This window comes from Panicum virgatum, chromosome 1N (genome assembly GCF_016808335.1).
Source record: "Panicum virgatum strain AP13 chromosome 1N, P.virgatum_v5, whole genome shotgun sequence".
In the NCBI taxonomy this organism is placed as follows: Eukaryota; Viridiplantae; Streptophyta; class Magnoliopsida; order Poales; family Poaceae; genus Panicum; species Panicum virgatum.
In genome coordinates, this window is record NC_053145.1 from 65,312,226 (window position 1) to 65,416,165 (window position 103,940).

Sequence of the window (103,940 nt, forward strand, 5' to 3'; positions counted from 1 at the left end):
ATTCTATATCTATTTGTCGTTCCAATTTAGTTTAATATTTGGATATATAAAAAGTAATAATTTTAATCAACGATTTAACCTAATAATCTTACTATTACTAATTGGAGGCTCCTTTGAAGTCTCCACATGAAGCCACCTAGAATCCTAGGTGGATACTCTAAAAAAATAGAGAAATCCTATAAATTCTCACAAAAATCAGAAACATCTAGCCATCAATCTAACAACTCTAATTATAATAGTCATTGGATCTGTTATCTTTCCTTATAAATTACCCACCCCTGGCATTAAAAAATAGACTAAAGTAACCTCCTAAACATATATCTAAATTACCCGCCCATGCCATTATAAAAAAATCTAAAGTAATCCCCTAATCTTCATGTAAATTACCCACCTATGCCATTACGATACAAATAGGCCCTAAATTTGTATATAAATAATTTAATTATTTCATTATTAGAAGTTAAATTACTCCTAAATCTGAATTTAAAATATATAATTATAGTAAAATATTAAAGTATCAATATAAAAATCTAAATTACAATTTCTATCATTATTAAAATCATTATTTATACAAAATTCTACCCACGATGTGTCACCATATATTTATGTATGATGAAAGAGATAAGACTATCAATTCACAAACAAATAGTTCAACTAAATATATATATCGAATACATGTGGAGTCGGGATGCAAAATGAAATCTATTGTAACTAAATAATGATAAATATATATTTTAGAGTATGTGTTAGAATATTTAATTGATGAAAAAGACCGTGAGATACGCAATTATAATTATTGACATCATTCTTATATTAATTTTAATTAGTCCGTGCGGGAGCACGGGTTGATATGCTAATATGTATAAATTGAGTACGCAAACAAATACTCCATTTTTTATTCGAATTGTTTTTTGTACGAATTAATTAGCTTGCACTAAACACCTTATAAAAACATGCTTGCACACGGATAGGAGGAAATTACAGACATATAAAACAGATAAAGTTTTTGCAACTAGGATTTGGTAGAATTATTTGCATTGGAGCTGAGGATCCAGGTGGGACATGGAATCTTGATTAGTCTATGTCTACAAGAAAACTACAAGTATGGATATCAGACACCATACGTGTACATACCAGGGATGCACAAATATAATATCTGTAAACGCACCATGTACCATATTTCATGTCGTCTACAGTACTAACATAAGTAACCTGTCCCTTTTATGCATTTTTCCTATCAGAGCCCGTGCAACACTGATGGAAGAACTGTCCCATCACCACTGCAATGATACAATTGAAAAGTAGAAAAAACCGGCAAGAAAATCAAAAGAAAGAAGAGGCCATCACTCCAGATTATCCTGCATGTAGTCATGTCACGCAGCTGCAGATTGGAGGCATGGAAGGAATTGCACATGTACCCTCTAAAAACAAATCCGCTCTCGTTGATCTTGTTTTTTTTTCCAAGAAAAAAATCTTCGTCGAACACTGTTGATGACCAACCGGCCTTATGTAGAGGCTCCCCGGATCTCAGACATGGACACCGATTTTTTATTTGAATTGCGCTCAAACTTGATATTTAAACGAATGTTAATATATTATTAATTTGTGGGGTGGCCAAAATTCTTACTGAGAACTCAAACTCTGATATCATGTAAAAAAAACCTAAGCTGATAATGGAAGATAGCAACATGCTCAAACTTCTTCAATATAAAAACCTACTACTTCTGCGTATCAATATTGGGTAGACGAACCTCTACATTTTATATTTTAGACAAATATCATGAACAATGTAACTATTGTTTGACAAATAGAAATTAATAAAGTTACTACGCGGTGGCTTTCTTAAAAACACCTATTACTTTTGCATGCGATAGCTTTTTTCCGCAATATGGTATACCGCTCATACTCTTCTACGCTTGCCGCCCCTATGAGTGGATACACTATATATTATCCCTCACCATATTTGAACACATCAAATGTTTGAACACATACATGGAATATTAAATATAAACAAAAAACAAAACCAATTGCACAGTTTGCATGTAAATTGCGAGACGAATCTTTTAAGCCTAATTGCATCATGATTTGACAATGTGATGCTACAGTAAATATTTCCTAATGATGGATTAATTAGACTTAATAAATTTGTCTCACAGTTTAAAAGCGGAATCTATAATTTGTTTTGTTATTAGTCTACGTTTAATACTTCAAATGTGTGTTCGTATACTTCAAAACTTTACAACAAAAAAACTAAACACACCCTAACCACTTGTGCATATTAGAGTTTAGGAAAATCCCAAGAAATAGTAAAGGAAGGAAAAAGCAAGGGCCCTTGTTTTTATTTACTTTCCTATATATCCCTCTCAGACTCTCTCACTCCCTCTTATTCTCTTGCTTAGCTAGGTATACCCTACTACACCTATTATCTCCCCCTCAATAATGCCTGGCTGCCTGCCTAACAAAAAGGCTAAAAACCTATCCCCTCCATCCCCCTCACCCCCACCCTCCCATCCAGCAGCACTGCCACCGTCAACTGTTCATCCACCTCCACCAGAGCTTCGTGCTGACTCCCAAGGATGACTTGACCACCTGAGCTGCTGCGCGTCAGAGCATAGCATTTCTTGGTATCGGCGGATGGATGGATGACTGGATCACTCACCAGGAGGTGGATCAGAAGAGAGTACTAGCTAATCACTGCCAAGATCCCAACACGCGCATGCATCTGTAAGCTTCCACGCTGCAGAGAATACTAGATCGGGCGCTGCACATTCCGGTACGCATCGATCTCTCTTCTCCTCGACTTCCTCTCCCCTCTTCCTGTCTTGACCTAGCCGGTCGCTTCAGAGCTGTTTCTGTGTAATAGATCAGAAGCTCGCATCAGAGCAAGGAAAATGATGCTTCTTTGTTGTGTTGCATTTGCCGATATGGTGACAGCCGCGCGCGCGGGATGGATCACCACCGCCACCACCACCACCATCACCACCATCACATGATACCGGGCCAAGAACCACCGTCCGCGGCTGACGGCGGCGCAGCCCCGGACAGCTTCTTCCTCGGCCCCGCCGCGGCCGTCATCTTCTCCGGAGGCGCTGGGGCGTCAGGTGCCGGCTCGTCGTCGTCCGGCGCTGCGGCCCTCGGATCCTCGGTGGGGGGAGGCGGCCCGTCGCCGTCGCTGAGCCGGTACGAGTCCCAGAAGCGCCGGGACTGGAACACGTTCGGGCAGTACCTGCGCAACCACCGGCCGCCGCTGTCGCTGTCGCGGTGCAGCGGCGCGCACGTGCTCGAGTTCCTCAAGTACATGGACCAGTTCGGCAAGACCAAGGTGCACACGCCGGTGTGCCCTTTCTACGGGCACCCCAACCCGCCGGCGCCGTGCCCGTGCCCGCTGCGCCAGGCGTGGGGCTCCCTCGACGCGCTCATCGGTCGCCTCCGCGCCGCCTACGAGGAGAACGGCGGCACGCCCGAGATGAACCCCTTCGGCGCGCGCGCCGTGCGGCTCTACCTGCGCGAGGTGCGCGAGACACAGGCGCGGGCCAGGGGGATCAGTTACGAGAAGAAGAAGCGCAAGAAGCCGTCGTCGGCGTCGGCCGCGGCGGCGGGGCCGTCCTCCGAGGGGAGTCCTCCCCCGGGGCCGTCCGGCGGCGGAGGTCCCGACACGTCAGCATCACCGCAGTTCATCATGCCGTGAGTTTTTTCTCTAGCTAGATATACTAGGTGATCCATCGCCATCTACATCCATTGATCCATCTGAGCTAGCCAGCAGCGGGACTTGGAGTTCTTGTAATGCCCTTGCTGGTAGAACAACAAGGCTTAGCCATTGTTTTCTGCGTCTTCTTCTTCAGTGGCAATAGCATTTTGCATTTTGCAAAAGATCTCTCCCCCCTTTTATTATTTCCCCCCATTTCATCAGTTGAATCACTGCGTGAGTACTGGTTTAATCGCCGTTATTTTATTCAGCTTTCAATCGATTGCATTGGTAGTGGTTTATCCTTTTTCTTTGGTCTATTTAATTTGCTCCTCCGGAGGGATGCAAACTTGCAAGAACAGTTTGAGATTCCCACATAGCCCGTTTAATACTCCTAATTAGTGGTCAAATGGCCCCAAAAAATTTTGCCCCAAAAATTTTTGGGAACTAAACGGCCCCTATATAGCTGTTGCCGCATGCATGGCATGGTGTGGAAGTTTAGTTTGCAGCAACATTTTTTTTTCATTTTGATGAAAAGTTTGCAGCAACAATTGTAAGGCTACTATAGCTATGTAGCTTGCAAGTAAGTAGTTTGGTTCTGACGATGCACAAGCCAGCAGCTTAACCGGCTTGCATTGCTATTCATCATATTGGCAGAACAGAAATATAATGCTCCATTATCCATTCATGGACAGCTGGTGCGGTTCATATTTCCTTTCTTAGCAGAACAAAAGGGCAATGCAATGCATGAGCCTGAGGAGAGGGGGAGTGCTACCTGATTTGAAACATATCTAGCTAGTTGCTAAAGCCAGGAACAGCACATATATGTTTGGTCTCCTTTAATTTGTGTCTCTAGATCTGGAACACATGGCAATCCATATGTGTGTCAATTCCTGGACAACTAATATAATTCATGTCTTGTAACTTCAATAAATATATATTTATTCTTCACTTGATCTTGCAATTGCATGTTTAATTAGTTCGCTTTGTGATTGGTAATGTTGCAAATATTTTCTATTTGAAAGATCAAGCATTGTTGCAAATATTGCTTGATGGTCTAGAACTTTCCTTCTTGTTATTTGCTTTGCGTGGGCATTGTGGTGGTAGTGCTTTGAACCGTAATTCGTAGATGCTGACTGCTGCTAGTTCCACCCTTTAAAATTGCAATGGCCAAAAGGGCAGCCCACAAGAAACAAAGAAGGCAAGCAAAAGAAGAAAGAAAGGGGGAGTCTTTCGAAAAAGAGCAAGAGATAGAAGACACGCAGGAGCTGAAAACGTATTGGGGTTCAGTTGGGTGTGTACAATCGGGCATGCAGCGCACCTGTTTTAGCCCATGCTTTGATGCTTCTCTGACTGCCATTCCTTATTCAAGTTAGAATTATTACTGGATCTAGCAGCTGGCTTGTTTTCCCTTCACTTCTTTGTCTCTTCCTCTGCTGGGGGTATATATAGTATTTATAGAACAGACAACATTGGGGACAATCTTTTATACAGATTTTAATCATGCACTTAACTGGGGAGAAACTACATATCAATGCAGCGTGTGTGGTTAAAATGAGTTGGGAATTGCTAAACCTCACCTGGGCATTTTAGAGGGCTCCAGGACTTGATTGTGCCTGTAATTCGTGTTCAACTTATGGATATGTCAGGTATATATTTGAGGTAAGAAAAAAATATAGTGTTTAAGGTCTCCTAGCGTTTGAATTTTTATTTATACCTCAGGTAAGTTTACGTTGGAATTAGAACTACTTTACATAGGAGTTATAATAACTTTTCTTACTTTAACCAAAAAGAATAACTTTTGTATAATTTTTAAATAATGTTGGTGTAGGTAAAATTTTGTTGGAGACACTAAGAATAACGCCTGATCTGAATTTATCTACTGTACTTAGTCAAATAAAATCTAAGCCATAAAACGCTCGAGTTAAATATATACTGATAGTCCAAATCTTTGTTTATGTCCAACATTATTCTTTTTGTTTGAAAACTATATATATGCAAGTCTGTTGTGACTGTTGTTTCAGTACCTGCATGCATACATACATCTTATTTCACATCGTCTTCGTTCTCTCCATCCCCACGTATCATGATATGGTTTTATTGCATTGCTACCAGGAGGCAGCGCGAGCACAATCAAATTCCTGTTTAAACAGTTGATGGGTCTTGAGCCTTTCTTAGATTTTGCTTGTCCCTTCATAGCATAGTTGAGAATGTAAGCCACCATCTTGTGGTGTAGTTGAGGCCGGTTTTCCCTTATCTAAAAAAATAGCATAGTTGAGAAAAGGTTTTGATATATGGGCCGTGTATATAGAAAAAAACTGATACTATCCATTCCCCTACTTTGATAGGATATTTGTGTGTGTGTGTGTGTAAGTGCGTGTAATTATAAGCCCTTCACCACACACACGGACAACCACAACGTAGCATGTTATTAGCTACTGTTTTTAGTCATGCAGTAACTAAAGTTTTGCGAGATTAATTAACAACCCAATATGTCTCTGCTTTCACAATTAATTGCTTGAGTTTTAGTCTTTTTTCTCGAATACATAGGAGAGTTGCGCATCTTTGTATTAAGAAGGAAAATAGAACATTTTAGTAAGCTGGCCAAGCTCACGCTAAGACACTGGGCACATAGTGCTCCTATGACAAGAACAATCCAGCCTTCTATAAATAAATCTTAGAATTCTATAGAAATTAGAAATATATGGCCATTGATAATTCGGTACACTAACCATTATTAACAATAATACTTCCTATATTTATATTTACATGTTGCATTAGGTTTACCTCAGTCAAACTTTACCAACTTTGACCAAATTTATAGAAAAAATTTATAGCATATTTGCAATACTAAATTTATTTCATTGAACTCATGCACAATGAAATATGTGTTGATAGTGCATAGTGCATATGTTGGATAGTATAATTGTTGCTATATTTTCCTATAGACTTGATTAAAGTTCGTCAAGTTTGATTTAGGACAAACTAATAATACAATATGTAAATAAAAATAGAGATAGTAACAAACAGTGAACCAAAAACAAAGGAAACATATTAAAGCCTCCTATATATATAGCCAATTAAATTCCATGATAAGTATTCCTTTATAGGTACCCTTCAGTTAAAGAACTGTGGTGATGTTTAAGTAACAATTGTTGAGTTTGGTGTGTGTAAACGCTTGCCCGTGTGTGAGAAAAAAATTGACCTTGGGCTAAATTAACATGATTTCAAGTAGGTGCTTCGTTGGTTTGTCAAACAAAATAAACATGAGTCGTTAAGCTCTGAGAACAAACTTAGATTGGTACTTCATGAGTATAAATAGTGACTAGTTTTGGGATCGTGTTATGTGTATAGAAATGGTTGTCAGGATTTGCCTTAAAAATGATCAGCCATGTACACTCGCAACCTATTTTTCTTCTTTTTTTTGCGAAATAAACCTATTTTTCTTCTTGACTCAGTATTCTGTAACAAAATGGAGCTGCATTAAAATATCCCTAATTTTATTTTAGTATTTATCTGATTGAATTTTAATTCCACCACGAAAAATCTCTTTTTTCGGAAAAGTAAAGATTTGATGTCAAATAGTAGGATTAACACTACTAGAACCCCCCCTAGGTACATTTTGTATGTAACGCCACTTAAAAGCGTTTCTACATTGGGTTGTACACACGTATATTGATACGATTTTAGAAACGCGGCAACATGAGACTATATTTATTACACTTTCAACGTCATAAGGTATGTAAAGATGTTTTTTTGACACACTATGAAAATCATCTCAATTTAACATGGTGTTACACACGCTTTTAATCGTTGTAATCATCTAGATACATTGTAAAGTGCAACAAGTAATTGTTAATATGGACCTAAAGACACTTCTTGACATGATACTTAAAATGCATCAAATTGATACATTGATAGACATGCTTTCAACTTTGTGTACGTGGTACGCATGATTTAAGCATATCAAAAAACATTTCATAGGCCTGTAAATATGCTATTTGGGATGATACAAAAGATATTGTATATGACTCTCAATTGAAATTACTTGATTAGCGTAGTGGTTTGGATGTTTGGTTTGGAAACTAGGGGTCACAAGTTCGATTCCCAACCCAACTATTCATTTTAACATTCAATTTTTTAACATTCTATTTGATTTTTTTCTTCTTGCTAGCCTTCTACATGATCGTGTCTACATTCCTTAACATGTAGTTAAGCGTTACTATACTGTGTAACAACACCAATAGACATGATTTACATGTCTCTATTAAAATGTATCATTGTGTGTATACATGCATCTAGCGTATCTATGAAACGTCTTTCCTTACATTTGACACGCTTAATGAATTCATCTCTACGAAGCCTGACACGGTGCATACGAAGACGCTTCTAACACGCTTTATGAAAGCATGCCTATATGGCTATAGATACAAAATAAAGCATGTCTAACTCTAAATATAGCGTAGCTATAGGGGTATTCTAGTAGTGTAACTTTATCCTATAACTGCATCACATCGAAGTGACAAGCAGTGGTGCTCAACCGTATGTATACGTACCATTCCACTCCGTCGGCATCGATTAGAGCTAGTTGTCACGGTAGTAGCTATCAGCAGCAGGTTCAGCATCTGGAACGCGCTCGAAGGACAAAGCTACTACTACTATTCAACGAATAAACCGGTGGCAGCTCAATCTTACGAGTTACGACCAAGGTTAACCTAACCGGTAGGAACCGGTCCGGTTTGACCGGTTACCGGTCAAACCGGTCCGGTCCGGTTCCGGTTTCGGCCGGTACCCAACCGGCCAAAATTCAAATTTTAAATTTAAATTCAAAAAATAAAAAATTCCCAAAAAATTCCTAAAAACACTTCAAGGTGTGATGAATCTAATGGTGTCAAATTTTCTCAAAAATTCATTCATTTAGTATAGTTTGTGAGAATTTAAAGTTAAATCAAAAAAGAAAAAGAAAAAAATGGGCCGGCCCATGAAGGCCCACCGATCAAACCGGTCAAACCGGCCGGTAAACCGGTTGCACGGGAGCTTTTGAATTTCAAACCGGTCAAACCGGCCGGTAAACCGGTCGGAACCGGTTGCATGGGAGTTTTTGAATTTATTTGAATTTGGATTTGAATTCAACCGGTTTCCACCGGTTACCGGCCTAACCGGTCCGGTAAACCGGAACCGGAGGCCGGCGGTTACCGGTTAGCGGTCGGATATGTTAACCCTGGTTACGACTAGTGTGCCGACGTACATGTGCATCCAATCATGCATGTGCCAAAACACAAGGAACATTTCCTCAACAGAATTCGAGGCAACGCTCCCGCCAGTTGTGTGCACCAAACATATCTATAAGCAAGAAGAAGTCTTTCACAAAAGAAAAAGAAGAAGTTAAAGAAAACTGAGGCAGACCACTGTAAAAGGTTGGCCCACATGGCAGCGACCAGTCAGACGGGGTTCATCGGCATACAGCATATTGTTTTTATTTGCTTAGCAGCGGTTTGCTAGTACCAAACACTACTAGCTGTTGGCGACCAAGATTAGCAGACCGGTCTGACCGGTGCCCATAAGCGGTCTGACCGGTCGAACCTATTTTAGGTCCGGCAAAGCGTCGACCGGTCTGACCGGTGGGTCAGACCGGTCTAAATGGAATCCGAGTACAACTAGCTTAGAACTTTTTGTAGATTTAGATCTGTAATAGAATTCTTTGCGGGATAAGTCCACCCTACCCTATAAATATAAAGTGTCACGGCCGATTGAGGGTATCCAATTGATCAAACAATACAACTTTTATCTTTTTATTTTCTCTTGCCCTAGCTTTTCCAATCTACTACATGTTGTTCCTCCTTCGTCTCTACGTTAATTGAGGGTGTTTTAGGTGGCCTGCAGACCCTAGAACAACCCTGTGTGCGCCTGCCCGACGGGTCTTCCCGGGCTAGCGTTCACAGGTTCGTCACCGATCTCGCCAGCGGTGATCGGTGTGACCGCTCTTTGAGACCGGTCAGACCGGTCTGTGCAGCGGCGCTGCACCACGCACCTCTGCTTGCTGCACGTTCGAGTGCGTTCGTGTGTTGACCCTAGTTTGCGTCAACACTAGCCTACACAGAATGCATACATGTCCACTCTGCAGCAGAACATGAAGTACATGGACCGTCGTCTCGCTCTGACCAACTCGGTATATTAAGGCAGCTGTTCGCGTTAACTGGTCCTGCACATTTCTCATGCACAACCAACCAGTAAGAAACTTGGTTCTCATGTGCCTGCATCCTGCAGCCTCTGTAAAAAGTATTTGGCTTAAAAAAAGCAGCAGAACTAGAAATGACTTGTTCAGCAAAGACAGCAAGGACACCACAAGAATTTCGAGACAGGGGAATATTTGTCTCCGCATTTAGGAACAGAACGGTATATACGGTCAGTGGGTGAGGTGTCAATCATCTGAATCACATAAGAACAACCAGATTGTGGCAAAATCTTATGTTATGGAGCATGGACACAAAGAATGCAACGGAATGAGCAAGCCAATCTGCCTGGTCCCGTCCCAAAAGTTTCATGCAGTCAAAGAGATTAGGAGTGTCCTATATATTTAGGTTCGTCAGAGCCACTGCTTGGCAATCTCATCGTCCAGGACTTGGCAGCCTGTTTCCTCGAGCTCTCGTACGTCCGGACTGCTGCTATTGCTCATCAGTAGACTCCGTAGGGCTCGCAGCTCATCGCGGCTGGCTCGCTGGAACAGCCCCCTCAGGAGCGCAATGTGCGGTGGACCCTGAGGTGGCGGCATATATGTGCCGAGTACTCTGTGCTGATCCGATCTCTATATATCCCGCCCCTCGATTGCCTGAAAGGAATTCAAATAATGTTTCAGTTTGCACAGATTCAGTTAGACTCCAAAAAATTAACAGAATAGGGCAAGCTGCACAACTACATCGTTAACAAGCCAGGAAGGACAGCAACCCAAACATTTCAAGATCATCAACTGATCCTGGAGGCTGTAGTGTAGGAAGGCTAGCTCTTCCCATGCCGAGTTGCTTCCTTATGTCCATATTCAGCTTCTCACGGACCATGAAGCTCCTGGCCGAGAATTTTTTTCCATGAAGCTCAGGAAACAGTTCTTGGTAGGAGTTGCAGCAACGTGCTAGGCAATTTGGCTAAGTAGAAATGATATAGTTTTCAACGGCAAGCCTCCTAACTCATATCTGCAGGTTATATTCAGGGGGACGTAAGATTCTGGTCTTAGCTGTCTAAAGAAGAAGAGAAGGTTCACATGAAGAATAATTGTCGGGTGATTGAAGGGACTAGTCATGGAACTTTTTGGCAAAAGGGGCTGGAATTTTAGACCACGATTGACAAACTAGCGCTGCTGCTTAGTTTAGTTTGGTCTGATCTTCCATTTTGATTCATCTAAACTATTATATGTTGGTTGTTAGTGTTTTGCTAAGTAGCGATATGCGTACCGCATCTCTGTATGGTTAAACTGTAGCCTCTCAGCTGTGAGAGGTCAAGGCTGGATTTTCCTTAATAATCTAAAAAAAAGGTCTTATGGAGTATAGCAGTTAACTACATTGCACATTGGGCTGATGTTGGCCCTACAGCTTCCCCTGGTCTGGAACAACACACGGCCCACCCACTTACTACTAAACTACTAGTTGGAAAGCACACGGCCCATTGTGTATATCTCTGGGCCCGCGTGGGCTCCTCTCCGTCTGCTTTATTAAGGCTTTCTTTGATGGAGCAAGTGGCAGGCAGCAGCTTTACTAGGGCCGGCGGTGAAGCAAGAAAAGGAGAAGGCGTAGAGTAATATAGGGTTTTACTTTTAGCCAGTGTTTTAACTTGAAGCATCGGCGAGTGATTGCATTTGATGGGCGGCGACACGACACCGCCGTGAATGCAAAAGCAGCAGCAGCAGCAGCAGCAGCAGCAGCAGCAAAAGATAGGCATCGCAGGGCCAAAAAGGCGACGCACTTTTACATGTGGATGTGGCCAGTCAAAGAGGCGGAACTCGCCACGACTGCATGCGCGCGGCCGTAAAAGGCTAGCGGTCGACCGAACGAACAGGCCGCCGGCTCTTTCAGTAATTAAGATACTGCTTTTCCATGGAACGTTGCATCAAAAAATCAAACTCCGGCAGCGGCATGCAGCCGCCAACCCAACGCTCTCACATGCTTCATTTCATTTGGTAGATCAAGCTGATTCTCTGTACGTACTGTTCAGAACAAAATTCAGCTGATAATTAGCGCACGGGTTGAGGCTAGCTAGTAAAGCTAGTTAAGGTCGCTTTTACTTGTCTCAGCATCCCGATCGAATCGATCGATATGGCCGGTCAACCAGTGAACAACAACTGTGGAGAGTCAATGTCAGGACCAGTCTCTGATCGCGAACAAACGTAAAGCTGCACCCAACAAGGTTCCATAGAGACTGAGTGCTACATATAATACTATCCGAATCAAAATAAAAAGAAAAACGTCATGATCTTCATTCTGAATTTCTGATGCGTAACATGTGTGCGCAACAGTGGTCCTACAATACGAGTATATATACGACTGAAAGGAGCGAGTTCGAAGCGCGGGGTGAAGGAAACAAAAGGTGTTTTGATTGATACATGAATGGGAGAGCTGGGAGGGGAAGGACGTAGCATGATCAGAAAAGGCAAGCTGCTAGCTAATAACAACAGACATGTATGGTCCTTCTATTCTGATACGACCATATATGTTGCAATCTTCTAGCTAAGCTAGGCCACCCTACCTAGCTAGCTAGTGAGCATCTTCATTCATATAATAGTAGTCAAGTTACAAGCAAGTATCAGCTAAAAGTAATCCAGTTGTACGTACGTACGTACGGTGTGAAAATGCATGTGATGTGATGACTGGTACATGCGTGCTGGTCACTGATGCATGCAGTACTTGTAATTAGTTCTTCAACGCCGCCGCACCACCACACCCTGTCAGTTATTCTCAAGTTGCAATTGCACGCTTCGCCTACGCCTAAGGATAGATTCAGAGAAATGGTTAGATCAGACAAGCAATGCTAGCTAGGGCCAAACACTGCACGCTACGCTGGCCAAGATTTGACCGCTTTCCTTTTTTCCTTGGAGTAAAGTAAAAGCGCGTCACGGTACGTCGTAGCTAGAGAGCTTTTGCCTGAACACCGTACCATCAGTTAAATAATAATACTCCTATCTATCTGGCATTTGAGAGGCCAGCAGTACCCGACGAATTAGTGGTCTAATTGTGCTTGCTTTGCATGGATGGATCGGTCAGGATTTCAGAAAGTGTGGTCATGGATCTTGCTGTGTAGGGCCGTCCCGGCGTTAGGAAAAGGCAGATGGCAACAGGAGGAACGGAACAAGGAGCAGCAGCTGATCGGAGGGGGAGCAGGGTTGTGGGGGCTGGGCGGCGCCTGGTGGGCATGTTCAGCGTAAGGCAAGGGACGGCGGCACGGTTGATCGATATGGCCATGCAGCATGCAGCAGCAACAGCAGGAGGAGCTAGCAGACACGGGCGAGGCACATGCACATGCAGGGCTGCTGGGCTGGCTGGTCTCTCTCTTTGCCCTCTTGGGTTAACCAGCCAAACCTACCTGTCCGATCTTGGTCTCTACCTGGTAAGTGAATAGTGATGATGATGCTATCAGTGGCCATGCATTATTGCTGGCTTTGTTAGCTGCAGCATCGATCCATGCATCACTACCGAGCTAGCACAAGCAATGGAATGTTTTCAGAATTGGAGATGCAGATTAATAAGACCCTTCCTCCAACTGTTGCATGTTTAACCGAATTAGTGCGAAATTGGGATGATCGCTGCAAATGTGCAGACAGCAAGTTCCTCAGCCAAATGCATGCATGGAACTATTATGTGTGTTGAGGCCGGCATTAATTGTAACTAGCTAGAATACTGCCATGGATGATGGATTTGACCTAGTCATTGCATACATGCACTCGTGTTAAGTCAGCATGTGTGTACTTGTGGAAGGAATGTCAGTATGCATCATTCTTTTCGGCGCCCTAACAATAATTATAAGGTAATTAAACAACAGTAGTGCAAATGACGGCAACAACTGTGACGAGGGACTATATATCCCCTTTTGTTACTTTCATTGGGTAGCTAGCATGTCAGTTTTCAGCATACTTAACGTAACTATCCTGCTTCCTCGCTCTCTATCAGCTAGATTTTTACGCATGTTTTGGTTGACATCGTCAAGTCCTAGCCTCAACCACGCGCATGTATGAAGTATGCATGCGTGTAAAACAGAAGTGCTGGCTGGATTTTACACGACAGTTAGTTACTTTTGTAAACATCATCATCATTGTCTCAAACTGTCCACAGATCGCTGTGCAAGCTAGCTGATCATTCATTATTTGTTCACATGCATATATCACCACCGCTTATACATGCATACTGCAACCACGAAATGTAAGTCGTTTAGGACATCACCTAGTTACAATACATATAGAACCATAGCTAAGCTAGCACTTTATATGTGATGGTTACTTTCTCCTAATATATATCTGCTAATTAATTTCCATCTTACATTGTAGATCAAGCTAGGTTTGAAAAAATGTTTGATTGACAATTTGAAATACAAGAGATTTGAAACAACTCAAGTGTATATATATATATATGATGCTAAAATTGTATAATTACAGATAATATACCAACAAAAAGGTTCCAAACTTAAGCTCCCCGGCTAACAACATAATAAACCGATCCACAAATATGTACATGAATCACAGAACTTCACCACAGCCTAGAGTCATGCATCAACCCAAACGCAACGAGCAACACTCCTAAATCCGTAGAGATTAACTACACGTATACGAGTGCATTAGATGCACAAGCAAATCTGCACAAAGATTGATCACGGACGAATAAAATCAGATAAAGCTGGTCATTAGCACACACTGCAGGGAGCAGCTATTAGCTTGCAGCACCGATATCACATCTGCATCAGGCTGTTGTAGTTGTAGTTGTAGTGCTCGTCGAGTCCTGCTAGGTCCATCAGCACCCCGCTGCCACATTGGTCGCCGGCGCCGGTGCCGGTGCCGTCTCTTGACCCCACCGCCGCCGGCGCAGCAAGGACGACGTCGCCGCCGTCGTGAGGCTGGGCGGGGAAGCTGAACATGCTGTTGTGCTGATGATGCAGGAGCGCCATGGCGGCGGGGAAGTCGTTGAGGGAGCCGGCCCCAGCCCCGGCGTGTTGATCGGAAGGCGGCGGCGGTGGCAGATGGTAGTGGCCGCTGCCGAGGGCGGGGAATGAAGGCGAGTAGCTCGGATGATCAGCGCTGCGAGGCATGGCGACGTCTTGGTCGCTGTCCATGGCGTAATCCATCGTGTCGGCCTTCTTCTTGTAGAAAACTCTGCACAGGACCCAGTCCTCCTGCACGCACGTTCACAGTTCTTCTTTAGTACTTTATTTACATGTCAGTAAAAAGTTGTAAAGAATCAAACACGTACGATTCTAACTAAAGCACTGTGAAAGCCGATGAATCATGCATGCATCAAATTAATTGAAGAACTAATTAATAGATCAGAGATCTAAATAAAGTTATATAGTTTCCATCAATATATATATCATCAAGTAATAAGGCGCGCGCACCTTGGGTGGTGTGTGGGGATTCTCCATGCGGAACTCGTGCATGACCCAGCTGGTCTTGATGCCGTTGGGGGCGCGGCCGCAGTAGAAGACGAGGGTCTTGCGCATGCCGACGACGGCGCGGCCGGCGGCCTTGGGGTTGTGGATGACGCGGTCCTTGCCTGTGGCCTTCCAGTAGCCGGACTTGGTGGCGCGATTGGTGCGCAGCCCCGTCGCGTACTTGCGGTCGCGGAAGCTGAAGAAGTACCACTCGTTCGTGCTCAGTTTCGCAACGTCTGCATATGAACACGAAGAACATCAGTAAGAACAAAGTACTTGGAATCATCATGCAATCAGTAGTAGAGAGCTAATTGGGGTAGAAATTTCAACCAGGAATGGAAATTCTTTCTTATCTTTTCCTCAAAACAAATTATTGCATGATTATTTTGGTGTTGAATACCGTACCAATTTACCCCCCCCCCCAAAATTGATGAACGCATAAAAAAATATCATATATACTAGTATTAATTAGCTGCTGGATTATTGATGCATGTCAAGAATAGGAAACTTGTATCAGAAGCAACACTACTGTTGCATTGGGATCAAATTAAGGTGCTCTGCTCTCTCAGATAGATCATGATTTATGTATATTTGTGAACTGATATATATGATTCCGCAGGACGCGGCTTCGTTCCCATCTAGTTTAGCAAGAATTAAAACAAACATAACTGGACCAATGAAACGCGGTTGCGTGCTTAATTACCCATTCCATGTCACGGCCGGAACTGATGATCGATCTAATCAAAATCAATCAATTAGCCAGCCGAGCAGCAGGAGATACTAGCAGGTAATTATATTGAGGTAGCTTGCATTGCTAGAGAGGGCCGGCCAGGACTAACTTAAATTAATTAACTATGTCGATCTTAATTAGTAGGGCTACGTACCGGGGAGCTCCCAGGGCTCGTGGGTGTGCAGATCCACCTCCACCATGGCCCCGCCGGCGCCGGCGATCCGCTCGTTGGCCACCTTGCTGTGCAGGTAGTGGCACACCAGCTCCTCGTCGCTGGGGTAGAACCGGAACCCCGGCGGGAGAGTCAGCTCGATGTCCCTCAGGCCCATGCCTGCAGCTGGCGGCCTAGCTAGCTACCTGCTGCTTCGACTTCGATGGATGATCCCTAGCTATGTATCTATCTAGAGATCTTTTCGATCTCCTGCTAACTTGTCTATATATATCTGCACTGTGATCTGATCTGCTGTATGAACCTATACGGTTGAGACACAAGCAATCTTACTTGCCTATCTGCAGCTGGCTATATATGATCTGCACATGCATATGAGGAGAAGAGGAGGTAGAAGGAGGTGAGGTCTAATGAGGAGGAGTAAGAATTATTGGCATGCTGCTGCAACACACATGATCTATACCATGCTGTTATTGCTGTAGCTGGCGCTTGTGTGACCTCTGGTGGCTGGTAGGAAGGGAGTATATATAGCTTGGTGCTGGGATTATTTAATTAAATATGTAGAGCAAGGAAGAAGAAGAAGAAGAAGAAGAAGAAGAAGAAGTGTAGGGGAGCAAGCAACAAGGGTGGTGCTACTGGTACTGGTCTAGTACTACAGGGCCGGGCGGGCCGGGGTAGCTAGAGCGCGAGGACGGGCGTGAACCGAGCTATCAAATAGCTTGGTAGCTAGCAATTAGCCCCGGCCAGCTACGCGTCGGTGTGATCGACCGATCGACCAATCGACGGATGCAGCCACCGCTGACGATGAGAAGCCAGCCAAGCCAGCCGCAGGGACCGGCCGATGGCGAGAGCTATGGCAGGGCTTGATCGATCTCTACAGGTAGGTACTGGCAGAGAGACGCTCGTTCGCACTGTTGGCCCTTGATTTCCCTGTCGCCGCCGCCGGCGCCGGGGCAGCGGCGGCGCGGGGGATCGGAGGAGGATGTACGCGTGCGCGCCTGTCGCATTCGCCGCGGCTTTTCCTATCCCGCCGATGCTTGCGCCGCACGAACTCGAGCGAGCGATAGGCGGGGGCGGGGGATGGAAGGGAGAGGTGGAGGGAGGGGAGCTAGCTAGAGAGGAGAAGGGACGAGACAGGACGGGGGAGGAGAGGTGACCCAGGCTCACAAGAAACTTGTTGGCTGGCTGGAGAAACCAGCAGCCCCGGCCCACTTGATGTGCACATGATCTATATGCAACAGCAACATATGTGGCACTGTCAATAGAGACACAATTGGCAAACAGGGTTAGTGATCGATCTTCCCCTCTCAGTCCCCGGCCGGCCCGGCCTCATCATGCATGTGGTGTCCAACTCTGGGATCGTCGTCAGAGCTGATGCTAATTAAGCTAGCGGTTAAATTTGCTTACAAGTAAGTGCATGTGCTTGTACACATCATTTATGCTACTAAATGGCGCCAATTATGGTAATTATGCGACCCATCGAAAATATCAGGTAGGAGGGCGCATGTCCAAAGGAACCGAGATCGAGATGATGCATGCTGTCAGCAGCAGCTATCAACTAATAATTCAGGACTTGAAGTACCCATTGAGATATCCTCTTAGTCTAATTTGGCTCTTGCCGAGATAATTGCATGCGCAAGTGCAATGAATGCAGCGGGTGCAGTACAGATTAAAGGGGATGGAGGAGATTTGAGTTAAAGGCTTACTTAAAGGCAACTGTTGAGCATGTATTACCTTCATTACTCATTAGGGCGGGCAGTTGCTGCAGCCGTCATAACCAGAACAGTAGCCCCCCACCCGACATATCCGGCCGTCAGAATCAGAATAAAAGGAGGGCGATCGATCATCAGGTACAGTACGTGTATTAGTGATCAGTGTAGATCATCGTACGCCATCTACATTATTACTGATGCAACTGCGCAGGGTATGTGTATATGGTTGTTGCGAGCTTAACGTCGTCCCTCTCCTCTGGCCGGTTGCATGCAGTACTCAATTCCAGGCCGATTGAGAAGAATTCAGTTGAAGCTAATACCTGCTGCAAGTTGCTAGCTAGCTCTACATATATGCAGTCATGCAGATATATAAACATACGGCGCATGTACGACCTTGCAAGTACGAATTAAGTTGGAGTATCGGAATTGAGGTCATATTTAGATCCAAGTGCTAATGGATAAAAGTTATAAACTTAAGTGCTAATAGAGTGGACTAAACTTTAACCAAGATTTAAAAAATTTATCATATTTAGAAGTGCTAATACGTGCTTAGTTTAGCACTCAACTTTAGCTCATCCAAACAGTGCAGGGGTTGACGATGCAAGTTGGTAGCTAGCTACTGATTAATTAATCCGCATTACCATCTTACTATTACTAATTGAGGCTCTTTCTGAATACTCACGTGAAGCCACCTAGGATCTTAGGTGGGCACTCTAAAAAAATAGAGAAATCTCAAAAATTCTAACAAAAAACAGAAATACCTTGCCATCAATCCAACAACTCTAATTTAATAGCCATTGGATCTGTTAATTTTTCTAATAAATTACACACCTCTACCATTATGAAAATAGACTAAAGTAACCCCTAAATATGTATCTAAATTACCCACCTCTGCCATTATAGAAAAAATTTAAAGTAACCCCCTAATCTTCATGTAAATTACCCACCTATGCTATTATAAAAATAATACAAATAACCTTTTAAATTTGCATATAAATTATCCAATTATATGATTATTAAAAGTTAAAGTAATCCCTAAATCAAAATCAAAATCAAAATCATATAAGTATAATAAAATATTAAAGTGCACCAATATAAAATTCTAATTACTAATTGTATCATTATTAATATATTATTTATGTAATTTGTCTATATAAAGATACTACCCACAATATCTATCATCAATATTCATATATGATGAAAAAAGATTAAAAAAATCAATTCACAAATAAATGGTCAATATACCAAACAAACATGGAGGTGTGATCCAAAATTAAATCTATTGCAGCTAGATAATTATACATATGTATTTTAGAGTATGTGCTAGAATGCTTAATAAATGAAATAGGGCATGAGATAGATAATTATAATTATTAGCTATAAGCCTTATTTTATGTTAATTTCAATTAGTCCGTGCAGGAGCATGGGTCGATAGGCTAGTATTACTTAATCCGCATCTTGTTCAAGTTACAGTTGATCGCCGATGGTTTAAATCTGATTCAGGGTCAAGGAATATATATATGGTGCGACTGCAATTTCATGGCAGTTGGGATAACTAACTTCGCCAGATAGAGGACGGGCCGGGTGACGTCATGCAACACCGGAACAAGGCGGAAAGGGATTAAGAAGGGGGTGATCATTGGATCAGGGAAACAATTAATCATGCTGAGGAATAATATATATAAATAACTGATTAACAGACGCACAAGCTAGGGACTGATCCAAGCACTGATTGATGGACGTACTACATAGTGATATATATATATATATGTATATATATATATATATATATATACATATATATATATATACATATATATATACATATATATATACACCTATGTGCTAATCTACACCCTAGGTGTAGAATAGCATTATACACCCAGCATCCAACTAGCCACCCAGTCGGCCCACCCTCCCCCAGCTAGACCCGCTTGGCCCATCTTGGCCCAGCCCGCCCCCAATACCCCCTCGCCCCCTCACCAAACCCACCCCCGATCCCCCGATTCAAATCACCGCGGCAGCGTGAGCGGGATGGAGTGTGGCGGACCCGAGCGGCGGATGCACAGCACTGAGGCGGCGGCGGCAAGGAGCGTGGCGCGAAGGTGGCTTGCGGGGCGCAGGAGCTGGGGCGGCGTCGAGTATTGGTGCGCGGAGGCTGCGTCGGCATCGAGCCGCGGGGCACGGAGGCTACGGCGGTGCGGAAGCGGCGGAGGCGTCGAGCAGCGGAGCGTGGAGGCTGCGGCGGCATGGCGCGGAGGTAGCTCGTCGGCGTCCTCGACGGTCGTTCCTATTCCCACGTCAGGCCCTTGCACAGCGGCCGCGGCGACCTCAAATTGCGAGGGGTGCGGGCTGAAGGCTTCCCTCTCCTGCGTGCCTAGCGCTCCCTCTCCTGCGGGGCACACGCGGTACTCCGCCACCATCGCGCCGGTTCCGGCGGCGGCGAAATGCTGTGCCCCGAGGGTGTGAGCGGCGGCGACGGGAGTTCGAGCGGTCGCGGTGGTCTCGAGCGTGCCCTGCTGGGCATCGAGCAGGCCTCCTCCCTCCCCCTGTGTTCCTCTATGCTCAGTTTGCTCACCGCATGTTACTCTGGTGAGCAGTGTGCTTCTAATTTTTTTCCCGAATCCTCCGATCTGAAATTGGTGTGCATATATGTGCAAATCGAGCAGTAATCAGGTTCTCTGATTAGGCAACCCATCCTGATATGCTTATTCAGATCTTCTAGTATCAGATCTTCTCTGATTTAAATGCTGATGCTCAAAATTGATTAGTTAGGTCAGCAACTACTGAACTACTGGATCAAACAACGAAATACTAGACTACCAAACTACATAAGATTGAATAGAGCTTCGTAAGTAAAACTACTGCAACTAAAAAAATACTGAGCTCGTGCACTTTTATATTCAGTAACTCAAATTAACATAATTTTATGCAAGCTAATTACTGAACCATCTAGAGTGGATACTGATCTGGATTTATATCACTAATTTGTTAGGTTTCATAATTAGTCTAGTAATATTTTCGATTACTGAGCGCTGACGATCTGAAGCGAGTACTTCCTCTAGTAGTTCCGGTAAGCATTTTCAGTTCAGTAATTTGTTATTGCAAGCATAGTAGTTGTTTGATCCAGTAGCTCATTACTTTATTATTTCAGTAGTACTAAAATAGTTGTGTTAGCATCTACTAGTATATGTAATTTTCAGTCATTACTAAACCTTTGATGCTCTGAGTTAGCATAGTACTACAGTAGTCATTAGTCATTACTGAACTAATGGATCAAATAACGAAATACCAGAGTAGTGAACTACATGAGATTGAGTAGAGCTCAGTAACAAAAACTACTGAAACTAAACAAATTGTTGAGCTCGTGCAATTTTATATCCGGTAGCTCAACATAGTTTGAATAGGCTAATTACTGAACCATCTAAAGCATGCCCATTTTTTGTCGATGATTACCGAATATTTTGATGCTCTAAACTGTGCCCAATGTTGGCTAGGTAGGATAGTAGTTTTTATTTGGAATTAGTATCAATAATTTTTAGGTTTCGTGGATAGTCCAGTATTTTTTATCACTAATGCTTGATGACAAAGAACTAAACCTCAATTTCTTCGGATATGGGGTCATCCTACCGCTCTCATCTTGGGTATGTCTCAAGTAATCTAGTGATACTTACAAATATTAGTAATCCCTTGGTACCCTAGAATTACTTGCGTATTTTTCAGTAATACTCTGTAAACCAGTAATACTATGTAGCACTTCAGTTATTCTTAGTAAAGTAGTAATCTAGTAATTCAGTATCATGCTGGTCTTGCTAAGTTTTTCTCAATGATTTTTTTAGTTTTATTACTGGCGGCAGGTTCATGTGGGCATGGCACCCCCTTTCCAACTCTATCACCTCATGCACATGACAGTGATACTACTGAACATCACAAGGGAGTGGGTTCCAAGTGAAGATAAAGATGCCTCAAGTGTATTTTTAAGATTCTTTTTGAAGGCTACACGATACAATTTAATCGTGAATAATATGTGTAAATTTGTATAGTCACCACCGAACAATAATATATGCATATGTTTGGATTCAGTAATCCATAGGAAGCTTTTTATTTTTATATTATGCACTTCTCCATTATTTTCCTTGTGTTGCTGGTGAATTGTTATTTCTAGTAACACCGTACCCTTGTACATGCTTGGATTCAGTAAAAATAAGATCCAGTCATTCAGTACTTTTTTATATACAACTCTAGTAATGCTTATGCGTATGTAGATTCAGTAATCAATAGATCCTGTTAATCAGTATTCCATGCGGGCCAGTAATTGTTGCAAATTTGAGGGGGGGAGGAGGGATGATTTTTATGTGAATTCAGTAATTTGGATGTATATATAGCCCCTGTGTTTTGATTCAATTACCAAGAGACTGGAGAAAAATATTCAGTTGATGTTAGTAACCTAGAGCGCCTATTCAGTATTTTATGTAATATGTATGTAGTAATTTCTTCAGTTATTCAGTATTTTTATTCATCCAATAAATCTATAATTTCTTTTGTGATCCAGTAATGCAGTTGTCTTATATTCAATAATCCAGAGCCACAATAATAAATATTCAGTAATTTAGTACTACATGTTCATCAACATTGCGTGGGACCTACATGTTCACCAACACTGCGTGTTAGTGTAGTAATAAATATTCAGTAATCTAGCAATATCTGTCCTTCTTGATGAGAAAACCATCAAACTCAACACACACTCAGTAGAACTCATATGCAGCATCCAATTACTCAAAGTAATTTTTCAATTAACGGTACGGTTGTGAATCGATTCAGTAATTTTTGTGAATCCCTTCGCATAGCCTTAGCTTCACCTCTGCTGCCGATCCCCACCTGCGCTACATCCCATCCGTGTTGGGCTGCGCCGCTGCTCCCCGCGGCCGCCCGTCTCGCAGGCCGCGGCTGCGTGCGCCCGCCGCCGTTGTTCACCCCGCACGGCCGTCACGCGGCCCCTCTGCGGCCTCTGCTCTGTCGCACACCCGCAGCTCCTCGGATGGGCGCTGCTGGTCTGCCCCACTGCCGCACCCGCGGCCGCCTCCCACGTGCCGCAAGACATCGTAGCGGCCTCCTGTGCTTGCCAGCTCCTCCTGTGCCCGCAATTACTGAGAGAGAAGCACAATTAACACCTGAATTTGCTGCTCCCGTACGACTGGATGCCGCTACTCCTAGAAATCCCCAACGCCGCACGTTCCTCGCCGCCCAAGCACGTCGCGCCGCCGCCTACCCACCAGCAGGCCCACGCGATGACCGGTGACCGCGCCGCGCGCCACCGTCCTCGCCGGCCTACGCCGCGCCACCGTAGCCTTGCGCATGCCTGTGCGCCGCCGCTACCCGCCGGCCTGCGTGCCGCCCGCAGCCTCGCCGGCCTGCACGCCGCCACTGCCCCTGGACCCTCGACCCTCGTGCCGCCAATTTGAGGAGGTCTCGCACTTGCCGCTCGCAGCTCGTGCTCGCAAACAAAGAAGCTGGGCAAGGTTGGGTGGGTCGGTCAGTTAACTGGGTGGGTGTTGGGCTGGTTGGGTGTAGAATCTCATTCTACACCTAGGGTGTAGAATAGCGCTACCGTGTATATATATATATATACACACACGATAAAATTTAGTGTGTATTGCTGAATCCGGATTCTGCTGCCGGCAACTCTGGAAGGAGCTAATAAGGTGTCCAATCCCAATCACTCCAGACAGCGATGCCTCTCTCTCTCTCATCGATGTGCTGGGGTGCTGGGAGAGGAACACAAGCAATTGCAAGCTCGCTCATTAACGGGAGCTGTCAGGTCCATAGGGCATTGCATCAATCTTGCGATTCGAGTAGCTCCGAAAGATTAACCGGGGAACACACGGATTCCGACGTCTCCAGCCATTAATGACGGCTTAGCCAGCGGGCCAAGTTTTGCTTTTCCCCACCTTGATGGGCCTGACCTGAAACCTTTTGGCATCTCTCTTCGATCTGTCCGAAAAGGTAGGAGAGAGAAAGAGAAAAAGAAATAAGAAACTTAGATCGTAGTACTAATAGATAGATAAATCTATCCTTCATCTGAGTTGTGCTGATGCAAACAAGAATGAATTGTTCAGCATGCACGCATGGCATAAACAAACAAGTCCTAGCTAGTAGCTGCTAGCAGCAGCGGGGTCGCCAGAAACAAAATTCTCCAATTAACAAAGGTGTGGTTGCGAGAGGAGAATCTGATCCACGCAGAGTCTCCATGGCCATGCTGCAGCTGCACGTCTGTGTTCCATCACCAAAGGGCAAAGAATAGTCATGGACGCCATCAAGTGCACGAGAGAAAATATATTTCAAGTGGAGAAAGGCCCAGGCCTCTCTCTATGAACAGTGCAACATATACTTGCAGGAATAACTTGCGATCGAATGCCTGTATATTCTGGCTGTTGCCCATGATCCAAGGTCGGTGTCCGGTCGCCAGAAGAATATGCTGCATGCTCACACTGAGGGCTTGGTTTGAGGAGTAGCACAAATCGTAGAAATTTTGACTAATAATTAGGGATACTAAATAAATAAAGACAGTTTATAAAACTAATTTCACAACCCCTGCGCTACTTCGCGAGACGAATCTAATGAGGTCTTTGACCGTACGAGTAGAGGTTAGTTACTGTAGCATTATGGTAGCCAATCATCAATTAATTACCGTCATTAATTCATCATGAAAATTTACATTCATCCGTGAAAAATTTTTACAAATAAACTTTGTTTAGTACTTCATGCATAAAAAATTCTCTTCGTAGCGCTACTCGTGCTAGCGAAACCAAACAAGCCCCAGCATGGATCAGGCTAGGCAGGCTTGAATGCCTCCTCTGTCCAAAAGTTGGCAGATTTCTTGCCATGTATGGGTGCCGGAAACTTAGCTAGTGCCATCCAGGCATCGATCGATCAAGGCTGTGTTTAGTTCCAACACAAATTTTTTTTCGATGGAAACTTACTAATTTGAACTACTAAATGAAGTCTATTTACAAAGCTTTTTACACATATGGGTTGTAAATCGCGAGACGAATCTAATGATGCTAATTAATCCATGATTAATCCATAATTAGCGGGTATTTAATGCAGCATTATTGTTGCAAATCATGGATTAAGTAGGCTCATTAGATTCGTCTCGCGATTTACAGGTCATCCATGCAAAAGTTTTCTAAATAGACTTTCATTTAGTACTCCATGTATGTGTCAAAATATTCGATGTGATATTTTTTTTATGTGTTTACGGGGTTTACGGGTAAAAATTTAAACAGGGCCCAAGTCATGGTTGTGATTTATTTCAAGAGCGACAGCAGGGATAAGGGCTTGGATATGAGCATTATATTAGTGGAGGAGGAACGGAGTGTAATAAATGCGATCAAGGATAGATTCATCAGGCCTCTTAAATGGAACTGGCTCTTATATCCCTTTCATGCAAAAGAGAATGCGGATGCTGGCCTGCGGGCACAATCATCATGGGGCGAAGGCATTTTGCGCCCCTGATTCCAGAGAGATTTTTTTCTCCTGTTGTTTATAGGAGGAGTGACGGCTCCACACTCCATTTCTTCCACCGGTGCCTTCCTACTACGCAGACCCTATAGTGTGCCTTTTCAATCCTAAGAAAGCGACTGAAACCAAAAGTGCACCCAAATTTTAAATTCTCTCGCTCGCCTGAATATATATATATATATATATATATATATATATATATATATATATAAGACGATATATATATATAAATATGTTAGAAATATACAGCAGAACGTACGTCATGAGGCAATGAGTCTTGCCGGTAAAACAAAATGCATGCAGGAACTACGCATGTGTAACGTGTGCTGTCAGACCTTCATACTCCAACAAGCGAACGCAAAATGAGGATTGCATTCGGTGATTTGTCTCGCGCACAGGAAGTAAATCGCCATTGCAAAAAAGGTGATCTCCAACAGCGCATGCGACTCTACCACTCCGTCCCTCGCTCGGCCTGCGCCCCATCCCTCCCCCTGCGCCGCACCTCCTCTGCTCCCTCCCCCTGGAGCTCGCCGCCGCCCCCTGCTCCCCATCCCGCCGCAGGGCCAGTGTGGCGGGGAGCTCGAGCTGGCCTGCGCCGACGGAGGCGGGCGGGGAGCTCCAGGGAGCGATCGCGCGGCACGGCGGCGGGCGCGCGGCCCAGCTCGAGCTCGAGCTCCCTCGCCGGCGCGCCCCACCTCCGGCCTCCCTCGCTCCTCTCTTCCTCCGCCACCGCGTCCCTCCTCCCCGATGGCCTACGCTGTTCCCCGTGGGCCACGGCGACTCCCCACCGGCGGTCTCTGCACGGCGATTCCCTCCCCACCGGCGATTCCCTCCACCTGATGGCTCCCTCCCCGGGACGGCGGTCCCGGCGGCCCTCTGAACGGCAGCGGACGCCCGGGACGGCGGTCCCGGCGGCCCTTTGCATGGCGGCGCTCGCGTGCCCCTGCGTGGAGGCCGCGCGGGGCCATGGCGGAGCAGAGGCCGCGGCCTCGGAGCTCCCTCCCGGCCGGATCCGCGCGGGGCACGGCGGCGGTGGCCGGATCCGAGCGGGGCGCGGCGACTCCTCCCTTCCGGCCGGCCCCTCCCTCTCTGGCCCCTCCCTCTGCTAGCCCCGCTAATGGGTTAGAACCCGCACCATACCCAACCCCACCCAAAATTAACATATTTAGATACCCAACCCCACCCAACCCAATTAGTTAATTTCTCAACTCTAACCAACCCGCCTCATTATAAGCGGGTAACCCATAAAAACTCATGGGTTCTACTATGCAGAGGAATTTAGTGGTTCTACACTTAATGTGGAGACCACATATATGTCTAGCCACACTACTTTGCACAGAGTATCTGTCAGTCATATTGACTCATCTCTAAAAATTTCAGTCAATTTCGATAAAATTTTATAGTGTGAACGCGAGATTTTAATTTTAGGGTCCGGCTCTTGATGTGGAGCCCACGTGTAGTTCTAGCCACGCTGCTTTGCACAGAGTAGCTGGCAGTCGTACTGAGTCATCTCCAACAAATTTCAGTCAATTTCGATAAAATTTTATAGTGTGAACGCGAGGTTTTAATTCCAGGGTCCGGCTCTTCATATGGGGTCCACAGGTAGTTCTAGCCACACTGCTTTGCACAAAATAGCTGCCAGTCATACTGAGTCATCTCCAACAAAATTCAGTCAATTTTGATAAAATTTTCTGATATAAACACGTAGTTTTATTTCAGAGTCCAGCTCTCACGTGGGACCCGCATTTATATATAGTTATACTATTTTGTAAAAAATATCCATTTCAACCCACCCCAAACCCGCCTCAACCCGCATTTATATAGAACCCGCCCCGACCCACCCCATTAACTAATACAATCCATTTTAACTCATCCAAACACACTCCATTTCAAAACCCACCCCATAAAACTCATTTCAATCCAACCCATTAGCAGGCCTACCCTCTGCCGGCCAGATCAGGGGCGGAGCGCGGCGGCTCAACCTCAGGCCATGGAGGTCCAGCGGCGGCGGCGGCTCGAGTAGAGATCCGGCGGGCCCTCTCTCTCCCCCCTTCCTGCTACGGCGCGGCGGCCCTCTCTCTCTCCGGTTTTCCTCCTCGCCGGCCGCCTCCGTTCGTCGGTCCGCCGCTCGCCATGCCTCTGCCTCCAGCCCGCGCCGCACCTCCGCCTACGCCTCCGTCCCGCACACCAGAGCAGCCGCGGCGCCTCCGGATTTGCGTTGGAGGAGAGAGGGAATCCATTTTTACCTCACCTCTCTCCTCACAATGCAAAATGTATGCTGCGGTGCCTCATCTGTTGGAGATGAGTTTCGTGCGGCACAGTGCACGCCGAGATGCAAAAATGGCTTTGCATCGCGTTGTTGAAGTCAGACTGACTCCAACAAGACTAGGCAATTTTGAGAGGCAAATAGATGGTTGCCTCACGTGAACAGTGTAGAGGGAATCCATTTTTACCTCACCTCTCTCCTCACAATGCAAAATGCCTACTCCTTTGCCTCTTCTGTTGGAGACTGATTTTGTGATGCACAGTGCAAATGGAGATGCAAAAATGGGTTTGCCTCTCATTGTTGGTGTCAGTCTCAGTCTTAATATTTGTGCTTTGCTTATCATCACTAAGCGTAATCGCTCCATTTTGATCTGAGATTATTGCATTTTTGCAGAGCAAGATATGGTGTGCATAGATCCAATTAATGCCGCTGCATCATCATACTACATTTAAAAAAAATGCTATATCATACAGCAGAGACAGCGACAGCGTCGCGTTGATCAAGCTAGCCAGCCAGCTCTCGAGTATCTTCTGACTACTAACATTCCTACCTGACTAGTTAACCAAAGCTCTTCTCTGTACCACGAAAGAGAAGTGCATGATGCGGCGGCAGCCACGCATTTATTTGTATAGGCCTATAGCTAAGCATAATTCCATTTTCTGCTGGGTGATCTATCCACGTTCGAGTAGCAGGGTATCCTTTCCCCATAGAGGAATGTCTAGCTAGCTCGCCTCGAGCATGGACACAGGCAGCTGCTAGCTCCTAGCTCGATCGGGTCATTTTCAGCAGATCAGCCTGCAGGGTGATTAAAGACGCCCACTGCGACATCACACCCACTGTTTCGTTATGCTTGGGCTCACAAGTTTTTGGCTAGTAGATTATCATATGAAAAAAGAAGCGGATTTTCTGTCGTCGTGGCGTGCTGAAAAAAAAGGATGGGGATGGGTCGGAATAAGAATAGGATTAGTTTAGCTTTGCTGCTACATCGAGCAGATAAACAGGCCGGGGGATCGGAGGTAGAGCTTGCCGGCGCTGCACGCATGGGCGGAGGTCGTCGTGGCGGCGTGCCGCTGGCGAGAGGCGCGCCGGGGCGGTGACGTGGGAGGCAGCCGCGGCAGCCGCGGCAGCGGCAATGATTGGTAGGCTCGCTCGTCCGCCCCGCCGGGGGCGTCGTCAGCATATATTCCCTCGGCGACAGCGACCCCCGCTCGCCGCGCGCGCGCGCACAGCTAGCTCATCGATCGATCCCGGCGTGGCGGCGCGTCCGCTGCGTACGCGGGCTGGGGTGGAGGTGGAGGTGGCTTGGCGGGGTGGGAAAACGGTTGTCTGCAAGTAAGCTCCGGTGGCTGTGGCTTGGCGGGCCGGACACTGACCTGACCCGACCTGACCTGACCCGTCCCCGGCCCGGCCGGCCGCGTCCATGCCGTCGCACGCGCGCGTACGCCATACGTGCGAGGGCGCGACGTGTCCGCGCGTACACGAGCCGGGACCGACCCTTGCCTTGCTTCCCCCTCTATCGCCCGCCCCATGCAAGCTGATGTGGTGGCCTCTGCTGCTCGCGCCGGACCAAACGTGCATGCCACGTGTCCACGCCGTCGCGACACGACAAGAAGCCGCGCCTACACGCCTAGGGCTCCGTCGCCATCAGTGGCCAGCAGCGCCGCCGTATACTGCTGCTCACTTCTCTCCCCGACTCCGGCCCGATCCGGGTATCCGGGCCCTCGCCGGCCGCGCCCGCGCGCCGCGGTGCCTGGCCCGGCAAGGAACCGGCCGGGCATGGTCGCTATTGATGGGCTACAGGTACAAACCACTAGCTAGTAGGATGGAGCTCGCACGCACCGGCGGCAAGGTGAGCTGCATTGCTTACCGGAGCAAGATACGCGCTGCTGCTGCTACTGCTAGTGCTACTGCAACGCGACGTTTACGTCGTTACACGGAGAGGAAGAGGATGTGATGCATCGGGTGCAGGGTGATGCATGGCACGGACAGGGCGTCCTGCCAAGCCGCGGAGATCTAGGAGGCTGGATCCGGTTCGAGGGCAGGTCCCTGTCCCTGCTTTTGCTGCCCCCCTCTCCCTGTATTCATTCAATGCGGCCTTGCTTTTAAGGAACCCCTATAAACTGACGCAGCCTCGCCGCGAATTGATGAGCGCCCAGGAAACGCCGGGGGATCCAAACGAGACGAGACGAGAGGACGGAGAGCGACGCCAACTGCCAGCCGATCCGGCTCCGGCCTCCCCAGCCAAGCCGCAGGCCGCGCGCCTCATCCCATCCAGCGGCGACGACAGGGACACGCACGGGGATCAGCTGATAGCCACCCACTTGGCGACGCCTTCTCATTATACTCCCTCCATACCCAAAAAAAACCTGACGTTTAGGACAAGGTTTGAGTCAAACCTTGAGAATATAAATCATGAATAACTCTCAAGTTATTGAGTTTGAAAATATAAAAATTATATGAATAGATTTGTCTTGAAAAATACTTTTATGAAAGTATACATATATCACTTTTTGATAAATATTTTTAGAGAAATAAGAAGTCAAAGTTGTGTTTTGGAGACCGTGTCGCTGTCCTAAACGTCAGGTTTTTTGGGTATGGAGGGAGTATATTACTAGCCTATTAATCCGTGCTCCCGCACGGGTTAATTAAAATTAATATAAAAATGATGTCAATAATTATAATTACGTATCTCACAATCTTTTTCCTTAATTAAATATTCTAAACACATACTCTAAAATAAATATTTATCATTATTTAGTTACAATAGAGATTTCATTTTGCATCTCATCTCCACATGTATTCGATATATATTTAGTTGAACTAATTGTTTGTGAATTATTAGTCTTATCACTTCCATCATACATAAATACATGGTGACATCGTGGGTAGAATTTTGTATAAATAACAATTAGTAATGATAGAAATTGTAATTTAGATTTTTATATTGACTTTAACATTTTACTATAACTATATAATTTAAATTTAGATTTAGGAGTAATTTAACTTCTAATAATGATATAATTGAATTATTTTATATGCAAATTTACGGGGCTATTTGTATTATAATGGCATATGTGGGTAATTTACACGAAGACTAGGTGGTTACTTTAGATTTTTCATAATGGCATATGTGGGTAATTTACACGAAGACTAGGGGGTTACTTTAGATTTTTCATAATGGCATAAGTGGGTAATTTAGATATATGTTTAGGGGTTACTTTATTTTATTTTTATAATAGCAGAAGTGGGTAATTTATAAGGAAAGATAACAGATCCAATGACTATTATAATTAGAGTTGTTAGATTGATGGCTAGATGTTTCTAATTTTATGAGAATTTATAGGATTTTTCTTTTTTTAGAGTGTCCACCTAGGATCCTAGGTGGCTTCGTGTGGAGACTTTAAAAAGCCTCTCCAATTAGTAATAATAAAATACTAATGATACACGAGCCCAAGAGATCGACGAGCACCGGCTAGGATGGTTGTTGTATGCTAGGATGGTCTAGCAGCTCCGGCTATTTCTATTGACCTTCTAGGATGTTTTCAAAAAGCGGTTACTTTCTTCTACTTTAATTACAAAGATGCACAAATCTTTTACTTATATTCAATAAAAAAAGAGATTGACAAGCACTCCATCACGCAGGCCGGACGGATCGGGAGGGCTAAGAGCTAGCGGCTGGCCGGCGCGATCACGCTAGATTGCAGGAAAGATACCACCACCCAGGTCCAGGAAGGACGTTCTAACGCCTCCCGGTTCACGGGCCGGATGCACTACCAGATGCCGCCAACGATGCTGTCCCTCGCGTGGATGCGGCCGACATGCTGGTGATGGGACGGCGGAATCGGCCGGCAGCTCACTCATCGCGCGGCGGCCGCTGCTGCAGCTGCAGGCCTGCAGCAGGGCTTGTTCATGGCACCGCACGGAAATAATGTGGCGCCCGGGAGCGCCGAGCACTGCTGGGAACTCGGTTTCAGAGGGGGATCGAGCATTCGAGCCCCTGGGGTCACAGGAACAACGGTGGTTCAACTAACTAACCTTACAATAATTCTGACAGCAACGCGCATCGATCAAACAGCGAGCGAGCTGGAAGAGACGACGCCGTCCGTGGTCCAGCGACAGCTACTCGGTCGATCAAGATCAGAATCACCGATCCTGCTGCTCGATCACGCACTCATCCCCGCCACACGAATTCTCACAGTTTATAACAAGTTGTGCCGGTTGTCCACTTCCTGACGGGTGGGGTGCTACAGCTCCGTCAGTAGCGAGCTTCAAAAAAGCATGTCCATTTCTCCAGATTGGATAGCAGGTTGGAGAGAGAGAGAGAGAGAGAGAGAGAGAGAGAGAGAGAGAGAGAGAGAGATGCAGATGGATAGCAAGTTCCGTCAGTAGCGAGCTTCAAAAAAGCCCTGCCCCCACTGTTTTCTGAAAGTTCCTGAAACTTGCAGCCTCAAAGTGGATGGCACTTGGGCACCCCCACTTTCAGAGGTGCAGTCGCAGATGTGCGATGCGAATATATCGGCTGCGCTTGCAAGCAAATGCCTCAGAATGCTAAGATTGGGCAAAAGATTCTGTTCCATAGACGACTGAGGAATGGGGATATCTATCTAGGCCTCAGTGGGCTGCCGGCTGCAGCAAAGAGCCAGGAGATTGCTTAACAGGGAAAGGTTTCTGTCTTGCCACCAAAATTGTTGCTTGGCATCAGCATCCGGCCGAGCTAATCATGCAAAGCAAGATCGTGCAGGTAGCTGCCCAAAACCGGATGATCCTTATCGCATCTAGTGTTTGTTCAGCTCTGCCGTGTCGAGATCAAGAAGCCCATAGATGACACGAACTGGCTGGTTTTGATGTAAGTTTTGTCGACCAACGGAATAAGAGGTCCGTCCCCATCAGCACCAGTGATGAATCACGGCAGTCCATATAAGCACGTGAAAAGTAGCAGAGAAAGATTCCTATTGTACACAAAGGAGATTAGTGAACAATAGCATTGCCACATGTTGGAATCGACCATAATGACCTGGTTTTGTGTTCAGAGTTTCAGATTGTTCTCACTCTTCTTTATTAATACATGAACGGCAAAACTCTTGCCGGTTCGTTTTCAAAAAAAAAAGAGAGTTTCAGATTGCAGAATCATGGCAGTGGTGGAGTCATCAGAATTCAGATCCTGACCTCCATCATTGCAGTTGCAGAGAAAGAAGAAGTAGCTACGGTAACACGTAATCCTATACGGGTGACCGTCCGGCGCTGGTTTGTTTGGAGCCGGCTGCCGGCCTGCTTGAGGAACCAACAGCTGCGTTCTCTCGGCCCATTCTCTGCCTTGCACGGAAGTTGGCCCATTGGTCTGAAATATGAAGGCCTAGACACAAAGCTGCTGTTTATCGTTTTTTTTTTCTGGACAGTGATGATATGGAAGTTAAAATTCTACGTGCCATCTCTTAATCTCTTATATACAGTAGATGAGATGATGACTAGTTGCCTACTCGTACAAGCCCTAACTAGGAATCATCACATGGAAACGCATCTCTGCACGTCCCATTTTGTAAGGGATGGAATTACGAGTGTACATACACTTGATAACAGTACATTAGTATACGTGCTAAACATACATAGAGGCCAATTAATTTGTTTTCTTGGCCTTCAATTCGTCCATGATCCACTCACTCTAAGGCTATTTCCAAGAGGTTAACGGATGTGTATTCTCCGCCATATGCGAATCGTTCTTGCAACGCAAAAAGAGGTCATATCCAGCAGCTCGCATACCCGAATGCGCATCTGAATAGAAAATATCTGTGGGCCCTACCTCAGCCTTATCTCATCAACCAACTTCTCCCTCGTTTATCTCTCTCCTCAACCAACAGTGTGGGCTGGAGCCCTGGTGAGCTAGATGCGCAGAGGAGAGAGAGTCCGTGAGTTTCCGTTGCCTCTCTCATACTCTCCTAAAATGCGATGCGGGATACGACACCTGCTGGAGTGGCTATAGTAGCACGCGAGCACGCAAAATGCGCATCCGCAACGAGATAAGGTAGCTGCTGGAAATAGCCTACGACCATCTGAAGCACAATCAATCAACCTGTCCATAGAAAAGACCGGCCCAAAACCAAACGTAAAAGAAGACCAGAAAAAAGAAAAAGGGCCCAAATAAAGCTCCCCGATCTCCAGCCAAACAAAAGCCAAATTCGAATTCGAAGGCATCCTCCAGTCGAACCGCAGCAGGCAGCAGCGAAGCAAAGCGATGCCGCGCCAGGCGCCACCCCACGCTCCCCACCTCAGCAGCCGTCGCGATCGTCCTCCGCCTCCGGCGCCGCCGACCTCGCCGCCTCCGAGTCCGAGGTGGGTCCGCAGCCGCCGGCGCCTCCGGAAGACGACTTGGAACGTCCCCCCGAGGTGCCTCCTCCCGGCGCCCGCGGCTTCCTCCTCCGCTGCTTCGGCGCCGCGGCGTCCCCCTCGCTGCCCTCCGCGTCCGTCTTCGCCACCCGCCGGTCGCGCCGCGACCCCTCGCCCGCGCCCTCGCGCCGCTTCGGCTCGCCGCCGCCCGATCCCTTCCCCCTCGTCCGACGCGGCCGCTCCGCCTTGCCGCCGGCCTCTCCTCCTCCGTGGTGCTCCTCTCCTCCACACCCGGCCTGCGAGGGCTCCGGCTCGTTTCCTCTGGCCGTCCCCGGCGAAGCCTTGAATTCGTTCATCTGCAGCAAGCCAATCGGAGCCGTTAGAGGGAGGGACAAGGAGCACGCGGATGCCGCGTGCGCGATCGGAGTGGAAGCGGCTACCCAGCTGGGCGCGGTGACGGAGTTGTTGTCCCAGCCGATGTGCGCGACGTGCTTGACATCCGTCGGGTTCCCGATCTGCATCTCCGGCTCCTTGGCATCTGCAACACGCGTAAGCAATGCAAGGTACGCATCTTACAACACCATTCTGTTCAATTCCCGCTGCATTTTGTTTTGAATTGGTTTGGTGGTACGACATGATGAACACCGTACAGGTGACTGCTGGTTCCTTTTGGATGGAACTCGAAATATTATATATTATGGCATTTTAGACTAGAATCCTTAAGCTTACCGAAGATCTGGGAGATGTAGCGGAGGCCCTTGAGAAGGCCCTTCATCTTAGCAGGTTCCACAGGCGGCTGCCCGCCCGCGGTGCCCCCAGAGGAATCCACCACTTCAAGTATTTGCGTTCCCCACCGAAGTTCAACTAGCCTTTTTTACAAGTAGGTCGCAATGTTAAGAGGAGAAGGAATATATCAAGTCGTAGGGGCGGATCATGGATGCATGACCATTGACCAGTGTCCTGTATGTCTAGTTTGTTTGTTGGCCAAGGTCGGTTGCCATTCTCAGAAATCTGTCTTTAAAAACTCAACATGAGAGGGAAACAAATCCTACTTATCGCCGATTGACAGGACAGCCTGAATATTCTGTTTAGATGGAACTTTGGCAGTTGAGGATGCAATAGATCAAGTCCCTGCTAACAATTATGACCATACCCATTGAATCAAACTCACATACCTAAGGAAGCAACATTCAAGGAGCGAGAAAATCAGGTCGATGGAATTTCATCTTCTTGGTGCCGTCTTCATTCTTCTGGTTGTAACAATTCTCTTGGCCTCCTATTCCTGCATGATCTGTCACTAATTAGCAGGATTCTAGTCCCCTCAAGAGGTCCAAGAGAGGCAGGCCAAAATTTCCTCTGCTTAGTTGGAGAAATGGAAGGGCAGAAAGTTGTTGCACCGATCTATTTATAGTGCACTATTTTTGGTGAAGCTTCCCTTGTTTTCAGTTCATCGCTACGTAGTCCAGCTTGAGAGGCCATGGTTCTGTTCGACAGCTCCGTAATGCATATGGCGGGAACCGGTAGTACAGAAGAATCAGGAAGGGTAATCTAGGTGGAAATGGAATGGAAAGTCTGGCAGACTCTCAATCGCAGCCTTTTGTCTATCATGCACGTTAGGACTGTTAAAGCAAGGAAATTGCTAAGCCCCCTATGAAACTTATTCTAGTCAGGCCCATACTATGTGGTATCAATTGAGATCCACTGCAACAAGATGATCTAGGCTTGTTGCTCACTGAGGCCCTTGTTGAAGGGGGCAAATAGGTAGGTAATCAATTGTGCACATTTTGGTATTTATACAGAAAATACAATAATTGCAGGTTTCGATATTTTTTCTTTTTGTTTTCCCATGTTCTCATTTGATATTAGGTCTGACTCAAATTCCTAGCTCAGCTTTAGCCTGCCTGATTTCTACTCCGATGGTCTGAAACATTTGAAGCAACAGAATTAGGAGAAATTTCAACTCAAGAAAATGAAGTGATAGGTCCTTGCGTATCTCCCACAAGTTGCCCACATACATACATACTCTCCTCCAAAGTACATCGTATTATTCGAACAAGGTGAACAAATTTCTTGTAACATGAGAACAACTGACGACAAGCAGAAAGAATCATGATGATTCTATTGTGCAATAAACATTTTTGTGTCGTGTCTTTACAAAACTGACATGCTTTCTTCCTTCTTCGTTTGCTAAAATACTCACATGCTTTCTTCTTTATTCGTTTGCTAGTTGCTACAATACTCACATGCTTTTTTCCTTCTTCGTTTGCTTTCCTGTTTGAAAGTCTCCATGTTTTCCTCTCTTTTGCGCAAATGCAATATTACAAGCAGGGTCAAAGAATTACAGTCCACATATAAAGAATGAAAAAAAATCTGTGGTACAGCTGTTTCTCCGATCTGAAAAAAAAAAGCCCAACCGATTGAGCTGTGCATGTCCTACGCTTTTACCTGAAGTCAGGAAAATACAGATTGTTGTTATTTTTAACTTTTGAGTGTGTAGTGTAACCAATAAGCAATGTCTAGGATTTATAAATGAAAAGAGGGCTCACCGTGTTTAGGTACTTCTCATGAATCTGCAATGCTTCTCTGCATGCCTTTTTTGCATCCAGGCTACCAGTGATTTCGTTTAAAATCTGTTTGCAGGAGAGACATACTCAACATAAATTCTATTCACCATCATCACAACCCAGAGAGAGAGAGAGAGAGAGGACCTTGACAACATCGTCTAGACCTTTTGCCTCACCCAGTAACTTCTTGTTTCTAGCCTCCAGAACACTAGCAACAACAAATATGGATAGAGGGATCTCATCTTTCTTATCTGCCTGTAAATTTTTCCGCTCAAACTTTCCACACTGTCTTAGGACACTTTCATCCTTTGTGGTTGCCTTGGATGTGTCAGTGTCACTCTCCAACATTGAAAAGAGATTTGGATTGTACTCCATAGACCACATGAGCTGCAACGTTTTGAAGCTGTAACAATAGTGCCTCATGCATAAACCAACTGATATTTCTAGTACAACTGGGCCTATATTTAGATGTATAACAGAAGTAATCCTTGGATAATAGTGTTGCTCAAATTAAATTGTTAAGAAAACTAGCTTACTGCATAGCCATTATGTACGCTGATTACTAGGAAATTTTTGTCCAGATAGCTTACCTCCCATAGGTACATCGTGTCCACGAACGAGAACTCCCTACGGAAAAGAACCATCAGCATTCGGAAGGCAAATAAGTATTCCCCTCCATCAAGATTTTCTGCATAAAAAATATTTCATCAGAGCATACATACTTGCACCTTTATTCCAAAATGTGGATATTGCTTTCTTTGAGCCGTCCAGTAAACATGTAGCTCCAAATGACTGTACCTAAATGTTCATGTAGCTTTGGATCAACAGACTTCATTATGGTTGATAAGGTAGTGAGCTGAGCTCGAACTCCAATGGAAGTAGAAGTACTTTGGAAATTTCCTCGCTGTATTTGAGAAGGTCCCAGGCTTACTCCAGAAGACATTAGAAGAAATATAGATATGTGGAGACATTTTCTGAGACATTAAGAAAGCAGATACCACATGCAACTGAATGGCTGCTATTATTCCAGAATTATAGATGCGTGGCCTAGTAGGTTGCTACTTTTCAGTTGATATCTATGTCAAATAGCTATATGCCGTTGACCGTGGTTTTTTCCCCCCAGGTGTGCTGCCGTTGTTTATATCAAATACATGTTCTTGCCAGTTCTCTGGCCAAAAATCCATGATGACCAATTAACACAGCTTTGACATTAAGCAAAGCACAAGCCAAATTACACCCACAGGGCCTACACAGTAGCCACGCTAATTTATGTAGGGGCCAAAAGAATTCTATCATGCTAACTATGTACCATATAGTAACCATCTTGATCTTCATGTTAAGTGCAGTTCTACAGTCATCTAACTTATCAATTGTGTGATGCTATATCATATATATACAAAAGCTTCAATTGAAAGTTTATTCTACAATACATATGTTAGCAGAAGACAATCAAGGAAGGATTTGTACATTAGTTTGATGAATATTAAAAGGTTAAGAATGTAAGGGTACTTACCACCCTGCGCATTAGACGTTCGAAACACCAAAAAGCATCTGCTTCATGTTCCAGAATGATTGATATTGGTGAACAAAGATCACTCATTCCTGCGTAAGAGGATTTAACAAATCAAACAACTTAATGTTAAGAAAGCCAACATGGTAAAGCATTGTTTTCTTTAACTAAACTAGCTTAACAGAAAAACATCTGTTTCAACAACTCACCCTGGCAATATCCGATGTCTTTATCAACCCATGAGTACACTGTTAGAATGTCCCACAACCTTGCCAAGTTCTCTTGACTCTCATAATAAACTAGTACACGATCGGTACGATTAACATCAAGACCTATAATTGAATAATGGAAAAAAATTAGATAAACGAAAATTATAGATCTTGTCATTGGCCTAATTAATTAGCCGGGGCCTAAGGTGGGGGAATGTTTTGGGCATCTAAAGTGCAGGCTAACTTCCCCTTGTCCCAAGTGCTGGCTTAATTACATATCATTATGGGTTAAGCAGGTTAAGGGTATTCCCCCTGTCTCTCCCCTCCCCCTGGACTCATGGCTGCGGGCTGTCCATTACAAGATGATAGGTATAGAACTATAGAAGATGTTCAAACAAGGGAAACAGTGCTTACCAATCTGATGTAGAGTTAGCTTCCATTGAACAACTTCTTTGGGGAGTGGTGCACCACTGGTTTGCTGTTCAGAGCCCACTGAAGAAGGCCTTGCCCCTCCATCTGCATTAGGGTCTTCGATAGGTTGACCATCCTCTGTTATTACAGGCATAGTAATTACCCTTCCACTGCCAACTGTTGTGTCCATTTCCCGGCACTTTGTTTTCAGTTTCTCATACTCCAGCCTATAAAAATATGCAGATAAGTATATTCCTTATCCGATAACATATGATGTGCAAGTAGACTTTAATAATAAGTGAGCTACATAAAGCAATGCTGAATTTCCTGAAGAATAGGAACTTGTCTTTCCTTGGTTATACAAAATGAAATACTGCAATAAAAACTGATACTTTTGAGACATGAAAAGAACTGCATGGTTAAACAAAAAATTGTAATAGCGGAAAAACCTTCGCTGCTGTCGCAATTGGTTGCGCTGTTCAGTAGTGCTTTTAGGGTCATAGCAACCCAGCAAAAATTCCCAAACTTCTCCTTTGATCGTTGGGTGGATGCCCTGTATGCACAACCAAAAATAAAGACTGTACCACGGCAGAATGAATCTAAGGAATAACATGACACAGTAATGATTCCTGCACAGAAAAGGAACGCATCTCCATAAAAGGGATGCACCATGTTGAAAAATCATCATGGAGAAGAACAAGAAGAAGCAATGTACAAAGGATTGTATTAGAGCACATGGTGTAACTTGGAAGGTCATAGGGTATATGGGGGTGCAGCCATGCAGGTAAACATGTTTACAGAGTTAAGTAACTAGAAGAAAGTAATGAATGAAAAATTCAACCCAATGAGAACATATGTAGCAAGGAGATTGAGGAATACATATAGTTGCCTGCTAGAGAAGTCATAGGGTATAGGTAAGTTTGTTCCACATTGGTTTAACTGTTAAACAACTATAATCTAGATTTTGACTATGAAACCTTGTGTTAACTTATGGAACAGATTAAGGAACTCAAAATATAAAAGAGCATCCAGTAGAAATTCCTAAACTTCATTTTGCATGAAAAATTGTTGATATTTTTTAACAACTTGGAAGAAGCCCCCTGAATAAGTGTTCTATACTTCAAGGATGCCGCTAACACAAAACACGCATGACTTCTGAGTGAGACATATAACTGAAATAGCCTCAAGGTCATGAACCTGGAGACAGCATGGCTTACCCCACGTTGGACTCTTTTGATCACTCCAGCTATGTCCAGGACACCTTCCTCATTATGGAGCAGCTTCCATCTCTTTGGGCTCAGCGTCAGGCCAGGCTGCCAACAGGGAGAAACAAAATGGAAGTGAATATTGAGTCAATGCGCTTCATGAATAACTATTAACTAGACAATGCACTACTTGATCAGTACACGGCACCCACTAGTTTCTCTAATTGGCAAGATCGCTCCGCCAGACAATTCGATTTGAGGTTAGGTAAAAGAGAAATGTTATGTCAAGAGAAATCAACTTTCGATTTCGATATTTCATATTCATAAAAAATCCATAGATTGGCCCAAGGCTTCTGAATAAACAGTCACCCATTACCTCACTAGATTGATTCCTCATTAGAGTCTAGTCATCTGGCAGGTTTCACTTCATTCAGTAAGACTAGCAGCTCATAACTGGATCTTACCCACCAGAAATTAGATCTTACTTCCTAAACATGGAACGGGAGAGCAGAAGATAAAAGGGAAAATAATAATCAGAAGCCATACCCGGGGCTTGAAGCGCGTCTTGGGCGCGTCGTCGCGGCAGTCTGGGCGGATGGGATAGACGGTGTCCGGATCGATCTGCATCTCCGGATCATTGTAGCAGCACGCCAGGAGCCTCATCTTGGCTGCCCAGGCGGAACCAATGAAAGATGCGAGGATCAACAATCAAGTGAAGCTCCTCGCACTGGGTACGAAGGATCGCAGCCAAGAACGGAAGCGATTCGGGAAATGTTATCCCTCTCTTCCTCTGCCTCTGCGGGCGTCTTCTCAGAGCCGAGAGAGAGAGAGGGCGGAAGCTACAACGGCTAAATTTGGGCTGGGCACGGAAGGGGATGAGGGAGAGGAAAGGGGAAGGGAGGAGAGAGACGGGAGACACAAAGAAGCAGAGACGAGACAAGTGCTTAGTTACCAGGTTGATGACAGAATGTGTCGATTGATCTCACTTAGATTTTGCTTGTTTGTTTATTTAAATTTGCAGATTTGGTCAGATCATTAGAGGACAAATCGTTATGTACAACTACTCGTGGATTCGAGAATATTTGCCCTTCATTTCCCTGGCTGGATATCAAGAGACGTGCGTGCATGATTAGGGAAGCTACGCGGCTTCGGTTTTACTGACAGCAATCTGTCCCGTCCAAATAGCAAAAATGTCCACACAGAGGAAGAACACAGGGACACGTTGTCACTGACTGGACCTCTGTGGATAGACCAATGTCATCACAAGCCTCAGTACAGGCTAATCAGGCCCAATGTATAGGCTACACAAACAGAAGAAGAAAAAAACCCAGCATAGTCCAATATGATGATAATCATGGTATATTTTTCAACGATCACCAGCACAGAAAGCTACCGCTGCCAACCCTAAAGCAGCTGATTAACTGTCGTCCAACTGGCAATTGATAGGCGGACGGCTCCTTTGGCAGTTTGGCAGAAATTCTAACATGCACACGCCTCCGAAGGAAAGCTGCATTCCAGCAAGCATCACAGATTCACAGCGAACAATTCGGATACGTGTGCAGGCTAATGTTTGGAAGCCAATAACTCGCATGTTATTATATTGTTTGTACATGCAGAAAAACCAGAACCTGATACTGGCACGATGCTGTAGCATGGAGCTTCATCGGTTCTTAAGAAACTGTTGTCTTCTGCAAGCTCAGTGAAGGCCTCTGAAAATGCACGGGACAATGCATCTGCTGCCACTGAGTGTTCTACCGAATAGTAGAACCTCAACATCTGCAGATTTCAATCCAGAAATGCTGATTAGGATATGAAGGTAGCTGCAATGTAATTATGCAACAAACATACCGTTATGCTGTCCCACGAAAAATTGTTATCCGTCAGGATCTTCACGATCTGGAAAGCACAAAACCTAGCCATAGCTTTCAAATTGTCCTCAGTGTGGTATAGCTGCCCAGCTGTAGAACATATCTTTGATGCAATATCACTTGTGACTGAGACCACAGCAGAACAAATTCTCCCACCAGTTATGTGGATCTGGCAACATGAGTCATGCAAGTCAGAGTATTGTGCATTCCATGCTTGGCTTGATGCTGGCTGCGTCATTCCAGTCTCCATTTCTCTAGTTGCAACTTCATCATCATTGGTGGGGACATATAAAATAGGTTTTATTTCCACACGTGCTCTGGAAAATGTGGGGGAAATCCATCTTATGAAGTTAATAATATAACTTTATTGCATGTTTCAAATATGTTAGTCCAAACTACATCACTTTCTTGCCAATATTTTGAAGTGACAAGATGCATACCCTTTTGGAAGATCTGGCGCAAATATATATAAAATAGTGGGATATGATCCAGTTTTTGAGCAATCCAAACAAGTAATATAAGAATTCTGCAATGTCTGTTCAACTTCGACCTTCTCATCAGATGTCAACTGTGCAGAGCAGTACACCAGAAAGTGTATTGCCGAGGAATAGATAGAGGAACTAAAGGCATTAGCCACAGCTTCACTATTTTGCAGTGCTAATTCTAGTTCAGCTGTTGCACCACCAGGACAGAGCTTCATCGTAGGAGGGTCAAGCCCCAGCTGACCAGCCATATACAGAATCTCTCCATACAGAGTTGCCTAAAATAAAGTAGATCAAATATTATGTCTTAAAAATCAGCATCTGCACCAAAAGAACAACAAAAACTCTCTGGAGAATTAAAGTACAGTTGTCATTCAACTACTTCATAGTCTACAAGCAAACCTTATATTGAGAAATGACCACTCCCAAGAGAATGGACCAATATTGCAATTTGGAGGGTGTATTTTTTTCGAAAAAAGGATAAAAAATACACCCTCGTCCAAACTGCAATATTGGAGGGTGTATTTAGTATTTTATTTGTAAAAATGAGACGAGCTTAGAACTTGCAACATGAACTCGTGGTATTAACAATAAGTATATCTTGTACCTGGCTATAAGGTCCGATGCAACTAGGAGCCCAGCAGGAGATGCTCTGCACATGTAGAACTCTCTTTTTCAACTCATTGGAAACTAGAACTTCCACATATGCTTTACCCAACCCAACCTGAACCAATGGCAATTCAATTGTACTGCGTGAAGGAACACCCAGGTAGCATTTCTTTTCTGTAATGAAGCTGACATAGACTTCATTGGCCAATCCAAATTCCTTCATGTTTGAAATGTAGAGGTGAACATATAAAACATTCACCCAACCTAACCCGTCTTCCTTGAGCTGATTATCAATTCTGCTCAAAACTGCTATGAGGTGTGCCTTCAGGCCTATTGATGCAAGAGAACAGTATAATATAACAAGGTATTCCTGTCAGGTGGAGTAAAGGACATCAATGTCAATGGAATAACCTAGGGTGAGAAAATGCACCTTCCGAATCTCTAGAGCAATCCTGAATCCAACAGCCAATGGAACGCAAATTCTTCCCTGTCTTTGAGATACATAGGTCTATATTGGTGTAAGCATCAACAGCTGGATTCAAGGTATATTTTTCTTCCACATCAGTGTGTGTGATAACTTCATCAACCTCATACACACAACTAGAAATATCTTGAGTGACAGAACCGTCCCCAATTCTATCAGAGGAATCTGGCTTGTGCTCAAGATGAAATGCCCGTGGATGAAGAATTCCAACAGAAGCAATGGAGTCAGCAGAGTGGAATATTACTTCATAGTCGTCGAGAATAATTCTTGCATTCTGTAATTACATGCATGTTAGGGAATAAGATATTGACATTGATCGACCATAACAAAATATATCCATTATTTCCAGTATTAAGGACATATATAAATGAGTAATTTTTTATGAGAAAGTTTAGAGTCTAAACAGTAATAACAAGTCATGTCATGTGACCTAATAGTTAGTTTACTCCTAAGCAGTCTAAAACAAGTGGCATCAGGGTTTGAGTTAGCTCCTCAAAGGTTCAGACTTACACAAAAGAGAGGGCAGTCAAGAGTCAGTGTTTCATATTCTCCACCTTCACCACAGACATTGATTCCATATCTCCTAATAGGGCATAAGAAAACAGAGAGATTAAAAGCCATGTATACATAAAAAAACTGATTCCAGTATTCCCTTAGAGAATCATGAGAAACAAACATGCAGATAAGGGTAAAGTGCAAAGCTAGGATTTATGATTTCATCATTTTATATCTGGAAACTACTCAGTAATTGATCAATGATCACAACAGGAAGCTAATACCTAAGATCCAACCAAGACATAAGATCAGGTCAGCTCAAGAAAACGCACATAAGCTCCAATAAAGGGACAAGAACCTCCTAAGTGGCCAAGAGACTTGTACACACATGGCAGGTGCTGGGCAGTGAGAAACGTACTCATTCATTTGGAGTAGATGACACTTAAGTTCAGCCAGTTCTTTACCTAAGTGAGAAGAAGGTTTCAACCCCAGTGCAGCAACCTACAAAGCTCGACAAATGAATCACTTATTATTAATGTGTTATCCCAAAATTATACGAGTTAATTATTGTAAACATATGAATACGTTGCATACCTTTACAATTATTGCCACAATGCCCCTTCTTATCTGTAAGCATTAAAGACCATAACAACACTGAGTGGACATGCTTTTTGTGATAGTTAATATACAATTATAAAAGAAAATGGATTTCCATGGTACCATTTCCTCTAGGAGCAAAGTCTGATCCTGCTTCCATAAATAAGCTAGCGAGACAAGGCCCAGTCTCGAGCAAACACTCTCAACCCGGAGCCGCTGGTAATCAGACGCAATTGCACCTGACGACACCGCACTGATGGATGGAATTTGCCGCTTAACCTCGCTCAATAGAGCAAACATATCTTCCACTTCATCTCCTGCCGTAACATTATATTTGAGGCCTTGATCCCTACGTACAACAATAGTTGAATTGATGGAACCACAACATCTTTTGAATATAACAAACACAGGCCGCAATGTCTGCAGAGATAGCTTGCCTTGTGGATCCATGAATACACCTACGGAAGAGAGGCAAGCCCATGCATTTCGCGTAGCTCACGACAATCTGGTGCCCAACCTGAAGCCTCCCCGATCACGACAAGAAGCACGACCATCAGCAAGTATCCAGGTACCAGCAGCAAATGGCCGAATTACAGCGTCAACTGCCAGGAAGGGAGTTAAGTGCATACGGTTTGGTACATGTAGCTATCGAGCTCATCGACGCCGTCGTCTAGGGGGATAAGATTAGCCAAAGCAACAACCTGCGAGCAACAGCAAAGTTGAACAGGCCTCGTTTGACAAGACACGAAGGAGGTGGGGAGACGGGTGCATGGAGCTGCGTAGCCTTGCCTTGTGGCCGTAGTCGAGGCATCGCATCATGGCGAAGCAGCTGTCCTTGCCGCCGCTCACCAGCGCCACCACCTCCATCGCCGCCGCCGGTTAGGACCTCTCCCTCGAGAGCAGTGGCGTAGCTCGCCGGAAATTTTAGGTGGGGCAGAATCGTGCGAGGGGCCGGCCGTCGGCAGCAGGAGAGGATTGGGAGCGGCGGCGGCGGGCTGGTGAAGAAAAGGGGGCGACGCAGCGGCGAGTCGAAGCAGGGGACTCGGTGCCGTGCCGTGCCGCGCGGCTGCGTCGACGAAGATGTACTGGCGCAGGCTCGGGGTCGACTCCGGCGGCGGCGTCCTACCTTTTCTCACCCGGTTTCCCCTTTCTCGGTGCGGCGGCGGCGGCGGATTGGGAGAGGGAAAACCCCGAGGGCCTGCAGGGGGGAAAGGGAGCGTGGCCGCGAGGGGGCGGCCGCCGGCTTGCTGGGCATTAAGTGATTTGTGGGCCGGCTTGCTGGGCTAGATTGGAGCCCTCTCATTTTTTTTTCGTTAACAGCTCCGCCGTGTTGGTTAAAAAAAAAAAAAAACTCCTCCTTGTTAGTCACCGGCTGTAAAGCCTACAGCAGCAATGCCACATTAATCCAAGTTAAGCTTGTACGCTCCTTGGTTCTTGTAGCCAGTAAAGGACTTACCGATACGTCATGGCACTGCAACATGTAACAAAGAGAGCAGTTTTTAGAGGAAGACCCTTTTATCAACTTCTGTTGAATATGAGAAAATCCAGAGAGTTCAACAAGAAATGCACGAGAACTTGTCTCGGGAGGAAATGTCGCCAAGTCCAGCAAAAGGGTGAAGAAACATAAATATGTGAATCTTGACCACCCCTAAATTAATCATCACAAGGCTAGGACTTGGCCCTAACGCAACAGCAACACACACATTAACAACAAATTATTGCTATCTATGAAGCAATGATACAACAGGCCGGGGCACTACGAAATTATGGGATGCCCCAGGGGAACTGTTGCCAAATAGGAGGTGAAATCCTGTCATTTACAGAGTTTTCTGTTTTCTTCTCCCCATCATTTCCTTTTACCGCCACCCAGGGACAGAAGCTCCAGGCTGCGGTGGAGCGGCTCATCACGGGAGCCTCTCGCAACTGCTGCCCGTGAAAGGGAGGTGGCCCTTGACTCGCCTGGCGATGGGTTCACTCTCTGGGTGCTTGATGGACGACTGCCACTGTTGCTAGAGAACAACCTGCTTGTCCGGTTATACTGCTGCTCGCTTGGTTCCACAGATGAGCCTGGCCTGCTGCTTGATGCGATAGCTCTCCTTGATGCGCTGCCTGTACGAGAGGATGTACGAGGTCTCTCCACAGTCCTTTCCCCAGACCGGTCTGTGCTATGCATCTGAGAAAATAGGGCTATGCATGGTTAAGGTTCATGACATGCAAGGACTTCATGGGGAGAAAATAAAAACACCACAAACAGCACAGTTCCTAAGTTCATAGAGCATGCATGAGGCGAAGGCCAGTTTTACTTACGATTTCCTTTAATGACATAGATACGGTCTCACGTGGTCGCTGCGCATAATTGTCACTCTGATTTATAGAGCCAGTTGGATTCCTCCTACCGGACGCTTCGCCTGCTAAAAAGGGTGTTTATATGTTCAAACATGTGTGTAGTCTGTATCATAGCTGTTGCACAACTCTCAAAAGCAGAAGAATGCACAAACCTGGGGTCTTCTCAATCTTATCCATAGAAGGTCCAGCGGCTCCACTAGTTCTTTCACTTGCCTGGACAATGGCAAACGGATGGAATAAGCCCCATGAACTATACAGTGTGTATCAAACAGAAACACAAGACAATTACATACCCTCATCCGTGGGTTGGAACCTATCTGGGGATATTTCAAAATGGTCCAGTCAAACACATAATCAAACTGGTATCCTGCATTAGTAAGAACAATAGAAACAGGAGTTACAGACGCCCTCAATAGAAAATGACCAAAGGAACAAGATCACAGGGGAAACTATTGTTCCAAAAATCATACCTTCCCGAATGAAGAGATCGCGGAATAGTCTTTTCAGGTAAGAATAATCAGGCTTGTCTTCAAACCGCAATGAACGACAGTAGTGAAAGTAGGAAATAAACTCTGTTGGGTATGATTTGCAGAGTACCTAATCCATATCGAACAATATAAGAATGTATGTTTATTCTAGTTCACATAAATAAAGAATCAGCAAAGATTAATCTATAAGCTACCTCCACAGGAGTAAGCATCTTTTTCTCACTGATTTTGTCATATTTCTGTTTCTTGGTTCCTGCTTTCAGCCCCTGCCATGGTAGGCTGTTCAAAGGGCAAAAGATCAATGATGTGCTAAGAGTATTAATATGCTAATTATTTACAGAAACTTGCAAGGTAGAACCAGCAGCCAGATAAAAAGTTGGATGGCACTAACTAACCTGCCCCTAAGGAAGTACATAAGGACATAACCGAGAGATTCTAAATCATCTCTCCTGCTTTGCTCTGCATACAAGTAAAATCTAAGGTTAGGCAAAATCCTACTTGAGTAATCAGCCAAACGATGTCAGAAACTCACCAACGCCAAGGTGCGTATTGACACTTGCATATCGTGCAGTTCCAGTGAGGTTCTTGTTCTCTCTGCATATTGAAATGAGCATCATGTCATCATAAAACTACAGCAAGAACAGTACTGGCTTCATTGTCATTGAGAACGTAACTTCAAGCACTTTTTGCTGGAAAATAAAAGCATACCCGTATACAGTTATTTGCAAAATGAATTCAGCTATTCAGATGAGTAGAGTTCGCGAACCTGTAGGGGATGTGCTTGTGAGTCTGAAGATCCCTATATTTCTTTGCAAGCCCATAGTCTATTATATACACCTGCCAAAAAAAACTGCACGTTAAAGAATAATTGGACCAAGAGATCTTTATTCTATAAAGAAGTGTTCCTTTGAATAGAATATATTGCCAGCTATACAACTAAGAGACTATAACAAAATAAAAGGATAATGAATCCATAGTACATTGCAACAAAGCAAATGACATAATGCACTAGTTAACTACACCCATGTTTCGCCATATTTTGAGCTTTTTTAGGAAAAAGATAACCATATTATGAAGAACTAATGGCATTGAAGCACCGCAATCAGGAAGACCAGACCCCACAAGTACAGCACACGTGATGGATTCGAGAGGCAAAATGCATATAAAAATATATGCTTTACATTTTGACTTGAACAGCAAGAGTTAAGCGCATATATAGGATCGAACCTGATTGGCTTTCCTACCAAGCCCCATAAGGAAATTATCAGGCTTTATATCACGGTGAAGAAAACCCTTCTGATGCATGTACTCAACACGATTAATCTGAAACATGAGTAAGGAATGTGTTAACACCAGCAAAATTCACAGAGTAAGGAGAGAACAATCACGTTATCATGTTACAAGTTGACAACAAACTGCGATAAAGCTCAGAGATGAACTGGAACAATATTTGAAAACAAAGGGATTCTGCAGTCACCATTTGATCTGCAAGCATGAGCACAGTCTTCAGCGAGAACTTTCTGCTACAGTAGTTGAATAAGTCCTCAAGGCTAGGCCCAAGAAGATCGATCACCATGACATTATACTCCCCCTCAACACCAAACCACTTCAAGTGTGGAATGCCAGCTGTAACAAAGGGGAACAAAAAGGTCAACCCATCGCATCCCGGTGCTAGCACCTAATCACAAAGTACCATTTCAATAATTCTAACTGGATGTATGGGCTGTATAACATTAACTTACTTCCTCCTTGGAGAAGCATGTAGAGCTTCGACTCATAATGAAGCTGTGGGTGCTTTGTCTTCACATTTTCCTGTCAAATAAAAGCAGCAACAATGGAAAATGTTTCCACCAACCGAAATAGCTACCAGTATTGACAAATAGTACTAATGGATCATCAATTGACAGACATTTCATTTCTCTACATTCATTTTGCATCGTGTGATCTTATCATCAACTAGCCCAGTGCCCCAGTATAGCAAATTTTATCAAACTACGTTAAAACCAAAAAAACTGCATCCAAATCAGAGAGAATCCAATACCAGCTTGACAGCGACCTCCTCTCCAGTCTGCACATTCACAGCTGCAAGCAAGAACAGAAGCAAAGTTAGCATCTTTCTCCTAAAGACCCAACGAAATGGGGGGGGGGGGGGGGATATGTAAAGAAGGGATAGGCAGAGAACTCACCGAGGAAGAGCTCCCCGAACGATCCACTCCCGATCTTCTTGCCCAGCTTGAACTTGCCCCCGACCACATGATCCATCTCGTCCCGAGACGAATCGAGAAAGCCTCTATTCCCCTCTAGTCCGACGAGATCCGAACGCGCCGAGGCGGGCGGAGCCGAATCGGATCGGGATTCAGGGCGGCGGGGGCTCAGAGAGACCAGATCCACACAGCGCAGCGAGAAATCCGGGCGGCGGCTAGCCCCAATCGAACGAGCAAGAACGAATATGAACGAATCTAAATCGAGCCGAATGGAACGGGCGAACAAATCAACAGCGGGTCGCGGATCCGGAGAAACGGATACAAAAAATGGCTCCTTTCTCCAAACGAAATTCCTGGTCCTCGCGGCGAATTCGCTGGGAGACGGGGCTGGGGGCGGTGAGAGAAAAGGGGGAAGGGGAAGCGGCGGATAGGGGAAGGGAGGAGAAGAAAACGAAGACGGAGGAAGATGAGGAGACCTGCAAGGGAAAAGACGGGGGAGGGGATGATGATTACTCCCTCCTTCCCTGTTTATAAGACATACACGTATATCAAGATTCTAACCTTGTCATCTTTGACCAATAATTTGACTATTAAATTTTTATTTTTATAATGCAAATTTCATATGATTGGATTCATAATCAAATATATTTTACAATGATTATAAGTTTATAATCAAAAGTGATATAATATATGATAAATAAATGGTCAAAGTGTTGTTTAGAAGACCGTGTCATGTTCCACCATGCCTTATAAACGGGGAAGGAGGGAGTAGTAAATAGACACCAGCCGGTTAAAGAAACTGATTAAAAGGGAGCAGGTTCGCGCGAGCAATTGGACAGGTGCGCCCATCTTTCGCTTGTTCTGTTGCTCTTTTATTTTATTTTTTTGAAAAACTTGTTGCTCTTTTATTTTTCCGGCGCTTTATTGTTTCCTCTTTTTTTTTTGGTTGTGCTCGCACTCATTGAGACCGGCATTTTCTTTCTTTCTTTCGTGCCGCTAACTCCTCAGTAAAGCATTGGAAAGAAACAATTTCGGTTCACCATTGTGTTGCTTCAAGACTGAATCTAGAGAAAAAATAAAATTAGCTACGCTTTTGCAAATTAAACTTTTGAGAAACAAATTTTCTTCTTAGTTTCTTCTAAACTTTGTAAATACATGAAAATATGCTCCCGCACTTACTAGAGCAGTCATTAAGCTTGTGTAGAATGTTACTTCCGAATAGGTAAGGTCAACTCATCCACCACAAAAAAAATGTTGATTTCCACCAAATTAGCAAGTGAAAACATGAAGAAAACTACTTTTTGAACTCAACCTCAAAGCTTGTCTCAGAATCTAGATTTTGTGATCATGAAACTATTGACCGTGCCATCAAAAAAATCTCCATAGAAATGGTAACTCCGCCACCCCTAAACCAACTTTTCTCTCCCGGTTGAAGCATGCATGACGCCTATCATAATACTGTACTATCTTAGTAGAGAAATTGTTCTTATAAAAAGTTGAGGTATCAGGTATGTGTTGTTGAACAAACTTAAATCGGTCAAACCTACAGCGGGCATATTTCCATTTCCCATAAGACAACGAAAATGCTGTCCATCTCGTGCCTTCGTCTACTTTTCAAAATGTGTCGCCCACCACTCGTGTCCAATCCTCTGTACCTTTACCAAGGAGGGAATCGAGGCTTGGTTGAGCAAGACTTGCACCTTTGCATGCATCGTCCCCATAAGAATTTTATCATGCACTTTCTTTCTTTTCCAAAAACAAAAAAAAAATGGTACGATCTTGTTAGATGCGTTTTTTAAATTTCAAATTTACAATACGAATAACCTCTTTCCTTCACTCATTTTTGTTGTGTAAATTGAGCGACAAAAGCTGTTTGTAGCAAGTAGAGATGCTCAACATATTTCCTCTTTCTGCATGAAGAAAAAGGGTACCTTCCAGTACCATTTGTGCACGGATATTTTCTCCATTTCGTGTACCATTGGGCCCCGGCTACAGCGAGGCAATCAGCCCCAGCAGATTATAAAGAAACAAGATGAAATGACGTGGCCGTTTTCTTTTTCAGAAAACGAAAGGCACTGCAACACCACCAGCTGGAATATCTGAGCGGCTGGAGCCATCCCAGCCGTCGATCGGAACCATCCGACGGTTGGTATCGAGTGCGCGTACGGTCACCGAGCCCCGGTTGGTGCGCTGTTCCCGGGCACGGCCGCGCCACATGCCTGGGCCGTCCAAGCCGATGGGCTAGGGTCGTCGTGGGCTCGGCCACAGACGTCGCAGGTCACGGCACCGCTGGGGAGGGGACGGGACAGGAGGGCTGACCGTTGACGGGACGTGGCCGTGGCGTGCCCGGTGACCGACAGGTAGTCTGCACGGGAACCGCGGCGGCGCACGGCAACGGTGGTAGCTTCCACGCAAAACCCCTTCTCCTCGTTCCTGCCCCTCTCTGCAATGCTTTTACTCCGTATTATTTACAGCTTAGGTTTTCTCCAACCATTCCCCCATCAAACTCCCCCCAAACGTACTATTTACTATATTTTACTATCTCCCTCTAAAAAAATTCATCCCCCTATAACTCCTTCTCTCCAACCATTCCCCCCATATCTATTCCCCCTATATACTATCACTCATTAACTAACTATTTATTTAACGTTTTTGAATTTAAAAAAACATATATTATTTATACTGTCATAATACGCATTATTATCGTGTTACGGGGCTCAAACGGGATTAATATCGCAAAGAAACGGTGTGATTAGAGATATAGGGGGAGTTGAAATATAAGAGGGGCCGTGGGGGAGCCGTTGGAGGGCTTCCTCCGGGGACGTCTATACATAACGCGCGCGATTGGCTGCCGTGACGTCGCAAAGGCAGCTGGCCTGCCTCTAGTACTTCGATCCATGTCGAGGGAGAAAAGTCAGTGCACGATCCAGGTAATAATAAGGAAACGGAAAAGTAAACGGATCATTATTAGTGTGCAATATACATTAAAAATAATAAAATATTTCAAAATAAATAAAATTGTTCTGAAACAAATAAAAATGTTCTATAAAAATATAACATACTAATTTAGAAAACAAAACAAAATGTTCCAGAAACAAGACAAAATGTTTCGGAACAAATAGAAAACTCTATACAATGATCTAATGGCCTTGTTTGGCACGCTTCCTAGCGCTAGGAATAGTAAACTGACTGCTAATTACGGTGTCAAACAAAGTCAGTTTACAAAACCAATTTCAAAACCTCTGTGCTAGTGACTATAAAGAATCTAACGAGGCCTTTGACCGCGCGATTAGAGGATGGTTACTGTAGCACCACTGTAGCAAATCATCGATTAATTACCATCATTAGATTCGTCGCGAAAAGTTACACCTATTCCTAAATTTTTTTTGCAAATAGACTTCATTTGGTCTTTCATGCGGAGACTAGAAGAGGCGCGCTAGAATCCTAGCTCTTGCAACCAAACGAGGCGAATAGAAAAGGAGCCTGCACGACCTGGTTGCCGGTGATTGCACCGAGCACTTGGTTTAACGGAGTTCTAATCCGATTCAAAAAAAAGCCAAACAAATCGAATAGAAAAGTAGGCCTAGTGGGCCGAGCTTAGCCTGCGTCGCTGTACTATCTCGCTTCTGCGATAGGCTGCGTCCTATTAGCGCGCGCGATGAATAGAATTACCCGCTTCCTCCCCCCAAAGCTCCCCGTACGTGCGGGGGAGGGCCCTTTACAGGGCATCATTGGACATAGACTTACACGCCAGAACAAAAGCGTTTTCCTCGTGACACTTGGACTAGGAAGAGAAATAATCAAATAAGTAGCTGCTTGTGTAGACAATAGACAGAGTCGTCTCGATCTGGTCCGAGCCGATGTAGCACGATTCCGTCAGCGACACTGATGAACGTCATTACAATTCTGGATACAAAGTCAATGCTTACCAAGAATCCAAGATACAGTGAAGAGAATCAGTTATCAATCAAAATCTTTTTTAACAAATAAAAACATGCATGAGATTACCACAGATGTTCCCCAAGGGTCATCCCAAGTACTACAAATTGTCTGCAGATCACAGCACTGATTCCGGCCGTATCACTGGACAGGCCGGTGATCACCAGTGGAAGTCAAACGTTAGCTTGCACATGACTCAGAATTCAGATGATGGCCTCGGATCATCGACATGGACGGCAGTACGGCCGTAGCGGCAGAGACAACGGCTGCTCATTTTGACGTGTTCCCGTGGAATCATGCGGGACGCATTACAGATAAGATTAGCAGGGATAAACAAAGTCTTGCCAGCGCGTCCAAGTTGCGAGCAGCCCGGGACTCACGCGGGATCATCCCGGAGCAGCACATGCGGCGCAGGCAAAAGAAAGGGTGTCGACTGTCGAGGGGCGGTGGTAGGTTAGCGCGGCTGTTAGGCAAAGTTGACCAAGTAACAATGCCAGGATTAGTTGAAAAGTTTATGCATCCGACAGACATGTACAGTATATGGATTGCATTTGTACTGCATATACATACAAAGTGGCTGCATCAGGGGATACAGTCGTACAGCTACACATTACTTTCTCGTGATAAACGGGGAAACTTTTCTGAATATATCAAGCCTCATCGACTGGGACTGAATTTCTGGTGTAAGATAAGAGTGTGAGAAGCAGAACGGCGATGAACGTGGTGAGCACCTATGGCTCCTCGTCGACACAGGAACAAGCTAACTTTATTCTACACATATATTGCCGTATGCAAGGAAGCGAAGCAGATAAGATGACAAATATGTTTGTTCAAAAAAAGAAAAGGGAAGACGCCAAATCATCAACGGTAGTATGCCATGTGGCGAGATGAGCGGAAAGGAGAATTATCAAACGGCGAGGAGCGCCTGGGCTGGGTCTCTGAACGTGGTGGAGGATCCTTCTTGGGGAGTTTGGTCTCTGATCGGAGCCATGACTCAACCACGGTCAGCAAGTTTTTAGCATTCTTCAGCTCTTCGATGTCCGAGTATTTTGCTGTTTTTCTCAGTTCGCCTTCCTGGATATATGCAATGTCGGTAGCCCATGTCTCTAGGCCATCGAATATATGGGTGGCGTACACGATGGTGGCTTCTCTCTGTGATGAACATTTCATGATAAGCAATGAGAAAGGCTTTGACAGATAAAGCAATAACAGTTTTTTTTTAATTAAAGAAACAGCTATAACAGGTTAAATCTGTACCTGTTCGCACTCTTCCTTAAAGAAGTCAAGGAGATCCATTCTGGTCACAACATCCAGATCAACGGTGATTTCATCAAGTAAAAGCACCTACAATGGTTTCAGATGTATTAATGCCATTACAAACTCGGGTATACAGTAACAGGAAGTTAACAAATGAGCACAAGATCATAAATAATATGGAATACCCAACATGAGAATTGTTCTCCTTATTACTTCCTCTGGTCAGGATTATTTGACGTTTCCGACAGCCAAATGCTACTGATTGCAGACCATTTCGGTGGTCTGAAACATTAAATAATTCCGTCCGGAGGTACTATAACAAAGCATATCATGTTTCCATACAGAAAAAGAATACATATAAGAGTGCAGAACTTCCTGTATACTCACCAAAGATGTTCCATACAGAATAATGGTGGTGAGTATTCTTTCTCAAGCAAAATAATATGCTAATTGAAAAATTATCAGAAATTCGGAATGATCAAAACAATAGATCTATTTTCTTTTTATTTGGCATGGACAACACAGCTATTATCACAGCCCACTTAGCACACAGTGCACACGAGTATTCATAGCTTAGTACTACTTTGTCAGAGATGGCCAAAAAGAATTATGCCACAGTATTACACATGGAATAATAATTCCTGCATTATAGTTCTAATCCTACCACATAAAGGTGGCATCCAATAGTAACATTTATTAAGCACCACGCTGGCCAAAAACAAAATCCACAAAAAATTAGGATCAAAACATCACCTTATATGGATGAAGAAGACCCATGCAGATTTGCACCCTGCGGCGCTGTCCATCTGAAACTTTATGCATGCGCCATTGCAGATCAATGTCTAGCAGATCAATCAGCTTCTCTCGCCTAACAGGATCAACCCCGTCAACTGCTCATATTTCAGGGTAGATAATGAAAGAAATGTTTACATGTACTCTCACCAGCACGAAACGCAAAAAGCTGCCCCTCTAGCAGTAATGCTGATTTTAGTGCCTATCTTCTAACTTAAGGCATTATTAAACTAGGTAAAACAAAACAACAAATGCGGAAGCAGCATTTAACGAAAAACCATGCCAGCAGGAAGCTATCAAGAAGAGACGATTGAAGCAATCAGGGGTTCCAGTTAAAGGGCAAAGGAGGTATGTGAGACACATGATGTCTTCTGTCAATAAGGAACCAAGTATGGTATATGTTCAAATGATGAGCATGAGCATTACAGTGTGATAGAATACCTCCAAAAATCATGTGCTCGGCAGAGAAGTCACCTTGCAGCGGAACATCACCCTGAGAAAGTTGTTAGCATGTGAGACACAGAGAAATTGTGCGAAAAAAAGGAAAAAAAGAAGCATGCACTTGAACTGCAGAGCTTGGATTACTGTGCAATCACAACTACCAAACTCCACAGATACCAGAAATTACATATGCCAACTTTTAATCGATGAAGTACGTAAACTGGAATCTTCTAAGGATTTACCTTTTAAATGGTAAATTATCTATGTGGCAAAATCCCATTGCGAGTAGTGTATTTACAAAAATATTGGTCATGATGGAATTGGAACCAGATTGAACAATGTATATAATTTCTAAAGCAAGTAAATAGTGAGGGAACTTACAGCTGAACCAATAGTCCGGCTCCACGAGCCCCCCAAGTATGAAAGGTCACCATTGCACACCAACTGTGTGTCATGAAAAGCTGAACCGTTGAGAACACGGACCACATCCCTTCCTCCAACCATATGCTTTCCGGCAAGAATCTTCAAGAGTGTAGTCTTGCCTGAGTAGTGGCACAAGTACGTGCATAAGCTTCTGTACATAAAAATATAAAATTTACTAAGCAAAACTGAGAACATATCTTAATACAATATGTTACATGAAGCATTATGAATCATTTGGACATGTTGAATAAGATTTATCCCAAATCGATAAGGAATTCATCCTGTTAGGAAAAAAAAAAGAAAGAAATTCTAGCGACCGTAATGGCAATCCCAATATAAAGTTGTACCACACCTTCCGATCTCCATAAGAAAGAAAGGGAGAAGGTGCATACACATGTTTGCAATGCACAACATTTAAAAACAATGGGAAAGTAGCACAAAGTGGTTCATACAAAAACAGGAGTAGCTGGTACTAAATTGCATTTGTCACTTCATTCAGCTTCCAAGGCACAAGCATAACATTGCTTTAAGGTTACACTACAAGACTGTAATTCCATAATTTCAAGGATAACACTATAAACAACGCCATATCCTCACAAGGGAACATTGGGTTTGAAAAGCTCGGCAGGCAATCCCCATGGTAAACAACCACCAAATCACACACTAATTGTCGCAGGGTACCATTAAAAATATGGGGCATCGGAAACTACTTTATGTAACAACAGGACATCCAAAGTCGCAAACATAACCCGACCCGTCCCCTAAACCTACATAAATACCTGTCATATTTCTTTACTTGACCATTTGATGGTCAATCAATCCAAATCGCTGCCATGAGACCATGAGCAGGGATTAGGGTGAGGTATACCTGATCCATTGGCGCCGACGAGGAGGCAGCGGGAGCCAGGGGCGACGCGGAGGTTGAATCGCGCGAAGAGCGGCGGCTGCCCGTCGTAGCCGAACTGCAGGGCGCTGACCTCGATGCCGCTCCGCCTCCACCCTTCGTCTCCGTTTCCTTCGCCGGTCATCTCTCCTCCACCTCGCCGCCGGTTGGCGATCTCAACAACCCTCTCTGGCTCTCCCTCGCTCGCTTAATCGATTTCTCTCTCCTTCTCGTTTTTCATTTTTAGGGAGGCTTTGGGAGTTGGTGGGATCGCTCTCTGGCTCTGTGCTCGCCGCGTCACCACACCTGTGGAGCGTTCAACATACTCCAGGCCCACTTAGTAGCTTTAGGCCCAATGATGTTTCATTAGATGAGAGAGGGGGGCCCAATATTGTTCCCTTTTAGGCCCACTTCGCGCAGTGGGTGCCATCTGACATGGATCGTCTCATCTCCTCTCTTTCACTCTGATGAACTAGACGGCAAAGCCAGTATCCGACCACATCTCAAACTTAAAGATCGAACAAAAAAGGACTAGAATGCAGCGGCTAAGAACAACTACAAGAGACTTTCTATATCTCTTGTCATTGTTAGAAATAGAGATTTTGATGAAAAACTGCCCTCCAACAATTCTCTAAGTGGTTATCCAAATGTGATCATTCCCCATTCCACGTTTCTAGCTAGTTAAAGATAGATAATGAAAATGACTTTCTAAAGTATACATAAGATATAGAAAAACTGTTGGAGAGTAAAAACATATAGAAAGCGATATTTATGCATAAGGCTCTCCAAATGATAACTTAGAGACTTAAATTTAGAAAAACTCTCGGAGATGCTCATGTCCACACCAGTCGATACATACCCAATCGCTATGCACTGGGCTTATCAGGACAAGCAAGGCAAACACATGAATAAAATTGATCTATTCAAACGCATCTCGTTGGCCACAGATACATGGCCACAGGTCCAGGCGTCCAGCGTTCGGGAGCAGCTCCGCAAGGTGCTCCTCCTGCCGGTCGTGCAAGAATTACATGATTGCATCAAACGTCCAAACTAATTGTCACAACCCAGAAAAAAAAAATGAAAAATTCCCCGCCGGGCCCACCTGTCAGCCCCTCACTCTCCTTCCCTGCTCTGTTCCGCGCCGCGCCGCACGCGTCGTCGCCGCCGGCCATCCTCGGGCCACGTGCCAGTCATCCTCGTGCGCCGTGCCCAACCGTCCCTCCTCGCATCGCCTCAAGACCCCGCCCCGACCGGCCTCGCTCCCCAACCCTAGCCCTTCCCCTCTCTCCATTGCCGCCGCTCCGAGCTCCGCCGGCCGCCGCGATTCGCCACCGCCGGTGAAGCCCTCCACGATTTAGCGCGCGCGCCACCTAGCCCGCCCCATCCTCGGCTGATTTCGCCCCTCACCCGGCCTCATCCCCTCCCCAGCAGTGCCGCCGGTGAACGCCTTGGTCCGCCGCCGCCTAGCGCCGTCGCGCCGCCCGGCCGTTGCCGCTCCTTGCCCGCGCCGCCGCTGGTGAGCCTCGCCGCCATCCCCTCCGCCCCGTGCGCGCCTCCCCTGCCTCGTTTTGGCTCCGCTTCGCGCCGCCGCCGCGCACCGCCGCCGCTCGCCGTCGCCGTGCGCGACGCGTGCGCGCGCACGCGCGACGCGCGCGATGCCCTGGCCGCGCCCCGCCGCGGGTCAAGGCCCCGGGGTGGCCTTGACTTGGCCTGGTGGGCCGCTGGTCCGTGGGCCCGGCTTGTCAGCCGCTGGGCTGGCCGGCTGGGGTGTGTCTAGCGATTTTGGTTAGAATTTCTTTAGGTTTCTTTTGGCAGCAATCTTGCAAAATCCATAGAAAATCATGTGTAGCTCCAAAAATTGTGAGACTTGTTTTGTTAGATTCCTCTAGCTTAGATGTACTTAGGAAAAATATTGTTTTGCATGTTACTTTGTTGTAGATTTATTTATAGTTTTATCTTGCAAAAGTGAGTTTATTACTTAGTTATTTGTGTAATGCTCGAAAAATGCCAAACCAAATTTTGTTAGACTCCTTGTGAGGTGTAGTTTTCAGTGGTGCACCTTGTTTACTTGGTTCATTGCTGTGTATCAAAGTTTAGTTTGTTTTCCTATACTTTGTCTGAAAATGGTTATTTCTAGAACTTTGTGCAGGAAAGTGATAAAATGGCAAAACCAGTTTTGTTAGCCTTGTATTGCTGCCTAGTTTCAAAGATAATTTTCTTGGATTTGTGTAGTTGAGTTTGCATTCCTTTTCTGGTTTACTTTGTTTAAAGTGGCTGAAAACTGTTTTATTTATGGTTATTTATAGGAAAATGCTTTTCCTGCAAAACCAATTTTCATGAGTTCTTTGCATTGTCTTCTGCATGCTCATTTATTTCCATGATTTATGCATGTTGTTAAGATCATTTCTTAATTCTTGCATCGCATTCATGCAATTTAGTGACCAAGCCGTCGGAGAACGAACCCGTGGAACCCGCCGAGCCCGTCGAGCCCGAACCCGGAGTCCCGTTCGTGGTCGAGTCGGAAGTTAACCCAGGCAAGCAGCTAAGCATATTCCTTGCACCTATTTAATCTGATTTAGTTTAGCTATCTCACCGGGTAATGTTGGGTGATATGTTATAACTGTATTGCATTCTTGTACCTGATTTCCTGCATTACCATTCCTTGAATTGTTATCCATACCGTTGTCACTTGTTAGTCAATGAACTACTTAATTTGATTAGATGCTTAGTCCTGCTTAGAATACTTATCGTGCTTGCTAGAAAGGAATGGATTGGAGTATCACACTTACCTGTTTATCCTTGATTGCACTTGAGCCGGGGCTAGTATAAGTTGGTAGTATCGAGATTCGAGCGGAATGTTAGGGCCTAGAGAATGAAGTCACATGGACATAGTCCGCTTGGATCGATTAAGGACCGAGTGGACGACGTCGGTTTTGAGCACCTTTCCGTGCTACCACATATCCAATATAATGGAACGGATAAGCCAAATACCTTCTTTGACTTGGTCTTTGGGGCCCGGTCCCAGATGCGTGGCCAACGGGCTATGCAGGGAGGCTTAGCAGGTCCCCGAGTGGAACTATGTGTAGGAAAATTTAGAGATGTCCTCGGTGGAACTAAGTCTCCATGCGCAAGCTGGGCGTACCCTCAACGGTCGAGCCATGTTGGGAACGGTTGACGCGAGTACCCTCTTATCCAACTTTAGCGGGTTGGGTGAGTCGCATGGTCCTTGCGTCGTGTGGGTAAAGTAGTACACCCTTGCAAGGTTATAACCAATTCGAATTGCCGCGCTCTCGGTTATGAGCAAGCTCTTTAACCCATGAACTCCTCATAGATTATCGTTTATGCTGAGAATGGTTCGTGTTACAGCTATGAACAGTTATAGTTGTATTACTCTCTTAATCAATTAAAATTGTTTGGGTTTGGGCAAGGTTAATTAATTCTGCTAGGTGATAGTGTAGAGAGCTAATGCTTATGCAATAATTACTTAACCTTAAAGCTTTTACTTGAGCCTTGCATGATCCTTGTTTATTTAATCGCGTAAGTCTTGCGGAGTACCTTTTGTACTCAGGGTGCTTTCTAAACCTAGTTGCAGGTGAGCCGGAAGTGGTGTTCGGCCATTTCTACCCCGCTGATCCTAATGCGGGGGAAGAGTAGGCTGTTGCTGCTGTGGTGATGTCCTTGAGCAAGGCATCATCATCTTAAGTAAGTTCTATCGTAGCTGAGCTTCGGGAGAGCATGTATTTTCAATAAGCTCTAAATCTCTGTTTAATATGACTCGCGTGAGCCCAAGGCTTGTAAAGTGAAGCTTGAAACCCACCTATATTGAACTTGTAATATTAAGTCTCGAACTCTGGTTTTATATAACTGCTCTTTGTGGATTGTTGGCTATGTATTCGATTGTATACGGTATGTGCATATGCTGATCCTGGGCGTGTGTTGGAGCACATACCGGGACTACCGGATTTGGTATTATTTTGAATGAATGACGTGTCGGTTATTCGTGTCTCTAGATGTGGGATAACACGTGGCTCGCTCTACGGCAAGCACGTGTTAACTCTCATCTAGATGATAATGACCGGCGGTTCGTTTAAAATAGTATCAAATTGGGCGGTTCTCACACTAATAATCTTACAGAACCTAAGCGATCGATACATGCAAGATACATCTGTCATGTCGCCGCGAGCAACGGGCAACAACAATCCGACCCTTTTACTACTCTACTAGGGCTCAAGCTCTCAGCTCCCGGATGTAGTTGGGGCTCATCTGGTTGACCTTGGGCGACAGCACGCCGGCGAGCTGCGTGTCCTTTGCGACCGAGTTCAGCTTGCTGTCCAGCGGGCTGAATGGCATGTGATCCATCACCGCCACCGGCTTCTTGGCCGCCCGCAGGCAGGCCAGGTAGCTGTCTGGCTGGTTGTTCCAGTGCGGCAACTTGCTGATCTGCACCGACGCTTCCTTCTCCCTTGACACCGGACCACCAGAAGGATCCTGCACCAATGAGAGATCCCCCAATTTTACGCTATTGTTAGTGCTTCTCTTGATATACGAGTAGGCTATTGTCAGTGCATTGTTGGCTATTGTCAGTGGTATTCTTGATCAATGACACAGAATTTACTTTGTTTAAATAAAAAAGGGGAACTAAGGTTTTTTTCTGAAGAAAAACAAAGGTTCAGACTAACGGAAACTTTTATTTCAGGAGATTCACTTTCCCATGCCATGTTTCAAGCAAAATCGTCACAGTGTTTCTGTTTTCCAAGATAGAATATTGTGGTAGTCTGGTAGATGAAAGCCATTGCGCCGAGAAATAGGTAGCACAGAGCACTTGGATGGAAGAATGACGTGGATAGAGCTGTATGACCTACCCCAAGGAGCAGGAAAATGAATTGGTCTTTGCCGCTTTGTTCTTCGAAGTGCGCCTCTATGAGCTTCCTCAAATCTGAAAGGCACGAGTTCCGCAGTAACTTCAGCCCTTTGATCAGATTTCCAGACTCCCATTTGATGTAGACTTCCAACAGGCCGTCCTGCTCCTTCTGTCCAGCAAAACTATGCTCTTTGTTCTGGTCACTATCTTCCACTGTACTGCATGACTTTAGCTGCTCCGACAAAGGTTGATCCACAACTTGGCATACAATTGGTGAAAGTTGCGAAGATACTGGGCTCTCGGCCACTTTGACATCGCACATTGGGGTCTCTAGTGCTCCCCGTGCTAATGGCTCCCTGTCTTCATTTCCATAAGCTTGCTTTGCTGCTGACGTGCTCTCCTCTCCAAACACATACTTTGCTGGTGATCTGTTCTCGTCTGCAAACACTTCCTTTGTTGGTGACTGAACCTTTGGTTTCTTAGCTAGTTCACGATGATTCCCGCAGAGCCTGAAAATGTTCTCAATCCGATGCTTCCTTGTTGCCGGATCATCTTTCTCAGCCAGTGCATGTTGTGTTGTGTCCACCTTAAAGCTCTCCTGTACGACCTCCTTGCACACCTCTTCAAGACCACTGTCCCTCTCCGCATCCTCTTCATCTCCCTCCTCAAACACAGTGCTTAGGACAACCTTTTCCGGATACCCAGATAGCCTGACATCATCTTCCTGCACCACAGCACCGGTGCAAACACCTGCTGTCGTTGTGTGATTCCATATGTGGCCCTGCTGGCGTGTATCCTCCTTTATTACCTTGACGTCTTGTTGCTGATCTCCCATATCTAACTCCATAGACATGACCATTGACATTGATTGATCAAGTCCTGCAGGCATCTCCGACAGCCGTGCCAACAATCTACCTCCAATGAAATCCTGTTGCACTGGCTGACAAGCATCTGCCTTTACATGCTCAACCTCCTGTAGTCGCTGTTTTAGTGCGGCGAGCTCTTCCTGCTGCCTAAGCATGGCTTCTTCCATCTTCGTTAGCTCACTCCTCAAGGTCCGGGTCTTCTCCATGACTTTGGAGTTAATCTCCTCCTCCTTAGCAGCTTTTTCCTGCCCTTCTATCAGCTTGAGCTTTGATCTCAGCTGTGTCAGCTCCTCTTCCTTCAGCCTTAGCAAGTTCTGGGCCTCGTTACGCTCTTTCTCCCTCAGTTTGTTCTCCTTTTGAAGCTTGTAGATGAACTGGTTCATCGCAACAATTCTTGAGTTAAGCATTGTAGATGACTCCTCAGAGCTTATTTTGTCCCTCGGTGTTGCAGCATGAGCAGCGCGGATGATACACTTTGCCTTAGCACCATACTCTAATGTAGAAACAGTCTTGTGCAGTTCCTTTGGATCAGGACTAGCACACAGAATCATCAGGATTTTTGATTTATCATCCTCAAATGAATCCTGAAATCCCATGAAAGAAAGATTTAGGTCATTATTGGAAAGGAGAGGCTGTATCAAACTATCAATAACTGCAATTTTGTTTTAGAGTAGTGTACCTGTAGTAGCATTGTGAGCTTGCTGTCTCTAAATGGAACATGGGAATCACCATTAGCAATAGACTCGACCACTCGCTTTAAAGCAGTGTTTCCTTGATTAATCTTTGCCGTCTGTCAGAAAAAGTAACAGTGTTATAGATCACACGTCTAATCCAAATGAGTATTATAAGGGCTTTTCTTTTAACATAATGCATCAATTATTCAAGATGTGGTCATATATGAGAATACCAGAGATACAAAATTCATATGGCAATATGTTAAAACTAAATTTAAAGTTACAATAACTAACTATTGAATGAAGTGCGACACAGAAACTTCTTGCATGCAAACCAATGTTTGCAGTGCAGTTGGAACACATAGATCCTACAGAAGTACAAGAACTGGTATCACTAGCATCACACACCTGCATTTTGGCTTCAAATCCAGTTTGTCCTGCAGCTTCAATGTTCTCAGATCCGGCCATGTCTACAAGCATTAACCTTCCTCCCACCGATGGGACATCCAGGATAATCTAGAAAACCAAGTGTAGCTTGTAAATAGCTTGGTGTGGAAATAAAAAAAGTGTGTTCAAATTCAAAGTGCTGGTGGCTGAATGCAACTAACCATGCAATGACTCCGTGAACTTCGGTCATTACAAAGTGTGCTTTTGACAATCCGACGCTTCTCAACCTTGGCAACTTCTCTCGATATCTTCGCAGCTTCATTTCCAGAGAGGTATGTAGCATTCTTGGCTTTCTTTCCCATTACTTCTAGCCTCGCCTGCAGATAGAGAATTGTGAAACATCAACAACACAATGAATTACATCAACTCTCGTATTTACATTTACAGTTGACCCATAACGGAAAAAAAACTTCAGCACATTGGTTATCTAAGCTCAGCTCTCAAATTTCATAATGGAACTTATGAGCACTTCGTGGTAAAATAGCTGGACGACACCAGCCATGAGTCCATAAAAGCATCACAATTTAGTGAAAAGTAACAATTTGTATTCGGTGGGTTACAGTTCTGCAGTATTTACTTCAGCTTAGAGAGTGCCACATCACACTTTGGATCACAGATGGCAAATTATAAAGGTTGGAGTAAATCATCTGAGAAGACACACCTGACTGACAAGCACTTCATCAAAAACACTCCGAGTCTTTTAAAAGCTCTAAGAAAATACCCACCATTTTTACACACGCAAATGTGAGAAGTATCAACAGAGAAGGGCCACTTATGTACAGCTATGCCATTTTAAGGTCTTTTCTGTTCGTTCATGTTATGATTTATGAACACATCATTATCAATCCATGGGACTTACACACTACGTCTCATGGAACCACTGCAATTAGAGCAGACAGTAATAAAATAATTTGGTTTAACATAATTACAATTCACAGTGCTTGCTTGTTTTAGCTTAGATTCACCACCTCGCACTCATTAAAAAATTAGTTATTCTGAAGCAAATTTCTAAAGAAATTAACAACCACATAATCAGCAGGCTAAATCATGGCATGTGAAAATAATCAGGCGTAAGTCACCTTGGGGGCGTTTCCTCTAGCATTCGCCCCGCTTCCTACGAGTAGATCGTAGATCTCCTCATTGTAGATCTCTAGCACCGCGACTTGCACGAAGAGCCCGGCCCCAAACCCGGCATCATCCTCGCCTCGACCGGCGGGACCATCGCCTTCTCCACCTGCTCCCCCCTCGAGTATGTCCCTGAGCGCGCGGTACACGATCCCGGGCTGCTTGGCGCATCCGAACATGGTGTGGCTCTTCCCGGACCCCGTGGGCCCGTAGACCATGACGGTGCACTTGGCCCCGACCCGGACGCCCTCGATCCGGGAGCGCACAAACCGGCGGTAGAACCCCTCGAGGTCCTCCTCCTCGGAGACGGAGACGCCGTCGAGGGTGAAGTCGCGGCACCCGCCCGCGTCGCCGCGCACGCGGACGGCCGTCCCGCCGCCCGCGATCTCCAGCGCCGACGCGCCGCCCGGGGAGAGGTTCCGTATGCGGCCGATCACCTCGACCGGGTGCTCCGTGGCGGCGCCGAGGTGGGCGTTCTTCGGGGTGGTGGCCGGAAAGTGGAGGCGGTGCTTGGAGGCGGGCGTCCTGAGGGGCGTCGCCAGGGCGCCCCCATGCGGCGTCGGCGGCGGGCCCGGGCGGGGAGAGGGTGTGGGCGGCGCCATCGGCGGGGGATTAGCCGGTTAGGGTTTCGGGAGGTGCGATTTGGGAAGGCGGGGCTGGTGGGATCCGCAGGCGAACGAGTTCAGGGTTCGCGGAAATCCGTGGGGAAGAAGGAGAGGCGGAGGAGGGAGGCGTGAAATGGAGAACGGAGGGGGAGGAGGGGAAGGGATTTGAAATAGGAAGTAGCCGTTGGGAGCTGCGCGCAGCTGTAACGGTAGCCTGATTGTTTTGTTTCGAAGCAGGACGGAGGAGGGAGAGGAGCCGAGGAAGGATGGAGACGTGGCGGTGGGGATCACGAGATCTGCGGTGCGAGCGGCCGATGTATGATTGCGATGGGATCAAGGAGTGATTAGCATTTTGATGCCGTAATTTGCAATCTAATCTGGAATCATTTTCTGCTGCTTGGAAACTCAGATTCAAACATCAATGAGATCGTGACTAATTGGCGTCCTCAATTACTGAAGGAACTCCTTTTGTGGGTGTGCGAGTATCTTGTTTACTAGAGATCAACAGTAATACTAACTCAACTGCCAAGTGTTAAAATTAAATTAGCCACGAATGAAATTACGTATAATAAAAGGAAACAGAATGGCAATCAGCCGGACGCCACGGGGGAGTGGCCCATTAGAGGGAGCGATCCCCGGCGCACTCTGCGGTCCGTGGGCCGGCCCAACAGACCCTCGTGTCGTTGGATTTTAAGGCCCAACATTCAGCTTAAGAAGCCTTTTCCCCCCCTGGCAGAACAACCAACCCATCTCTCTCTTGTTTTCCTTTTTCGTTACCAAGTCCATATGTAATCAGAGCGTAGGCCATCATCATAAGACATCAAGGAGATGCTGCTAATACCAAAGATGGCATCATGACACACCAACCTTTCCAGAGAGAAACGCTGCGATTAACTAAGCCGTGGAACACCTCATGACCAGTTGTTTACGGCACAATCCCAGCTAAACAGGGGCGGGCTCCCAAGCTTTTAGGCCCCTCGCTGTCTGCTGCTGCTGAGCCAAGGGCGCGGCCTCTGCGCTGCAATCTTGGCCCAGCCCTGCCTGCTGCCAGCTTATCATGGAGGGAAGGCATGGCCACATGAGCTGAGCCTGAGCTGCAGAGCTGCTGAGGTGAGCACCAGCAGCCCTCAGGGGACCAGCCACAGCCCACAGGCAGCCGCCATGCGCTGGGGCTGGGCCCGTGTCGCCGATCTTATTTATATCTCGCCACTGCTCTGGGCATCTCGAATCTAGCAGGTCAAGTGGCCGCATCAACACTGAATCAGCAGCAACAGAGGTATGGTCGTAGAAGAAGCCCGTGTTTAGTTAAAAAATCAAAATTCCAAAAAAAAATTCCGGCACCTGCATCGAGACTTAAATCTAGACGAAATAAAAAACGCATTGCGACTGCTGTCTGTAAATGGCGAGACGGATCTAATGAATCTAATTAGGCTGTAATTAGATGCTAAATTACTACAGTAATGCTACAGTAAATAACCTCTAATGACGGATTATTTAGGCTCATTAGATTCGTCTCGCGATTTACAGACGAGTTCTGTAATTATTTTTGTGATTAGTCTATGTTTAGTAATTCAAATGTAGAAAGATGTCTTTTCAAAAATTTACGGGAGGCAACTAAACACCCCCGAAGACTGTGAGATGTGGATGTCATTTCGTTCAAAAAAAAGATGTGGATGTCAGGATGTGGATTGGCTGTTTAGTTTAGTTGGTGAAAAAGTTTGAGTTTTGGTACTGTAACATATTCCGTTGTTATTTGACAATTAATGTCCAATCATTAACTAATTAGGCTAAAAGATTCGTCTCGTATGAATCAGTTAAACTGTGTAATTAATTATATTTTAACTGTATTTAATGCTTTATACATATATTCAAATATTCGATGTAACAGATACGTAGGAACTTTTTTAGAAACTAAACGCCTCCTAAAGATGAACACTTCATCTGCAGTTGTTTCAGATCGTTACTACTGCGCTGCAGGTTCTGAACCTTTCCTTTTTCCAGTGCAGTAAAAGAAAAAACCTCTCGATCGATCCCAGTAGATGCAGAACCTTGGGCAAATTTTACTAGCGAAGCAGTGTGCCTGATCTGGATGCACTGAACTTAAGAGCTGGGCTGTGGGGCTGTTCGGCTGATTTAAAAGCCAGCTGATTTCGACTGATTTAATAGTACCATGTGAGAAGAAATAAGTCAAAACAAACCGAAATAAGCCGGAAAAAGAGAAGCGAACATGGCCTGTGTTTAGTTCTAAAATTTCTCTTTCTAAAATTCACTATTCACCTATCACATCACATCTTTTGCGAGTATTAAATATAAATAAAAAAAACTAATTGCATAGTTTTGATGTACACGACGAGACGAATCTTTTGAACCTAATTAGGTTATGATAGGACAACAATTATCACGAACAAACGAAAAATACTACAATATACTACAGTATCCGATGTTACTCTTTTTACCACCATTTTACTAATCTAAACACAGCCATCAGCTAATGGCGCCATTTACGCTCCAGCTGTGCCGTGCAGCAGGAGATCAAGCCCACTTACCTGCATCCGGGCCAGGGACAGAAGCATCCAATCTCTGATCCGCTTCAGCCACGAGCACAGGTACAGCATCCAATCTCTGATCCGCTTCAGCCACGAGCACAGGCCCTGTTTGGTTTTCTTAACATATCATAGCACACAATTCTCGAAAAAAGAATCTCGCATGCATGGAGTACTAAACGAAGTTTATTTGCAAAATCTTTTCACGAATGAGTGTAACTTTTCACGAAGAATCTAATGACAGTAATTAATCGATGTTTGGATACAGTGATGCTATAGTAACCATCCTCTAATCACGCAGTCAAAGACCTCATTAGGTTCGTCTCGTGAAGTAGAACATTACTGTGGAGTTAATTTTACAAATTGAATTTATTTAGTACCCCTAATTATTAGTCAAAATTTTTGTACTACCAGTACTGCTACCAACGAAACAGTACTACTACCAACGAAACAGGGCCCGGGCTCCCCCCGCGCCGTGCTGCTGGGCTGGCAACTCGGCTCGTCAGGCACCAACCCGACCAGATATTTCTCTCCGTGTAGCCGCTCGCCTGCCCGCCCTTACACGCCGAGCTCGTCCGGTGACTTGTTGACCCGGCCTCTTGGCTCGGCCGCTCTTGCGTTCATGCGCGACGAAATTTGTCTGTGTCAACACTCAACACGGCACCGGGGACTGCCGACCAACCGGCGACTTCAACGCTGCCATCTCGTGTTCTGGTTGATCGCGTGATTTGTGTAGCTTGGTGCTAATTGCTGTAACAGCGACAGGCATGTTGTTGTTTAATGCTAGCTCCGTTCCTTCGTTTTCCTTTTCTTTTTCACACAGGAGGAGCTTCTGAGGGATGCAACGATGAGGACACCTCTTTTTTTTTTAATGCAGTGCACAAGCAGCGGCATGATATGTCATGGAGAATCGTAATGGAGTACTGGAAAACTGTACTAGTATGCTTTGCGGGCAATTGGTGACGTATCATGGCATGGCAGCCGGCAGAGAGAAAAAAAAGAAGAACATCTCTGATATCGGATGTTGGTAACATCTGATTCTGAACCACCGCCAGACTCCCCCAAATTCTACTGAACCTTGTTTGTTGTTACTCCACCACTCCGGACATCCTAATTATCACCAATCCTGCTTAGACCGAAATTGGCAGTTGCACGAACCGGAATTAGCACTGTCAATCTCCATGAGATTCGACAGTAATGACTACTAATGAGGATCAGTCATGATTGATTATATTCAATCAATGGTAGCTTACCCCAAGTCGACAATGGGCGATCAAGGGAACACACGACGGCACGCGCTCTCTTTGGTCAGAACGGGACGACGGACGGGAACAGCCGAACAGAAGAGAGGAGAGAGAGACGAGGGAATCATTCCACCGAGCGCGAGGCAGAGAGAGGAGGAGGGGAGAAAAATAACTGCGGCTCGAGGCCCCAGAATAGGAGGACCGCTTCCCCCTCCCCCCCCGGCCTCGCTCCTCCCCACCGCTCGTCCTCGCCCCCGGCGGCGCCGCCGGTGCGCGGCGATCCCGGCCGCCCTTCTCCGCCGCGCCAGATCTGGGGGAACCCCCATGCCCCTCCGGGCCCCGTCCCAGATCCGCCTGACCTAGCCAGGAGCGCGCTGCGGCCGCGGCCGGGGGAGCCTGCCGCGCCCGTCCCGCCCCGCCCCGCCATGGACGACGTGTCCAGGTACGCGCACAGCCCGGCGCACCTCGCCGTCGCGCGCCGCGACCACGCCGCGCTCAGGAGGCTCGTCACGGGGCTCCCGCGCCTGCCGCGCGCCGGCGAGGTCGCCACCGAGCAGGAGTCCATCGCGGGGGAGGCCGTCGCCGACGCCGTCTCCGCCGTCATCGACCGCCGCGACGTGCCAAGGAGGGAGACCCCGCTCCACCTCGCCGTGCGCCTCCGCGACCCCGTCGCCGCAGACATCCTCATGTCCGCGGGCGCTGACTGGTCGCTCCAGAACGCCGACGGCTGGTCCGCGCTCCAGGAGGCCGTCTGCACCCGCGAGGAGGCCATCGCCACCATCATCGCGCGCCACTACCAGCCGCTCGCATGGGCCAAATGGTGCCGCCGCCTCCCGCGCATCCTCGCCTCCATCAGCCGCATCCGCGACTTCTACATGGAGATCTCCTTCCACTTCGAGTCATCCGTCATTCCATTCATCGGCCGCATCGCCCCGTCAGACACCTACCGCATTTGGAAGCGTGGGGCCGCGCTGCGGGCCGACATGACGCTCGCTGGCTTCGACGGCTTCCGCATCCAGCGCTCAGATCAGACCTTCCTGTTCCTGGGGGATGGTGCGAGGCCTGAGGATGCTGGGGGTAAGGAATTGAACCCGGGTTCTCTCATAGTCCTGGCTCACAAGGATAAGGAGATTACAGATGCGTTGGAGGGAGCAGGTGTGCAGCCAACAGAGTCCGAGGTGGCACATGAGGTGGCATTGATGTCCAAGACCAATATGTACCGTCCTGGAATCGACGTAACGCAGGCGGAGCTCGTGCCGCACTTGAATTGGCGCCGGCAGGAGAGGACGGAATCTGTGGGGCAATGGAAAGCCAAGGTGTATGACATGTTAAATGTCCTAGTGACTGTGAAATCTAGGCGGGTTCCTGGGGCAATGACGGATGAGGAGCTGTTTGCGATGGATGGGGAGGAGAAGAACAGTAGGGGCGCAGAGCTTGATGCTGAGTTAGATGAAGTGTTGACTGCTGAGGAGAGAAAGCAGCTCGATTCTGCGCTTAGGATGGGGAACAACGAAGAGGAATCTGAGGGGAAGGGCGAGGAAGGTGACAGTGGGGCCGATCATATGGATGCGAATGGTGTGGTCAAAGATAAGAAGGGGTGGTTTGGTTGGGGTGGCAAGAAAGGATCCAAGAGCGACGACAAGCCATCCAAGGCGGGGAGTAAGGATGAATCGGGTGATCCAGGGAAGCAAAAGGAGAAGGGCAGCAGGAAGAAGAAGAATACCGGTCCATCAGGCGATTCCCTTAAAACTGAAAGCGAGTACAAGAAGGGATTAAGACCAGTGTTGTGGTTGACACCAGATTTCCCTTTGAAGACAGATGAACTGATCCCTCTGCTCGATGTCCTAGCAAATAAAGTGAAGGCTGTCAGGAGGCTTAGGGAACTCCTGACAACCAAGCTTCCTTATACCATCTCGGTTCAAATTTCCAACCAATTGCATCTTGCCGATTATTCGAATCAAATTGCATGGCTGTTATTTTTCAATCTCCTCAAGTGGGCAACCATGGCTCTTTGCTACTCAAGATATTCTGCCATATCTGAATTCAATATCTGTACTGCTGCTAACAACTGTTTGCTTACTGCGTAGTCTTAGACTTCATGCTGGTTGACTGTAACACCATTGTTGGCTGCGTCTGTTGTGCATGTTCTTTGGGTAACTGTTGTGAATAGTACCTTCCATATTTTTGCTACTCATGTTTGTTGCATTATGTTTTTGCTACTCATATTCTTTTTTCCTAGGATCTTTTGTTTGCCAAAAATATAAAGTATTGTTTTGGTAGGAACTGTAAGAAAGTATTATTCATGTTATAGAACGGGCACATCTTGTGTGCCTTCCTGGTAATCAATTATTTGCACTACAAAGGAGAAAGGACACAATCATAAGATGTGGTGTCCACCTCTCGCCTGCTTGAAAAGAAAAATATAATGGCACTGGTGCACTATGATCCTTATTACTTTCGTAAGAATCATTGGGGCTAAGTATGAAAAACTTTGCTTTTAAGCTACTAATACAGTTGACCATCATGCCTTTTGGAATAAGTAGAGGTCGACAAGTTTTCACTATTATTGAGATTTATAGTTCTCAACATGTGACATACAACACTACTGTATGCAAATTACTGTGTACAGTACAATATTGAGCCATAGAATCTAGTCTGAGCTATGTTCTCTTCTTCTTTTTCATCTGTTTATCACATCGTTGCTATTTTGTTAATCAACTTTAAATCCTTTAAAAATAGCTAGTGGTTGGCTGCTCCCACCATCTCAGTTCAATAATCTTGCAGATTCCAGAAGCGGCCAAAAAGATATCTAGTTCCTGTTGGTGTTTTCAAAACTTTCTTCTTGCACTGCCCTATCACCCACCCGATTTGTCTCTTCCTCCATTCAAGTCTTGATTAGCTGGGTCCTACACCAAACCACCAGAAAACTGATTCCCACTGCTCTTTACTGACCTTAGAGCTCAAAAGGTAGTTGATGGTACATCCTACATTGACATTCCTAACCACTCTCCTGATAAATGGTACTGCATTTGCTATCTTATTATCCAGGCTTAGCTAGGAACACTGCTTTATTCCTAGCCTGTACTTATGAAATGTGATTTATTTATTTATTGCGATTCATGCTGCTCTCTTAAGCATTTTGGTGTAGAGCCAACTAGCCAAGTTATATATCCCACTTGCCCCTCTTGCACTGTTTTGGGCCTTTCTGTTTCATGATAGCTTTCAGAACAGGCTACTAAATCAATTGGCCCATTTTTTATTTGGCATACCCGAACTTTATTTTGGTATGTGAAATGACAGTTTAGTATACGACTCACGGTTGATCGAATTAAGGACGGATTGCATGATCTCGCAATGTTCACGCTGTAAATTCCATGGTGCTCTCATGAATAGCTCTTCTTGCACGATATTTTTCTTCGAGGGCTTTCTGAGTGGTATTTTCTTCCGATTGTCACAGAAGAGAATGTCCACGGACGATAGACACTTCATGCTTTAATGTCTATTTTGGCATTGTGATATCTGACCTCCTGTAGCATCTTATTTCAGATTGCAATCCCTATTGTTCCAACGATACGCGTCATTGTGACGTTCACGAAGTTTGAAGAACTACAGCCTTTAGATGAGTTTGCCACACCACCTTCAAGTCCGACGCAGTTCCAGGATGCGAAGGCCAAAGAATCAGAAGGATCAGGCTCATGGTATTCGTGGGTAAAAGGTGGCCGAGGTACGCAGTCCAGTGACAGCGGTGATAGCAGAAACTGGAAAGATGAGGTCGATCCATTCCACATACCTTCTGACTACACCTGGGTTGATGCCACTGAGAAGAAGCGGAGGATGAAGGCAAAGAAAGCCAAGAGCAGGCGGGGAACAGCCCGAAAACAGTCATCAAAAAACACTTCAGAAGGAGGAGGCCACCGCCCCATGATGGATGGCTTCGAGGAGTAAAGCACGTTTTCACCAGCATAGTAAGTTGCATTCTTAAGATGTTAGTTGATGGCAGCTGCACGCCCGAGGCAGATTGTTGCTGTGCCTGGAGGCGTGGCAATGGGATTGGAGTCTAATCTCCTTGATAACGTACAGGATGGCTTATACCCTGCTAATCTGTAATTCAGTCAGTGCTATTTTTGTCCCCCTCCGTTTTTCATCTTGCTGGATGTATGTTTGATGATATGGCCCTGTTGTTGTTGAAAAATGTGTTTGAGGGGGGCTGTAGCGTCCCCCTCCCCCCTGTTGTATGGATTACAAATATGCAGCGATTTTCTCGCAAAGAGGAAGCTCAATGCACATGCTTGTTTGTTCCGCCTCTTTTGCTGCTGTTGATTGCTTCCATAACAATATCCATTCTTCTTGTTTCAAAGGGAAATCTTGGAGAGACGTTTTGCTGATTTGGTCATAACTAGCACTAGATCACTGTATTACACTGCCTTCTCCAAGCCGACTACAATCTTTAGTGGGTTGTTACGGCTAAGCAGATCCTGTGCTGTTGTCCCGTTGACAACGATCCCAGGGATGTGGAACATATAACGGTTAAGAGGTCAAGATCGGTTGTGCACACGATGATTGATTGATGATGATGGACACCCTGGGATCTTGGTTTATAAATTTGTCACTGCACTCTATCCACACCCCTGCATCTCTTTTCTATTTTTTGCAATTAAAGGAGATGCGCACACACGACCAGGGTTTCCCTTACCGGTGGGGACCGGACCGCTTACTGGTCCGGTTCCGGTTTGGGCCGGTACCAAACCGGCCCAAATTTAAAATTCAAATTTAAATTCAAAAAAATAAAAAATTCCTAAAAATACTTCAAGGTGCGACGAATCTAATGGTGTCAAATTTTCTCAAAAATTCATTCGTTTAACATACTTTTTAGGCATTTAAAGTTAAAACAAAAAAGAAAAAGAAAAAAATGAGACGGCCCATTAAGGCCCACTTGATAAAACGGTCTAACCGGCCGGTAAACCGGTCTAACCGGCCGGTATACCGGTCCAAACTGGTTACACATGCGATTTTAAATTTGGATTTGAATTCAAACCGGTCAAACCGGCCGGTAAACCGGTCTAACCGACCGGTATACCGGTACGAACCGGTTGAACTGAGTTTTTTGAATTCAAATTTGAATTTGACCAGTTTCTACCTGTCGGTACCCCAGGACTGGGGTACCCCCTCTTGCTGTGTCTAGGCAAGGATCTTATAGTTATCCTTAACTACACCCAAACAGCCGGACCCCTGCGGTCCGGAACCCTGTTCTCCCAGCAGCGGCCTGGGCCGTTCCTCAGCTGGGAAAGGTCCGGAGACACCACGTGTCCCGGAAAAGGCAGGAACTCGTGCGCAAGCAGTCGGGACTCCGGACCTCCCCGAGGAGACCGGACCCCCGCAGGGTCCCGGACCCCACATGGGGTCCCGGACCCCCTGTATAATAACCGGACCCCTCGCTAAGGGAAGAGATCGACGCCCCGCGTCGGGGTGGTCCGGGGCCGCCACGTGTCTGCAAGACATAGCCGTTTGGGTTTCCATACCAACGTTCACCCACCATTGCATTTATTGCAGTAGGTGAACGTCTGCATTGATATGACAGAAGCTGAGGCGTTTCATTGACCAGGGGATACTATTGATCGCGTATTACCAAGGCAGTGGAGCCGCTGGCGCCGCCCATACTGCGTCTACCAGATGGACACGACGGCTCAGCTTCGCCCATTATGACGCTACATAATGGCCTCAGCAGGCCACACCGCAAGCTACGCTACTCCAACGGGCGCCTAGTTGACGGGACAAGAAAAGACCCCCCTGAGTCAGGAGAGCAGCAGTAAAGATTCGCTACCACTGTAGCCACAGTCACGTTGGGCCCACCTGTCGGGGCATCAACGCCCTATGTATCCGCTCCCCCTTGATCTATAAAAGGGGGGGGGGGGGGGGGCGCCGCTAGAAAACCTCAGGCTGAGCAAGAGCCAAGGCCAGCAGAGGATAGGTTCATACACAACCAAGAACAATACATCTCCCAGTGGACGTAGGGTATTACGCTCCGGCGGCCCGAACCACTCTAAATCGTGTGTTCTTGAGTCCTTGTCTCAGCGTAGATCCAGCCCCATCGCCTAGTACTTCCCCGAGTACTCCCTCACGGGGAATAGGCGGGTGCGTTCCGCCACCCGGCTGTGGGTACCCCTAGAATCCCCACAACACTACCGGTAACCGGTCAAACCGGTCCGATTTACCGGAACCGGAGTGCTCCGGTTTGGGGTTACCGGTTGGGGAAAAAACCATGCACACGACACCTCAAGCACTTGCAAGAGGGTTCTCTCTTTTTATTCGATCGATCTATACACAAAGTATCGGCATCGATTCTGAAGCTTTTCTCTTCGTCCATATCCTCCTCACTTGTGGTCATTTGTGTGCCTTCCTTTTCTTTGTTCCATCCCTTTATTATTAAATTCATTTTATTTATTTGAATCTCCGGAAATTTATGCCATTTTAAGCGCCCAAATATTTTTTTGTATACTACATCTTATAACATCAACAATTTGTGCAAAATGAAGGCCAAATGAAACTGATCAATCAGCGGGTCAAATTCTCTTGTGTCTACTGACTACTAAAATAAAGTTGTCTCTATGTATCTTCCACGTGGGCCTACCACGCGAACTGCAGGGCGCTGGCACCACGGGCCCACAAAAAAGCTCCCGCCCGAACGAATTCGAAATTTGAAACGCCCCTTCCCCAAATCTCAAATCAGTCGACCATTCCCAAATCCAAATCAGAGCGACCTTTCCCCTTGTCTCGTCTCATCGAATCCCCCAAACCCTAGCCCTGCATCGCCACCCCGCCATGTCATCCCGCCTCAAGGACCGCGGCGGCGGCGGCGGCAAGGCCTCGGCCACGGCCACGGCCTCGCGCCCGCTCACCCCGAAGCCGTTCTCCATCTCTTCGTCCGCCCGGCGCACGACCGCGGCCGCCGCTGGCAAGGAGAACTCAGCGTCCAAGCCGGTCAAGCCCACCTCCGCCGTGCGGTGGTCTACGTCGTCTCTCCCGCGGGCCAGTAGGATCCAGAGCTCGGTGGAGTCCTCCAAGCTCGTCTCCACCCTCAGGGCTTCCGTGCTGCCGGGGCGGGCTTCCATCGGGAAGGACCCCGTGGCGGACGCGGGCTTACGGCGGAGCGTGAGTGGTGGGATCAGGTCTTCTTCTGTAGAGAAAGGGAGGAGGTCGGTAAGTGTTGTTGGATCTAGGGCTTCCGAGGCTAGGAGAGGGAGTGGTGGTGTTGGCAGTGATGACATTGGCAAAAGACGGGAGGGGTTTGATGCTAAGGGCAAGGGCTTGGATGGGATCGGCAGGAAAAGGGATGACCTTGATGCCAAAGTGAAGCAAACTGGTGAGATTGACAGGAAAAGGGAGAGCTTTGATGCAAAGGCCAAGCAGATCGGTGGGAAAAGGGACAGCTTTTGTGTGAATGTGTCGAAGCAATGTGATGAGATCAAGGCGAAAACAGAGATCACTGGTGTTAATATGAAGAAGCAAAGTGAAGAGATAGTTGGGAGAAGAGAGGACTTTGATACGAAGGCAAAGGCAGGTGAAGAAATCACTAGGAAGAAAGAGGGGCTCAATATGAAATTGGTGAAGGAGATGCATGCCAAAAAATCTAATTCGGGTGAAGCTTCATCCAATGCTGCAGATTTTTGTCCTGCCCAGAAGGATGATGAGGAAGGCAATGGTTCTGTCATCCCAGTGTTCACTGTCCGTGTGGTGGACTCAATTGATGTTCCTGGCACAATGAGGGAGCAGCAAAAGAATAATGAGGAGTGTATGAAGCAGGAAGAAAAGGGCAAATTGGCAGACAAGATTAGAGTTTTTGAGAGAGCAGCTGCAGGTGGGGAGGAAAGGTCAGTTAAACCTGTGTTTGGTGTTAACAAGTACCCAAGCAAGCTTCATGAGAAACTAGCAGCGCTGGAAGGGAGGGTTCAGAAGATTGCTACCGATATCAAGAAAACCAAAGAAATGCTTGATGAGAACAACCCAGACGAGCCAAAGCAGATCCTGTCAAATATTCAGAAGGAAATCACTGCCATTGAGAAGGCGATTTCTCATGTCAAGGATGATAATAAGATACAGCTAGGTACTGCAGGTAGCAGTGAATGTGAGAGTTCCCATGCTGAAAGCGCTGCCAAATGTACTGTTGTGAAGCCAAGTGACCTGAAGCATGCTGGAAAAGGGTTGAATACTGATGAACTGGAGGCAAGGTTCTTTCCGCATCACAAATTGTTGAGGGATCGTAAATCTTCAACTTCTGCGCACCAGGAGTCATCTGCGGATGCAAAGAAGGTTTGCCCTGGAAAAACAGGACCTTCTGCCCCTGCCACTGATGTTGATGAGAATAGTATAACCATGGAGTTTCTTGCTTCTTTAGACGGTGAAGAAAATGACTTCTTCAAGGACCGCCGCGCTAAGAAAATGGAAAAGAACATGATATGTGAAGTAGCAGATGCTACCAGCAAGACATCGAGCCAAGGTAGCTCAAAGAATCCAGTTGGTCCCAATCATAAGGAGGAAATTGAATTGCTTGCTTCAGAGAAGCTAGAAGAGTTTGATGAGCAAGAAAACAAGCCCTCCATGATGGTTCAGGAGGAAACAGAGGAGTCTTCCAATGACCAGCTATCAGGTATAGGAAACAAGTCTTCAACTGGCGGATGGTTTGTTTCGGAGGGGGAAGCTGTTCTTCTTGCTCATGGTGATGGCACATGCTCCTATTATGATATTGCAAACCATGAGGTATTTGGTTGTTTACTGCTTTTGTTTGTTCTGTTTTATTTTTATGTACATTATTTAGGTAACCTGAGTGCTAACTGCATTTATCTGTATTTATGGTGCAGTTCAAATCTGAGTACAAGCCTCCCAGCATGGTATCAAATAATATGTGGGGCGATTGCTGGTTGATTCGCGCCCCAGGTGTAGATGGATGTTCTGGTAGATATGTTGTTGCTGCATCAGCTGGCAATGCACTGGAGCCTGGGTTTTGCAGCTGGGATTACTATACCAGAGAAGTAAAAGCATTTCATATTGATGAGGAGGCTTCTCATGCGCTGGCTCCACCACCCAGGGCTGTTCTTGGGCCTCTCTCTAATTTAGGTTCATCGAGATCTAGCTCTGCATTGTCAAATGGAGAAACACAGCAATGGTGGTACAAACCTTGTGGACCTCTCCTGCTTTCTACTGCTAGCAAGCAGAAGATAGTCACAGCTTACGATATCCGTGATGGTGATGTAGTGATGAAATGGGAAGTTAGCAATCCAGTGATGGGAATGGAATACTCCAGCCCACTGCAATGGCGTAGCAGGGGGAAGGTAGTAATTGCTGGGAGCGAGTCAATAGGGTTGTGGGATGTGAATTCGCTTAATCCACAACCCTTGTTGTCTGTTGCTTCTTCCAATAAGAAAGTGTACTGCCTTCATGTGAATAACACAGATGCTGAGGTTGGCGGCGGAGTGCGTCAAAGGTAAATTCTTACATCACATGCATGCAATTGTGAAATGTTCCAGTATTAGTCGTATTCAAGATCCTGCCAAGTTTACCTACTCTTATGCTATTGAAACCAAATAAAATATTTTTCTGTTTCTTTGGTAAATAACAGCAGCAAATACCTTGTCCTGCTGTTGATGAATTATCTGAAAGAGATCTGTGAAAATCTCCTGACATATGCATTGGTCAAATCATTTAAGACCGGCTTGTGGTTTGTTTTTGCAGGGTTAGTTCGTCTGAGGTGGAAGGAAATGATGGTGTTTTTAGTACACAGGAAAGTGTTAATGTATTTGATTTTCGGGTACCTGCTGGCATTGGTCTTAAAATAGCAAGACATGGCGGTACAGCAAACTCAATCTTCTCACGTGGAGATTCAGTATTTATTGGTAGCACAGAAGGACGACTGCAAATAAAAGGGGGGTTGAGATCACGAGTTCAGCAATACTCGTTGAGAAAGGGGAAGCTTGTTGCAACGTATGAGTTACCAGAATTCAATGCTCATTTCCATCACTCTGCGATAACTCAAGTATGGGGAAACTCGAACCTTGTCTTGGCTGCATGTGGTATGGGGCTGTTTGCCTTTGACACATATAAGGAAGACATGCAGCCAACTTACAGCTTTGACCGAGGAAACACAATTGGAGTGAGAGAAACTATTGGCCCTGATGATTTGTACTGTCCTACATTTGATTACTCATCATCAAGGGTTCTTCTTGTCTCAAGAGACCGTCCAGCACACTGGAGGTACATGTCGTAGCTATCTATTTATCATTTATTTGTGTTCAGTGTGGGTCTTGTAATATATGTACTTTATTTATGGTTCACTTCTGGTGTCACCTGCCTGCTGTGTCAAGCATCTTGCTTTCACAGTTTCACTGTACTAGCAATATTATCTAGTTTTTACCCCTGTGATTGTTTTCACTCTGCTGTGCCTTCATTTTATCATTTGCCTTGCATGTTTTTATGTGCTTCCTGGGCACTCAGTTGTAACTTGCATTTACAGAATCATTGTTCAAATTATGCTTGACGCCCAGGAGTTTACAATTCGATACATACATAGCTTAATGATTGACAAAGTTAAGATCTTGTTAGTCGATTAACACAGGACACTATTCAATCGACCAATAAGGAATCGGCCCTATCTTTCTTGATCACAATGCCTCATGTTTCTAGCCCTGACACTCTCATTACAATGCATCGTCTGAGCTTATTCCATCTTAAATCCGCAACGTCTTGGTCTTGTGCAGTTATGCTCTCAGATTACTTTATTATCCCTCAGACACCAGTTCTTGGAGCTCTTCCCCTGAATTCCCTTTATACTGGGAGCATGATGGCAAGTTCTTTTGTCTTTGTCAATCAGTTTCAAGTTCGCGGAATGGTAATGGGACAGTCTTCACTGCTCTGAACTTTCCAGCGTTGTTTAAATGTTCATGCTCTAGCCTGCAGTCCGATTCAGCATACATCAGATTATACCTAAACATACTAACTTAGAACTAAGCTTGCACCTCTATACTTGTTTTTCAATTACCTGTAGAAGTTCCAATGCCCTCGTCGTATAATTTCGAGTGAGGCGAGTGAGAAATCCAGCAAGCGAGACTCCACCCGTCCAAGATGGAGTTTCATTACACTCTGAGCCCAGGCTAGACGCAGCGCAAGGTTGAGCATCTGTGTTTTAAGGGTGTTAGTATCACTGAACTTGGGAATTGGGATTTTCTGAGTCAGCTGTAGTATTGAAAATTAGGCAAACAAGGTATAGTACCATGGAAACATAGTAGATCGACTTTTTCTTCAGGATGAGCTGATCCCGAAGCCATAAGTTCTTAGATTTGGGGTTTAAGAAACCCCAGTCCATGACAAAGTCCCAGTAGAGCTGGTAAATGGTGGCGCCTGAGGATGAAATGACTACCATCCACATCCAGAGTGGTGTCGGAGTTGCAGCGTACTTGAACCTCACAGCAGCTGCAACCATTGCTGATACGTACTTTCCAGCATTAGCAAGTTGGTTGATGTCATGACCTTCTTCCAGGTACCTCCTTAAACACTATAACAGATATTGGAATTCCATTAAGTTTGACTTAATCTGAAGAAACTGCCAGCTGCAGAATTTTACATTGTTCACATGTAGATTTGATTATACCTGCATTGCTCTCCAGTAGTAAGGTAGGAAGGAAATCACATAGGCCAGGTGTGTGTATTGTGGGCTGCTGGTGCAAGTCTCATATGCTTGATTCCTAAAGGTTCCAGCCATGAAGTAGCATGCTGCGAATTCCATATGTCTTAGTAATGGGATCTGGAAGATAGAACCAGTTAAACGGATAAGAACCTGCATTGCAAGGCTCAATGAAATTTGTAGCATGAGGTTCTCAGAATTTACCTGGCTGGTTAGCTGGTCAGCCATAAAGAAATCAGCCATCAGAACCTGCATGGTAACGCAGCCTGCTCATCAGATGGATGTTTCCAACTTTCTGTGAACTGCAGAAAAGAACTCTGGGGTCCTTTAGACCTTTACCTTGTAGAATGGTGAGAATATGATGTTGCGCATGACACGCATGAAGCAGTAGCGCGTCGAGCGGTAGAATATGTTGAATGGGCAGAAGAGAACCCCAGTTGACAGCTGAAAACAAAGACCAAAGGGTGGTGGAGAACTGAAATCAGTACATATCTTTGGCACCACAGCACTTATTCTTTTCCCTATGGCTTGTGTTTCTTACAACTAGGAGTGCCCCGGGCAATGCGTCGGTGTAGGTTGCGCCGGCATTCCTGAGGAACAGGTTGATGACCAGTGCTGCAACGACGGTGCACATGATGGATGCCGACATGAGGAAGGCGTCCCTGTGCGTCAGGGCGGTGCTGGAGGAGAAATCGAAGATGAAATTGTGGTTGATTCTGGTGCTCTTCCACATGAAGAGGTTGCAGCCGTACAGGAAAACATGCAGGCTGATGAGTGCGAACATGCTGCAGGAGCAAAGGCCGAAACTATGTTACTTAAGGTAAAAATTGCATCCTTGTTTTATCATGAAACCGTTAAGGATGCTATCTGAAAGTTAACATTCATGCATGTTCAGAAGAAGCCTGTGTGAAGTTAGCTTCAGAAATGACCTGAAAACATGGTAGACTATGTCCATGTAGGTTGGGCTTCCGGTAGATGAGAAAATGCCGGCGACATGGGCTAGGACTGAATATATGATGAACAGCGACACGAATGTGCCTGTGAACAGGCCTGAAAACACAAGAAACAGCGAGGTCAGCATACATATGGACTACTATGCATTTGGTGTCTGAAATTAAGAAGACAAGCAATTCGATCTTCGCGGAGGCTACTCGCCTACGAGGAAGGTGATCATATGGGTGTTCCTGGGCTGCTGCGGCTTGAGGTACTTCATGGCCACCTTCCTGTCGTTGCCGGCGAAGTGCCTCAAGAAGATGCACTCCACCTCGTCCGCGAGCTGAAGCACCTGCTCAGGATTTCACCACATGTTAATTGTTCCTTGACCAGTTCGTCTCCTTCGGGTAGGTGTAGCGTGCTCGTCAGAGGGGATTCAGGGGATATTGTACCTTGTCGGAGCTGCTGAATGGCGACCTCTTCACCTTCTCTGAGAACTTGTCCGTGGCTTGGTGCTGCTCTGACACCTGGGTGCAGAGAGCATTTCTCGTCACTTGTAGATAGCGAAACGCATATAGTGTGTATATCTGAATTCTTCGTACAAATCATGCCATGTTACTAAAATAGATAATCTATTAAGTTTTGGGGGGAAATTAGTTTTATGCATATAAAACTTGCAGCATTTTTCTTTTGTAATACTAATACATGAGGGTCTATATTCCTTTGCATGTTTTGATAATAACTTAGCTTTTAAGTGTACCAGTTCATTTTATTCTGTCCTACTGTCGTCTTGTCTAGTCTCTTCCCTCCTCTAGTCCTTCCACTTCAAAAGAGCACGTATATGCTGCCTATAGCTAGTTGAGAAGTAGTGGTACCTTGACGAATTTCTTCAATATTTTTGTGAAAGCCTTTACATTGAGAGAGCTGCATCCATCCACAAAGATATGCCACACAAAACAAAGGAAAAGGCGATCAATCAACCCATCACCACCGCACAACAAAAGTCTCACGTTTAGCAACAGCAGAAAAGGACAGGTCTAGTAAAATAAACTACTATTGGCTAGCTTAGTGTAATGTTTTTTTTTAAAACAACTAATTGGTGTCGCCCTCCAGGGTTAGTGCATGGCTCCTACGTGATGCTGGGCTCCATCCATGCAAAGTGGCTGAAATTTGAAGCCTTCTAGCTAGTAGCAACTGTGTCACAGCGTGCTTGTTATACGTGGATTGATGCACACGGATACAGAGTATACTCATCACTCATAAGACGAAGCAGAGCTCTACCACTCACTCACTCTGCATCGTCTTGTGGATGAACAGAGCAGGTGGTGTTGGTTTGTGTGATGAGATTGCGAGTGCCGTAGGAAGGCAAGGCAAGATTAGATGAGCATGCAACTGTCGTGACGGCCAGTTATAATAATGGCATCCGATCGATCGAGATTGAGTACTAGTACTAGCTAGCTAATAGTAAAGCATGTGTATGTACCTGAACTTCTTGAGGAGCTCGAGGCCGCGGTAGAGCGCGAGGAAGGCGTCGCGGATGTTCTTCTCGGCGTGCTGGAGCTTCTTGCGGTGGACGAAGGCGGCGGCGGGGTCGGCGCCGTCCTTGCGGAGCACGTTGACGAGCTCCTCCCACACCTTGAGCGCCGCCCTGCCGGGGCTCGTCGGCGGGATGTCGATCCGCACCGTCGCCGGCAGCTGAAGCAGCGCGGCCCGCCCCATGAGCTGCTTCCCGCTGCCGTCCTTCTTGGCCTTGGCCAGCCCGCCGCCCACGAAGCTGACGCCGTTGCGCTCCAGCGCCGCCATCACCTCCTCCGCCACGGCCGCGCCCTCCGCCACCCGCGCCTGCTGCAGCTCCACGCTCCCATCTGCGCGGTCGGCGTCGTCAGTCACGTGCGCGGCATGCATGCAAAGCAAAGGCCCCCCAAACCATGGGGCGGTGGGTGGGTGGGGTTCATGTGCCCGCAGCCAGCTTTGCCGCCCGTGGACGGAGATCAGAATCAGATCACCTACCCGACATGGACTGCGGCGAGGCGAGGCCGGAGAGGAGGTGGCGGCCGCTGGACCCGTTCACGGACGGCGAGGGCGGCGGCATGGAGTTGGCCCGGCCGAGCGCCCTCCCTCGGCCGCGGCGGGAGGACGCCGCCGCGTGGTCGGCGAGGATGCGCTTGACGTCGGCGAGGATGCGGAGCTGCTCGATGAGCGCGTCGCCGCGCGCCAGCAGCTCCGCCTCCTGCGTCGCGTAGAACTTGTTCACCTTGTCCAGCTCCTCGTCCGCCTTCTCCAGGAACTCTTGCTCCTGCGGGCGTGCGCAATCATGTGAATTGCCTTGCTGATTAATAAGCTCTAGCTAGTGTGCAGGGGGCATGTATGCATGCTTCAATAATCCATCGACTAGATAGATGATTGATTACATGCTTGTCCGTGGATCGCACGAGCTCCCCTGAATCCGACTCCAAGCTCTCCTCCTCGCCCTCCTGTACGTTAGTTGGTATACGCGCGTCAGAAATACTGCTGGGCCCGCCGCTGTATCTCTACTCACTCGATCGCCCGGTGTACGTACACCTACGGCTGGCTAGCTACACGGCCCAAACAAGCTGAGGATCGAGGCGCGAGCGCGACACGGTACACTGCTAGGAGCCTAGAACACGTACTGGTGAAGAAGCCGCCGCATGATGGGCGGCGAAGCGGGCGGCGATGGAGCGGACGGGATCAAGGACCGAGAAGCCATAGCTGCTTCCGGTTTCGCCGGCGGCGAGCAGCGGCGGCGGGCCGGCGTCGCGGCGGGCGATCTTGATCCTCTTGATGAGCTTCTTGAGGCACTTGTAGTCGACGAAGACGGCCTTCCACTCGGGGATGATGCTGGCCTCGTACTCCCGCGAGAACTTCACCATCCTCCGCCACCTGCCGGCACTGCCGTATATATGCTACGCTAGCTAGCTAGCTCGATCGACCTTGGTTGCAGTGCTGCAGGAGCGGAGGATCGGATCGAGGTGATAGCAGTTTGTTCACATGTTGGTGTGGTGGATCGAACGGCCGGCCGGAGCGCGGCGCCGGGAGACAGGGACGGGGGGCAGGGGTGGTGGCGGAAGCAACCCTGCCTGCTTATATAGATGGAGGAGAGCGGATCGGAGGAAGGAGGCGCGGTCCTCAACTCGCCCGGCTCCTCTGCTCCCGTATTTATGCAAATTAGCAAGCTCGATCGCTTCAACAGCTAAGGAGGTAACAATATTAGGTAGTACGTGCTGAGAAACGACTACCAGGCATGTTAACGTTGTAGTGGAGATGGAGCTCGTGTATGCATAAATTAATGCAAGAGAGAGGGAGAGCAGACGGAGTAGTGGTGCTGCAACAGCCGGGGGGATAACAATATTCGGTAGAGAGAGAAAGGTAACTAAAGGGGAAATCTAAAGGGAAACAAGCGGCCAGCTGGCCTGCGGATGCGTGCTTGCTCGCTTGCCTCTAGTGGAGATCGAGCTTGCAGTTCATGTTTGCACAATGCGTGTGTGTGTGTGTGTATATATATATATATAGAGTAACTCCTCGATCATCCGCGTCTGTTGGTTGGGTTCAGTTTCGCCTTGTGGCCGGTCGCTTTTCTTGGCCCGATGGAGAAAAGAAAGGCGCGTCGCTTGCTTTCGCCCGCATCTTTCCGGCGAAAAGCTAGTAGAGGGCAAATTGCGATTGCGTCGCGGCAATTAAGCGGTTGGCGTAAACTGTCATCAGGAGGGAGGATTAGTGCCGTAAAACACTCTGAATAATCCCCCCCTCCCTAGCTCTAGCTATAGTGCCGCGCACCACCGCGGATAGATCATGCATGCATGCGTGGCTGGCTCGAATGCAAGTTGGAGGATGCATTGGCAGCATGGACCAGCCAACGAGCTGAGCTTGCCGGTGGTGAGCTAGCTAGCGAGGCTCAGTGCGGGCCGCGAGGCCCTGACGTGGCCATGACGCCGCGACAGCATATATCTCACGCACCTCGGCACCTGACCTGACTGACCGCCGCCTTGCTTGCATATGTTGTCCCCTTTTTTTCAGAGTACACGTAACAAATTAAAACTTTGTTTGCTTATTATTAACTAGGCGTATAGACCGCGCAAATGCACGGCTAGTATTGAAAATTCAAAAATTCGCACATCATTATATCCTTACTTAAAAATTATACTATTTTTTTTACCATACATCACCTTGTTCATTATCGTAAATTATATCTTATTATTGGTTAAAAAAATTCAAATATAATCTACCTATAATAATAATTTGATTTGTTGAGCTTTAATAATATTATGCATATAATTATTCTTATTTTCGTTTTATTTTGATTGTTAGCTTTAGTTTTTATTAATAGTATATGTTTGTAGCTGATACATAGCTAAATGATATTTTATATTTAATTTTTCATAATAGCATTGGTGGGTGATTTTTAATTAGCCAATGGAGTGTTTTAGGTTAATTTTATCATAATGCCAGTGGTGGTTAATTTTAATTTTTTATTTTTTTTCGATTAACGTGAGAATTTCTAAACCTTGAGAGCGAACGTGGAGGGTCCGTTTGTTGGCCAAATAATAAGATAATAGATTATATTACCTGCAGATGAAACGCTAGCTGCTGCTGCATTCATATATAATATATATAACATGTGTGTTTTTCAGAGCCAGATCGAGCGAACATATACACGTCGTCGTTGTGGTTTCAGAAGCTAGCTTAGCATCGCCAATCAGCTTGGGTCCACGAGCAACAGGTTAAAAAGGCCGCCTGTATGCTAACCACCCAGACGGTAGGTGACAAGCAGGGCAACGACGTGAACGGCAACAGTGGGCAGGCGTGCCCTGCTGCCCTTCTGCCGCCACCCCGCCATGACATTCTGGTTCGTTGTCACGCGGCACACTCCCCTCTCGCCCGGATCGGTCTCCGATCCTCCTCCGATCCGGCCGGCACACGGGGCTTGCTCGATCCTTTCATTCCCTAGCTACTAGTGATAGATCCTCCGACGATGACGGTGCTGCCACCGGGACACGGACGGCATGGGCACCAGCTGGGGCAGCAGCGGCAGCTAGCGGCGCGCATCATTGCGTGCACTCTCGCCTCGGTTCGGTTGCTGCGCGGCGTAGCTGATGACACTGGATGTGTCGTTGTGAGACGGCATGGTACGTACGGTGCCAAGCGCAAAACCTGCGAAACTTTTGGGGTCACCCTGTTCGTGTTCGGTGGCCGGGCTGCCTGCTGAATCCCTGCTGGAGTGCTGGTAGCCGCTACCCGGTAACCCGGCCGCTAGTGGATGGTGACGGGAAAGCGCAACAAAGAAGAGGCATGGCCAGGTGTCAGTTATGGAAGGATACCTTTGAGCTAGCTAGCCGCTCTCTTGTGTTGTGTGTGCAAGGAGCTAGCTAGGGTCAACCAAACATCTTCTTCAATTCTCGCTCAATCCATCGTCTTCTTGTTTGCTGCTGCAAAATGTACATTATGTTCATCCTGGTGGCTCTCATGCACGTACGAAGCCAAGTCACTCAGCACAAACCACGCGCAAAAAGCTAGCTAGCTTCAATGGGAAGGAAGCTGGCTAGCTGCTTGTGGAGACGGATAGCCGAGACAAACTCTCAAGAAACCTCATGTAAGTTAAGAAAACCACATCTTATCTTATATATGATTATAATTCCCCGAAATAAAATGTTGTTGTGCACTTGGAGTAATAATAATCTTACCACTGCTGATTAAGAATACTAGCCTATCAACTTGTGCTCTTGCATGGGCTAATTAGAATTAATATTAAATAAGGCTTATAACCAATAATTATAATTATTTATTTCACGTTTCTTTCATCTATTAAATATTCTAACACGTACTCGAAAATACATTTATCTAGTTGCAATAGATTTTATTTTGCATCACACCTCCATATTTGTTTGATATACATTTAATTGAACTATTTTTTTTACGAATTGGTATTCTTATCACTTCCATCATAATTCATATATAAATACATAGTGGCACATATCATGGGTAATATTTTTATGTAAACAATAATATAAAAAATACATTAGCAATGATATAAATAATAATTTAGAATTTTATATTGGTGGACTTTAAAATTTTGTTGTAATTATATAATTTAGATTCTAATTTAGGGGTTACTTTAACTTTAAATAATGATATATTTTATGGTTTTAAATAGCGGGCTAAGGGATTTAGCGGCTGGACTCAAGCAACAGCTAATAGCGGGCTAAATGAAGCTATAGCGGACTATAGCAGCTAAATTACACATGTGTTCAAATAGCGGTATCATGCCTCAAATAGCTATAGCGGGCTACAGCGGAAGCTATAGCGGGAGATTTAAAACCTTGATATATCTGGATAAGTTATATGCAAATTTAGGGAGTTCTTTGCATTATTTTCATAATGATATAGGTGGGTAATTTACCCAAAGATTAGGGGGTTACTTTAGTTTTTTAATAATGACAGAGGTGGGTAATTTAGATATATGTTTAAGGGGTTACTCTAGTCTATTTTCACAATGACAGAGGTGAGTAATTTATTAGAAAAGATAATAACTCCAATGACTATTATAATTAGAGTTGTCAGATTTGTGAGAATTTCTAGAATTTATCTATTTTTTAGAGAGTCCACCTATGATCTTAGGTGGCTTCACATAGAGACTTGAAGTCTCCAATTAGTAATAGTAAGATTGACAGCTCAGGTGATGATGACAATGACAGCACGTATTGTACATCTTTACTATACAAGCGGTAAGTAAACACATATACGGGACGATCGATGAACTAGTAGGACACACGTGGTCTTTTAAACTTGCATGCAGCTTTTGCGTCAGTGATCGTTTTTCAGCTGTAGCTACGTGTGCTGTGTAGACAGTAGACTTATCTCCCCTTGCTACCATTTTCACGTACGGATCACACTACTACAGATCGGGCCATTTGTCCCGGTTTCAAAGGGCTATTTGTCCCGGTTTTGGAACCGGGACAAGGCCGCCGGGACAAAAGCGCTGGAGGCTTTTGTCCCGGGTGGTAGAACCGGGACAAAATGTCCCTCGCGCTAAAAAATATTTGCGCCCTGCGGGATTGGAACCCAAGACCTATTGCCTAGCGCATGGCTTCCTTGCCAACTCAACTAAGTAGTACATGTGACTCAGTAAAGAATAACTCCCTTTTGAACTATCACGTGGAGGGGCCTTTTGTCCGGGTTGGTACCAACCGAGACAAAAGGGTCATTTTGTCCCGGTTGGTACCACCAACCGGGATAAAAGGGTCACCCTTTTGTCCGGGTTGGTGTTACCAACCGGGATAAAAGGGGTTGGACCTTTTGTCCCGGGTGGAGCCACCAACCGGGACAAAAGGGGGGCCTTTTGTCCGGGTTGGTGGCTCCACCCGGGACAAAAGGCCCCTGTCCCCTCGCTGGCCCGGCTAGCCTTTGGACCCGGGATAAAAGCCACCTTTTGTCCCGGGCCCAAAGGTAACCGGGATAAATGACCTGGAACAAAAGCCTATTCTGTAGTAGTGTCATGTATATATGCGCTAGTTGCTTGCAGGTCTTATATTAGAAAGTTCAGGTTGCCGTTAAAGCATTATTAAAGCACTCCGTATATATATAGTCGTACTTCTCGAACAAAAAAGAAGATTAGAAGAACAAGTACAGACGCACTTAATTATATTATGAACATGCTAATAAGCCTACAAACGCCTCGAGCTCGCTCAGAGATTGATGATCCAGCTTGGCGATTTACTAGCTAGCACTAATTAATTGGTCGCTAATCACCATTGCCAACTACATACTGTATCTCGATCGAGCAAGTGCCGTCGGCCTCTATCTCGAGTTGACATGATGCATGCATCCTCCATTGCAAACACTGTCAACTGTCAACTCCACTAACAGCACCTCCGCTACCACTTGTACAACGTACATATACGCTGACAATGATGCCGCCGTGCCATCTCAATGCAAGGAGAAATCAGCAGGGGTCAAATATATATATTGAGACATTGAAAGGACCGAGGTCTCTGTAGTGAAAATGTCATCTCATGCCATATTCCAATATATTGTTTTGGCGATTGATGACACACACAACACTTGGACTAATATGATTGTTAAGATGATCATTCTCAGGCTTTTAGATTCAAGTGATGACAAAGAGAAGATAGGCAAAGTTAGGCCCGAACCGACGCATGAGCATCGGTGCATCCGATGGTTGTCGGAAGAACCGACGCCATGGTATTTTGGTGCAGAAGCAAATCGAAGCCAAATCAGCTTATAGGCACCGGTTGAACCGATGGTTCAAAAAGAGGCATCGGTGCATTGGGCATACTGTGTTCCAGAGACGATGCAAGTCGCGCAAAAGCCAAGTCTTCAGCACCGGTTGAACCGATGAAGCATCGGTGCATACCATTGGTGTAATGACGTCAGCAGAAGAGTTGAGTGCTGTGAGTGACCGGTTTAACCGACGGCTAAGCATCGGTTCAACTGGTGGTCACTGTGTCAGCTGTCAGGAGTTCAACGGCTACTTCGAGTTATGAGTGACTGGATGAACCGACGCTACCCCAGCCAGAGGCATCGGTTCATCCGATGATACGCAGATTTTCTGCTGACCGTTGGAGCAACGGCTACAAGACTTGGTGGGCTATATATACGCCTCACCCCGGCCATTTGAAGTTTGCTGGAGTTGCTGGACATCCCACACACACCCAAGAACATCTCCAAGCCATACAAGAGCATCAAGATCATATCCTTAGCCCTTTGCACACTTTGAGAGTGTTGTGAAAAGGTTAGCTCTTAGTGAGTGTGTTTGCAAGGCCTTGAGCCTTTGTGCTGTGGTTCTCTAGTGATCCAAAACAAGAGCTTTGTGTGCCGGCACCTTGGAGCTTTGAAGCTCGCCGGCAACGTCATCGACCCTCCGACTTGGTGTGGAGCGGCGACGACACTTTGTGCGGGGGATGTGGAGACCCCCATCCTTTGTGGAGAAGCTCCTTAGTGGAACCCGGGGCCAAGGTGACCGTGATTGAGTTCACGGAAGAGACTTGGTGGCCGAGTAGCAATACTCTTAGTGAGTGCTACAACAACGTGGATGTAGGTGTGCCTTTGTGGCTAACCGAACCACGGGATAAACACCCGCGTTAAGAGTTTGCTATCTCCTATCCCACTCATTAAGCTTCCGCATTTCATACTAGCAATTTGTGTGCCTTTACTTTCATAGAATAGTTTCTTGATAGGAAATGCTATAGGTTGCTAAACTCTTTTGGGATAGGAGTTTCACACTAGAACAACCTAGTTGCACATCTAGATAGCACGTTTTAGTTTAAGTTTTGTGCAAACTAGTTGGAGCCATAGGTCAAAGTTTTTATTAATGCCTAATTCACCCCCTCCCCCTCTTAGACTAGAGCACCCGATCCTTTCAAGGTCCAAGAAGGGAGGTTGAATTGAGACTCTTTCAAATTTCTAACTTGTCCTTGACCTAGACTAGTATTTCCCAAACTACAAATTTGAAATCTATTCACTAGAGCACACTAACAAAGGATCCTTAGGTAGGAAAATAAACTAACATGATCATCTTGCCAAGGGAGAAACACACTAGCAAGTAAAAGTTCTAGTCAAGAGATCAAACTAACATGCGATTGTCCTAGTCAAACAAACAAGCAAAGAAAAGTAAGGATCACAACGAAAGAGATTAATTGCTTGAATGTAAATGCAAGAGACACGAGACAACCGGATTTTTCCCGTGGTATCGAGGAGTTGACGCTCCCCCCTAATCCACGTTGGAGCACCCTCACAAGAGTATCGCTCCCTTGCTTCACCAAGGAGCAAGTGATCACTAAGAATGCTCCTTCTCCATCTCCGGAACGGCGAGCTTCACATCGTGTACAAGCTTCTTGTCTTGGGGCTCCCACAAACTCCAAGAGCTCACCAAGAACCTCCCGATCACCAAGACCGTCTAGGTGCCGTCAAACACCAAGAGTAACTAGCTCCTAAGCCTTCACTTGACCTACACTCAGTTGGCTCTAGCTCAAGAACACTTGCTATACTTGCAAAGGTTGAATTCTTCAAGGTTGAAGCATAATCAATGCACTAGATCTTCACTCTTTTGCTCAAAGCACTCTCTCTTCTTCTCAAGGGTGGCCTCAGGTATTCAATGTGTCAAAGGCAGTTCAAATGAGCCAGGGGGTGCCCTTATATAGAGTGGAGAGGGTCACATAGCCGTTGGAAGTCCACTGTAGAAAAATCGTGACCATCGGAAGAACCGACGGGTGAGAAATTGAAGGCGTCGGTTCAACCGGTCTCTCTGTGTCCAAATAGTAGCCGTTGGGGGTTCTGACACAGTATCCAGGTTTGCATCATTGCACCGGTGCATGCTCCGAAGAAGCATCGGTTCAACCGGTGCTGAAGAAGTTCTCACGTCCACTCAAACAAGCTCTCTGGAACATAGTACATCCAATGCACTGATGGTTGATTCTGAAGCGTCGGTTCAACCGGTGCAGAAGACGAGTTGACGTCCACCAAACATGCTTTCTGGAACATAGCATCCCAAATACACCGGTGCTAATCTTGTTACCATCGGTTCAACCGGTGACAAAGGTTTCTTTGACTTGGTTCCAGCTTGCATCCAGAGAAGATAGGCCGACAGGGCATCGGACCTTCCGTCAAGCATCGGATGCACTGATGATAAGGCATCGGTTAAACCGGTGCTACTGTTTTTCTTCGTTTTCAGCTGAATTGACTTGGATTTGATTTCAACTTCGATTGTTTCTTCTTCCAAGTGTTTTGTTGACTTCTTTTGACTATCTTGAGCTGTTTTTGAGCGAGTGTGCAAGATTTCTAAGGCCAACTCAATTTTGGTCAAGCTACTAACTCATGAACCCCTCTTAATAGTACGATCAAGAACTAAAAACTATAAACCCTAGATAAATCAAGTGTCCTTCATCTCCTTGTGATACTTGAGACTAGAAAGGTCCTTAATCTTTGAAATTGAGTCCTTGGCACGCATGATTGTTTCGAATTGAGGGGTCTCATTTCATATTTCATATGAGACTAACCTAATCATTGATTTTTCCTTCAAAACATACGTTAGTCGTATACGGTTGTCATTAATCACCGAAACTTACCATTAGCATTTATCGGCCTAGATGCGCTTCAATCTCCCCCTTTTGGTGATTGATGACAACACAAAGTAGAGATACAAGGATATGAAATTGAAAACGATAAACAAGCATGCATTACTAGAAATAAATCACATGTAGGGACATGTCAATACAGAGCAAACACAATATACAAAAGGCATGGCCATACACAAAATCCATGAAGATCCAATCATGCCACAAACCACCAAGCTCCCCCTATCTCTACTCCCCCTATCTATCTCCCCCTTTGGCAACAAAGCACCAAAAAGGAAGGCGAACTAGTCCTGTGCTGGAGAAGGCGGAGTCTTCATGCTGGGTCCGGTAGAGAACTGTGTGGCTGAGTCGTCGGCGTCGTCGTCCGTCCAGTCTTCGTCAGCTGAAGAGGACTTCTGCTCGACCGGAGTCGTCGGAGCAGCAGAAGCAGCCAGAGTAGAAGTAGTAGCTGGCTCGGTGAGGACGACCGTGGAGTCCGTCGGAGGGGTAGACGTGACGGGAGTCGTGTCTGGCTAAGTGGGGCGAACAGCAGACGGACGGAGCACCTCAGGCTATGAAGGTGACTCGAACGTGAGCGACTGAGCTGACGGGTGCTGAATCTGATGCAGGACCTACTGCTGCCTAAGGAACTCAGCATGCTGCTCGGCTGTCCAAACACTAGGCTGTGGAGCAGGAGCCGGAGCAGGAGTAGAAGTAGGAGCAGGGCTGGCAAACACCCCGGTCTGAAGAAGAGGTGACATCAGGAAGGACGCCAAGGGTGTCTGCACAAATCCACCGGCAGGTGGAGCAGGAGCAGTAGGGTCGAACTAGAGCTGCTGAGGAGTGGGAAGCTGTGGCTCAGGCAGACCAGTGTGACGATAGAGCTGACCGAAGCATCCCGAGAAGAATGTGAACATATGTTGCTGAATCTGGGACTGCTGCTAAAGCTGTAACCTCATGGCCTCCTGCTACTGTCGTATCCCCTCAAGCACAAGTGTCTATGCCTCTCGCCGGCGAGCCTGCTCTGCTTGCATGCTCAGCTGAGCTGCAGCAAATCTGTCCTGCTGGTCAGAGAGCCTCTGAAAAATGGCAGCGAGTGAATCAGGCTGAGTGACCTGAGTAGCTGAAATTGGAGGAGCAGGGGTGCGGGCTGCACCAGAGGATCCTGCCTCATCATCATGAGCACCTCAGGGGACGGTAACAGTGGGTATGTAGTCCTCGTCATCCTCCGTGTCCTCTGAGTTTGTGACCAGGTAGTTCGGGAGCTGGGCCTCTGCTGTTGCGAGTGAAGCGTCCTCAGCTGCCGTGGGATCATCCACAACTCTGCCCTCAGCCAAAGCACGCTCATCCAGAATCCGTTGTGCCCTGCGCTAGCCTCTCGGGCCACGACGACCATCACGAGGAGTAGTAGGTGAATAAAAGCTGAAGTACGTCCTCGACTGCGCCAGCTCATCCATGTGAGCATTCTGACTGAGCTGAGCGAGTATCTAGCAGATCCAATGAGCAAAGGGGTGGCGACGGTGATCTGTCATCCCATCCATGATCACGTCCTCTAGCTCGCAGATGAAGAAGTCGACAAGGTCAAAGTCTCGACCTGTCATGATATGCAGTAGTAGCCACTACTGCAGAGCTGTGATCCCCTCATTGTATCCGATCCTGAACAACAGACTCTTCCTCAAAGTAAGATGTATGGTGTGAGCCACTTAAGTTAGGTTATCCGGGATCCTCAGAGTGCCTGGCAGGAAGGGCTGTTGAAAGAGGACACTAACCTCCCCGTCAGACGGGAAGTGAGCCTCGTGAGGACGAGGAGGAGGCACCGTGTTGCCATAAGCCTGATAGTGCAAGAAGTGGGGCTACTCGGCAATCTGAACTCCAAGTAGGGTAGCCAAATGTGCTCGAGTCAACCGATAGTGTCTCTGCTGGAACATGAAGTCAATGAACTGTCGGTCCTCCTCAACAAATAGGGTAGCGTAGAAGATGCGAACCCACTCTCTGATGTATCTGGACCTCTCACTGAGTAATATTGGCAGCCCATCGTAGTGCTCAAAGAAGGGGAGTACTGGAACTCCACCGGCTGCAACACGCAAAGCGACCCAGTGAAGCATCTTGTGCTCACTGATCTTGATGTCCATCTAGCAGTAAGCGTGGTAAAAAGACTTCTGGAGCAAAGTGTGAAACCTGCGATCTACTCCAACATCCCTCTGCTCAAGAAACCACTACTCCGGGGTGACATATCTCAATCTCTTGACTCGAGGCCCTGGTATCCCCCTGTGATTCAACAGCTCGACCTGAGGTGGCTCTGACTCTGCACCACTGTCCTGACCAGCTGCCTCTCTGTCACTGCCACTATGCTGCTGTTGTGCACGGCCTGCTGTCCTCTGAGAGCTACCACCTCGAGTCCGTGGTCCAGAGCGGGACTGAGGTGAGGTCTGAGGCTGACGTGTACGCCCAGAGCGGCGTAGCTGTGGCTCCCCCTGAGCCTGAGGATCCCTGACCCTGAGCGAGCCCTGCCTGTCCGCTGCATTTGCAACTGCCTCAGCACGCTCTCTATCTCAGTCCTCACGAGTGCGTTTCTTTCTCTGCTGCACAACCTACTTGCCCTTACCCTTCTTATCTCTAGCCATCTGTCATAGAGAATCGATAGAAGATAATGGAATTAAGATAAGGAATTATGTATATACGAGATATCAACTAAAGGAAAGAATGGCCTTAAGCAAAGCATGGAAAGATATGAGCCTAAAGAGTGGACATCTAGTGGATAACAACTCACTAACACACTAACAAGATTCAACAAGTCAAAAAACGAAAGTGTGTGTGTGTGTGTGTGCAAGGATATCATATACGAACATGTGTGAAAGATGTGAAAAGATATGTGCTACACATGAGGGATAAAGCAGAGGTCATACCCTGAAAGAGCTGAGAAGAAACCACACCGAATTTGACAAAAATTGTCCTAGGGACAATCTGTCGAACACTTGGCGTGCACCAGAGATCAGGGTGGAGAGGATGGGTTTGAGTTCAAGCTGCTGCGCGTGGGGGTCTGGAAGGTGAAGGCACGCGCGGAGTAGGTCAGGGGGCGTGTGGAGGAGGCCATTGGCGTCGACGAGCGGTGGCGCAGTGCGTGGCGCAGGGCGTTGGCGGCGGCGTGCGGGTGAGCAGCGAGGAGCGTGAATCACGGGCGCGGCGCGGGCGAGGCAGTGCAGAGCTTCTGCGGCGGCGGCGGCGTGGAACGACGGCACAGGGCGCGGAGCGTGGGCGCGGGCTCGGAGCGGCGGCGTACGGGCGGCGGCGCTGCGAGCAGGGCACGGGGGCGAGCGGCGGTTTCGATTTGGGAAGGAGGAGACGGTGAGACTGACGCGTGGGGCCTGCGGGCAAGTTAAGTGAAACGGTGTGCGCGGGCCTGCAAACCCTAAGGCATCGGAAGGACCGATGGTGCAGAGGATAGAGTGTCGGTGCAACCATCGGAGCAAGATTGACCTAGATCTGTGCGAGTCTGAAGTGAGATCAACAGGGGCCATCGGAAGAACCGCCACTAGTGCATCGGAGTATCCGATGGTCGTCGGTGCATTGGCTGGAGAAAAGACCAGAGACGCTGCAAGGACCAAGATTCCTTTAAAGTAGCACCGGAAGAACCGCCAAGGGGCATCGGTTCATCCGTCAACCATCTTATGCACCAGCGGCCATCGGTGTATCCGTCGGAGGTTGTTCCAGAGACGATGCAGAAACCAAATCACGAAGACTTAAGCACCGGTTGAACCGATGCAGGTGAAAATAGGGCGTCGGTTTAACCGGTGGTTAAGAAGATTTGCTGTTGAACTACAAACTCTACTTCTGATCCAAATATCCAAAACCAAAGCCATAAACACTCAATTTGGATCATTTTCGAGAGACAACCTCACCCCTCAAACACTCATACATATAGTGCTTGCAAGCTTTTACATAAATATAGGCAAAATAAGATCCAAGCGAGGTTTTAAACACAAAAACCAAATGTATGAGCCACTTTGCCTATAAACTTAGAGATTGAAACTTTAAGTTCGATAGGACGTGTGTAAGGATCGATGGACCAAGAGGGGGGGTGAATTGGGCCTTTTTCAATTTCTAAAACAAAGTAAAGCAACCTTAACCTATGCAATGCTAGTAGGGCACCAATTCACCAACCGGATAACTAAGCTACCAACACAAGCTAAGAGAGATAAAACAAAGTCAAGCCTAGCAAGGTAGAGCTAAGTTATGATCTCTAAGTCAAGCACATGAGTAAATTGCATGAAAGAAAATGCTTGAATAAAGAGAGTGGACAAGAGACGACCGTATTTTTTCCCGTGGTATCGATGTGTTGGCACACACCCCTAATCCACGTTGTGACACTCACAAAGAGTATTGTCACCTCCCAAGTCACCGAGACGAGGGCGCTCACTAAGAGTCTCCGTTCACCATCCCGGCGTGGTGGAGATCAAGCCACGTACAATCTTCTTCTCCGGGCTCCCACAATCCTTGGCAAGCTCCGCGAGAAACACCTCGATCACCAAGATCGCCTAGGTGATGCCAATCACCAAGAGTAACAAGCTAAGGCCTTCACTTGAGCAAGAACTGATCACCAAGAACGGATGCACACAAGCTTCTCTCTACTCAAGTCCTTAATCTTGCTTCTTGATTGATTGAATGCACAAGTATGTGAATGATGAAGCTCAAGGTGGCTCTTGACTATAGTATGAGTGTATGGATGTTGCCTGGTGTCAAGAGTGGGCGAAATGACCCATTGGAGGGGTATATATAGGCAGCTCACACAAATAGAGCCGTTGGAGAAAAGCTGCCAGAAAACTGCGTAGCGCCGGTTAATCCGACGTCCCTCCAATAGTCATCGTCGGTTTAACCGGTGAATGTAAACTGCCTCTTCTGAAAACTAGCCGTTACAACTTGGGCAGATTAACCGACGTATCATCGGTTTAACCGGTGAGTGTAGTTGTCCACTGATCAGCTGAAAAACCAAGTCTCTGGACAACTGCACCGACGTTAACTCAAACCAATCGTCGGTTTAACCGGTGAGGACAACTTCTGAATTCCTTTGAAAAAACCATCTCACTGGTCAATTGCACCGACGTCTTGATTTAAACAGCGTCGGTTTAACCGGTGTATAGAATCTTGAAATACCCTGGAAAAACCAACTCTGGACTAATGCACCAACGTTAATTTCAAACACGTCGGTTTAACCGGTGTATTGAAATTGTCCAGACTCTGCTGACTTCGTTTAACCGACGTATAGAAAATTGAGAGCGTCGGTTAAACCGGTGTATAGACTTTTTCTGATTTTGTCTTTTCTGATTTGAGTCTTGAATGAAATCCAAATATTCTTGAGATATAGTTTGAGAACCACTTATTTGAACTTCTAGAAACCTGAGTGACCATAGTGTGCATCCATTTTCAAATGACCATGTCCATGCTCAAGTTACTAAGCCTTAACCCCTCTTAATAGTGCGATCACTACAAAACTATAAAACCTATACTAACCTAAGTGTCCTTCTCAACCTTGTGACACTTAGGACTAGAAAGATCCTTAGCCTTGACATATATAAGTTGAAAACCGAGATCGCCTTTTAGAATAACCGAAATTGAGGGGCCTCTTTTGACATATGACCAAATGAGCGATAATGATCTATTAAGCTGCACAAACTCATTAGTCACAATAATAGTTGTCATTAATCACCGAAACATACCTTGAGGGCCTAGATGCTTACAACGTGGCTCAATAGGCATGAAAGCACAACATTGATCTTATCACCCTTGTAGAGTTGATATATCATATTTAGCATGAATATCTTTTTTTCGAAGTGTGATTTGCTCCCTTGTGATGCTACTAATGTGATGCAATGCCAATGCAAAGCGAGAAATTAAACATGGATGCATTCTATATGACAAGCATATGCATTGCAAGAATTTAAATCTATCTTATCAAGTTTGAACCCTTGGCAAGCTTCTTCATGATGAACCATTCTTCATGCCATGAGCGAAACCAAAGACCACCGGCTCATGCAAGACCCATGTTCATCACTATCTTGACAAGGTTAGACAAGCCCCTAGCATTTGTACATATGAAATACATCTATATGACAAGGAAATGACATGACGTTAGAAGCATCTAGAACGTTAAGCTCACTTCGCAACCTACAAAAGGTGCTCTCATCTAGAGGTTTTGTGAAGATATCCGCCAATTGATCTTCGGAACGAACACCACAAAGTAGTATGTCATTCCTTGCCACATGATCTCTTAGAAAGTGATGGCGAATATCTATGTCCTTGGTGCGAGAGTGTTGAACCGGGTTATTAGCAATTTTGATGGCACTCTCTCTGAATAGCTGCAATCTGGGCCTCATGGGCTCTCCTGGCCTCCTCCTGAGCAAGTCTGTCCTCCCTCTGCTGAGTCACGAGCTGCTGTAGTAGTGAAGTGAGCTCGGACGGCTGAGTCACCTGAGACTCAGAGACTATAGCAGCTGCTGAAGTCGGAGGAGCTGGCTCTCCGGACCCTCGTGCCTCGTGGTCGTGACTGGCTGGGGCAGCTGGAGGAAAGTACTCTACGTCGTCGGAGGAGTCTGACTCAAGCTCAGACCAGTGAATCTCATCATCTCCCCCGGGAAGCTGTGCCTCGGCTGCCAGGAGTGCCTCATCCTCCTCTGCCACTCGTGCCTGAACCTCCGGTGACAGTCGAGCCATCGCTGCTCTATCTGCGTGTCTGCCCCTCCTCCTGTCCTGTGGAGCTGTGGGTCGGTAGACAGGGAACCTGGGAGCCTCGTCGTGATGGTAAGGGGCGCTGATGGGTGACTCTACTGGCACTATCATAGAGCATATGTAACTGATCCAGTGCGCATAAGGAAACTGTCGCACCACACCCATCCCATCAGTGATCACATCCTCGATCTCAGCCAGAATAAAGTCAACTATATCAAATGGCTCGTGAGTGAGGATATGTAGGAGCAAGAGCTGCTGCAAACCTGTGAACCCCTCTGGGTAGCCACTCCTCGGTAACAGAGTCCTCCGGAGTGCCATGTGAACAGCGTAAGCCTCTGGAGTCAGCAAGCTCGGCACTCTGGCGTAAGAGGCTGGGAACGGCTGGCGGAAGCACTGAGTGATCGCCTCGTGGGAAGGAGCAATCCCGCCAACCATCGCCCTGCGGGGTGGATCTGAGTCCCCGTAAACCCTCTCGTGCAGCGAGACGTCGACCAGGTCAACTCCAAGTATACCAGCAATGGTCGCCCTCGACAAACCAAAGTCCTGCCCTCCAAACATGAAGTGCACGGCTCTGCGCTCGGGAGCTATCCAAGCTGTGGCGTAGAACACTCTGACCCAGTCCTCGATATAACGGTTCTGCTCCATCTCTAGCAGCCTGGGCAGTCCTCTGAAGTGAGCGAAGTGTGCTCTCACATCTGCTCCCCCTGCGGCTGTCCTCAGTGAGACCCAGTCAAGAACCCTGTGCTGGAAGATCCGGTGGCCCCTCCGCTGGAAAGTGTCGTAGAAGCTGGCCTGTAGCAGAGTCCAGAACCTCCTGTCGACTCTGCTGTCTCAGGTCACTGGGAACCAGACCTCCTCCTCAACACTCCACCTGAGCCTCTTGACCTTGGCCGCATTGGCTCGGGTCAAGTTCTGGAGCATCACACCTGGCTCCAGACGCACAACAGTGTCCATACGGAACACTACGCGCTCGGCCTCTAGGGCCTCGGCTCTGCGAGCTGCTGCTGCTGCTACTGACCTGCGGGGCTCCTGTGGCTGGTGTCCTCCCCGAGTCCTCGGTCCAGTGCGACGCTCTGTCGCTGGCGGGGAACCTCCCTCAGACGACTGCTGTGGAGAGCTCTGCCCCTCTGACTGTGCTGCCTCTGAGTCAGAACCATCTGAATTTGTCGCTGCTACTGCTGCTGTCGCGGCTCTGGTGGCCCTGGCACCTCTCACTCTGCCCATACCCCTGCCTCTGCCTCTGCCTCTGGGGTCCTCCCTGATCTGGAACGGACGAGCACGGCCTGATGCCTGCTCCTCGGCGGCCTTGGCCACCATCTCGGCCCTCTCGGCCTCCTTCTCTGCACGAGTCCGCTTGCGAGCGGGCTTCTCGACCACAACTTCTTTTCCCTTTCTCTTCTCGCGACCCATCTCGAACAAGCAATTTGTCGAGCACTTGGTGAGCGCTGATCGGGTGCTGCTGCGGCGTGAAAGGCGAAGACGGCGCGGCTGCGTGGGCTGCAAGGCGTGTGGGAGAGGCGGCGTGGCTGCGTGGGCTGTGAGGAAAGCGGTGGTGGCGGCGTGAGGCGCAGGCGGCGGTGATGGCGGCTACAGGGGGCGCAGAACGGTTGTGCGGGTGGCGCGGCGTGGCACGGCGGTGCGGCTAGCGTGCGAGAACGGCGCGGGCGCACGTCGGCGGTGGCAGCGCGGGTGCACGGCGGCGGTGTGGAAGAACGGCGGCGGCGCGACGGGAAGGCGGCGTGGAGGCGGCTGTGGAGCGGCGGCGGCGTGAGATGAGTCGGGCGAAACAGAGGAGGAAGGAGAAACCGCGGCCCGCACAAGACACATATATGACAGGTGGGACCCGCGATTTTCTTTAACACCGGTCGATCCGACGCGTAGGGTTTGAACGCCGGTTGATTGCGTCGGTGTAGTTCACCCGAGACTCTGCCAGATCTGTTTTTGAACGCCGGTTGAACCGATGATGCCAAAAGTGAACTCGTCGGTTGATTGATCAAAACGCCGGTTGATTTCTTGGTCTGATCTGCACTTATGATCACCGGTTGATCCGATGCTCTTACTTTTGTATACGTCGGTTAAACTCCTGAAACTGCCTGAGCTGAGCCACAACTTAGTAACGCCGGTTAAACCGATGGGTATAGATCTTTTGAACGTCGGTTTAACCGGTGAAGCCAAAAACCCCACACTCAGCTCACTCTTCTATGCTAAGTCCAATAAACTTATAAAACTCAAATAAACTCAAGTTAATGGACTTGCATAGGCGACTTTACCCCTCAAAATAAATAGGATAGCACACTTGCTTAAATAATTTTCTTTTCAAACACAAGGAAAAGCCGCAAGAGAGACAAAGCGCCAAATAAAATGTATGAGCCATGTCATAGGAATATTGAAGATAGAAAGCTTCAAACTCATCATGACATTGCTCACTAGGCAATAACGCACCTAACACTTTGCTCTTTTCACTTTTCATGAATTAAGATCTTGTATATGAAAACAAGTCTCATTTTCATCAAGTGATCTCCTTTGTGACCCTTACGCATGCAATGATAATGCAAACTACAACCACATGCGAGAGTAAAGTAAACATGAAGTGCACATCTATATGACAAGAAATGCATAACAAGAAATTAAAATCTACTTGTCAAGTTTGAACCCACGGGAAGCTTCTTCATGATGAGCCTTTCTACAAGCCTAGAGGAAAACAAGTGGACCACCACCTCTAGCTAAACCCTTGCTCATCACTATCTTACCATGGTTAGACAAGTGTCCTATATGTATGCATTTTTCTATATGACATGGCATCTTACATGACGTTTGCCGCATCTAACACATTAAGCTCATTCCTTAGCCTAACAAAGGTACTCTCGTCTAATGGTTTTGTGAAGATATCCGCCAATTGCTCCTCGGATCTCACACCTTGAAGAGATATGTTTCCTTTGGCTTCGTGATCACGCAAGAAGTGATGGCGAATATCAATGTGCTTTGTGCGAGAGTGTTGAACCGGATTCTTGGCAATTTTTACGGCACTTTCATTGTCACAAAGGAGTGGGATCCTATCTAGTTTCACACCAAAGTCCAAAAGGGTTTGCTTCATATATAGGATTTGGGCACAACATGCACCGGCCGCTATATATTCCGCTTTCGCGGTGAACAAAGCCACGGAATTTTGCTTCTTACTTGACCAAGAAACTAGAGAACGCCCAAGCAAGTGGCAACCCCCGGAGGTACTCTTGCGATCCACACGGCTTCCGGCAAAATCCGAATCCGAGTATCCCAAGAGATCTAAACTAGCGCTTTTGGGGTACCACAAGCCTATGCTAGGGGTGTGCTTGAGATACCGAAGGATCCTATTCACAGCCGAAAGGTGTGATTCCTTTGGGTTAGCTTGAAAGGGGGCACACAAGCACACACTAAACATTATATCGGGCCTAGATGCGGTAAGGTAAAGCAAAGACCCTATCATAGAACGATAGAGGGATTGATCAACCGATTTACCGTCCACATCCAAGTCGAGATGCCCATTGGTTGCCATGGGTGTCTTGATTGGCTTGCACTCATCCATCTTGAACTTCTTCAAGATATCTTTAGTATACTTTTCTTGATGGATGAATATCCCTTCCTTCATTTGTTTGACTTGAAAACCAAGGAAGAAGGTCAATTCGCCAATCATGGACATCTCGAATTCCCTAGACATCATGGTAGCAAACTCATGGCTTAGTAAATCATTAGTTGAGCCAAAGATAATATCATCAACATAAATTTGACAAATGAAAAGATCCCCGTTGACGTCTTTTGTGAACAAAGTGGTGTCCACTCTCCCGATCTTGAAGCCTTGCATGATTAGGAAGTCACGAAGCCTCTCATACCAAGCCCTTGGAGCTTGTTTGAGCCCATAGAGTGCCTTGTGCAACCTATAAACATGGTTAGGATT

The 103,940-nt window shown here is 46.3% G+C and overlaps 11 protein-coding genes across 15 annotated transcripts; 3 read left to right on the top strand and 8 right to left on the bottom strand.

Moving 5' to 3' along the window:
- Positions 1-2,439: 2,439 nt before the first annotated feature.
- Positions 2,440-4,636, top strand: LOC120657555 (protein G1-like6). The gene is made up of 2 exons (XM_039935896.1): positions 2,440-2,773; positions 2,935-4,636. Exon 2 carries the CDS (start codon positions 2,948-2,950, stop codon positions 3,686-3,688), a length of 741 nt encoding a protein of 246 aa, XP_039791830.1. The 5' UTR covers positions 2,440-2,773; positions 2,935-2,947; the 3' UTR covers positions 3,689-4,636.
- Positions 4,637-14,261: 9,625 nt separating this feature from the next.
- LOC120657556 (NAC domain-containing protein 92-like) lies at positions 14,262-17,402 on the bottom strand. Its single transcript, XM_039935897.1, has 3 exons — positions 16,189-17,402; positions 15,269-15,540; positions 14,262-15,049 (listed from the first exon to the last, which is right to left on the bottom strand). The coding sequence occupies exons 1-3, from the start codon at positions 16,361-16,363 to the stop codon at positions 14,609-14,611; spliced, it is 888 nt and encodes a 295-aa protein (XP_039791831.1). The 5' UTR covers positions 16,364-17,402; the 3' UTR covers positions 14,262-14,608.
- Positions 17,403-33,924: 16,522 nt separating this feature from the next.
- LOC120657559 (CRIB domain-containing protein RIC7-like) lies at positions 33,925-34,544 on the bottom strand. Its single transcript, XM_039935901.1, has 2 exons — positions 34,464-34,544; positions 33,925-34,379 (listed from the first exon to the last, which is right to left on the bottom strand). The coding sequence occupies exons 1-2, from the start codon at positions 34,542-34,544 to the stop codon at positions 33,966-33,968; spliced, it is 495 nt and encodes a 164-aa protein (XP_039791835.1). The 3' UTR covers positions 33,925-33,965.
- A 1,471-nt stretch (positions 34,545-36,015) lies between these two features.
- LOC120657558 (TBC1 domain family member 15-like) lies at positions 36,016-40,971 on the bottom strand. Of its 2 annotated transcripts, XM_039935899.1 has the most exons (11): positions 40,469-40,971; positions 39,935-40,030; positions 39,167-39,270; positions 38,721-38,944; positions 38,307-38,429; positions 38,101-38,189; positions 37,386-37,491; positions 37,178-37,275; positions 36,732-36,974; positions 36,570-36,653; positions 36,016-36,468 (listed from the first exon to the last, which is right to left on the bottom strand). In XM_039935899.1, the coding sequence occupies exons 1-11, from the start codon at positions 40,583-40,585 to the stop codon at positions 36,457-36,459; spliced, it is 1,296 nt and encodes a 431-aa protein (XP_039791833.1). In that variant the 5' UTR covers positions 40,586-40,971; the 3' UTR covers positions 36,016-36,456. The 2 variants fall into 2 exon arrangements, with proteins under 2 accessions (XP_039791833.1, XP_039791834.1); XM_039935900.1 differs by lacking the exon at positions 40,469-40,971 and having other exon boundaries at positions 36,047-36,468; positions 39,167-39,346.
- Positions 40,972-41,123: 152 nt separating this feature from the next.
- LOC120657557 (diphthine--ammonia ligase-like) lies at positions 41,124-45,678 on the bottom strand. Its single transcript, XM_039935898.1, has 12 exons — positions 45,247-45,678; positions 45,087-45,158; positions 44,895-44,974; positions 44,581-44,806; positions 44,455-44,487; positions 44,279-44,361; positions 43,876-43,948; positions 43,312-43,639; positions 42,880-43,211; positions 42,231-42,550; positions 41,771-42,107; positions 41,124-41,698 (listed from the first exon to the last, which is right to left on the bottom strand). Exons 1-12 carry the CDS (start codon positions 45,322-45,324, stop codon positions 41,486-41,488), a joined length of 2,175 nt encoding a protein of 724 aa, XP_039791832.1. The 5' UTR covers positions 45,325-45,678; the 3' UTR covers positions 41,124-41,485.
- Positions 45,679-45,960: 282 nt separating this feature from the next.
- On the bottom strand, positions 45,961-49,997 carry LOC120657560 (casein kinase I-like). Of its 2 annotated transcripts, none has more exons than XM_039935903.1 (14): positions 49,478-49,997; positions 49,333-49,373; positions 49,034-49,103; positions 48,769-48,917; positions 48,519-48,614; positions 48,058-48,128; positions 47,824-47,885; positions 47,687-47,750; positions 47,486-47,570; positions 47,274-47,400; positions 47,097-47,170; positions 46,956-47,016; positions 46,765-46,868; positions 45,961-46,630 (listed from the first exon to the last, which is right to left on the bottom strand). In XM_039935903.1, the coding sequence occupies exons 1-14, from the start codon at positions 49,551-49,553 to the stop codon at positions 46,304-46,306; spliced, it is 1,407 nt and encodes a 468-aa protein (XP_039791837.1). In that variant the 5' UTR covers positions 49,554-49,997; the 3' UTR covers positions 45,961-46,303. The 2 variants fall into 2 exon arrangements, with proteins under 2 accessions (XP_039791837.1, XP_039791836.1); XM_039935902.1 differs by having other exon boundaries at positions 46,765-46,865; positions 49,478-49,996.
- Positions 49,998-53,933: 3,936 nt separating this feature from the next.
- On the bottom strand, positions 53,934-57,484 carry LOC120657562 (ABC transporter I family member 19-like). Of its 2 annotated transcripts, none has more exons than XM_039935904.1 (6): positions 57,216-57,484; positions 56,306-56,466; positions 55,925-55,976; positions 55,445-55,581; positions 54,692-54,778; positions 53,934-54,586 (listed from the first exon to the last, which is right to left on the bottom strand). In XM_039935904.1, exons 1-6 carry the CDS (start codon positions 57,373-57,375, stop codon positions 54,296-54,298), a joined length of 888 nt encoding a protein of 295 aa, XP_039791838.1. In that variant the 5' UTR covers positions 57,376-57,484; the 3' UTR covers positions 53,934-54,295. The 2 variants fall into 2 exon arrangements, with proteins under 2 accessions (XP_039791838.1, XP_039791839.1); XM_039935905.1 differs by having other exon boundaries at positions 54,100-54,586; positions 56,306-56,498; positions 57,216-57,443.
- A 651-nt stretch (positions 57,485-58,135) lies between these two features.
- Positions 58,136-66,001, bottom strand: LOC120657563 (kinesin-like protein KIN-10A). The gene is made up of 7 exons (XM_039935906.1): positions 65,158-66,001; positions 64,240-64,395; positions 64,040-64,147; positions 63,637-63,747; positions 62,093-63,541; positions 61,355-61,718; positions 58,136-58,285 (listed from the first exon to the last, which is right to left on the bottom strand). Exons 1-6 carry the CDS (start codon positions 65,803-65,805, stop codon positions 61,458-61,460), a joined length of 2,733 nt encoding a protein of 910 aa, XP_039791840.1. The 5' UTR covers positions 65,806-66,001; the 3' UTR covers positions 58,136-58,285; positions 61,355-61,457.
- Positions 66,002-69,710: 3,709 nt separating this feature from the next.
- Positions 69,711-73,900, top strand: LOC120657564 (ankyrin repeat domain-containing protein 13A-like). Its single transcript, XM_039935908.1, has 2 exons — positions 69,711-71,511; positions 73,142-73,900. Exons 1-2 carry the CDS (start codon positions 70,021-70,023, stop codon positions 73,538-73,540), a joined length of 1,890 nt encoding a protein of 629 aa, XP_039791842.1. The 5' UTR covers positions 69,711-70,020; the 3' UTR covers positions 73,541-73,900.
- A 2,423-nt stretch (positions 73,901-76,323) lies between these two features.
- LOC120657565 (KIN14B-interacting protein At4g14310-like) lies at positions 76,324-80,017 on the top strand. Its single transcript, XM_039935909.1, has 3 exons — positions 76,324-78,349; positions 78,451-79,073; positions 79,322-80,017. The coding sequence occupies exons 1-3, from the start codon at positions 76,415-76,417 to the stop codon at positions 79,851-79,853; spliced, it is 3,090 nt and encodes a 1,029-aa protein (XP_039791843.1). The 5' UTR covers positions 76,324-76,414; the 3' UTR covers positions 79,854-80,017.
- A 70-nt stretch (positions 80,018-80,087) lies between these two features.
- LOC120657566 (phosphate transporter PHO1-2-like) lies at positions 80,088-85,689 on the bottom strand. 2 transcript variants are annotated; one of them, XM_039935910.1, is made up of 15 exons: positions 84,851-85,688; positions 84,611-84,673; positions 84,210-84,495; positions 83,683-84,064; positions 83,075-83,123; positions 82,652-82,726; positions 82,422-82,551; positions 82,196-82,316; positions 81,808-82,051; positions 81,606-81,710; positions 81,471-81,515; positions 81,234-81,386; positions 80,856-81,137; positions 80,625-80,761; positions 80,088-80,536 (listed from the first exon to the last, which is right to left on the bottom strand). In XM_039935910.1, exons 1-15 carry the CDS (start codon positions 85,088-85,090, stop codon positions 80,449-80,451), a joined length of 2,400 nt encoding a protein of 799 aa, XP_039791844.1. In that variant the 5' UTR covers positions 85,091-85,688; the 3' UTR covers positions 80,088-80,448. The 2 variants fall into 2 exon arrangements, with proteins under 2 accessions (XP_039791844.1, XP_039791845.1); XM_039935911.1 differs by lacking the exon at positions 84,611-84,673 and having other exon boundaries at positions 84,851-85,689.
- Between the last annotated feature and the right edge of the window lie 18,251 nt (positions 85,690-103,940).

Excerpts from the sequence above, each read along its gene's own strand:
- LOC120657565 (XM_039935909.1), top strand. The coding sequence starts at position 76,415 with ATGTCATCCCGCCTCAAGGACCGCGGCGGCGGCGGCGGCAAGGCCTCG. Across the intron at positions 78,350-78,450 it reads ATGATATTGCAAACCATGAG|TTCAAATCTGAGTACAAGCC; the intron begins GTATTTGGTTGT and ends TTTATGGTGCAG. Across the intron at positions 79,074-79,321 it reads GGCGGCGGAGTGCGTCAAAG|GGTTAGTTCGTCTGAGGTGG; the intron begins GTAAATTCTTAC and ends TTGTTTTTGCAG.
- LOC120657566 (XM_039935910.1), bottom strand. The coding sequence starts at position 85,090 with ATGGTGAAGTTCTCGCGGGAGTACGAGGCCAGCATCATCCCCGAGTGG. Across the intron at positions 84,674-84,850 it reads ATGCGGCGGCTTCTTCACCA|GAGGGCGAGGAGGAGAGCTT; the intron begins GTACGTGTTCTA and ends ACTAACGTACAG. Across the intron at positions 80,762-80,855 it reads CGATCTACTATGTTTCCATG|ATGCTCAACCTTGCGCTGCG; the intron begins GTACTATACCTT and ends CTTAAAACACAG.
- LOC120657557 (XM_039935898.1), bottom strand. The coding sequence starts at position 45,324 with ATGGAGGTGGTGGCGCTGGTGAGCGGCGGCAAGGACAGCTGCTTCGCC. Across the intron at positions 44,975-45,086 it reads ATAGCTACATGTACCAAACC|GTTGGGCACCAGATTGTCGT; the intron begins GTATGCACTTAA and ends GGGAGGCTTCAG. Across the intron at positions 44,488-44,580 it reads CTTTGCTCCTAGAGGAAATG|ATAAGAAGGGGCATTGTGGC; the intron begins GTACCATGGAAA and ends TAATGCTTACAG.
- LOC120657564 (XM_039935908.1), top strand. The coding sequence starts at position 70,021 with ATGGACGACGTGTCCAGGTACGCGCACAGCCCGGCGCACCTCGCCGTC. Across the intron at positions 71,512-73,141 it reads AGCTTCCTTATACCATCTCG|ATTGCAATCCCTATTGTTCC; the intron begins GTTCAAATTTCC and ends ATCTTATTTCAG.
- LOC120657559 (XM_039935901.1), bottom strand. The coding sequence starts at position 34,544 with ATGCAGATCGGGAACCCGACGGATGTCAAGCACGTCGCGCACATCGGC. Across the intron at positions 34,380-34,463 it reads CCGTCACCGCGCCCAGCTGG|ATGAACGAATTCAAGGCTTC; the intron begins GTAGCCGCTTCC and ends GGCTTGCTGCAG.
- LOC120657558 (XM_039935899.1), bottom strand. The coding sequence starts at position 40,585 with ATGAGGCTCCTGGCGTGCTGCTACAATGATCCGGAGATGCAGATCGAT. Across the intron at positions 39,271-39,934 it reads TCAAAAGAGTCCAACGTGGG|GGCATCCACCCAACGATCAA; the intron begins GTAAGCCATGCT and ends TTGTGCATACAG. Across the intron at positions 37,276-37,385 it reads AAAGCTACATGAACATTTAG|AAAATCTTGATGGAGGGGAA; the intron begins GTACAGTCATTT and ends TTTTTTATGCAG.
- LOC120657563 (XM_039935906.1), bottom strand. The coding sequence starts at position 65,805 with ATGGCGCCGCCCACACCCTCTCCCCGCCCGGGCCCGCCGCCGACGCCG. Across the intron at positions 63,748-64,039 it reads GATTTGAAGCCAAAATGCAG|ACGGCAAAGATTAATCAAGG; the intron begins GTGTGTGATGCT and ends TTTTTCTGACAG. Across the intron at positions 61,719-62,092 it reads TCATTTTCCTGCTCCTTGGG|GATCCTTCTGGTGGTCCGGT; the intron begins GTAGGTCATACA and ends TCATTGGTGCAG.
- LOC120657562 (XM_039935904.1), bottom strand. The coding sequence starts at position 57,375 with ATGACCGGCGAAGGAAACGGAGACGAAGGGTGGAGGCGGAGCGGCATC. Across the intron at positions 55,582-55,924 it reads CGAGCACATGATTTTTGGAG|TTGACGGGGTTGATCCTGTT; the intron begins GTATTCTATCAC and ends AAATATGAGCAG. Across the intron at positions 54,779-55,444 it reads GTCTTCTTCATCCATATAAG|GTGCTTTTACTTGATGAAAT; the intron begins GTGATGTTTTGA and ends AAACCATTGTAG.
- LOC120657556 (XM_039935897.1), bottom strand. The coding sequence starts at position 16,363 with ATGGGCCTGAGGGACATCGAGCTGACTCTCCCGCCGGGGTTCCGGTTC. Across the intron at positions 15,541-16,188 it reads CGAGCCCTGGGAGCTCCCCG|ACGTTGCGAAACTGAGCACG; the intron begins GTACGTAGCCCT and ends GTTCATATGCAG. Across the intron at positions 15,050-15,268 it reads ATCCCCACACACCACCCAAG|GAGGACTGGGTCCTGTGCAG; the intron begins GTGCGCGCGCCT and ends ACGTGCGTGCAG.
- LOC120657560 (XM_039935903.1), bottom strand. The coding sequence starts at position 49,553 with ATGGATCATGTGGTCGGGGGCAAGTTCAAGCTGGGCAAGAAGATCGGG. Across the intron at positions 47,886-48,057 it reads CACAAGCACATCCCCTACAG|AGAGAACAAGAACCTCACTG; the intron begins GTTCGCGAACTC and ends TTCAATATGCAG. Across the intron at positions 46,631-46,764 it reads CTATGTCATTAAAGGAAATC|ATGCATAGCACAGACCGGTC; the intron begins GTAAGTAAAACT and ends CTATTTTCTCAG.
- LOC120657555 (XM_039935896.1), top strand. The coding sequence starts at position 2,948 with ATGGATCACCACCGCCACCACCACCACCATCACCACCATCACATGATA.